At 44.7% G+C, this 144,179-nt stretch overlaps 1 pseudogene across 1 annotated transcript; it reads right to left on the reverse strand.

Annotated features, from left to right (window-relative positions):
- Positions 1-4,802: 4,802 nt before the first annotated feature.
- Positions 4,803-79,899, reverse strand: LOC144180164 (uncharacterized; annotated as a pseudogene). The gene is made up of 10 exons (XR_013324346.1): positions 79,875-79,899; positions 77,157-77,555; positions 51,320-51,430; positions 31,009-31,215; positions 28,813-29,109; positions 20,172-20,539; positions 13,578-13,964; positions 10,359-10,649; positions 7,682-7,809; positions 4,803-5,341 (listed from the first exon to the last, which is right to left on the reverse strand). The product of XR_013324346.1 is annotated as an uncharacterized LOC144180164 (transcript).
- Positions 79,900-144,179: the final 64,280 nt, after the last annotated feature.

Raw genomic sequence — 144,179 nt, forward strand, 5'->3', positions numbered from 1 at the left:
AAAAACGTCTATGTAGCACGAGGATTGCGCACATTCAAATTAATTAGGAGTTATAAATTGGTCTGTAGCCCCTCCACTACCTCTCACCGCTGTCCGCAAAGCCTCACAGTATCTCATAACTCGGGAATTTCCAATGTCAACGACATTTTGACAGTTTAAAAATGTTTGTCATCCTGGGATAACTTTTCGCCTTCCGCCCAATTGATACACTACAACTGTACAATAATTAACAGCTCTGTTTGTAACAACGGAGGGAACGTGTATCAGGGCTGGTTTCCAGTGCGGCACGGGTTCGATTATGTATTCCGCTATGTTTCGAGCTCCTTTTGTCTACTCGTTTATTCACGTGAAGCTTAACTTGAATCAAGTTTCAGCATTGATTCGGTTAACTGAATAGGATAGATCATGCGTTGATTTCAAAGAAAATTACGAAAGCAAGAAGTTTATTTTGCATGCTACGGGTTATTATCGAAATGTTTTTCTAGCATAGAGGCAATTATCAAAATGTCCTGATTTTCTACCGCCAATCATCATGTGTATTTAGTGATGCGCCCACACTGTGTGTGAGGAATCCAGAGAGGATGGAATTGCAGTACTCAAAACAAAACTTTATTGTTTGTTTTAGTGACAAACGACATTGCTAAAATTCCCCAGGACATCCCGGGATAATACGCTTACGTGCAACACGTTACATAGACGCAAAACTGAGTACTGCATGCCCAAGGCTAACACAATTGCCAAAAACGGTCAATTAAGTTTGATGGGGTGAAATTTTACACAGATGATTCATCGCTAAGTCCTTTATCCGAATGACCACACTAAAGCTCCCTTATTGTTGGACCTTTCGTCTCGGTGGATCTTTAATCTCAATGGGTATTAAGTCTCGATTGTATCTTTTGTCTCTGTGGATCTTTAGACTCGGTGGTCATTCGGGCTCGACTAGATCTTCCGGCTCGGTGGAACTTTAATGTCGCCGATCACGTGATGGTTTGGACCTTCCTACTCGGTGCATCTTTCTTCTCGTTGGAGATTCAGCCCACAAAGGGGGTTCAGACACGGGGTGGGCATCGCGCAAAAAAATTGTTTTGTTGTTACGCTTTCAGCGAAACTGTGTTCATTACGTATGCAGCAATCTAGTTAACACGTGAGCATCCCTCTCTTTGCTACCAAAACTTTATTTTTTCATACCCATCTTTCTCGCCCAAAATTCTGACCTCTCAGAAACCTAGAAGAAAATCTTCAGGAAAGTGATATTTGGCATACTGCAAGAAGTCAAAATGGGGATGGAAATTCTAAAATACGTTTCCGGGTTTCTGAACATTTTTTTGTGCAAGGCACTGTCAAATGTTACTCCCCAAGCATTTGCATGGAATAGTTTCCACGGCTCCCGAACTTCGTCGCGCAACGTCAAGAAGTAATTGTGCTCAACGTGCACAACGGGCGCAACGTGCAAGAAGAATTGTGCACAAAGCAAGTTTTCACCCCCTATATTAGCTGCGCGAAAATAATTTACATCTTACACTTACAATAATTGCGAAATAACTACAGAATAGTCACTGTTGAAAGGACTTTCGTGAGCGGGAAAGCGACACATCTGGATTTCTTTTTGCGCGATGATCACCCATGATGCCTTGTGTTTACCTTCTCTTACCTGGCAAAAGCGCGGTACACGTGAGATGGGATGCAACTGTAGAGACAATGTGGTTGGCGTCGGTGACCCAGTGCTGCTATAATAAGAATATTATTCTTACGCCACGCTGAGAGCAACAGTCCGCCTGGACATCTTCCGCATGCCCCACCGCTTAGATAGGGCAGACCAAATGTACTTATATGGCGCACTTCTAATCGATCAAATAGGGATACAGGGCGCTGCTACATATACCTTGTTCACACAAATTCGGGCCCAAAACAGCGGCTTACTGCCATTTTTAGAGAACTTTGCTGGGGGCACGTCTTCTGCAAAGCCGCAAAGGTTTATGTTCGTTATGGCGATCCAGCCTGTTACATGGTTTTCCATTAGGAGTCAGCACTTCCAGGCTTCCGGCTATACAGTGGCGGCTGCTTTTCAGGGAAATAAGAAGGGTGAACACTTGCGCTCCAAGTTTAAATGCGTATATAAATTAAGACCGCTTAATGCCTCCCTAGAAAAAACATAGAGGGCACCTGAAATTCGTCATTTAACGTGCGTCGTGTTAGCGTAACCAGGGCCCATTCGCATCGTTTAAAAAACTTTCGGAGCGGTTAATATTCCCGCTTATTCTCGGGAGCCAATTCTTATGGCATCGCCTTGCAAGTCAGGGGTCTAAATCAGAAATCTGGGAAGAAGGAACCGCTCACCGTAGAAAAACTAATGTAGCAGTGTTCTGTAGTTGCATTGCCGTTTGCTGAGTACTGAATTCAAGTGCTAAAAGGGCGTGTAGTAAACACAGGTTTGTCACTAGAAAATTCCGAAAACAGACGAGAAATCTCCCGGTTAACGTAAGTCTGTTTACACGATTTAAAGGAGACTGTCGTCGCACTGCTACATCGAGTTTGCGTCACTCTCTTCGCTCTCTTTGCTGCGTCTTCTCACGCGAATTAGGCACTTGGAAAGGCAGTCTGGCTGCCCTTCACTTGAAGGCTTCCCCAGAATACCACCCTAGCTACGTTGCTGGCCAGCAACTGCTCTAGTCAGGTGCCGTCACACCTACTTATTTCACAACATGCCCCAGACCAACTCTTGCTCCTCCTGTCACAGTGTTTGAGTTCAAAGCTAGCGCAGTTTTAATGCACACGGCTATGCATCTGGACAACCGGGTACAAATCTGCCGTGACCCTCAAATATATATGTATTTTCAGAGAAGATGTCCAAAGCTACTTTTCTCGCTCGATTGCATATTTAGGGCCGCATAGAAGGAGCAGCGGCATATTATGTGTCCTGCAGTGGCGGCCCATCTGTTTGCATGCCATCTGTTTTGGCAGTGCTTTAAGATTTCAGGTGACTCAGCAAGGTAGAGCCACGTGATTCTAAAGCTTTCTTAATGGGACCGATGGCGTGCCGTAAAAAAAGTAACGCATTTCCTATGACCGGTTGGTCGACCGAAAAGCTCTTATAAGATAAGTGGACACACGGCGCCTTCGTGAAACCGGGCTTCAGTTGCCTAAAAAACGTTAACTTGAAATCACAAAGAAGAACGGTTTTAGAAAGGACAGTTCACGCATTGATCAAGAAGAAGGTGTACAATAAAGTATACTTTTATCTAATAAATCACATATCAGTACATTTACATCGTTTCTATTTGCGTTTACTTAGTGCGGGGAAAATTGTCGCATTTTTTCGTTTCTTGTTCAAGGTTTAGTGTCTTTGACGGTGTGACGATCGATTTGACGCAGTTTCTGCTGATGTTTGCCGCTCTTTTAGCGAAGGTTCTGACACAAATTTGACGCAGTTTTGAAGTGAGGAGATTTCGCTCATCTCTCAACGTTCTTTAGGAAGTCACGATAAATTTTTCTGACTTACCCATGACGAAGGCGCCAACGCTGGTTTTTCTGCGACGGGGTCTCTCACGTTTCGGGTTAAAACTGAGTTTAAAAAGGAATGCGTACTTTACCAAGAGGCAGTAAAGTAGAGTTTTTGACATGATATCTTTAACTACATGCTTCTGAAAATTCACCTGAATGAGGTAACAAGCATTATTTGTGTTTGCGTGGGGTTTAATCGATAACATGTTGGAATGGCTTGGGATCAAGGAATTGTTTTAAAATTTGTAAGGCAAGGTACAGCTGTCCTGAGCAGCCTGTACATAGAAAACAAGACATGGAAAAATATTTTATTTACAAACAGTCTGGACATGTACACACTCAGAAGATTATATTACAAATGTCCCAGGAAACGTAGTGTTATAGGGAATCTTAGAGGCAATCTCGAAATATGTACATATACAGTATTGTATTTACACAGGTATCGAGAACATTCAAACAATAGCGAAGTATATCCCCCAACATGCTCCGCAGGATAATTTTTAGCGATTACATCCTGACTGGATGACGCACTACAACTGCTCATGTTCCGTGTTGATAATACTAAATTCGCCTAAAGTGTATATGCTTGATACCGCTCTCTTTGTGTGGATTTCCGGTATCGCATGGTTTTTTTTGTTTGTTTGTTCCAGAAGTTCTACATCACACAGTCTTCTCATGTTCCAGCCAGTGGATTTCCTGATGGAGCCCGCTGATCCACAGCATTTGTAGAGGGGAATAAATTAGAAGATGTTTGTTCACTGTAACTAAGGCGCAAACATATCAAGCTGAACGTAATATTGACATTTAGCTGTGGTCCTTTTAAATGAAAAACACGGTGACACTTTTTCTGCAACCCTAAATGTGGCTGGGCTATTTCAGGAAGGGGGTTTCAAAATGAGACATACCGGCATTTTGGAAAGATTTCAAATCCCATATGTGCCTTTCCATGAGCCTACCACCCTACTAAAACGCAGCAATAACGTTCGTGTTTTTCCGTGATACCTAAATGTCACCAAACTGTGTCTTCATACTGGGCACTCACTTGGTCCCGACGACATTGAAAATCACCATGCGACGTCGATATGGTGATATCGCAACTCCTTTCTTAGAAAAACAGTGCAAATGCCTGGTGTTTTTTTTACTTGTACGCTTCGCATGCTAACCCGCTAACTAGATCCACGGTTCTGTGTATATGAACGAGGAGCGCTCTTTGTGAAAAACCCAACGTCAGTGTTCACGCTCGGAGGCACCGGCATAAATCCCAACTCAAAGAAACCGGTCAGACAGAATCGCGCAAAAAAACAACTTTTTTTTTTGGTAAAGTCTGACTTGTTACCCTACGTACTTCCACTGTAATGTTTTAGCGCGCTCTCCAAATGTATTTACACTGTTATAATTACACTGGAGCACACGAAGTTTATAAGGTATGTACAGGCTTCTGAAGTGTTCTTGAGTAAATGCCCTATAGAAACACGCAACGAAAGACTTAGGGGCACCAAAACTTGTGAACTGAGCACGTACCATCGATGAGCGCCATTCATTGTCTGCCTATAAACATTAACTCGAACGTGGTAAAAAGGAGTCTGGCAGGAGAGTGTGACGGGGGGTAGGCGAAAGGGGCGGTGCATCCTCCGCTGCATCATAGCACACTTCCGTAGCACTGCAGCGGAAGCTTTTCAGCGATGTCGCGGTTATAGTGGGTGACGATTTCGACGGCCGGACCAATGTCGTCCCGCTTGCAATCTACTTTCGTCTGGGAGGGACTCAGCGGGATTGAGAACATCTCGGCCTTCTCCTCTGCTCTGCTTGGCGTGACCGTGTCGTCGACGTCGTGCTTTTCCTGCGTGCAAAAAAGAATTGTTGTAGCGCTGCGTTGCAAAGTTACTAGCCCGCATGCATGAGGCCGGGAAGGGCGCAATTTAATAACCGGACCTAAGTAGCTGTGAGAAGCTTGCAATTCACTTTGCGTAGGAAAGAAACCTAGAACATATTTCAATGTTGTAATGATGTAACTTGCCCCAGGGACTTATTTTTTTTCTATGTGTGGTACCTATTTATAGTGGTAATTTATTTATTTATTTATTTATTTATTTATTTATTTATTTATTTATTTATTTATTCACAATACCCCTAAAGGCCCCCGTGAGGGGGTATTACATAGGGGGGTTACATAGCACACGTGTTGTATTAACGCAGTAAAGCGGAAAAATAAACAAAAAGAAGCAGGAATGTTCACACTGCAAACACAAATAAATACACATTGTAAACTTGAAAAAAGTGATAACGCAGTAATCAAATCATTATAGCAAACAAAAAAGAAAGGAATATAATACAGATGGTTCCAATTCAAGCACGATAGGATGTACAAACTATCAGAACAACAACAAAAATAAAATACACAGCAAAACTAAAAATGTTCAGTGCACAATTTGAAGGACGGAAAAAAATCCAAAAAGAAGAGGAAAGTGCTAGCTTAGTTCCTGGAATTTCGTGTTGTCTTTTTGAGAAGCGATATGAGATGGTAGATTATTCCATTCGACTATGGTACGTGGAAGGAAAGACCGGGCAAAGGTAGATGAGTGGCAATTTGTGCGTTTAACTTTGTAGGAGTGGTCTCGGCGAGGGAAAATTACTGGAGGTGGCTCGAAGAAATCATCGTCTGTCGCTTCAATTGTGTCGCTTGAACCGAGGCAGCCACGTATGCATTAAAATCAAACTATGTTTGATGACAAAAAGAACGTTTTAGTCACCCCTCACGCTGTATGAGCTGCTGTTTACATTTTTGTAGCACAACTACAAGATGCATACAGTTGGGTGACTAAGGGCACGCTTTTATTAAATTTTTTGTCAACTGAGATCCGCTTCGTTGCGTAGACCACAATCCATTTATAATGTCACTATCGTCGCCCTCATACAGTTAAGTTATGCTTATAGCATCAGCATTCCGGGACTCATGTTGTGCACTAGAAAAACTCAGCGTGTAACGTAATACCTAAAGTATAGGTTGTGCAGCCTGAGAAAAGCATGCGTCTGGTATTTAGGTTTTGCCTTGTGCAAAGTAGTGTGGACCTAACATTCTAATGGCTGCGAAATGCCACGAGCTGTCTGCGCGCTGAGATCGTGCCTATGTCCCAAGCGGGTTGAGAGCAGCCACAGAAACGCGCACAGGGCAATCAACATCGGCGACCCGAAAAGAGCGACATCAATATTTTCTTGAGAATCACGGACAGAAAATATTACAAATACTCGGATGTATGCAGTAGGAGTAAAACAGCGTAGTGCTGTAGGATGGAAGCACAGAAATCATTTTTGCAAACAAATACCTCCTGCTAGTCTGCATGTGATCTTGACTGCGTTTCATGAATCCAATGAAGTATGTGGAATTTCATTTGGCTTAGGCTGGCATTTAGAGGCTTGACTACAATCATCTGATGCAGACCACTATTACCCGTTTAAAACGGGAGTTATGACTTCGCTCATGACGTTGTTAATTGTTACATAATTATACCGCATGTGATAACTTTAACGTGTAAGATACAAATTCAGATAACACTGGTAGTATAACATCTTTGCTACTAGCTAGGTAGTTTTTTCATGTGGCACTAAAATTCTCATGGAGACGCCTTACCGGCGGTACATCACTTTTACCGTCAAGCCAAGCATAGAAATGTATGCTGAATATGTCTTTCCCTACCTGGAGTTCAAATATTCCTCACACTACTAATGTTTAGTGAAACTTTACATATACTACGCAGTTAGCGTCTAATTTATTCATTTCTTCAAACCGAAGATACATGATGAATGCCTAAACCTAGAAACATGGCCGCTCTTGTTTTTCGCCTCAATCAAACCGCCTACCAACTCGAACGAAGGACATGCAGAATCAGCAGCCAGTCTCCCGCTCAGGCGGCTGGAGGTGAAGTAAAGATGTTCTTGCTGGCCCCGAAAGGGGATTTGCCGGGTGAAAACACTTCAGAAATATATTTACGTGAATCGTGTAGTACGTTACACGTGAGTTAAAGTACACCGCACATGTACCTTAACATTTCCCGAATGGTTTATTTATGGATGCAGACAATGAAATGGAAGCACCCTGTAAAACTCCCTTGGGCACAATACGCGAGATGCACCCATTTCGTGCGGCGAATTTCTCTTGGAGGTAGGAGCTAAATGTGCTTACCCTTCGCCTGTGATGCCGTTTGCAGAAGTAGGCTATGCAGATGGCGGATCCAAGAATGACGATAACTGCAGCGAGAGGTCCCAAGATGGCACCTAGGCTCACCTGAGACAGCCCCACTCTTTTTTCAACTGTATTGAAAAGACAAACAGACAAGCAAAATGAAATATTGTCCGCTGTTTTTTTTTGGGGGGGGGGTGGTGAAGGAGGGGGAATATGGAAGGTCAGACAGATTACCGTAGGGTCTCCGCCGTTGAAAATGCATTTTCCGGTTACGCTACCAGTATTCATGAATAAGACTTCAATCATAACTAGCAGTGGGAAGTTTTTATTGGACCTTTAGGCCGTTGTTTTAGTAACGTGATGCCATTGCTGAATCCTGATCAGTTTTTGCCACTGCTGCGGGTGCAATAAATACCAACCCGCCTGGTTCACTATCGAAATAGGTCTGTATAGGATTATTATACCAGGACATCGCCATAGCTCGCGTTAAGAACCACGGCCTGCCATTGCTGCAGTTGTCTACCCCACAAAATGGTAGAAGAGGCGTCTCAACATTCGTAAAAAGACTTCTATGTTGGGCATAACTGATGTAAAGCGCTATCGTCTTGAAATGTTTAGCGTGATTCTGGCGCGTATAATTTGCCACTGATAGGCAGGTAGCGTACGTAAAAATGTATATATGTATATCTACATATATAAACATATATATATATAGCATAATTAAAGAGTGGGATACACAGCAAGAACAATAACAAACAAGGTTTACTTACGTAGCGGCAACGGGACTTGCCTTCATCAGAGCAAAGTTACATGATTTTGCAGCAAAATCATGTAACTTTACTCTGATGAAGGCTAGTCCCGTTGCCGCTACGTAAGTAAACCTTGTTTGTTATTGTTCTTGCTGTGTATCCCACTCTTTAATTATACTGTTTCTGTGCGCTTTGTGAGTTTATCTTTCTCTCTCTCTCTCTCTATATATATATATATATATATATATAGTATAAGTAAAGAGTCGGATACACAGCAAGAACAATAACAAACAATGTTTACTTACGTAGCGGCAACGGGACTTGCCTTCATCAGAGTAAAGTTACATGATTTTGCAAAATCATGTAACTTTACTCTGATGAAGGCAAGTCCCGTTGCCGCTACGTAAGTAAACCTTGTTTGTTATTGTTCTTGCTGTGTATCCGACTCTTTACTTATACTATTTCTGCGCGCTTTGTGAGTTTATCTTTTTCTAGATTTATATATATATATATATATATATATATATATATATATATATATATATATATATATATATATATATATATATGCGTGTAATGAACCTTCGAACATGGTAGGAAACACCAGAAAAAAAGTTTGAACTAGGCAGCGACTTCGATTGTTGCCACCGTTTAGGAAAAGAAACTGGCCGTCGTCAGTACAAGTTGTTTTTTTTGTTTCCTGTGCGCATGCCTTACGCGTCGGAGCCTTGCCACGCATCGTAAACGAACCCGCCTCTTTTATGCTGGCTCAGCATTCATTCTCTCGGGAGGCTTTGCAATGCAGCACTATGGCTTTTTCAGGAGAGACACCCAGGACCCTCACACTCAAAATATAAGTCAAAAGTTTTTTGTTGGGGCTGAACAAGTTGTTTGTGAAATGTGTGTGTGACTATTTTTTTCGTCGTTTTCAGTTTTTACCGGGGTTTTTGCTTAATATTGTACCAACGCAACAAAAGTTTAACGTAAAAAGATTCGTACAAGCCAAACCCGTATCTCACAAAATTGCTACCGGATCTGGCTTAGTCATACTCTGGTTGTGCCCAGATAATGTAATGAAAAAAGCGCAATAAGAAACTATCCACGTATCTACCAGGCGCGCCGTGCAATTTATTGGTAAGCTAGCCAACTTTTCTTTTCTTTTCACCGTTCCTACAAAAGTATCAGTGCGTTATAAATATGCTATTCGGGCAACGACTTCTAAGCCAATATACGTGACTTGGTCGTGAAAATAAGGTGCGTTAAAACTGCGCGTACAATTGCCACATACAACAGCAACACAGACCGTAATACAGAAATAGCAACCGGTGATGCAATACTTTGTTCTTTTGATTATCCTTTCTTTTTGCATAGGTTTTTAACATTTTGAAGTAGGAAGTGTCTGGAGTGCTGTCCCACGGCGCCCCAACTGGGCGTTGCACCCTTTTCTAGTGCCGTCCGACAAGGTTCGAATTTTTATGACTGGATTGGTACAGTGCACAACGTCCGCAGTGGTAGTGCCGATGTTACGTCTTAGACTCTTACTACCACGGGCAGTGGTTCAAGTGCGTCTCTTGTTTTGTTTTCTTCTCTTCTTACATTCAATTAAAATTTTCATAGCTTATGGTTTTGGTGTTCTACGTGATTGTTTTCTGTTTCTTAGGTTATTTAGGCGACGTAACGGTGCGTTACGTTAGAGAAGAAAATTCGAGCTAGATACAACATTTTTTTGGAAGTGCCCGTGAAAATAACTTTAATGAAATGCCTATTGAACCTTGTGTCCTCTGTCCTTGTGTCCTCCTTGTGTCCTCTGTCGTTTTTTTTTTGCGCTACACGAAGTTGTGGATTAAAGCTACCAACTAGCCCAAACCAAAACTCTAACAACTTTTCAATTAACAAAAAAGGATCCTCAAAAACTTCGGGTGACTTACACGTATTCGCCATAGCGGCCTGCGTCGAAGAAATTGAGATGTTGAGGGTTCGGCTTGTGTCAACACCGTTGGTGGTGTAGGCCAGAATGGTGTAGTAGTTGGTTGGGTGGAGCTCGCTCAACTGGAAGCGAGATGTCGTCGAGGTGACTCGCCTCACCAGCAGGTTGCTGCTGGCATCGTGCAGCTCCATCACGAAGGTGTGGTGGTCGTCGCTGCGCCGCTGACACTCAATCAGCAGGGACGTCAACGTCTTGTTCAGCAGCTGACACTCGCGCACAATGCTCGGTGTCTCTGCGAAAGCGTCAGCGTGGAGAGAGGAAATTTGGGAATGTTATCGCCATAGTTCCTATCGCTATAATATTTCCGGCGCTTGAAACCTGCATCTGCAGAATACCAATGTCGCAGTAGCTAACCCTCTTTACGAAGTTATAAATTAGGAAACCGATCAAGTATAACCAACCTGAGAGGAAGAGATCATTTTAAATATTTATTAGAATAGTGAGTTTTGTGCGTCTTTGAGTCGAAATTTATTTTTTGGGACAACGCCCCAACGTTGGGTAGCAGAGAAGTGAATGTTTCTGCTATTGCAGTTCCTGCGGTCAGGCAACGTTAAGACTATTACCTTGCTTGTATGCTTGTACCTGCTTGTACTTGCTTGTACCTGTGTTTGTATGCTGGCATCACCTGTATTAATGCACATAGCGATTTTTGTACAACATCGGTGCAACATCGTCTTTAACCTTTGATGTTACTTTAATGCTCTTGCAAATAGTTTTGTATTTACCCCCCCCCCCTTACGCAATGCTCCTAGGAGCCTGTAAGGAATTGTGAATAAATACAAAAAAATTAAAAATGGCGGCTGTTACAGTGAAACTCGACTGACACATTATTGCCAGAGGTGGCTTACCAGATCCATTCTTGCACCATCATTAACAATGGTTTATATAAAAAAAAACACTTCAGAGTCAGACTGGTGGCATACGAAGTAAATAGCCAATGGGACGTCAGTCTTGCGATTGCAAATTTTACGTTCAGTCATTTTGATCTTCAGAATGGCGAAACTATAACAGGATATTTTTATATCCCAACATGATTGTTGGTTACTAATTTAAGCCACCAAGCTGTGCCGAATTCTTTTCGTCAAATAGTGTTTAGGTGCATGTTTATGTTGTCAGTTGTCATGACAATGAACCCGACTACAAGCAAATCCCAATTTTGTTCATTGTGCTCCTATTGCACCGTTTGAATATATATTAGCATAAGGAAGGGCTTTTGTGGTGTTTTTATACTGCCTATAAATGGCTATTTTGTTGTTTGTGCGTAGATGCTTACAAGTTCCTACAAATTCCCAATTTCCAAATCGGCGTTATATAGACACTCCTTAGGCGCACGCTTTTCTTTCGAGTTTAGTTTGAGATCTTTATTCATGTTACCAAGCACCATTGGTATTATAGACTCAGTAAAGTTTAACGTAGACCTCTTGTTCAACCAAGCCCTCTAGTTGAACCAACCATCGAAAGAACAGCTAGCAGCACTGAAATGGGACACCTATTTTGAGCGTCGAAAAGCATTTTTAAATAAAGACCTGGAGGTGCCGTAGTTTGATATCGCTTCCACAATTTTTACACTCTTACGCTACGCTCTGCGTACTATCGAAACACATTTCTTCAAACATGTGGGGTAGCATCATCGGTTCTAGAAGCAAACTCCAATCCAACTGTATTTTCAACCCAGCGGTTGAACCCTGAACACGCCTTTGTTAGCTGTTAGAAGAGTACTCCTACAATGAAGATGTAACGGCGAAATATCAGTGCGAAGGCGCATTTCTTTACACCTTCAACTTCATATTGCCAACAGGCTCTAAAGTACGCTTTTCATTAACAAAATGTTTGGCTGCTGAACACCTTTTGTATATGCTCTTTCATTGTGTGGAAGTTTAGCGGTGCTAATTGCAGAAATCGGATAGCATAAAACTATATCTGTGATGATATTGCCAGAGTTGTACCCAACAGTCTTCATGTAAGAACGTTATGTTCTTTATATGGTCTTCTCTCTTGCGTTTATTGTTTGTCAGTTGTTGTCGCACAGTAATTTATTCACGTAAGGTAAACACAACGTTGCGCTTCTTAAAATCAATCAGTATTCCCACTTCTCAAGTATACTTTTTTCGTGCTTGCTTCACCTTTTTATATCTTCTTTATCATTGCCGTTTTAAAATTTCACGAGACGATTACCTCCTTGAACCTTTTAAACATTCCTCAAGAACAAACCATAACAAAGTGCTTCGACAACCTATTAGTCACAACAATGCTCATAAATACTCTGTTTTTCCCTCCTCTATTTCTTACTGGAACCGATTACCGGCAAGTGCTGTAAACTGTGAGACCGTGCAATCATTTAATGATCATATTGAGGATTTGGAATTTGTATAAAATATAAAACTCATGTGGTGTTTGTTTCTGGAAAAGAGAAATCCAGCTGTTAATTATTGTCTTTATTACCTTTGTTTCTTTATCTTAATAATGTCATGACGGTTTTTTTTCTTTATATATTTGTGCCTCTCCGTGTGACCATGATGTATGTATTACTTCAGTGTATTTTGTTGTACCACTCCTGCTTGGACCGCCAAGGTCTGCAGTATTTTCAAATAAATAAATAAATAAAATAAATATGTGATGCTATATAAAGCAACCAGGGACATCGATCATGGGTGGCGTGGCAGTGTGCTTGTTGAATTTAGATAATGCACCTTCCTTATTTTAACTATTTCATGTGACAACTGAACGGCTATGTTCAACTGTTGGCGCCTTTGTGCCATCGTAACAATGCACACGATCGTTTCCTGTCGTAGACAGGCCGCGCACATGTTCGTTTGAAATTATTGGCATCAATGCGAAAACCTATTGGGCCTATATTTGCGACGTTGGGAGGCTAAAACGTTACTATCCCTGCCTATTTTAGGCGCCTAAAACGACATTTTTAATTTCCTAAAAATCGGCATCGAGTTCTGACGTTTCCGTGCATTTGAGTTGACGAAGACAAGGTAATCCTACAAATATCTTCCAAACGAAGGTTTTTTTTCTGAGAAACTATGTTCTTGCAAACCGGCACTCGTGCTTTCACTGGTTTCAGTATATTGCACACTACCTCTTTCGTCTTACCATGGTGGCACTGGCCGCCAAAGTGAGGATAACAATGTACCGATGCAGGACGTCTTACCCTTGGGAACGAGCCGGAAGAGGCAGGGCTTCTTTTGTATTCCCACGGGGTTCTTGGCCCAGCACTGAAACGTGGAGTACAGCTCCTCCGGCAGCGGCACGAACGTGAGCACGCTACGGGATGCGAATGCGCGCGCCATGCCGTCGAAGTCGCGCGCGAAGGCCGTTTCGCGCTGCGCCGCTTCGCCCACCCCCGCCGCCGCCGCTGAAGAAGAGGCCCCCGTGCTCAGGGCTGCCCGGTTGTGGCTTTCCTTCATGGCCCAGCGGAATGAGAGGTTTGTGCTCGGGTCGGCCTCCACGTTGCAAGACAGGGACACCTCTTCGAAGGGCGCCGTGTACACCACCTTGGCGTGGTGCTGCTGCTGGGCGTTCAGGCAGCGGGGCGAGTCTGAAACGTACACGTGCATTGCCCACTGAGAAAGGCGTTGTTCAATTTTGCTCCTATAGAAACGCACTGCAAACCTTACCAATGAAGACATTGACCTAAAACCCCGGCCGCGGCGGCCGGGGTTTTAGGTCAATGTCAAGTTTAGGTCAAGCGAAAACGCCCGTGTGTACGAGAGAGAGAGAGAAACATTTTATTGAGCCGGTGAAGTGGGAGTGGTTCCTTATTCCAGGAAGCCATGCGATGAGCCGGCAGCCTTCGCTCTGGAGGCCAAACGTGTCTGGACGTCCAGATCGCTGCTGGTCACAAGGTTCTCCCACAGCTCAGGGATTGGAAGGGGGGATGGAAGAGGGGGGAGGTTGGGGTTGTGCTTGCACTCTAAAATGATGTGGGGAAGAGTACCGGGTTGTCAGCAGAACTTACATGTGGCCGGGAATTGCGTGGGAAACATGCGATGGAGGCGGACTGGGTGAGGGAACGTATTGCTCTGCAGTCGGCGCAGTAGGGATTCTTCTTCTTTTGAGAGTTTAGGATGCGGAGGAGGGAAGTGCTGTCGCTCGAACCGGTAATATTGAGTGATGTCCTGAAAAGTCAGTAGAGGGACGGACGGTTCGGTATCCTCAGTAGCCTGGAGGGACAGGGCGCAGGCTTGCTGGTGAGCAAAGTTATTGCCCGTCAGTGAGGAATGGCCAGGAGTCCAAACGAGGGTGACTTTCCGGCAGGGTTGATGCAAAGACAGTAGTTTTAAGGTTAAGTGGGCCACCCTTCCGGCTAGAAAGCTTCTGCAGGCTGCTTGAGAATCTGTGATGATTAAGGGGTTCTTCGTATGAATGAGGGCTAATGCGATGGCGAACTCTTCGGCAACCGATATTGACGATGTCTCGATTGTTGCTGAAGCTACGAGGGCGGTCTTGGTGGTGACTACGGCCACTTGATTCTGTCCGTTGGGGTAGGTGCTAGCGTCCGTGTAAGAGACATCTGCACGCTTTCCATAGATGGTCTCGTGCACTTGACTTCGCGCTTTTCGGCGTCCGGGCTGTAGGTCCGGGTGCATATTTTTTGGCAAGGGGCGAACCCGGATAACACTTCTCCAGTTATGAGGGAGGGGGTGAGAGGCAGTGGATTGGCATGGGACGTGAAGACTTTTCAGGAGGGCTAAGCCCGCAGGTGTTTGGGTGAGACGGAGACGTTGACTAGATAAATGGCCTTCAATAAGTTCTGACACCGTGTTGTGGAGGCCCAGTTGTAAAAGACGGGCCGTGGAGGTGTTCATAGGAAGATTTAGCGCTTGTTTGAATGCTTTTCGTATAAGCCGGTCAATGGTGTCCGTGTCACTTTTGGTGAGGATAAGGTACGGTGCGACATACGTGACACGTGAAATAAGGAGAGACTGGACCAGTCGGACCATGTCTTTTTCCTTCATGCCACGGTGGCGGTTAGAAACACGTCGAAGCATGTGGGAGACTTGGTTAAAAGCCTTGGAGAGCTTAGATAAAGTTTCATTGTTGCGTGTATTGGCCTGGATGGTGAGGCCTAAAATCTTAAGGGAGGAGCCGGGCCGTACAGTATGGCCGTCGAGGTGGATGCAGACTGGTTCTTTCTGTAGAGCAGATGGATGTTTACGGATTATGACAAGCTCAGATTTTTGGGGGGAGCATTGAAGTCCCACGGAGGAGGCATAGTTGTGAACGACGTCGGTAGCCTGTTGAAGGTAGTCTTGGATGTTTCCCATGGAGTCTGTGTCTGTCCATATGGTGATGTCGTCTGCGTAAAGTGCGTGATGTATGTGAGGGATGGCGTCAAGTTTCTGGGGCAAATCCAGGAGGGCGAGATTGAAAAGGAGTGGAGAAAGAACTGAACCTTGAGGTGTTCCCTGGTCCCCCAAAGCAATAGGCTGGGATTTAATGTCACCTACACGAATAATAGCTTGCTGATGAGTAAGAAAATCTGCAATGTATGAGTACGTACGGTGGCCGCAGCCTGATGTCGGCACAAGTTAACAGTCCCCAGGCGGCCAATTAATCAGAAGCTCTGCACTACTGCGCACCTTATAGCCTCGGCGCATTAAACCGTACAATCAGTCAGAAAATCACATATGAAACAAGCACGTGCATAGCCCATTGATAAAGGCGTTATTCAATTTGGCTCTTATAGAAACGCAATACGAATCATACCACGGAAGAAATTGACCTAGAAACAACACTACTTGGAGTGAACCCATCTCACCAAGGCAAGCTGCATAGAGACTGACTGACGGATGAGCTCGCTTGCTCGCTTGCTCACTCACTCACTCACTCACTCACTCACTCACTCACTCACTCACTCACTCACTCACTCACTCACTCACTCACTCACTCACTCACTCACTCACTCACTCACTCACTCACTCACTCACTCTTTATTAGAGACAGCCGCTTTAAGCAGAAATAAACGAAGTTTTTATGCGCCCTTAATAGCCACTGAAAAGTGTCGTTTAAGCATATATAGGTGTGAAACACTGTCGTTTAGGCATATATAGGCTGAGTTCATATTTCCTTCAGGAGCGTTTTTAGGACGGATTTCTGACTTGCGATGCAAATAGCGGACAAATCTTGTACTTTGAGAAAGTAATTTTGTTTACCTGGTGACAGTAGGCGACAAACGTGTCGCTATGTTAACATATTTGTATAAAATGGAGAGCGATTCGGCACTAAAAGACAGGCTTAACAGCCATAACAAACGATTGATTGATTGATTGTGGGGTTTAACGCGCCGACGCAACGCAGGCGATGAGGCGCGCCGTAGTGGAGGGCTCCGGATTAATTTTGACCACCTGGGGATCTTTATCGTGCGCCGAAATCTCGTACACACGGGCGTTTTTGCTTTTCGCCTCCATCAGAAAAGCGGCCGCCGCGGCCGGGAACCGAACCCGCGACCTCGTGCTCAGCAGCGCAACGCCTTAGCCACTGAGCCACCGCGGCGGGTAACAAACGACCCCGTCACAATTTTTTACGACTTTGAAGGTGTGCTTTATGTTACTGTATATTTATGCACGAAAAAAGAACGCCCCTGAAATTAGCGGAGCGGGATTGTAGTTGGGGACGCTCCATCAGGAATGTCCGAATATTTTTCCTTCAGAATCTACAGTGGTTCTTTTAGCACACGACGTCCAGGAATTTTACGTCCGAGACAGATTTAAGCTTAGGAATGGATGGGTCTTTGAGTAATCGCTCCCTCGGGGATGGCGGGGGCGAACCCGTCCCGGTCTTTCAAAATAAGCTGAGCATTCTGAGTCAGAGTGGCTCGTAAGTTCTCTGCTGAATGCGTTCTATTAGGTATGCAAAATAACCACGTGACTGTGACTGGTGAAAATAAGTGTAGGGCTCTGTAAGGCGCTACACTGTGATTTGGCTGTGACGCGTTTCTTGACAGCAAATCTGTTCACACCGCGGCAGTGCCTGTTGTAATAGTTTCTTACCCTCAGCCGACTTTCCCAACCGGTAACAACGGAATCTGGTAGAAGAGGCACAATCGGTAACTGCTCATTAAAGACACGAACGCGCCTGGAAACATTGACTGCCGCTATTTATTCGTTGACAAAACGGAGCGACATCCTCGATCGCACTGATTGTACAATGAATTGCAATATTTCAAGATAAATTACTGAGTAACCCTTGGTTGCATAAGTGGATGGCTCGCGAAGCTGCTGAACGTAATGCTATTCAGTACTATACACTACATACAGCCTTAATGAGCTAACCCTCAAAGCTAGGTTTAAAACGGCCTTACCGGCACGGTAAGTTACTGCCACGGCAAATGACAGCTGTCGCGACCGCACAACTCTAAAAGGGCTGAGATGCTCGTTCTGTATCCTCGATCTTTTGTTTTTTTGCTGTGTTAAATGTGCTGAATCTTGCAACCGGCTTTGTATCCGGGACCAACGGCTGCCTGCGCACATGTTAGTGGCATCACCTTGAAGCTTTGGTGTGTCAGATATTCACGCTGGTGTACCGGGCACCGTCTTCGACCTTGAGCGGCATATTCGCGGCTGTATCGCTTCCATTCTCTTCTTTGGCTTTATTTATTGCGTTAGGAATGAATGAGGCATGTCGGCAAAAGTTTTCTTCATAGATGCCCGGACACAGCTAAACAGAAGAGCATACAACGAAAGATCTGGAGCGGGTATGGGTGACGTCAACCCAAACCGGCGCCGTGGTTGGCTGAGTTACGTGTCGCTGCGAGGGGCCTTCACTGGCCTCGTTGCTCGGGACGTCACGCCGAGGTGGCCGCAGCTTAAGCAGGGTCTCCAAGTCTCGACGTGTTTAATACGGCGGACGGCGGGTGGATCCTGCTCGCAAATAGCGTGCGACAAACGCGAGTCACAGGCCTCTCAAGGGAGAGCCCTCCTAGCAGATGATGGGCTCGAAACAGAAAAAAAGCATATGTATATAGCATAAAAGGGCATTTTTAGCCGCTAAAAACTTCCTACATGAACGAACCTCAAATTAGGCATTAAACGCAGAATAAATTAATGCTGAAAATGTTTCTTCTTCGGCAGTTCACGCTTATATGTTAAATGACTTGATACGGCCTCAAGGAAAAAAATGCCTTAAGTTCAGGTCTCTACTTATTGCCCATCCAAACGTGTGTGCTCAAACTAAAATTTCGCAGGCACGCGTAGCGCTTTTTACAGAGGTACATTTTTGTGTTCCGCGCGCCAAGGCTGCATCTCGGCTATGCGAAGCCTGATATCGTGGAGCTAAGGAGTATTTGGCGAACCGGCGCCGTTTAACAAGCTCTGAAATATTGAAACACGAGAGTTCCCGTTCTCTGCCTCCATTGCGAACACGTGCACCATAGTCGGAAGCACACGCGCATCCTCGTGCTCAGCACCACAACACCTCAACGACAGAGCCAGTGCGTCCACTGCGGTTTTATTTCCCGAAATTCGAATGCACCAAGTAGCCCAGCACTCTGTTCTAATACTTTTGTGGTGAGCGTGCTGTTCCAAACAAACGAACGAGCTTACTCGCGAATATGCCTGTCTTCGCGCATTCAGTGCTTTCAATTGCCTCCTTTCAGTTCGTAGTTGCATAAAATTTTCTCTTGAATTCTGAAATACAGTCTAAGACATGGTGGTACGTCTTAACAAAAACAGAGTCACGCCGCAGAACGCGCACATCGGAATTCGCTTCCTCAATGTAGTCACAATCGAGCACAGCCCGGTCTCACGTGCCTCTCCTTAACCAAAAGGTTCGCTTGCACTTCCAAGCCTGTGACTGTAAAAGAATTTTATGTGCAGAGCACATCAGGGGCTAGCCTTGTTGTCGTAGCTCACTCGCTGGACCCAAGTAGAGCCACACGGCCTTTCGTGGTAGCGGCTGTCGTCGCTGCGTAACCCAGAGGCTTCGAAAGCCAAGCGGTTTGTATAGTCATAACAAGCGTTTGAAACTCGTGAACGGCTGGCGTTTGTCATACATCTTCCCGTTGTTTAGGGGAAAGAAAAGTGTTGGAATATTTGAGGAAAAATAGACGTAATTCGCCAGCAGCGCCCGCATCCATTTAGTTAAGACGCTCGTTAGATTGGTTTTTACGATAGGAAGGGAAAAATGTGGCAGTGCAACGCCGGCACGAACGGGAGGAAACGAAAACAAAAAAAGAACAGAAATCCTGCTGGTACAGTTTCAGGCAAGGGGCGCGCGAACACTGCGAAGGCGGGAAATTTAAATTGCATTAGTTGGTGGCAGTGAGCGGATAACGGCGCTACAGCCCAATATGGTCAATGACTGCTCTCCACTCTCGAAACCTTTCACATTGTGTTGAACGGCTTTAAATTTTTTATGTAGAACACATTAAATTCATAGCTATAATTGCTGAAATATAAATATTGCTTTTTTTTCAGGGGAACCCCTTAGGGGGCTTTGGCTGTCGGCATCGTCGTTTCATGTAGTCACTGTACTAAAACACAGGACCAGTCATTTTCCAAAGCCTCGCGCTGGAACGTAACGGGTAGTATCTGAACACACCGGGACACTCATTTTCCAACGCCTCGCACTATAACGCTTCGTGCTTCAAATACAAGGGACGTTTATAGCAAAACTGGGAACCTTTACCCTCATCTCCGTCGCTAACAATACACTAGTCGCTGCATGCTGCGCCTCTGTCAAGGTTTCACGTTAGTGAAAATGGCCCGGTTTTTCACAACAAAAGTAATTTTAAAAGAGCGCTCACGCTGGATGCGTATCTGGAGCGTTTTGGACGTGGTTACACCTTCAGGGTTTGTGACGGTGCACGAGTAGTTTCCGGAGTCGGTAGACTGGACGTTGCGAAGGACCAGGTACCGCTGGTTCACGATGAGGGGCCCCGCCCAACATACAGCGGAGAAGGGGACGAAAACCCCGAGGTGTTGCCGCCACTGGGCTGCGGTTGTTGCGGCTCCTGCAACTGATGCGGTGGCAGCGGAGCGCCATTGAACTTCCACACGACGTCGGTGATGCTTGGGTAGGCAGACGCGTTGCACACGAAGAAGATGTCGTGGCCCTCGTATATCATTGACTCCCTCAGGCCCGCTCCGAACTCCAACGTCACTTGAGGCTTGTCTGCAGGTTTTACGGAGAGATGAAAAACAAATGTTCCAAGTACAGTGAGTAAGTAAGTCGGTAAGTAAAGAAATCAGTAATTACACAAACAAATAAATAAATGAGTGAGTGCGTGAGTGAGTGAGTGAGTGAGTGAGTGAGTGAGTGAGTGAGTGAGTGAGTGAGTGAGTGAGTGAGTGAGTGAGTGAGTGAGTGAGTGAGTGAGTGAGTGAGTGAGTGAGTGAGTGAGTGAGTGAGTCCAGTAAATTAAAGTACACAAGTTTTCCCCTGTTCTTTTCGGAGCGAAGCAAGATGAAAAAGCAGGGTGTCCAAAGAGACATGTGACTCCGTATGTGCATTGAATACAAGCGATAGTTTACGACATTCTCTTGAAATGGGGCAGCTTATACATACGACAGACCGGTTATAGGAGCATGCACCAAATTTAAAGAAACTTGATTGGGTTGCAAAGGTCAGCAGTGTTGCAAAGCTCCCACCAACTCACCCCGGAGCAAGTTCTTAAGTTCTTCTATAGCGAAAGAATTTGGGAGCAGAAATACTGTGCAATGTCTTCCTGGCCTAGACGCGTACACCTGGTGGCCTAGGCTAAATCGGCACTGGAAGAACCCTGATGCTATCACCAAATGACTACGGCTAAAATTATATTTCCTTAAAATAATCAAATTAGTCTGGTAAGCGTATCGCTTGTAAGATGATGAGGGTTTATATGCGAAAATTAGATTGTAAACGCAAGGACGTGGACAGGAGATTGATTTTCTCTGGATGTGATCATTTCCGCGTTTCATGTAACCAACACTACAAAAAGGACTAGCACGTAGTTAAAACTTTCTTATGACACCTTTTTTGCACGTGTACATGTTTTGAATGGGCTACAATTTGATTGACATCCCGACAACCTTTGCTAAAATTGGGCTGTCACTACAAAAAAAAAAAAGCTGGATAGGCTACGAACCGAACCCACGGTTTTCTAACTTCCATCAGAGTTACGCTTTCTTGAAAAATTAAGAGGTGCCGGCGGCAACGAAGTGCAAAATGGGACTGTGCGACCAACTGCCTCATTACAAAATTTTCAGGAATATTTTTAAAAGAATATTCCATGAAAGAGCTGGTAACAGAAGCAGGTTCTAATCAATAATATTATTCCACCTACATTTATAGAGTGGGGAATTCATTGCCCGAATTTAAAGTATGTCATACCTTTTTGCTACGTAAATGTTTTTTCTAGGGTTACTTGACACGTTTCCCTGTTTTTCCTGTTTTGCTTGACGGTGACTATTTATATAAGTCACTAACACTCTGAAGCGCCCCACATATGCATCTGAAATTTGCCATGTTTCGGTGATTTTGGAAGCGTATTAGAATATAACACCTTTTTCTACATAGCCTTTTGAAGCAATCCGGCAGAAACACTTGACAAATATTTTTTCGGTAATTATGCTCCAGAAGAAGTAATTGTTACATATAAAGGGTATTATATATGACGAAGAAACTTATTTGCACGTGTTGCCATCTCTGAATACAAATGCTAAGCATTAATGAAGAGCGGAGCAACGTTGAAAGCACTATTCGGCAGTTTGCCGCTGATTTTTTTCCTGAGAAATAAATATTATTTGGAATCACAGAATAATTATAATTCTTAACCTTACTAGCAACAAAGTTGAACTTTTTTTAACTCGCCGAAGATTTAGCCCAGCAAGTATGGACTTCATGTATGGAAAAATTCCAAGGAATCGCTATCACCAACATGTACGGAGGATGTCCTTTGAGTTACAATTAAAGATGTGGGGTGTTTAACATACAATACAAGGATGCCCAACATAAGTTCCGGTGACAATTTTGCGTGTGGCTGGGTGTTCGTTTATTTATTTATTTATTTATTTATTTATTTATTTATTTATTTATTTATTTATTTATTTATTTATTTATTTACTTATTTGGCGAGAAGAGGAATATCCCTAAATAAACAGAAGCAAGTGAGTATAAAACAATACAATATGGTACTATAGTATAATAGTGGTTTCAGGACAGATAATAGCGGCTTTATGACAGGTGATGATCGGTGATGCTGATGATAAAATCTCCCAACTCAGAGTGCTTAACGTGCACATGAGGGCAACACTGCTAACCTTATATGGTGGCGAATGTTATCAGTGAAAACACCACCTGTGCAAAATACGGCGTGTCCAATCATAACACTGTTGGCTCAACGTAGACCTGGACCACCAAACTTGTACCCACTAAATACAGATTCTGCCCAAACGACTGTAACGACAACCGCTATGTGTTTGATAGTGGCTCACGGGGACTTGAAGATTTTTTCTCTGATGCAGTCTACCCCCCCCCCCCCCCTTGGAAATTTGCTGCGTTCAGTTTTCCGGATGTCCGTTGACAACTTGTGATGGGGGGCAAGCAGAGGACGAAGACCGGCGGAAAGGTGACGGTAAACGACGTCTGAGAGAATGTGGGGTGGCGGCTGGTCAAATGAATGAGAATACTTGCAGAATCAGCATTAACAAGTAAATGCGGGGAGTGCCATTTTCTATACGGTATGCCATTTTCCGTGTTTTCTTTCTAATTTTTTAGTTAAAATTTCGTTCGCCCAATAATCTCCATTTATGCATTATAAAAATTACAAATTGAACTTTCGCGAAATCTGCATTATTATCAGGGCGTTATACGGTTTGCCATTTTTGGTATTCTTGTTAATTTTTCTAATTCTTTTAGTTTTCCTAAATTTCGTTCTACCTGTTATCTCCACTTATGCTATTACAGCAAACTACAGGCGGAACTTCTTCGAAATCAGCATTAATGTGGAAATGCAGAGCAATATACGGTTTGTCATTTCTTGTAATCTTTTATATGTTCCTTTTTTCTAGTTTCTCAACATTTCATTGGACCAATTATGTCCGTTTACGCTGTTATAACGATTACAGGTAGAACTTCCCCGAAATCTGCATTATTGCGAAAATGCATAACGTTACACGGTTCGCCATTTTCCGTATTTGTTACAAGCGAAGGTGTTCAGCTGATCGTAATTTTGCGTGTTCGCATTTAAAATACCAAAAATTTTCCGACCGCGCACATGTGAGTGCACCCGCCGCGGTGGCTCAGTGGCTAAGGCGTTGCGCTGCTGAGCACGAGGTCGCGGGTTCGATTCCCGGCCGCGGCGGCCGCTTTTCTGATGGAGGCGAAAAGCAAAAACGCCCGTGTGTACGAGATTTCGGCGCACGTTAGAGATCCCCAGGTGGTCAAAATTAATCCGGAGCCCTCCACTACGGCGCGCCTCATCGCCTTCGTTGCGTCGGCGCGTTAAACCCTACAATCAATCAATCACATGTGAGTGCGGGCTTTGCGGGGACCTTCTGGCAGCTAACAAAACCGAGAAAATTCCTAGCGCTCCTGCGTGCGTACCTCGCTACGACCGCACAGCGTTACCTGTGCACGTGCGTCAAGCCAGGCATACCCACTTCGGAAGATTGGCCAAGATTGCGGCGGTCGCCCAGCAGTTAAAAAAACAATAAAATGCGCAGCGCTCCTGTGTGCGTGCTTCGCGGCGACCGCGCAGCGTACCCGGCGCACGTTAAGCATACCCACTTAGAGAGATTGACCAGATTGGCCAAAAAAGGGAAAAAACTCCAGCGCTCGCCGTAATCGTCGCAACACTTGCTGGGAACGAGAAAGACCACAGCGTTTGCCTCAATCGTGGCGACACTTGCTCGGAACGAGAAAGACGCCCAATAAGCATAGGCCCCTCGAAGGTAGTGTCAAAGTATTATCACGTCCAAAAAAATGAAGCAAGCTCACACTCACCGCAACAATGATGGAGCAAAGGTCGTTGCGGCCGCAAAGAAGGAGCAAATCGGCTGCAATCGTTGACTTAAACCCTCGCGATGGTCATGGGGGTTGCGTACACCATTGTTACCTCAAGTCTGAAGCGTTAGTGTGAGCTTCCTTCATTTTTTGGTTTCTTATTTTTAGTTCGTCAAAATTTTGTTCGCCAATTGTCTCTAATTACGGGAACATAACTACTACTGGTTGTACTTCCGCGAAATCTGCATTATTGTGGAAAGTCAGGGCGTTAGACTGTTTGGCATTTTGAGTTATTTGTTCGTGTTTTTTTTCTCCAAAATTTTGTTTTATGAATTATCTTCATTTACGATATTATAACGATTACAGGTGAAACTTCCGCGAAATCTGTAGTATGATGGAAATGCAGGGCGCTATACCATTCGCCATTTTCCGTAATTCATTATAAGTTCTTCTCATTTTTTTTCTTTGATATTTCCTTCAACCAGTTACTTCCGTTTACGCTGTCATAACGATTACAGGCAGAAAATTTCTGAAATCTGCATTACAGTGCGAAAACAGGGCGTTACACGGCTCGATATTTTCCGTTATATTTGTTATATTTGTTATTTTTCTTTTTTCATTTATCAAAACTTCGTCAGGCCTATTATTTCTTCTTACGCTGTTATAGCGATTACAGGTGAAATTTCCTCGAAAGCTGCATTACCGTGGAAATGCAGGACGTTACACGGTTTGCCATTTCCCGTTGTTTATTTTTCTCATTTTTTGGCTTTACAAATTCAGTTCGACCTCATTATCTCTGTTTCCGTTATTATAATGATTACAGGTGAAATTTCTGCGAAGTCTGCATTACCATGGAAATGCAGTGCCTTAAATGTTGCGCCATTTTTTTTTTTTTTATTTTTACTATTTTCTGGCTTTTAAAATTTAGCTCGACCAGTTTTCTCAATTTCACGCTATTATAACGATTACAGGTGAACTTTCATGAAACCTGCATTATTACGGAAACGCGGGGTGCTACATTGTTGGCTGTTTCCAGTATTTTTTTTTGTTTGTCTTATATTTTAGTTTCTTTGAAATTTCGCTCTGCCAATGTTGAACTTGGCAATTGCCTCATACACGGTAATTGACCATTCTCCTCTGCGTACACGCATTAAGTAAACATAAAAAAAAACGAACGGAAACCGCAGTGGGCTATTGATCGACGACTGACCGGCAGTGTTGTTCTAAGATCCGCTTGATAACAGCGCTTATACACAAAACGGGCACACGTTGCACAGATCTAGAGGACCAGTGTTCCACGTGCAAATACAAACACGCACCTGGCAAGATAAGGTATTATAAATGTGCCGAGTCCAACTTCTGCTAGTAAGTCCATGCTATATGCGACCGGTGCATCATGAACCTGTGTACTTTCTACGGTTGACTGCTGGATGGAAGTCCATTGATGCACACTAAAACAGTGCGCAACTAAGACATTCACGAAAGGACCGAGAAAACATGTGTTATGGTTTTATAACTGCAAAAGTAAAATCAAATAAGAGCAGTTTTTGTTGATTTCTGCGCCTCACGTCGCGATGTTACTTAATAAAAGGATGTTTTAAAGAAGTGTGCGATGGCGCTATATATGGGGCTCTGCATAGAACCTCAGCAATGGCTGCGTACTTTGGCCTAGCTAGTGGATTTCTGTGCATGTGTTTCGAGCGCAGATCCACTAGCTGTTGCGAATAAGCCCGGCCACTGATACACACACGTGAGGACATTTTCGAACAAACATGCTTGTTTTGTCCCGAGCGCACGCACATAAACGTCCCAACACTAGCAGAAATAAAGCAAGAACGCATATGCAATGAGAGTCAGGCCACCGTAGCAGCTATGGTTCAAGCTTTGCTTCTGTTGTGCAAGCTGTGCTTGTCTTTGGCTCTCATAAAGGAAGTAGTCTCAACGTGAGAAAAGTTCAAGAGATAGACGTGGTGTCAAATAACAGTTGAAAGCGCCTGAGCACGCCTAAGCGCCAGTTGATTCCCTTCGTAAATCGGCGAACAAAACAATACCCGCCTAATGCGCACCTCATATTCCCAGTGCAGCCAGAAAACGAGAGCGAATCTTGCGAGGCGAATCTTTTCAACGAAGTAAGCTAGACTGACTTTTCACTGGTACATATAGCAGCGGCATAGAGAAAGAGAGGTGCCGGGAGGACGGCCTAGAAATTCTGGCTGCGATTGGAAAATTATTATTAAACTTACCCGTAAAACTTCAAGTCATCTTGCCGAAACACAACTAAGTTTTTTTGTTATTAATCCTCAAAGGTGTCTGACTTTTCACTCGTCCTATTTGTGCGCGTTCTTTGAGATTTTTTGGTTGTTGTTAGAATATCTATCCTGGGCTCTTTAAAACTTCGGAAGTGGAAACCGCACGGCAACAGAATTGTTCCTTAACACATAAAGCAGACCCTCAACAGAACAGAGTCTGACCACCCTGGTGTAGTTTTTTTTTTTTCTAGAGCCTTCCCATTTCTGAGCCGTCCCTCCGTTTTTACTGCTATAGAGCACCCGAAGAAGGTCGGGGTAAGACAAAAGATGGGGCAGATGCTGTGAACATTCCTCGGGTGTCCAGAGGCCACCACTGCACCTTGAACGTGACAACGGTTAACTTTATGACTGTGTAAAAAAGAGCAGCTTAGCTGTGCAAGTGTAGTTCTTCCCAGGCATTTAATTAAATGTCATGGCCTATTGCTAGGTTAAAAAAGTCTCAGGGGTCTTTGGGTGTTGAATAGCGGGAGATTCTTTCCTACCGATGGGAACGACATTCGCGTAGGATTCTTAATACACAAATAATGGGGTGCTAATCTGGAAAAAATTTAGAGAATTAGCGACAAGGCTGAACATGTTGCGAAGTAGCTATAAAAGAGGACTAAGTCAATTTTGTGTAATCCATGAAGAAACATTAATCTGCGGAAAAAAGCGTGTTCACGGTTTTTAACTCCGATGCCTCATGCGCACTAATAAGGTAACCACTCGGTACACTAGAGTGAGGGTATATCTTATTGGGAGAGAACCATGCAGCTGAACATGCCGTTTAAAATTTCGGATTAAGTTGTCGGAACAGGCAATGCGACGTACTCATTCTATGTGCCGACAAAGGTAACCTGAGTGTACTAAGTACATACGCGTGGAAGCAAATGAGCAAGGTATGGAACTAAAACTCCCGAAGGGAAAATCGCAAACTGAAGTGAACTTCCTTCGAGCGATAACCTACAAAGCGATAGTCTAGGTATTTTGAAGGGTATAAGGTGCTAGGAAATGTCAATAGATACGATCACAGGTTCGTAAGAAGCAGAATAGAACTTGATCTGATAAGAGGGAAGAAAAATGTAGTGGAAGTCACTGCGTGAAGTGAAGAGGGAAAAAATGTTGGCGTACGGAATGGCAACCAAATAGGATAATTCATAATTGATTGTTAGCTGAAGGAGGCCGAGAACTGGTAGAAATCCTGGTAAATCATCTAGGAGCTTATTATCACTCAAGAATATGAAGTAGTCAGGAAAGAAAGAGTAATTCGAGTAAACGGGTATATCAAACAGCTTTAAAGAAGCAACCGCAGAGAAATTTGCAGCAAAAATGTTGCAAGGATTCATAAAAACATGAGGAGGAAGTGGCATCCTGCTGGAAGAAACGAAGGTGCTCGCTGTTAAGAGATATAGACAAAGAAAGATAGTGCCAAGGTGCTTAACCTCCAGGTCATCTGAATTACGCACACGATACAACTCAGATTTTATGTATGAGCGGTTTCTCATGCAGTAATTGTAACACATATTGGCTCCACAAAATCTACTGTTTAAAATGGCGAGGTCTCAGTATCTAATTAGTAAACAAAAACAAAACATATGTTACTTCTCATTGCGTCTAAGAGCAGGGTGCTCATCAACGCATCCGCCTAAAATAACGAAAGGTCAAAGGTTGCGGCGATCCGCCAAAGAAACGCGATTGTAGGAGTAAAAAAGTATGCTTTCATAAACTTTTACTTTTGTAATTAAGTTTTTATTTCTTCGTAACTTACGAACTTCAAGATGGTAAACATCCACAGACGTACATGAGGCAGGCAAATCTGCCTGGTCAGGTCAATGAACCCCAGAAAATTTCACACTGTTTGTAGAGCGCATCATTCGCTTGAAGAAGCCAGCATACGGCTTTTTAATTCCAGACACTAGAGACAAAACGACCAATGATCCCGTTCAAGAGCACTCCACATCTTCAGCATGTGAACAGCTGCTTGTGACGTCTTCTGGTATCTAGGAAAGAGCTTGCATTCGTTCTGAATATAAACGTCTCCGCTTCACGGTGGTACACCCGGTTCGCAATTGAATTCCCTCACGCAAATACCACCTAGACAGGGAAAATTCCAACGCCAAGTTTTTGGTGTCCAAGATGGTGCAATGCACAGAACTGCAAAGGGCGCGTACTTACACTTGATCTCCAAGAGCGTCTCAGAGGAGAGCTCGCCCCCGCGGAGGCTCTTGTTGAAGGCCGTGCACTTAAGCCGTTCGCCATTACGCTCTTTTGTGGGCGTGACGAGAACGAAGCTGGTCGTGACGTTGCCGTCCGTCGTGGTGCGGTAAAGGAGAGGCTCTACAGGACTGGAACCCAGGAACCAGCGGATTTCCGCAGCGGGACGCGAGCCCCGACTTGTGCACACGAATTCGGCGGGCTCTTCAAAGTACAGCTCTGTGTGGCTGGCCGTGATTACAGTGCTCTCTGGAGGGACTGTAACAAATAAAAAACACAATACCCTAAAATTAGGAGGGCGATTTGTTCAGAAACCGCCATAGCAAATGACAGTATTCGTGTCCTTTTCGCAGAGTTTTTGGTTGCCACGCTAGAGGCGTCTGATGCAAACCCAAATGTAAGATTGTAGCTTTTCGTTGAACGCGTTTTGATAATGCTCGAATGATTAACTGTGAAAGCATAGCCATCTGGCTGGTCACCTATTTACCCACCAAGGCTGTGCAAAAATGTTCAGAAGCGACACTGAATTCGTAAGCATTCTTGCAGCGCTCCTGTCCTTCATACGCCTTTGTGTTCCTTCGAGGGATTGGGCGCAGTAATTTGATTTTCAAACTTCTCGTATTTAAGTTGCTGTTTGTTCTAACTCTAATTTTAGTTTTCTTGCTTAATTTTGTTTTGACTATGCTTAGCTTCATTTTTTTTTTGTTTCAATAATCACCGGACGGTGCTGAACTAAGAATGTTATCACGCCGTTCATTTACAAACGGGTTTATAAAGTAGACTCCAGGACTACCAACAAGCGCATTGTAACAACTCTCATTTTCAGCCGCTGTGTGGGCTGTTTTTGTCTGAAAATGAAGTCCGCAACTAAAGCGCTAATTTGGGTAAATTGGTTACTAACTAAGGAATTCATCGTACTAGCAAACACTAACGCAGGGACAAAGCTAAAGAGGAGACAAAATACACGCTAGAACTTCAACGCAGTTTATGCAGCAGAAGCACGGAAAACGTCTATATCTACATTAAACGTGGAAAGGGTGAATATAAAAACACAGCACAAACAAACAAAACGTATCGCACGAGTCCCACTTGCTCATATCCCAAAGTCATACCACAGTGCCGGCCCATTTCACACGGCGTAAAATAAATGTATACGTTCATACTGCAATCAGCCCTCACGCGTGCACAACCTGCTCCCCCTCCAAACCGATTTCCTTTGCGGACAGCGCAAAGGATGGTGTACAGACCCATCTTTTCACATCTCTGCCTATCACGAAAGCCTCAAGGATTTCTTGGTATGTTTGCGAGGTAGACCTATACAAGATGCGCGTTTGGGACAAATCTAGACTTCAAGCCATACACCTGCGCCAATGATCAACCAGGTGGCCAGCCCCCATCTGCGCGTTTATAGCTGTTGAAGTTGATAAAGAGTTTTTTTTGATAGCGTAAAACTAGAAACCGCCGTCCCCAATACTACACTCGACGTCTCGTACAACCGATTTGGCTCAGAAGACTAATGCCAAAAGGAGTTTATGCCAGTGGCGTCAACACCTAAATAGTACCATCTCGTCGTCGACACTTCGTCCCCCAGGACGCACTGTCCTCACCCAAGATAGACACTCAGGACCCATCAAGCCTGGTAGTGTAATTATTCACGCCAAAATTTTCGCCTCGTTTTCGAGTGATTCATCTCTGCGGATCTAAAGAATACAGTATTTATGATGCGCAAGCATTCTTTCCTGAGTGATAAAACGCGAACACTTTATAGTCTCGTGTATACGCGAAACGAGTGATTTCCTAAGCAACGGCAATTCAGCTGTTATATTATTGGTAATGCATCCTACTGTAAAAAAAGGAAAGAGAACAAAACGAACCAACCGAAAAGAACGTGGCTGAATTTGGCTGTTGCTAACCACAAGATATGGCAATTTGATAATAGGTGAACAAATGCAGCGATTTTACTGTTGATACCCAATCTGGCAAACTTCAACCGCCGCAGAAAACTAAAACATAAAAAAACGAAGCAAAACCAAGAAAAATGGGCTGCCTGGGTTCACATTTTCTGTCCTTGCCCCAAACACTCCAAGTTGCCAGGTCGCCAAGCCAAGAAACGCCAAGTCGCCCCAAACACGGCTGGGGCGACCGGGGTCGACTCACGGTGTAAAAGCTAGTGCACTGAGAGGGACTTGGAGAAGAGTCCGTCGAGGATGGACGCGGTGCAGGTGGCATTGATGCCCCAGTGGTGGCGGCGTAGCGGCTGGATCCGCAGGAAGGTACGGTGCACGTCGTCCTCTTCTACTACGCTGCTGACGTTTGCTGCCGCGCCAAGGTTGTTCTGCCAGGTGGTCAGGAAGCGAGGTTTTCCTGCGCGAGGAAACGGTGGGGAAGGTTTTTTTTTTATAACAACGTAGGACTAAATTCAGGCGCCTCTGCAGCAGAGGCGGTACACTGAATGGAAGACTACTCAACCAATAAAGGCCAGCAACTCAGTTCCAAAGACAGTTTGGCAAATTCGGGTCTAGATTGGATTCCCACGAGGGACCTTCGAGAGGGCGAGTTTTCGCAGGAAACTGTTAACTTAAGCGTAACTAACTTAAGCCTAACTAAAGTCCTCGCCCCGGCGGACGTCGTCTGCCGGGGCGGCGCGCCGCCCTTAAGCCTAACTAACTTAAGCCTAACTAAAGTCCTCGCCTCGTCGGAAGTCGTCCGCCGGGGCGGCGCGCCGCCCTTAAGCCTAACTGCTCGCCCCGGCGGACGTTGTCCGCCGGGGCGGCGCGCCGCCGTTAAGCCTAAAAGGACTTTCAGCCAAAGTCCTCGCCCCGGCGGACGTCGTCCGCCGGGGCGGGGCGCCGCCCTTAAGCCTAACTGCTTTTCGCCCCGGCGTTTTCGCCCCGGCGGACGTCCGCCGGGGCGGTGCGCCGCCCTTAAGCCTAACTGCTCGCCCCGGCGGACGGCGCGCCGCCGTTAAGCCTAAAAGGACTTTGGCTTTTCAGCCAAAGTCCTCGCCCCGGCGGACGTCGTCCGCCGGGGCGGGGCGCCGCCCTTAAGCCTAACTGCTCGCCCCGGTGACTAAATCTGTGACTAAATGTGAGCCTAGTGAATCAGTTTTGATCTTTCAATTAGCAACGTGTTAAACACTAGCAGCGAAGCCGGGGTGAATTATTTGAACTAGTGAATGAGTTTTCACCTTATAATTAGCAACGTTTTCAGAACTAGAAGCGCAGCCGGCGTGAGTAATTTTACATACTAGGTATTCAACTAGCAATTAGGCAAGTAGCAATGTGCTTTCTCGGTAACTGTCCTATTTGCTTGCCAATGCCAATTCTGGTGTGCTGAATTCACACCACGTACAGGAAAATAAGACAGCTAAGGGGAAAATACAAAGGCAAGCCTAGTAAATGCGCTGTTTACTTCGCCTCAGAAACGCTGGTTGGAGGCATGTACGCAGGCCTACTTAAGTAATTCCTGCCTGTTGGTTACGGCAGTATTTTCGGGGAAGTAGCAGAGACCGTTCTCTCTAAGTATGTCCCTTCATACTCGGCAACGCGCAATGGTGTCTGTGGCGGGTCGTAGAATAAGCGAGAGAAGAGAAGGACACCGAAGGGAACGAGTGATATAAATTTTCAGACGACACGTTTCGCAACGGCACACTCGTGGTCTCACACGCAGTTGATCGTAAAGAGGGGTAGGACGTCCATTTTTCGGAAGCGAAAGCTTTTTGAGTGGGACTAATGGTGACCGGCCAAAAAACTGATGCATATCCCCGTAGACCGATTGGTCGACGGAAGAGCTCTGATAAGATCTCTGGATACACGCCATGGGCGTGAAACCGGGCTTTCGTTATATCGAAACAGTTGTTCGAAAATCACGAAAAACGAACGGTTTCAGACAATACAATGCACGCAGTGATCGCAAATACGGAGTACAATATGCTTTATCTTATAAGCCACGTATCGGAATACATTAGAGATCGTTCGAAAATGAGTTTACTTAATGGGCAAGGAATCGTGGTGTGGGTTCGTTCATCGTTTGCGGTTTCGGTCACTGCAGGTTAGACGATCGATACGACGACGCACGCTCAACGAAGGTTTTACACACTGGGGATCCTCGATTTACCAGTCCTGGACGGTCCGCGGGCAGTCCCAGGACTGCCTTCAGACCGGAAGTGCCATTTGAATACATGGGAAAATCGAGCGCGGGATCATGAGGAGGCCCACTTTTGACGCAGTTTGTATGTCAGAAAGCTTTTGTGCCCCTCTCAATTTTCCTTAGGAAAGGATGGTATAGCTCGTTTTTGCGCAACCGGTGGGGGCAGTTGGTGATGGCCCCAATAAAAGCAACGTTTCTTGAGGAACTGTGACCATTGATCTTCATGACTTGCAAGAACAAAAAGAAATCCTCCAAAGAAACCAGCAGTATTAGGCGCCGTGCCACGGGTACTAAGACGAATTTACAGCCAAAGTGGACAGTAGGGCAGGAAATTCAAAGAAAAATGCCGTTGGGTAAAACATTTCGAATGCATTGTTAGACATTTACAAACAACTACTAGAAACACCAAAAATTGTACACTTGGAGGAGATTGTTCCTCCAGTAGTTTCCTTTAAAGCCCTAAAACATGGCATCAATCGCGAAATCAGAAGGATGCGCTGAAAGAACATGCACTACATGCACTACAAGAACAATGCACTACAAGAACATTGCCGCGGCATGCACTACAAGAACATTGCCACGCCAAACGCACCCCTAAAGCTAACGATAGCAAGACTACAGGCTCAATCCCATTGACGTGGGGCAAAATTACAGCTTCAATGATTTTAGATGACTTAGTGATTACGTGTTTCTCCAGTCGAGAGCGCAAACCAATGGTTTATTGAGGTTTACCAATTAAGTAAGCCAGGTGGGTGCAAGAGCAGCAGGTGTAAGTGTTATCTCGTTTCACTAGAAATTTGCAGTTGCGTAATTGAGAATTATCTTTGCCAAGTTGGCGAGCAATCAGTGCACTGAATTCTTTCGTGCCGTTCTAAATAACAATATTATGCTCCAAATCACGTGAGAGAACATGATAAAACTGCGTAAATCTGGGGCAAAGTTCTGGACGGGTGATCACCAATAGGAAGGCACGGCTGCACGCAATTAAATTACACGGCCAGTGAACCCCGTCTCGGAATGAGGGATAACCATCTATTTTAATTTTTACGTACGTAGGTTTAGAAAAAAATATCACTTTCAACTGCCTCGCAGCCAAACATCAACCGGCGCAGCCAAAACACTATATTTCAAAAGTGAAATTAAAGTAACGATGTTTATTACAAAACAAGTTATGTGGCCGTGCAGAAGAGACTTCAACTTATGCGTGTATATTAATTATAAAGTATGCGTAGAAGAAGGAAGACTTCCGGCGGCCCTGTTAACTGCATTATACGTACACGAGTTCCTACCGCACATGCAATGCCAAACTCCATACATCGCGCTAATTCACTTTGCCCCCCATCGAGCGTCGTGAACGTAATTAAGGAAGCGTTTCCGAGAATCCTGTTTAGTGTAGTGCGAGCACGTTTTAACCCCTGTCCAAAATAAAAAACAGGGGGCGCGGTGTACTGTGAAAAACCCTTTTAAGGCAACGACAGTTGAGCTTCGTAGGAGCGGGCTATGAATGCTTCGGTACTTAGCTCCTCCGCATCGTGTAATTAAATGCGGCGGCACCAACATTCTTGTAAAAGCAACTATACCCATTCATTGGGATTAAAAGATGCCTCCGGAAATTGTGCCGGAAATGTTTACACTTAATAGGCAGTGCCACGAAGCATTTGTGTAAACAGATCATGCCTAAAATGATGGGTGACGTTATTCTTGTTTAGCGGCGACACCGATGCAGCTCTGAGAAACTTGTTTTAGACCACAAGCATATATGTCGGATCACTTTGACATGTACTTCAAGTAGATAAGTTATCAATAAGCACCATTTCATGGACATCGTCAAAGTTAACGTGTATGCGTGTAAGTTTCTTGCGGAATGACCGGCATCAACCCTCAAGAGAAACAGAATTTCCGCATATCTTTCTTCGAAAATCCGTATCACCTCTAGGTCGTGAGGTAAATAGCTTCCCTGGTCATCCATCTTGACATGGCGGAATGTCTCACACGTGTTCTTCCTAACCGACTGCCGAGACCACCCATACATTTACCTTAAGTAGTGAATGAACCTTGCCCAGGTATCATTTACTCTCCCAAACAGCACTCTCGCGCATATTCTCTCACAAGCACATCAGGCGCACAGGAAAACCGTTCATAAGTATTCTATGATCTCTTACCTGCCCGGACGTCGTCCGCAGTCACCTAATGACAAGTTAGGCATTGCTTCTGCGTTTCTTTAGGCGCTAAAATGGAGCTGTGCTTCACCCAAGTACTGTTCATTCTCGTTAGACCTAATGCACTCTGCCACAATGAAATGCGACAATTTGATGTAGTAACCGAAAATCTCGCTCACAAAGCGAGGGTCAAGTCGCCAGCGTAGCACCATGCGCAGTCCGTCTTGGACAATTCGCAAATTATTGCTAGAATGTGGACGAACTTCGAGTTGCGACAAGGATGTCGAGATATCCAAATTTTCTTCCGGGAGATTAAGTTGAATGCGATTCTATTCGGTTCGATTCGTCAAGTGCAAAATCTTTGCCTCTTTCTGATTGCTGTGATAGGTACAGACCGGAACTTCAGGCAAAACGCCTATTTTTCCCTTGAGTCCGTATCGGGCCTATTTAACATATAAGCACGACTAAAAAAACGAGAGCATTTAGTCAATATTTTATTGTGCCTGCAAGTGTCTTTTTTAAATATATGGCCTTATATGGTCTTTTGAGCCCCAAAGAAGGCCTTTTTGTGTTATATATGCCTTTTTGGTTTCAAGTTGTATTGTTTATTTCCCGAAATTGTTCGTGCATGCAACCTTTCTATTTGCTTTGGATATCTCAACAACAGCACGATTTTTTGGCATTCGCTCAATCAGGCATAGTGCTCATACGTTCCTCCAATCTGCATGCAATCCCGAAGGAGCACAAAATCACTCTATACAAATGATACCGCATGCAACGGAGGCTAGTAGGGCCAAATTTTGGACTAGAATGAATAATCTTGCAGGTACAGGGCCAACATCATAAGGTCTTTCCTACTGCGGTAAATTGATGTCTTCATTGCGCCCGTAGGACATGAAAATTACCTGTTTAATATATAGCATCTTTTATCTTTAAACGATATAAAATTGTGAGCCGTCCACTCTGTGAAGAACTACGAGCGGTACTTCACGCAGCTTAGGATGTTCGAAAAAGACACCCTTTGTAATTGGCGATTGAACATAGTCCATAGTTAATGAGGTGACAAAAACGAAGATTAGAAGTCAGGGCTAGAGCAGCCTGTATATCCGCTTTAGCGTTGGCACCTTTCGTTTTTCTAGAATCATTTTGTTTTTGGGAAAAGTAAGTGCGACCAAGAGAAAGCGAACGTCTTCCTATTTAACGGCGCTAAGCCCATAGAACCAGTACTTCTGGAGGCCCTACCTGGCCACACGTTAAACAAGGTTTGTAAAACCAAATGCAGATATCTGCTATCTGACCGAATACACTTTTACTAAGACACGATTGAATCTCTTGTTTGCTTAAACAGTGGTATCGCGGTCGGTGTTGTCCCCAAAAAAAGCGATTTTATTTCGCCCATGAAAAGTATCCTGATATTTACTAGTGCGTCGAATATAGGGGGTAATTTCAGCATAGATTTGTCAAAAGATAATTGCTGTTCCAATAAATATTTGATACCTTCATACTAGCTCAAAAATGTCACTATAGAATGTACTCAAATAACCAATAACCCGGATATTGTAATGGTACACCTATTATGCCACATAGATGGGAATGTGTCGGCTGGTGTGCGGGAGGTTTCTATTGCTGACCACTGTACTACTTTTGTGTTATTGCCTAAAAATACCTCAATTCGGTGTCCGATGCCCGCATAAAAGAGACGATCAGAGTACATGATGGGCTTGTAGGAACTTTACTGAATTCTGTCTGTTTTGAAAACATGTATAATGAAGATGTACAAATAAAATGTGGAGACTTCGCGCCAAGTATTGCAAGTGCAATTGAACAATAAACGCGTCACTTTTGAGACACAATTACTGACCCACGATTTGTTCTTGGATGACGACTGCTACAGTTGAAGTGCTCAAAAAAAAGAAAGAATCGTGTTACCATAGTAGAATTTTATTCGTACGGAAGAAAATTGAGCTGTTTGTTTCCCTCTCGCAAAAGCCCAAGTGTCGAGAACCGACACAAATTTCACAACATTTCCAACTGGGATGTGAACTATGTAATTTCGAAAAGCAGACAAAGCTTGGTCCAAAATTAGTTACATAGCGGCTAGTCGTCGGAATGTTTTCTAGGGTAGTTCAGAGAAAACAAGAGTTGCAGCCGTTTCTGTGAGCTTAATTCCTCCGTAAACGAGCACGCATAAATAGCAGCAGCGAATTCTGTAACATTTGCAGCTTCACTCCCAGGTACAACATGGCGACAAGTAAATGAAGGCCGGCGTACTCACGGAGCCGTCCTAGCGGCCCGTTTTAGTATAATGTTTTTAAAGCCTCCTGCATTACTCTCGGAACTACACAGCATTCAGCAGCAAGGTGGCTCTGCCACAGTTTTCAATTTAGTCGAGGCGACTCCTTCCTGCACACCATGCCGACGCGCAGAGTTTTAGTCGGAACCTACCCCATAAAACACACACAATTGCCTGCGTGTGTCTTCGAGGTACATCAGATTCCATAAAAATGGATCTGCTAAAGGTGCTCTAAAAACACAAACAAAGTGTATAATATACCGCAGTTTTTCATTGAAAAGAATGCACGCTCCACGCCTGTTATGTTTCGATGCGTTTACGTTGCCTGTTCATTAATTTCCTAAAGCGCCACACCACGTAGGAGGAAAGAACCATATTGACACAGAAGCCCCGGCCAAAAAACATATATTTGCAGACTATCGACAAGGGAACTCTACACGACACTACAGAGACCTCCCAGGAGTGTCAGAGACAGAAGACGCCGCCCACGCACTCCGCGACCTTTTCACACTCCATTGCGGCTCAAATGGCACCGTTCCAGCTAATCGCAGCGAACTTGCTAGGCTTATTTCCTAAGGCTTGGTCGAAAACCGGTGGATCAATGCAGCGAGCCATTACCTCGCCCACTGCGCCCAATCGACAATCGGGAGCAGCGTTGACATTGTGGCGCATTTCTTTGCTCAATTCATTTTAACACGGCCCGGCAGACACCAGCTTATCACCCGTCAACGAGAATGTGCCTTTACGGTGCAGTTTACGCAAGAAATGTTACTTTTCGACCTCTGTAGCAATTGTAATAGAAAAACTTACAACACTCCAACAAATGCATTAGCGAAGACCGAGTAAGGCGATCGCCGACATGATTGATTGTTATGGTGCGGACATAAAGCACAAGGCGTGAGATCGGGCACTTGCATATGTTCCTTTTGCATACAACTGAAAAGTGTGAGAAACTACCAGAATGTCGCCACTTTAAATTCTGCACTGAAGGAAGGTAACTGTTGTGCAGAATACAATACTGCGACACGAACTATTGATAAACAAAAAGTAAATACCCACTCGGTGGCTAGCGTGCGTAAGAGGTCAGCTGACTAGCAACAACTCGAAAACGAAACGAGGAGTGAACCGACACCAATACATACAACATTTGGCAGAACAGGTACAGAGTTCAACCCTGAAGACAAAGTCTAGGCATAAACACTAATTCAACGCGGGCGGTCAAGCGGAAAGCTACTAAAACGCTTTATTTATACTTTACGAGGGAATCCCCAGCGTCGGAAATAAATATTTAACTTTTACCTCACTGGAGAGGTGCATAATCGAGCCGGCAGGGTTGATTTGTGGTCGTACAATAAAGGCATTGATAATCTGGTTTTTGATTTTTGGAGTCTGCAGCCCCCAGACGATGCAGATTTCGCGATGGAAGAAAGAAAAATGCACCGGCAGAACTCCATGATTTATTAAGGACTGGTTGTGCGAGCACCGGCGCCCGTACATTGCGAAATGCTTCCGTGGCTGTCTCCTTGGACAACAAGCATGTGTGACGCCGGAGAGGAGAACAGCTTGCGGCTCTTTGGGCAACACAAGAGTGCACAGAAAAGGCCCCAATGGACCCGACTTTATCAAGCATTACTAAGATATTCTACAAAAAGGCTGTATCCTGGCAGAACCATGGATATGGATGCCATAATGAACTGCAACTGATACGGATTTCGTTTTTTTAAACTGACATTGTGATAATAATATGATTATTTGGTAGTAACTTCACACTTCGCTCTGTGTGTGGTGTGTATATGGTTGTTGAAGATGATGTGAAGACGGAAACAAAACTGGCGATTGTAGGGGCCTCGGACCACTGCCAACGTTTCTGTGTGTGTGCGTGTGTGTGTGCTTCTGCGTGTTCGTGTTCGTGTGCGTGTGTGTTGCCTTATCGGTATCACCGTTGCCGTCATATTTTCGGTCAATCCTAAATGCTCATTGCTTCTGCGGAATAATTATGCTTAAGGATATACAACAAACAGCAACATTGATCGAAATGGGCACGCACAGTTACGATGGCTGCCGGCCTTTATACATCGCCGCCAGTGTTTACTGCCACCGCATTTTTAAATTGATTTTCCAGGCCATCGCGTGTTGGCGATTCTGTCCGACAGACCCGTTGCTTTCGTGTTCCACCAATTTCCCGGAAGTATGCCCACACACATGAAACAATATGAGATCAAGTCACGCGAACAAGCTTGCTGCGACTCATCTTGCAGTCGAATGCGGCATGTTGAAGCGTGCAATGGCATTGGATTACCGGCATTTGCCTATTCGTCAATATAAACAAATCTCTGCCAATAATGACGTGGGCAGAACTTTCATTCGTGGCATTTGTGGTCGTGTATCTGCTTCTGAGTATTGTTGATGTGTGTGAGATGAGGTAGAGGGCCTTGTTTGAAAAGCGCAATATCGACTCTGGTTAGACCGTAGCTTTTCACGGCAACTATGGCAAGCGGCTTCGACTATTGAGTTCCCGTGCGAGAAACTTTTATGGAGAACTTCGCGCGAGTGTGCCGGCAGCTTAGAGGCTTATGTCTCGCTAGTTGATCTAAGAGATAAAAAGATGTCGTGCAGCGTCGCAAAAATTCCTCTCATCCTCCCGGTCTTTGTTTTACCGTAAGAAACTCTCTTGTTCTAGTTGTTTCACATCGAATTTTTAGTGTTCTCACTGATGGCGTCTGTAACTCTGAAACGCCGAAGTGGAACAACAAACCCTTCCCATGGCCGCAATACAACCACTATATATTACTGGTGTCCCTCGCGTTATCAAGGCTCCGGATAACCGACTGCTCTATTTCGACATTGTCGAAGCGGTCCGGAAAACTTAGACGACAACCAAAGAAATCGTCACTACAAAGCCTCGCGTTGAACTATCGTCATCGTTTGATGGAGGGTTACGTTATTTTTGCGCAAGGGTTGCGTGAGTGCAGCAACCTGCGGCAAATACGGCCGCAAGTCACTGGTACTGGCCAGCATGCTGGTGACGCTTTGGCACATACCCCCGCCCCTTGGCCAGCACATCCTCGGTGAGCACGACACGAGCCCGTGCCTTCAACAGAAGCACTTGTGCGCAAAGGGGTCATCCAGTGGGCAGTGGAGCGGGATCTAAATACCTATTCACTAAAATTACTCCCGCTACCTCGCCCTTCTCTAGCTTGTTCGGCGTTTTCTAGCAGACAACGATGAACCTAAATAAAATTGGTGCAAATAGGTGAAGACTGCTTCACAATATTACTTGATTAGCTGTAAGTCGTGTTCGCGTAATGGGCGCAACGCATGCAAGGCCTCATGCAAAACTACCGAGAAGACTGCGCGTACATACTAAGTGCGTCAAACAATGAAACGCAAATCGCCAGCAAAATAATTTAAAAGATTTCACTAGAGTGCATAAAAACTGTTGTGTTTTGCTATGGTATTTATTCAACAGTAGTTTGCCCTTTGTATTTCTTTTTTTAAGCCTTTTACTGCGCCAGCATGGCTTTAAAAGCGAGCAGATGGCCCCAGCCATTCTACATCGAATAAGATATCAGGGTAAACATTATCATCCACAACAAGTTTATTGCCGTATTAATATCAAAGATGTAGCAGGCACTGAGCTCTTTACCGCTTTCAATATATTGAGCAGGCAGCACGATAAACACATTTATGTTATGAACGTAGTACCTGAGGTCAAAATGAAGCCATGCAAATAAGCACAAATACCCAAAAAATGAAACAAGGGACCAACATGCGGATGCTTGTGTTGATGTTATATAATCATAGAGCCCGAATACATAGGACATTTTGTAACTCAGTCTGACATTTCTGTTATTTTTACTTTGTTATGAAGGGAGAACGAACGAGACATGGGATTTGAGAAACAACGAAATTTCATGCTTTTTTTGGTACTTGTTGCCCACAAACACCCGCAGGTGATGCCACCAGGTTGTCAGCTCCTTAACCAGCGCACGTGGCAGAAGGATGATGTTTATGACAAAAAGCAGGTAGCAGAAGCTATCGAGGAGTTTGAGCCAGTCACCAAGCCTGGGAAGGGCATTCGCGCAGAGTGAAAGAACAATCGTAGTTTTTTGATGAGCGCAGACGCCAAAAACGATCGCTGATGTTTGGGCACCCTGTTTAGGCCATGAAAATGTACGCGTGGAAAATTCTTGTTCTTCTTCTTAGCTTTACTAGCATAGTTTGCTGTAAACTGAGAGGCACTTATACGCTTGAGATAGATATTTACATCTTAATTTACATCTTTCCATCTTGCTACATTGTTTTGCAAATATGCGTGAACTGTCTGATCTGTTCTTTTACCTGTGCATAATTATGTGACGCCGAACCAATGCGTTCAAGGTCGTTAAGCAAGTATTTATTGTTATTATTTATTAGTTTTTGTAGTTTTATGATGTTTATTGGCCTTCTCAAAGGTACTGTCATGCTGTATCCCTCTTTATAATTGCATTGTACTTTGAACAGTCGTCATTGAGCTGCCAATTTGGCTCCCTGGCCCCGTCAAGATGTAGCAACAGCTTTCTTGCTAGGGATACCATCGACATTGTATTATGTTGAGAGAAAAAATAAATTTGAATTTGAATTTGAAAAAGAGAATTTAAATTTAAATCTGATATTGAAACAGCAGTTTTCTGGGGTTGCATAAACAGTTCCCCGCCTCTACCGAAGTAGTGCATTTTACAAATAGCATTGGCAAACAATTTCCAGTTTAAAATTAAATTACACCCTTTCTAAGCCTGTGCATAGATTTTCTGCCCATGCGTTAATGTCAAAATAACAGACTTCAATACATGTTTCATGTGGAGAAGAGAAGCAAAAGTACCTGCTACACGGTTTCAAAAACTTCTCAACAGCGCAAAGTTCGTGGATGGAGAAAACACAAATAGACTGACGAGCGCTAATTGTATATTCTATTCGTGTTTTTTCTGTCCTAGTCCTTTGCGCTATTTTTTATTTTTTTGAAGCTATGAACAAACTTGAGTAACAAAGAATTTTATTGGGATATGCGAGGACGCCTCTTTCTCTAATGCTCGCAATTTTTCTCAAAGAAGAAGAAAAAGTGAAGAGTATGTTTTGGAGAAAGTAATGCCGACAGCCTGAATTCCTTCCCCCTTCCCCTTGAACATGCGCTTAAAATTGATTTTATTGATAGATTGTAGGGTTTAACGAGCGGACGTAACGCTGGTGATGAGGCGCTCCGTAGTGGAGGCCTCCAAGATAAATTCGGCCATCTGGGATGTTTAACGTGCCGGGAAATCTCGTACGCACGGGCCTTTTTGTTTTTCGCCTCCACCGGAAACGCGGCCGCCGTGGCCGGAAATCGAACAGGCGCACTCGTGCTCAGCAGCACAACGCCTTAGTCCCTGAGCCACCTCGGGAGGTGGTACCTAAAATTACTGGGTGAATATTTCCATGTATACTTTAAACTGCATAAATCTTTATTTTTGTCCCAGCAAATCGCTGCGACTGCGCTTACACGCTTAGAAGCTTGTCCCAAGCAGTAACTGGCATTGCACAGCAGCGGGAGGCAACAGAAAATCATTGGCTGACACTGATATCTGCTCGCATGATTATACAAGGAATCCGTAAAAACATCTACGAAAACGTTGGTGCGCAATAACTGTTAAATGCACAGCGCACATTCAATTGCAATTTGACGAGGCTGCCGCCGAATGAGCGTGAGCAAGAAGTCATAATTTTCTTCAATTGGCGATTTCGCACACTTATCATGTACTTACATTTCCGAATCTTAGAAGGGCTGCAGCTTTATCCTGGTGGACAACCGCGGTGACGTTTTTAACGGCTTCACTGTCGAAGTGTTGTAGGTATTCTCCCCTCTCAGCCGTCGCGTCGCTGCATTCGAGTTACCGCGCGCCACCTATCCTGCATCTGTGAACACACGGCGGAAAGTGTGGGATGAAGGGGGGCGTGGCACGTATTGTGCCCGCTAGATAAGACCAGCGGTGCTTGTTAGCGCGGGGAGTCGCCGCCCAGGAGTGCCGCCAGCCAGAAGAGGAGAGCCACCGCCAGCCACCTTTAAGGAGCCCGCACGGCAGCAAACGGTCAGCCGTCCGTCCTGTCGTGCCGTAAGCCTCCCGACATTGAAGTGCTTTGGTGATGCGTGGTGGTGATTGTATCTTCTGTGCCCTTTATATTTCGTTTCCATTGCTTCAGTAAAGCCGCTTATAGCTCTCGCATTGTTCTGTACCGTAATGTTTTGACGAGGCTGTTGCCTGAACCCCCTCGGTAGGCAGAATTACCTACAGGGTGTAAGCGGAAAGGTTACCCACCGCGTCCCCATGGCTGCACTGGAACTTCACGCATACAGCTTCACTCACATGTTGGGCTGTTTATGGTGCGTGGTTCTCCACGCTGTAGTAGGAGCTGTCCGTTACGTACATACGCACCGCAGACATCAGTTGGTACCCGATAGTAACAGAAGTGTAGCTCATTAACCCACTAGAAGGGTCATCAATTTGATTCGCTAGTCAGATTAGTGCACAGCCACCGCAGAGTACTTATCAATAGACAAGAATGATCTCTGTAATCCTTCTACATAGCCACAAAAAGACCCGTGAGCTCCTCAAAGCACGCTTCACGGCTATTTCAAACGATACAACACGCTGCAGGAGCAGCCATGTTAGGCGCAATTTCTTCTGGCTACAAAGCGTAGCCCCAAATTTTACCTCCAAATCCTCCGTCAAACAAACACACCCAGCCCATTCATTGTCGCGGCGCAGCCCATGAAGCCCGACCCAACTATGGCGTCGACTCTGCCAGTGCTTTAGCGCTGCAGCCACAAAGTTGATTTCACTCGATCGTGGCCACCAGTAACAAGAGCTCAGCAGCAAAAGAACAATGCAGTTCTCAGGCACAGTGAACTAAAATATTGTAATTGTGGCAAAAGCAAGAAACTTTTCTATGGGAGGTGCTGAAGCCAAACAACTGAAAAGCTGCTGGGGGGCGCTGCCGTAGAATACCTGAGGGGAAATAGTGTAGTGAGTATCGTCACCGCCTCCCAGTGCTTGTTCTTGGGTTGGAATGCTGGTATACCGATTCCTTTTTTTAATAGAACAGCATAAAATAAATTCGGTGCTTGCTGCATGCAAACACGGACTGTTCGCATAGCTATAATCACTGATTACATCTAACATCCATGGCGTATACCTAACGTCGCTGGGGTCTTTGTTTCTGAAAAGCGGTTCCGTGGGGCATGAGCAGGGTGCGACGGGTGCATGCTTTCCCCAATCCCGCTCTTCCCATCACCGCTCAAAGGCCGCCTATTTGTAACAAGCTCGAAGTAGAGTGAACTAGAATATTTTAGTGAACTGTACTCGAACAGAATTTTGGGTTCTATTTGCTTCTCAACGTGCGTTGGGAGAAAATGCCAAAAGCTCTCGTCTGCCAAACTATCAGTCGGAATTGCCTACATTTTGCTAGTATTCCGAACCTGCCTCTGTTTCTGCAGGTTCGGAGTAGAGAGAAGATAACATCGGGTCGCGCGCGCTTTGTAGCCCCAAACGTGGTTCAGCTCACCCGCTTCTTGCGACTACTGAGCTCTTCCGGCACGGATCCAAGCCGCCTGCCATCCTGCTATCAGAGCCCTCCCTCTTCCCCCCCACCCATTTATATTTTTTTTACTTTAAAGAAGCTTCTTTACAAAACATGAAGGGATCCGCCGTAGGCACAAAGGCTCATCCAGGGGTCAGCTTGTTCTTCAAAAAGTTTGGTTTCCTCAGCTGTGGATGAAATACGTCCTGCAGCGAGGCGTCCATCCTTGCGACGTCCGTGAATTCTTTTTTTTCTTCAAACCGACGCACGAAGCCTAGGCGACGAATACGTCTAGTTTAACCACAATGAGTTGTCATCCCACAACACTTTCGTGCAAGAGGCGGAAAGGCATCTGCGGTCAAAGAACACCAAACAATGCCAAACAATCTAATGTGCACATTCAGTTTGGTATTTAAGTTCTTAGAAAATTTTGAGAACTTAAGATATTTCAGTACAGCAGCCAGTCTACACAATACCGACATGGACATTTATTGTCAGTTATTTGGCAGAGTCCACAAAACGGCTGCGTCGGATGCGCTAAACACTCAAATGAAAACTTACCGCCCAATTCGTGGAATCCATCATGGCGACTAGGATACACCTTTTTGTAAATTTATTTAATCGTGGCAGAGCTAACAAGCGCGAGCCGACAAAGTACCTCAAGCTTTCCCTCTACTCTCAGCCGCAGGCTTTTGGACATAGTGTGCAGGACCATGGGTACACCGGAGCGTGAAAGGTTTGGTAGTTGCCTTAACGGCACTTGACTTGTACCAAAAATAAAACGGGTACTTTATTTTCAGTTCTCTTGAAACAATGCAGTTACTGTTTCCATCACTCTCCGTGGCTAAGGCGTTGGGATGGTGAGCCCAAGGACGCGGGTTTAGTTTCCTGCCGCGCAAACGGCTGTTCTGATGGAGGCGAATACCGAAAACGCCCACGTGTTCATGATTTGCGCGCACGTTATAGATCACCAGGTGGTAAAAATTAATAATACAGCACGCCACTACGGGGTGCTTCATCGCCTGTGTAGCGTCGGCGTATTAAACCTCATATTCAACCACGTTTTCCATATTCCTAGGAAGTTCCTTCTTGTCATGTTTCCTGTACCTGTCATCGATTTATTGCATGCATTTTCCGGCGGGAAACTAGTAAATTTTGTGCCAGTAGGAGCCTCACTCTGCGTGCGTCATCTGGACTCTACTCAGTGGTCTGTAGAACCGGAATGTGGCGATTTATTTCCTACAGACATCCCCGAAACCCGCTTCAATGGGAGGTTTTATTACGATTGGGCCAGTGATTCTAAACCAGTGTCAATTTGGCGGCCGCAAGTGAAACGTCATCGATGGTTCCGTGGTGCAAGATGAGCAGCGCTTGTGACGCTACAGCCAATCAATATGTTTCCCCTGAACAAAAGAATCAAGGTCATTCCGCCCTGCGCATGGCGATGACCAGCAGAGTTGCAAAGTTATTGTCACGTAGTAACATCGGTCACATTGGCTTTGTTGTCGCTATAATATACATCAATCAGCACAGTCGAAACTGCATGCACCTTTTTGAAAAATGTGCAATCAATGCACGCGCCCCGCTGAGTGGTCGGTCAGGCCCGAATCCAACGAGTGTGGCTTCGCGTGCCATCCATAGCACAAAATGCTTAAATCACTACCTTTTCGGTTTAGACGCATCCCACTAACCCTTTGTCCGAAGCCGATCCGAGGCGAGGAAACATAAGCGCTGGTTTTAAGGGGTCTGAATGGGAAAGCTTTAATGTGCAATTGAACGCTTGAAACACCTCATTACCCGCCGCGGTCGCTCAGTGGCTAAGGCGTTGCGCTGCTGAGCACGAGATCGCGGGTTCGATTCCCGGCCGTGGCGGGCACTCTTCTGATGGAGGTGAAAAGCATAAACGCCCGTGTGTTCGAGATTTTGGCGCACGTTAAAGATCCCCAGGTGGTCGAAATTAATCAGGAGCCCTCCACTACGGCAGGCCTCATCGCCTGCGTTACGTCGGAGCGTTAGAACCTACAATAAATGAATGAAACACCTTAGTCCGCCCCGCCTTCTCGAAGGGCATCGTCCTCGTGCTGCTTGACACGAGTTGTTTCACGATCTGCTTCCAGCGCTTATGTATGAATTCGATCAGGCTCCCCCGCGTAACGCCGCTGCCTATTTCCCTTAGCTACTGCTGGGTTAAAACGCACCATCTGAAACGACTCGCGCTTCAAAGGCATTCGGAGCCTCAGGAACCTCTACAAGCAAGCAAGCAAGCAAGCAAGCAAGCACGCGAACAGACAGACAGACAGACACCAAATTTACAGCCACGAACGCATCGCGCTTTAAAGATACAGATAAAGTTGGCGTTGCCGCAAGGCGCCCTAAAGTGATGCAATCCGAAAATGCATGACAAACCGGGGTGGCACGGCTCCGCAGGAACACAGTATAAATGAGCAAAGTTTAACACAATTTTCATGTATGTGTAAAAAAAATGGCATATGCGGGGATTTCGACCGATGAAGTCCGCGTGGGAGGCGGATACTCTAACCACTAGACTACTTCCCCTTCTGTAGTCAACAGCAGCGCCGCTGGCGTATTTACGAGTTAAACACTTAAAACGCACTCGGCATTGCTTAAAGACGCTTATTGTTTTTAAGCGTCCACTGTGCGTAAACAACCGAAATGTAAGCAAGCGCTATGTTCACTGACGACGCCTGCCTGCAGTGAACATGGCGCTCGCTTACAATTCGAGAAGCCGACGACCCATAGAGTTTCTTTCAGTATACACTAGAGAGGAATGTGGCGCTAGCGTCTAATGAAGCTAACATCAAGGCCGACAGTGTCGTCGTGGGACCCCACTATACCCTAGGCTCACCTTTATTTCGCCGTTGGCTTGAATAGAAACGTTTTAGTGGCCGTAAATTGAAACACAGAGCCAAAAAAACCCGAAAAGAGTGTTTTTATATGAAGAAAAAAACACGCTATTTTAAAGCCAAGGAAAAGCAAGTCAAGCGTATTCCGTTTAAAGAGAGTCTGTCGGTATGAATGTGTCGGCATATCAATGCATAGTGACGGAATTTCTTCGTCACTATCCGTCATCACTATCCCCAAACACTTCATAATCCAAATGTCATGCGAAGACCAAGCCAGCAGCACTGTTCTTCTCATACCACCGCTCGCCGACACAGATTCCCAGGTGCACTTTATTCTCTAGTATGCTTACTAAGAAACTATAAACAGTTTTATTTGAGCGTGCGCAGAGAATTGCGCACACATGTAGTGGCAGTGCAGCTCGTGCGGGAAAGTTCTCGCAAAGAACCAGTTTTATTTGACCGCACGCAGAAGTTTATGTGCATGAATAAACCAGTAGCGCGGAAATGCGCGCTTTGTGTGCCACGCAGCGCCGCTGAACGCCAGATTGGTGAACGAAACATGCGGTTGTCGGCCAGCGCCAGGCATAAACCTAGCCAGAAGGAGCCGTACACGAGTTTGTGGGAAGACGCCGTACCTTTGTTCCTTTCGTTCTGCGGGCGAAAGACCACCGATAAAGCGGCACCAACCGCCATGCTGGACTTTTGAAAGTAGGGGCAAGGTTATCCACTCTCTGCTGATGCATATTGATACTCTATTTCAGGTGGCGATGCGTGCGGGTGTTAGCACAACCCGTACGTATTTAGGAAACGCAGCCTCACTAGGGAGCGCTGAATACTCCAAGCGTGGTTCGCGCGACTGCGCTAGTTTCGCTCTCGGTGTATCGATGCTCCACTGTGACCACTTTCTTAACTCAGGCAGCGGGAAACTCGGTAGCTTTTTTCTGCATAATAAGTCGCTCTTGGTTTTGTTAGTATGTTGGATATTATATTATTTGTAACGGGAAATTTTGTAACAAGGCTTGTCGCTGCAATGTAATGTAGCTCTGCTCTAAAGGTAACGTTCTCCCCGAAAGGGAGAATTATGACCGCGTTTACGTTGCCGTTAGCTTGTGCCACCATTGTTATATTTAGCACTAAATTCAATGTGTACACAATTGCAGAGACTTATCCAGATGTTTAATCACTCTTGCGCAATATGATAGCGCGTTTCTAAACGTAAGGCCCTTGAGAATTTTACGCTTGCGTAGGGCTATAGGATCTATGTATAATTAACACGAACGTAAAATTTTAAGCATATTACGATAATGTTTTAAGGGAGCATTTATCTGGGTCGAATGTAAAACTCTTTTACGTATGTAGACGACTACTTCATAGTTGTAATTGCAAAACTGTTAACTTTGAAGAATCACTTTCCGGTGTTCTGGCGATTTTCAAAGACTCTATGACGCTCTTGGAATGGACTGATGAGGTTCCACTGGACGGTTGGCTCAAGTTTCTTGATATGATGTTTAATTTTACTCAAGAACATGTGTGTTTGGTGTACGAGCCCAGTGGGTCAAAACCGCTCCTTCCTCGATTTTCCAACCACGCAAAAGTGGTAAAACGAGGCATTGTCAAGTCATGTCTAAAAAAATATGGTTGATGTCTATTTCATTGAAATTGGTAAAAATCGAAAGTAAAATTTGAAAGGAGAATTTATTGTATATCCATATGAACTTCAACATCCCTATTTGTATGACGTCGGAATGACACCGTTAGACGCATCAACGTTAGACACTGGATGGTATGCGCCGGAGCATTGCGTAAATCCAACTGAAACCACAGCCCCTTGAAAACGGTGCTAACGAAAGGGAACGGAAACCGAAAGCAGTAGGTGGCGGAGGATGCCTCTATTCACCCGCGTCCCGCGTCCAGGCAGACGCTGGAATCGAGGCGCCAACTGTCGGCGCTCATTCGTGTCATGATGAACTACTTCGCTTCACATCTCCGAGACGCCAGCATCTCCTAGACGGCATCTGAATGAAGAAATTAGTCGGAAAGATGCGTTCGTAAGCCTACTTGCGCTTGCATCCGTAGCGCAGTGGCAGACCACTGTGTACCTCCCGTTGCGGCGAAAGAGTTCGTGGACCTAATACCGGCACAGCCGTGTCAATGGGACTTTTTCTGGCGACGTAATTTCTGTGACGGTTATAACGCCGCTGAGATCTTTGTGTACCCAGGCATAACACACTTTCGTGTTAAAATTCGTTTTAAAAGTCATGTGTTGATACAGCAGAAAAAAGCTTCATGGCTCAAATTAATCGCCTTTTGTATGCTGGGTGCCCGCAACATTTGCTGACAGCAGTGGCTCATAAGTTATTGAAAGAGTTAAAACGTGGTTACCAGCAATGCCCGGAGATAAGGCGAAGGAAGGAAAAATTTGTGGTTTTTCCCTATATGATAGAGGGTTGCGCATAACCTCAAAAAGATTGGCATGCGCGCCGGTGTTGAAGTAATTTTATCTGTCCCTAACAAGCTTTCGAAGTTGTGTCCGATGGTGCATGGTGGTGGCAGAGAAAAAGACGGCTGCTCCAAGAAACAATGGGAACAATTTGTTCAATGTGATGGAGGCGTTATTTATTCTCTCTCCTTGTATCGTCGAAAAACCTACAACGGCCAAACGGGACCATAAAAACCTCGCTGAATAGACGGTTGTTTCGGGCCACCTAGCTGCGCACTACAAAGATTGTGCCTGAGTTCCTCTGTTCTGGGAGTGTTCAGTGATTGGTAGATAAAAAGACAGGCATACGCGAGAGGTTATCGAGGGATTCGGGATAGACCGTCTTGATTAAAACTGCGTCAGCATGTCATGTCCTGCGTTCTCGTAACAAGAAAACAGCATCTGGAGCAACGGGCATAGAATGCAGGGCGCGAGATAAGTGTTTACGTCACATTTGTTGGGCCTTGTTATTGAATCTTTCTTGGTTTGAATGTCTTTCATAGCTGTATAAAAAAATCAGTTGCAGTTCAGCACTTGTCCTGTCTTTCCTTTCTTGTGTGTCGTCGTCTTTTTGTGCTCTTAACCATTTCACGATGCCCGCCAACTGCCCCACCAAGCCATCCTTGATATCAGAAAATAGGAGCCAGGGTTACAGAAATGGCATGAGGGAAGGCGCATTAAAACATACAAAAATCGGCCTATATACATTGCGTGTCTTCTAAGTATTCTTCATTGCAAGCCTTCTCTCCTTCCGGGTTACTTTGTATCACTAGAGTTTCTCCTCTATTTTCACCCACACTGCAATTTCCAGTTTTAACGAAAACCACGCGAGAAAACAAAACGCATCTGCAAAAGAACAAACATATATGCGCCTACTAAAATAGAAGCATCACCTGACGGGCCTAAAACGTCCATAGAGGCCAAATCCACTGACCTCCAACAATCTCGCACACGAGGTAGAGGTCGTCTCCTTCCGCGAAAGGGCCGACGGAGTCTCGGACAAGTCTTCCGTTGCCATCCTTGATGACGAACTCGGTTGGGGGAACTGCAAACATGGCGGAAAAGTTATGAGAAGCAAAGGACATACATTCTTCCCGCTGTAGAATAAGATGAACTTGCATACTCGCTGCATTAATTATGTGGTTACACTTGTCGGCAATCGCGCATTTCCCGACAATGCCCAATATAAAAAGCTTTGTCGACGAGATCATTCAATGGGTGTTAAAAACTGGCGATACTATTCTTCTGCATGTAATATTTATACGGTGAATTTATTTTTAATAAAACTCAAGAACACATTGGGCATGAACAAGCATGAGTGAGGGTCATAATAGCATTTGGATTGGTTCTTCGCGTTTGTGATTTTCCAATCCTCCAGCATAAATCTCCTACACGGCTTAAAACCGACGTGCATTGATTGTTTTGCGTAGTTGGCTAAATAGAAAATACTAGCGCTGCCAACGTCAGAGGCATACAACCACATAAGGCATCGATGTCGTGGATTTTTTGAGAAATTATCGCTGGGAAACTAGAAAATCCATTCATCTAAAAGTTCATCCGTCTGTCCATTCATTCATTCATTCATTCATTTATCTGAACTATCTCATCTATCCTATCCGTATGTATGTATGTATGTATGTATGTATGTATGTATGTATGTATGTATGTATGTATGTATGTATGTATGTATGTATGCATGTATGTATGTATGTATGTATGTATGTATGTATGTGTGCATGCGTGTGTGACGCACGTATGTAACTATTAAAGTCGGTCTATTTACGCGCACTCGAGGAGCGCAGCGTTATACTCCTCTTAAAAAATGTTTCGAATTTTCTTTCTTAAATGCATGAGAGGTATGTGATATGGTAGATTCACAGTTTTGTTTGGTGTGCCGAAAAACCGGAAAGATTTACTTAGCGTACCTTAAGCGTACTGTGAAGAAATAATAACAGCCGTAGTTCAATTTAGAACGTACACGTATATAAGATGGTGAAGGGGTTTTGTGCTATTAACTCCCAAATTCCGTTTCTCAAGTACCAAACAAAGCACGTTCCCGATAGGTTGAAGAACGAAACAAATTGTGGCCGGAGCAATAGCGGTTGTGAACAAAACCTTAAGGCTTTTGAGCGGTCGAGCATAATTTTATCGTTAGAGCCAGATCAATCTCTTTTTCTTATAATTGCCTCACTCTTATATTCTATAAATTCAGGAAGCTGAGCGCGGAACCAGAGCGCGACGTGACTCTCCGTACACAATTTCGGGTACATTTGAACAATTTTGTGTATGGAAGATACACAGGCAGACGCAGTCCACAAAAGAACAAAAACAATTTCCTCCAGGTTCAGTTTCAGTGGTGTTTCTGAACTTCCAACCCCAATAGGAACCGCGGAATGCAATTTCAGGGTATTTGCATAGATAGCAGACGCAATGACGTTGCGGTAGAAGGGAGACACGCAATGTCGGCCGAAAGAATATTACAAATGGCTGTATTATGCATTCCAGTCAGCGCAAGACACAGGAATCCACTTACGTCTTGACGAGGCCCTCGTTATGCATTTATTTGCCACAGATTGAACAATATGCGGATAGATACCGAACAACAAAAAGCTACAAATTAATCACAATATATATGTAACCCGGAAGAATTTTATCGATCATTTTTTAGTGCTTATTGCGTTCGTCCGCTGGAAGATTCACAGAAGCTGTTCTACGTTTCAGTTTTGAGCTGTATGCACTCTACACATAAACAATCTCGAAAGAGTCATCGAAAAAAAGTAATATGCAACGAATACCGTCTGAAGAAGCGGTGCCTCTCAACAATATGAACCTAGAACGGCAAGGCCCCTGCTCCCTACAAACCCTCCCTCCGAAAGGAAGGAAGGTTAACGAGAATCATCCAGACGTAACATGTACAGAGGGAATTTTCAGCGTCGTGTCTTTTCTAGCACAGAGTAACTGGTCTGTTTTTATTTTGTACTCAGACCCAGCGTGATTAAAACAAGAAATTTTAAACCAAGTGTCACTTTGCTCTTGAAGAGTTATTATTCACCATAGGTCGGAAAAGCAGAAAGAACTCACTCACTAAAACTCAACCATTTTTTTTTCACTTCAAGCTGTACAAAAGTTCTTCTGTACTAGAACTCACTCGTACTTACTTATCACAAACTTCTTCGTAATCGTACTCACGTGTTCTCGTATTCAATGTGTACTCATTCGTACACAGTCTGTACTAACTTGTACTCAAACTCAATCTGTACTCACTCGTACTCACTCCTACTCATGTTTAATCACTCGTGCTCAATCGGTACCTACATGTACTCGTATTCAAAAGTCTTTCTGTTCATTTGTTCTCGTAATCAACCACTCGTATTCACGCAGGACCTGACTGAGCAGCCAAAGCCAGAGAACGCTTCCCGCCCGTGCCAGTTCCTTCTCGCGGGTCCCTTTCCCGGTCGAACTGAAACAGGCGAATGCTTTCCTGATTAACGATACATAAGACAAAGAAAGAGGGGCTTCAGCATTCGTTGTACATGCAAGCAGCCTCTCGAGCCCCCCCCCCCCCCACCCCCCCTTCAAACAATTTGAATGAAGAAAGGCACGGGAAAGCGGCAGCAATGCAGCCGCCTCAAAATCTTTTTTGTGTTCTCGTTCAGGTACTGGCTGCCCTTGAAACGTGCGTGGTCCTACCACAGGGAGCGCGCTTCGCCGTGGCCCTTTGGGTACAACGGCACCCGCTTCTGCGCAGTTCCCGTCTAGATGAATTCTTCGGAGGCGATACCTGGCTCGTCGACACGAGGCACAATGGGATCACACACGCAATGCCCTGCTGAAGCGCCACCTTTGCTGAGCACGCCAGTTGTGGCGCCTCCTTTCCTACTGTCCTACCCATCGACAATGCCACCATTGCCACAGGAGTACTTAACCGCCTGGTTTAAAATCACCGCCTCCAGGGGGCACGTGAGAGCGGCAGCAATGCAGCCGCCTCAAAATCCTTTTCTTTTCTCGTTCAGGTTAGTAGACGCTCGTACTGTCATTGCAAAAAGTCGAACAATGTTTTCCTGCTGCTCTTCCCGTTCCCTAGTGTTATTTTTTAGTATGACTTGCAAATGCTTGTATCTTGTGAAAACTTTGTTGCTTTGCGGCGATGTCGAGCTTAATCCTGGCCCTGATGATGTTACTAACAATCTATCTGATGAGCTATCGAACGTTGTCACAGCAAGTACTGCTCATGTAGACTCCCGCCATGACGAAAAAGACCAATAATAGTATTGTTCTCGTCGTCCAAAGTGGGGCTCTTCGATTTACCATCTCGGGCTCACCGCGGATAGTCCGCGGGTAGTCCGAGGAATCCCCGAAGCCATAGGGATGCATGGGAAAATCGAATGCCGGACTGCTTCTCGGGGAGTCCGGGGTGAGTCCGAGACGGTAAATCGAAGAGCCCCAGTAAAGGACACCATGTCTTCGCAGAAAGGGTAACTAAAATCGACGGGAATCACTATCAGTGAGGACTTCTGTAAGGCAACTAGAAACACGAAGAAAAAGCTTCTAGACTTTGGTAAAGCCAGTGGGAAACAATACTCCTTACGTTATAACAAATTACGAATCGGTAAGAAATGTTTTGTTTGTCGTACTCAAACTGACAGGGTCTGTGAAATCAACCCGAGAACCGAATCTGTGTCGCCTATCAATACCCATGCTAATGAACCCAACTCCAGGACAAGTACGTCATAGCAATCCCGCAGTTGCAATCAGAGTCCAGTAGAATGTATGGTTTCTTTCCTTCTTACTAACATACGCAGAGTAATAAGCAAACGGGATGAACTGTCTTCAGTAATCGACGACTGTGATGCTAAAATTGTGCTAACGGAAACGTCGTTGCCAAGCAAGATTCGTGATAGTGAAGTGTTCCACACTTTCGGCGAATATACGTTTTACAGGTCTGACCGTAATATCAGAAGTGGACGAGGTGTTCTGATTGGCGTTTCTGTTGATTTGCACTCGCACCTTGTTCACATAAGGTCACCATTAGAATTTGTTTGCGCTGGCGTATGTTTCGGTCATAATGACGTTATTTTGTGTGCCTGTTGCCGTCCACCGAACTGGTCATCTGGTTTTTCTAATACGTTGTATGATACTTTAAACAATATGCTTGTTCGCTACCCTGCTGCCCCAAGTTTTTTTATTAGGGGGTTTAATTTTCCATATATCTCTTGGATCGGTAGTGGTAACCATGCTACCTCTCGCACAGGTGAAAGAAAACTGTTTTTTAATCTTTGTAATGACTTTCACTTCACCCAAGTAGTGAAGGAAATTACAAGTGTCACTCTTACTTACTCGAGTTTGCTAGACCTAATACTTACCACAACCCCTGATAAAATTTCTTCTCTTCATTATCCTCCTGGGTTAAGCGATTGCAGCATTCTTAATTTTAATTATGATGTCACCGCCTTACAACAAGCAGCTTCTGCTAAAATTATAAGAGATTATAAATGCGCAGACGTGGCCGCAATCAATGAGGAAATGGAAAGGTTTACCGAATCCTATCTGCGTAGCTTTTCATTGCGCACTGTGGAAGAAAACGAGAATATTTCAGAATGTTGTTGAATCCCTCATTATTATATTTATTTCCCTGCGCACAGTCCGATCATCTTTCCGCTCTCAGTGGTTCACCTCGTCTCTTAACATACTGCGCAACAAAAAGAAACAGTTGTACTGTAGCGCAGTATTATCTGATAGCAGCGAAAGGTGGTCAGCCTATCCAAATGTAAACCTTGAATATAAGCATGCGCTTCTTACAGCAAAACCTGACTTTTTTCTTAAAACGTTGCCCTCTTTGCTGCATACTAACACTCGTAAATTTTGGTCAACAGTGAATGGTTCTAAAAAGGACCCGATCCAGTTGTGTGACAATGACGGTAGTGTGGTAACCACCGGATGAGTCTTGCGTTGCCTTCCAAAATGCCTTTGGTCTTTCTTTTTGTAATCGTGTTTCTACTGTGTTACCCAAAGTTTATAAGTGCATTTCCCGCCGATGGACCCACTTGTTGTTGATTTGGGTGGCATTAGTAAATTAATTCAGAACCTAAAGGTATCCTCCCCCGGTGCTGATGGTATCACTGCGCAGTTCTTGAAGCTAGCCGAAACATACTCGTCACTAATATTGTCAAAGCTGTTTTCGCAATCTTTGCAGTTTTCTGCGCTGCCGAGCGACTGGAAGGCGGGAAGGGTGGTGCCAGTTCCGAAGCAAGGTGATGCCTCCAACCTTTTTAACTATAGGCCCATTACACTCCCAAGTATCCCCTGTAAACTGCTTGAGCACGTAATCCGTTCCAATTTGATAACTTTCCTCGAGGACAACCAATTTTTTGATAACCGTCATCATGGCTTCAGAAAGAATTTGCATGCGAAACGTAACTTTTAGTTTTCACTAATGATTTATTTTCCACAACAGACCGGGGTACCATTGTCGATTGCAATTATCTAGATTTTCAAAAAGCGTTCGATAAAGTTTCTCGTCAACTTCTTTTGTTAAAACGTGGTGCTCTTAACATAGAGAGCAGCTTACTCAAGTGGATAGAGTGTTTTTTGTCTAACCGAACACGTTATGTAAGTGCTAACAATTGTAACTCCCCGTTCCAACACGTAACATCTGGCATACCGCAAGGTTCTGTGTTAGGTCCGTTACTGTTCCTAATTTACATTAATGACCTTTCTAACATTTCTTCCACAATTATACTTTTTGCTGATGATTGCGTGATTTATCGTCAAATAACTAACCCGTAAGATTCCGTCTCTCTCCAATTGGACATTAATACCGCATCACCTTGGTGCAATAATTGGCTGATGCAACTTAACGTTAACAAATGTCAAATAGTGAGAGTTTCTTTTGGCGTCAAGCAGTATAACCCGTCTGACCTATTTCCGTACGAACTTAGCAATGTGCATTTACCTTCTGTCTCTTCTTATAAGTACCTTGGCGTCCACATTAGCACTAATCTGCAATGGCATGAACATATTAATTATGTTACTAATATAGCTAATCGCATGCTTGGCTTCTTACGCCGTAATTATGCTCTTGCTCCAGTGTCTTTAAAGCCCTTACTATATGAAACCCTTGTTAGATCAAAATTAGAGTATGCATCATCGGTTTGGGAACCTCATATGGTGGTGTTGTCTTCATTCTTAGAAGCCATTCAGAACCGGGCTGCTCGATTCATTGTCACAAACTACTCACGAACTGCTAGCATTACGGCAATTAGATATTCTCTTAAACTCAGTGACCTTGCTGATAGAAGGAGAATTGCGCGCTTGTGCCTTTTTCCTAGGATTTACTTTACTAACCCCATTCGAAATCAGGGTTTAATTTCTGCTCCATCCTACAACTCCGCAAGTAACGGTCACAGGTTCAAGGTATAGGTTCCTAACTGTCGCGATAAGCCCTACTTTTACTCGTTCATTCCCAACACCTGTGACGACTGGAACCACCTCCTCGCCTCCTTCGCCAGCATTCCGGATCCTACATCACTCAAAACGGCTGTAACTAATATTGTATGAAATGTTAACCACTCCTCTCTGTAACGCTTTCGGGCTTTGAGGGTATTTTAATGAAAATAAAAAAGTGAAGCGGGGCCACCCATGCTCCCCCGTATTTTCAGTAGGACCACCCCATGACGAGCGTTTGCCGAGAGCGGCAACACCGCGGGGAGGTAATGGGGAGAGTCGCAGTTTTCCCTCTTAAGCCCTCATTTTAACTCCCAATAAGCGGTGTAACAAAATGCCTGAGGCTCGTGCACACACTGCGTGACCCTAGTGCGTGACCAAATGGAAGGTGTACTCGCGAGTACAGCACTAATGAGTGCTACTCGCGAATGAATGTAATTGTGAGTATAGTAATCGCTAGTACTGTACTCACGAATACATGCACTCGAGGTAGTACTAATGAGCACTGTACTCGCGAGTACATGTATTCAGTACTGTAGTCACTCATCATCGTACTAACTTTTGTGTCAGCGTCTGTATTCCCTCATCATTGCACTCACTTGCGAGTTTGAGGGCAAACGAGTAAAAATGAGTATACTCACGAGTGAGTACGCTGTCCTATTTTATTCACGCGACAATAAGGTGAATTTCCTGGAGGGTTTTTTTGAACCTCGATGCGGTTCACTTGGCTGGTGCCTAGTTGACGTGGTGCACAATTGGCCACGCATCGTAAGTGTCCCAATAAGTATGACTGGCTCCCTGGTGGTGTCCACCTGTGTCACCCGTAGGTTGCCGACGCCAAGCGCGTACCCACGAAATACCTCTGAGACGAAACGCGAATAGCTTCATTTACAAGCTGTGTGCAGCAGAGTCCAAATGAGAAGATTTAAAATGCCCAGCAAGGAGACAAAACTGTAATTTAAACGTCGCTGTTTTTTGTGGCTTTTCATCTGGCCTATTTAAAATGTCGCGTTAAATTATACCCATTGATTCGTTACATCCCTCGCGAGACATGTAACATCGACCATGCCACATGAAGCATGCGAAATGGGCAGTAATGACCAAAGACAGATGTCGTTATTGGCTACCCGGGGCCGCAGATAGTTGACGTGACGCATAGCCCACAAATTACGACTTGCACATTGAGGATTTGTATCAAGTCGCGACCAGGGTCTACACGTGGGGCAGCATTGAATCGTGTGATGCAAAGATCTCTCGCATGATCCTCCGTCATGTACAAATACGTAATGGTCCAGCGATGACGTACTGGCAACGTACGCTCGGCTCAACCGTGTTTTTTTTCGAGGGTGCTTGAACATACGTAGATGACTGTTACAAATCGCCACGTGAGTGATTGGCCGCGCAAGTGAGCCAGCCAGAACGACAGCGAAGATGACAAGGAAGAGGGGCCGCGCGGGAGTGATCGCGAGCGATCGAAGGACGATGGCTGGGAGCCAGGCTGCGAAACAGGGTGCGGTTACGTGGAAAACGACCCTGTGGGAAGCCTGGTCCATGGGCCACCTGAAACAAGACCGTTGCTACCCTCCGTCAAGGCGCGAGAGCGAGTCTGGGCACCGTCATGGCGGCTCTGGTGCGCAAATTGCTGATGCTCTCTTCCTGCTATTGGGCGCTGCCGTTCCTGCTGTTGAGCCGCTAGAAACACATGGCGGCGGAATGTGAGTTCAATCGCTACTGGGCATCGCCTCGGAACGTTCGAAATGCGGGTCTATTTTCGAACTGCTGACTGTGCTCCCGTGTCGCCGGAAACCCGTCCTGTCTTTAACGTCTGCCGTCGACCGTCTTGTGCTTGTCCTTCATCCCGTAAATATAGTGTTCGACGTGTTAACAGTGTTTGACTCTGCCTGCGTGGTCCATGGCCCATTCATAACAATGACAAGGACGGGGTAAGATTAGATGGGAAGTTAAGGACGGTACGAGGGAGATAGCAGGAAGTGGGAAAAGGTGACATGAGTTTAACGGTCGCACCAAGGTGGGATGAGAATAGAATGCAGGGTGGGCGCAGCAGACATTACACGAATTGATGACAGGGAGAAGTGTAATGCTGGCGCAGAAATGTGGGAGAGGAATTGGGGGAGGCGCAGTATGATATCAGGGAAAGGGGAGGAATTTGAAGCAGAATGAGGGGCGTTACACGACTTAAGCAGCAAAGACGCTATCGTCTTTAGGCATAATTTGCTGCGAATCAAACGTATACTGTGTTAATATTTTATGTTTGCTGTGCACGTTAAGGGGCAAATTTACATTACATTTTTATGCCTTTTTTGTCGCTTAATCCATGATGTGAAGTGTCTATCTTTAACCTGAATTTTCAATTACAGAAACAGATCTTTGCTTGATGTCAACCTATTAAATAAACAAATATCTTCTTTCCTGCAAACTTTTCCAGATGCATGAAAAATTTCAACGTTTTTGTGTATTGAGTTCTACAATATACGCTTGTGTCGGAAGGGAGCTCATTATATTTATGATGCCGTCCTGTAACAAGACACCGCCTGTGCAGACGTTGATCCCATGTAGTGCTAGCTGAGTGCAAAACAGAGTTGAGAACGCTTCATGCACTTTTTCGAAAATCCAAAGGTAAGAGCAAATCCATCATCCTACCTATGGCTAAATGCGCCCGATGAGTTTATTTGAAACATTTCCCCCTGGCGAGAATTGCGGAATAATGACATCTAGGGAAACATTACACCTCACAAGAGCGAACTAATTTGATCTTCATATAACTTTGGTGTCGTTAGCAGTATTTCGAAGCTCACCCTTTCTTTTAAAACACACTGACATCATCGCGTACGTATAAACAAATCTCAATTATTTCGTGCCCAAAGAGCACAAACAACGACTACAGTAAGGCCAGCTTGGTCATGTGGTCAAATCCGGGAAACTCAAAAATACGTGGCTCAGCATTAATTAGTGTGAGCACATGGAGGCGTGTGAGGCGTACTCATGGTTTCCAGTTCACCTGGGTTCAGGTCCGTTGGTGCAACTGTCCGACGTAGAACCGGCTACGGTTTTGTGCCTAGGCCTCATGCACCGCACCAGAGTTGCCAGCTGTTGGCTCAAAGGCGTAACATGGCCTTTACATTTCTAGGCGTTATTTTTGCACTTTTGAGCAACGTTTGTACACCTAAGTATGGAGCCTTTCACCTATTTCTGTTTTAAACTATTTAATCTGCTTTTACGCTCGTTATCATAACAGAATAAAATAAATCTCTACTCCAGCTTTACTGCGTGCCACATCGTTCGATTCAAGAAGTGTTCCTGTATGGCATTCGCGGCCAAGAAACGTTGTGCATCATCAATTTGCAATATCTTGGGCAGACTTTTGACTCTAGGGTTGTTCCGGGTCTTCACCTCAATAACGTCTTATGATTCGCGAGGCCTGCCCGACGTCCAAAAACACAAAGAAGTACTGACACAAACTTTTGAAGCCGAGATAACTTCGGAGATAGATTGCTGTGAACACAAATACATCATCTGCAATATATCAGCGGAAAATAGAGCCTAAATGTTATTTAAATTCAATTTTAAAATGTTCGAAATGCAACCGAGCTGCCAACGGAGGTCCTAGCGCAGTCGAGACTGCCTGGATGTGGTGTACATAAACAACATCCAAACACGTCACGAGTTTGTGTTGGCCGCTTCCGTACTGCCGGCGTTTCTAGCTGGCGCGCCGCTCCTACTGGAGGTGGGAAGTTCTGCTCTGGCTCAGCGCCCTCACGCCGCCCTTGCGCGGTGGGTTAGCTGCGATGTCACGAACCTATGGTCGTAGTCAGGAATTTCAATGGGGATGTGTAACCAATGAAAATGGAGTGGTTTGCGCGTTTTCTCTCGGTGACTTTTTGCTTGCGATACCGGACCGAGACGGACCGACCGACCACATTGGCGTGTACGTGCGTCGTTTGGTCGTCATCAAAGATGGTATTCAGTTTTCAGTGTGCTGTTCAGTGTACGTTATAGCCTAAAGTTGTCATAGCCGTTGCTAAGTGACAAGAATTCATGCAATAAAGCCTTCGCACTAACTTTTCTTACTATGATGTTTTCAGCTGCTGTGTGCTTCCCTCGCGGAATGACCTTGAATTTGAATATGCGTTGCCGGTGTTTTTCCCCTAAGGCACCCTGACAGACTAAAAAATGTTGAATATTTGAATGCTGAAATGTTGAATGTTTAAATATTTGATATGTTGAATGTTGTATCCAAAAGGTAGACACAGAAACACAGCTTTGCGAACAAAACTTGTTAAATTGCAATTGGTCACGCCAGCGCACTCTGAGTAATTTACGAAATGTTGCACAACCTCGTCGTTGTCATCACTGGCAAGTATCTATAGAATGCAACCTTAACCGTAAACTTTCTTTTGCCCCAATCTTACGGAATCGGATCACACCCGTTCGGCTAATAAACCCCTTCTTCTTATGCATGGGTAAGGAAACTATTGTGCAAAATTAACTCAAATGGTGGGTAAAAAGCACCGAACCTCTTATTCACGATTTATAACCTACAAGGTAACTGTCCTAAACAATATTGCAATACGAATACTCAATTGGCGCAAGTACAATTGTTACAAAAAATAAAACAAGGAAAGATTTATACCAGGCACGAACGAAAGAGAGGAGGTTCTACGGTTGCGTAACATGCACTGGTCGCGGATTTTTTTCTATTTGTAAACACACGATAGTCACATGGGCGTCGGTATAAGCAAGGCGCAGAGCTAAACGGAGCCTTCATAAAGTCTAGATTCTGAAAAGGACGTTAGAGGGGCAGGTCTCCCCGTGTTCACACAGGCAGTTGCGGCTTAGAAAGAAGAGCAATAAAGTGGGTCGTTATGGGCGATGAACCACATCCCACGGTACTGCATGCATTGTAACCCATCAACAACAAGGGAGTGTTGTTTCAGGGCGGCCGCATATCGCACAGAGTTGTCTAACGGCTCAAACACCCAGTTTTGTGGAGCCAGGGTAAAAGACTCTCCTTAGCAGGTAGCAAAATGCGGCTGGTTTACCCTACGAAGTAAAAGGCGTTGTGTGGCTATATCACGCTATGAAAACACTTTGCAGTGAAAAGCAGAAATCTGGGTGATTCAAGTCGTAGGCAGGGACGCAAACCTCTGCCGTGGCCGTTCAATAAACTGGCTATATTTGATTTAACCTGCTGTTAGAGCCCTGCCACATGGTCGTTTCGAAATCCGGCCTAAGGATTTTGAACGCTTCGTGGATCGATGGAAGCATATTGCATCTTTCGCACACTTCTGAGCGCGTCTAGACAAGTGCATTTTGGAAAGCTTTCTTGTAGCACCGGTATCGCCAAAATATATCTTGCACCATGTTTGTGCCGACCTTCTTGCCAGGTAAAAGGAGGAAAGTGCCGTAGTTCTCTCAGACATACTTATTTTTGGATTACAGTTGTCGGCGTTACAGCGATGAGATCAGCAGCCGTGTCGCTTTGGTCTTTTCTAATGACTCGGTGCTGTTAACGCATGTGAAGCTGTCACAAAATCGCGTTGCATTCAGAATGGTGAATACCACATGATTAAGCATTTTTTGGCAAGCTGGGCTGCCAAAGACGCTTTCTACCAGCACGCGGTGGACGAGCGGTGAATAATGCACGCCTGTGAGACGTGTTGTTAAAGCGACTTGGTTCATATTACAGGAATAAGATTAGCACAGCGAAAGACAGCGGCGGTGAAAAGAACGGTACGGGCGCTTGTCCCGACCTTTTCACTGTCCGTGTCTTTCGCTGTGCTGAATATCATTTCTGTATTAATGGAGGCGTTTGTCATCTACATTCAAAGCCGCCAACCAATGGCGGCTGCAGTGCCAATCGATTGGCTTATCGAAATGCGTCACAGTCAGAGCCCACAGGCGGTATTCTAGAGTTTTGTCCCTTTGGCGTCCCTTTCAAAACTTTCCCTTTTGTGAGCACTGATTGGCTAAAAGCAAACAACCGTAAGTGACGTAACGCAAGCGCGGCAAACCTACTGCCAACTTTCCTCCATGCTGCCAACGTCCACTTCTTAATCGGAAGTACGTCACAATGAAAGGGACGCAAAAGGAATGTTTTCAAAAGGGATAGTTACGAGAATGCCGCCCCAGATTCACAATGCTTTTGAACATATTTCGTCATAAACGCGACGCACGATTGGGCGGAGCGAGTGTGCAGTTTGTTCCTCGCAAAAAGTGAGACGATGCTACTCAGATCATCATTTACAAGCTGATATTCCGAATAGCATAACTGCAGAAAGGTTGGTGGACCTTCACTACGGTGCTTACACAGAGAGACTCAAAGCCCGTATTGCCGCTAATAACCGTTCCCAACCGATGTTTGCTTCAAACGTGCTGACGACTGTCATCTCGTAGGCGCAGTTTTCCTGTTTCGGTTTCGGTGTAGTCCATTGCAGGAGAACAAATAACACCGTCCTGAGCTAGTGATGTATATTTTCGCCGTCCTCCATGGAACCGCCAAATTATTTTTCCGGGTATCATATTCTAAAAGCTATTCTATTCTGTTGTCAAATAGCTAGCGCGGCTTCCGTGTGATGGATATCTTCGAGGCTACCTGCCAATCCGCAGCTCTCAGGTTGCGGATTAAACACGCGTCATCGCCCCGTTTAGCGCGCTCATATACTGGCACAGGATGCAAATGGATCGAAGCAAAGTAGAACTCTTAAATAACCATCGTTTTGGTTTCCCGCGGTTCATTATTACGGTGCTGCTCGATTAGAGCTAATTCCGCTCATCACCTCCTTTCTTTGGCTGTCTACTGTGCACTTATACCCACAGAGACCTTCATTTTCTCCGGGAGGTACGGTTCAGTGTGGCGTTGTTACGCAGGTTTTATAACGTCTTTGAAGCGAGTACTGCGGCACACGCCACCATGTCATATTGATCGAGGGCAAAAAGTTCGCCACGTGTCGTGTCGCCATCATTATAGACAATTTGGTGTTGCAGAGTAGGATGTCGAAGGAACATTTCTGCTGCAGAGACAGTGCAGTCTTGCGAAAGTGGGCAACGGTGTTACGCTGTTTTTACCTGCGGCTGACTCCAAATGTAAAAAAAAAATTCGTTGGCAGAAATCAAACCAGGGATTCCTGGTTCATTACGTGGAAGCGTTGTGCCATCCGCGACCGCATGAGAGCGTTTTAAAGGAGGAGCAAGGCTGGGGCGTCCCTATTGGATGTCCTGAGAGCCGATCGTAAGAATAAAGAAAACAAAAGCCAACGTTGCTCTCCACATTTTTGATGCGGGCAATTACAACACTCCATTAGAGCACGTGCTTTGGGGGCAGCGGCCATTGCGTAGTGTGAACTTTGTAACTAGAAATCGATCACACAGGGTGCACAATACGCCCGCGGCAGTCTAGAGCCAGTGCTTCTTCAAGGAAATGACACTGACACGCCAACTTGAATGCTTGCAAATGAGAACTTTTCAGACGACTTATGTTTCACATCCTTTGACCACACTGAACATTGTAACTTTTCTGATCGAAAGTTATAAAGCTCCGGACTCTAAACATCTCACATTCATTTCCGCGGCTGTTATCTCCGCACGGAGTACTCAAACAAAATTTTCGTGTTGCATTTTCTTCGCTTTTATGGGTGCCTACCACCCCACTAATCATAGAATGGCACACTAAACTCTTGATCGCAGTGCAAACAATCATTTACGGCGTCGTTTATTCGTGTCAGTTTTGGTTTTGACAAAACGAAATCCGAGCGGTCGCCATGACAGGAGGGCACCAGTGACGTCACCATTATTGTCACATCGCTGCCGGTCTGGACGCACGCGCGAGCCAGCGCAGGTGTGCTCCCAGACCGGCCGACGTTTTCACCATCCCCACGCGCCAGGGCAGCATGGCGTGAGTCCCAAAACCATGACGTGTATATACAGCGTAGCAGCGCGCACTGCCTGCGTCACGGAAGCACGGACGTCATGCAACTCTGGCCCGCTCCGGGCTTTCTGGTGAGGGCAAACGTTAAAATAAATTAGAACCATGTTATACTGAACAGTTAACATTGAAACTTGCTGGGTGTCCTGATAAAAATGAAGCATTTTACATATTTATCCCAGCTTTGAAATTTTGGGTCACAATTTCTTTAAGAATTCTTGGTTGCTGTTTTGCAGGCTTGGTGATCAGTTCAAGCTGTGTCATTTTGTTGTGTCCAATCTGTTACCTTATCGGCAGTAGGGAGGGGTTAGTAGATATTTTTGTGTCATACGACAGCGGGGAAACGGGGTAACCGCCGAATCAGTACAGTTCCTCTGGAGACAAGCACATTGCCTTGAAGTTGGGAAATGTCGCCCGCAAGACCGTTGTTCTGTAAATGACCGAAATATTGCACTATTTTTTGCACATGAAGTCGTAATATACTGGCCATAGTTAGGCCTTCAAAAGGTAGCCTAACCATGTAAGGACCGTTGATATGTGAGACGCTGACAAGGAGCTACGCGCCATTTTTAACATTAAAAATTTTACTTGAACACAGTTCTGAAGCAGTTATTGGTGGTTATTGACGGGCCTTTACATCGTTACGGAATTGTTTCATTCCAATCTCTGTAGTCCGAAACGAATATTTACATATCTTTCTGCTTCCATGAATGTCCAATTCTTAGAAAACTGTCGTTGGGTTTTACTTACAGGCAAAGACAGTTTTAATGATTTGGCCCCATCCTGTGAAAGCTTTAAAAAAAATACACCTTTAATGCAAATTGCAAATGTACTGTCTGATAGAAACCTTTATGAAGATCAAAGTGCTGTTTTCAAGCGTGACATCGCCATAAAAACACAGCAAACGTAACTACACAAAAATCCCTAACCGTCATTTCAATTTCCTCACAGGAGCATCCGTTGGCTCTAGCGGACCTCGCTCCCTTGTTAACCCACTTCACCCGCACCCATGTAGAGATGACGTGTGAAGTTTAATAACTACAACAGCGCAACGTAAATTGAATTCACCACTGTCACCGGAAAAAAAAAAGCAGTTTGAGGAGACAAAAATGATGTATTTTCTTCAGAACTTCTACAAAACCAGAGTATACGGCACGCAGTTACACGGCAAATAGTCTTCGCATCTTGTCACCCATTGTGAGACAGCCTTCGTTCGCAACGCCGTCAATAGTCACATACTGACCGTTACACTGAGCCACTAAAACTGCGGTACTACGATGCATGCTAGTGAAATGCGCATTTACTCGAAACAAAAAACGACGTATTTACGTTACAAAAATATGTGAAATCATTTCTGTTCTCGAAAAAATTGAGACCGCAATTTACGATACTTTCACTGGATTGTCTCTTGACCGCGTGTATGTTTTGTGGCGTTCGTGATTCCAATACAGGCAGACGCTATCCACTAAACAACGAAAACCGTTTCCTCCAGGTTCAGTTTCGTTGGTTCTTTATGAAATTCCAACCCCCACTAGCAACAGCGGAGTAAGTTTCGGGAATATTTCCCTAGATAAGTAGACGCAACCACATTACAGTCGAAGGCGCGCAATGTCTTCTGAAGGAATATTAGAAATCGAGGTATTATGCCCTCGAGGGAACACATGACCGGAATTAACGTTAGTCGTTACGAGGCCCTCCTTATGCATGTATTTAAGACAGATTGATGAAGGGGCCGAGTTCTACGCAAACAACAATAAGAGGAAAGGGTAACACTATATATATATATATATATATATATATATATATATATATATATATATATATATATATATATATATATATATTATACATAATATATATATTTTTTTATTTTTTTTGTGTTTTTCTTTCTTTCTTTCTTTCTTCCGTATATTTAAAAAAATATTAACTTCATTAACCGTACTAAACAAAAAGAGCCTAACCACACCCCTATGCCTCCTTTGGCGTTGTAGACTGCCGACTTATCTTTCTGTATTTCCCCAACGAGCCCCTCATTTCCTTACTATATATATATGTATGTTGCGAGAAAGAATTTTGCGAATTTTTTTCTGAATGCTTACTGCTTTGGGCCCGCTTGAAAATTTGCAGAGGCTGCAGTACATCTGTTGAGAAATAAAGAAGCGCAGGCAGGGGGCGACAGGAGAAGAGGAGGAAGAGAAGAATCGGGTGCGCGCTCTGCCTCGCCAATCGACTCGATCACCACATCGGGAGCGAGACGCTGGTCTTCTTTCGTTGCAACATCTCCGTTCTGTACTCCAAGCCCTATATATATAGAAATCTCGACGGTGTCATGGAAAGAAAGTATTATTTAAAGAATACCGTCTGAAGAAGCGGTGCCTCTGAACAATACGAACCTAGATAGGCAAAGGTCCTGCTCCCTAAAAACCCGCCGAGGCCACGGCGAAAGGTGAAAAAAATACTAAGGCGTACGATGCACCGAGGAAATTTGCATTGTTTCGTGTTTTCTAGCAGCGAGAAAATGGTCTGTTTTTTACTTTGCCGTGCGAGTCAGGGTGATTAGAACAAGCAAAACTAAACTGGCACTTTGCTCGTGCAGAAGTATTACTTAAACTAACTGGCACTTTGCTCTTGCAGATGTATTATTCCGACGACAATGAGGTGGACTTCCGGGAGGTTTGTTTGAGGCTCCGATACATGGTCGAAGTGGAGCAAGTCTTGCACTGCCAAGCAGGCACGAGGAGCACTCGCACACCGAAGGGGGGCGCCACACCAATGGTGATTCTAGGCATGGGTGGCCATCACTTACGCACAGGAGCACTGGGTAACCGCAACACAATTCACATGACTGGCGGCTGGTTGAGGTGGGGCACAATGGGCCGCACGTTGCAAGTGTCCCAATACCTACGACTGACCCGCTAGTGGTGTTGTAATGCGTCACTCGCCGTTTACCGGTGTCTTGCATGTAGCTTGTAGTATGTAGCGTGTAGCTTACTCAAATATAGACCGGTCTCAGTTCTCCAATTTTTGCAAATACATTAGAGAAATTACTAAAAATAAAGAATTGTCTCCTTCTGTGAAAGGCATAGTATAATTGCAATTTCACAGCATGGTTTTTGGAAAGGTTTATCGAAGCAATAGGTGGTGCTAACCCAAAAGAAAATAATATTACAATCAATAAAACAGAGGCCGAAAAGACTGGATGTTTTCACTGATTTTTTAAGGCGTTTCACTGCAAACAACCAATTAACGTTTTTAAATACGCTGTTTAAACCACTTAACACTGCTATATAAGTTTGGAGATTAAGGGGCGCATACTTAAACCCAATAAAGAGTTACTTCTGCGCCAAGAGGCTATGATCAATAATTAGGTATCCGAAATCAAACAAATTAGGATAGGTGTATCGCAAGGGAGCGTTCTCAAGTCGTAAGTATACATTGTCTATGTAACTGGCTTGGCAAACGTTGACAGCTCTATAAAGATCGTTACTACACTGATGAAACCACTTCGTTTTTTTATGTCTAATAACGCTACAAGGCAACTACGTAAAGCCAACAAAGTTCTTGCTGCCCTAAACGAGTTCAGCGTGCCTTAGTGTTTCACTATTTTCAGGACAAACACAAAAACGGTTTCTTTTTATGGACGCAATCCGATATAAGAAGTATAGTAATGAGGGTGACCTTCATTATTGTACAACGAAAGTATAAATTCTTCCTTATGTAAAAACCCAGGAAATTATTCTAAAGAGCACCTTACTTGGACAAGACATACTAACTTGGTTACAAGCAGTCATGCGCGGGTTGTGGAAATTTTGGTGACGTTGTGCTTTCTTAGCCTACCAAAGCTAAATACTAATTTACAAGTCTGTTTTTTTTTCACGCGTCACGCGTCACTTTGGAGTGGGCACTGAAGCAGCAAAGGGGCCACAATGGCTCAAAAACCGCCTCTTCTTGTACCACAGGTCCTGCTTCCGCTCCTGGCATACGCTACGTTCCAGCCTGGCAGCATCGCAAGTGATTCTTCGTCTTTCGTCTTCACGGCGCAGCATCAAAGTTACGTAGCGTCGCTGAATGCTATCGCGCACACGCCTTGGATCAGCGACGCTTTCCATATCAAGTACGTCACCGGATCGACATCGGGAGCAGCCACAGCGTCGACTACAAAAGGCTGGATTTCCGTCGACATCGTCAGTGGGCACTGGAGCAGCAAAGGGGCCACAATGGCTCAAAAACCGCCTCTTCTTGTACCACAGGTCCTGCTTCCGCTCCTGGCATACGCTACGTTCCAGCCTGGCAGTATCGCAAGTGATTCTTCGTCTTTCGTCTTCACAGCGCAGCATCAAAGTTACGTAGCGTCGCTGAATGCTATCGCGCACACGCCTTGGCTGAGCGACGCTTTCCATATCAAGTACGTCACCGGATCGACATCGGGAGCAGCCACAGCGTCGACTACAAAAGGCTGGATTTCCGTCGACATCGTCAGTGGGCACTGGAGCAGCAAAGGGGCCACAATGGCTCAAAAACCGCCTCTTCTTGTACCACAGGTGTGTAACAACATCGCATTGTACGCGAAGAGAAGTAGCAATCGCTGTTTATTGCTGTTCCCGTGCCCACGGGTGCTTTGTGCCGTTCTGACAGAGTGTTTAACCTGTGCTGAACTTCTGCTGTTGTCCTGGGACATCGAAACAAACCCTGGTCCTGGTTCTAAAACACGCGCTGGTTGTAATAGCGGTACCGAAGTTGCAACCAGTAACGACGATGACAGCGAGATTATGAGCATTTTGAAGACTTTGCAAAAGCAGTTAACAAGCATAAAAATCAGCAACAACGAATTAAAAGACAGTGTTGCGCAGGTTCGTGCAAGCCAACAGAGTATTGAGGCAGGAATGGCTGCTATTGGAAGTAGACTGACAGTGGTTGAAAATAAATTGCAAGCCTTAGAAGGCATCGAGGTTGGTGTACAATCCACGATTGACGACCTACAAAACCAAAATCGTGTACTCCAATCTCGCGTTGATGAACTCGAAGATAGTGCTAGAAGGGATAACTTGATCTTCCACGGCTGGTCTGATGAACAAGAAACCTGGGATCAAACAGACGAAAAAATCCTTGGCTTGCTGTCGTGATGCATTCAGGGCGAGGTAACCGGCATTGAACGTGCGCACCGCCTTGGACAGTTTTCACCTTCCAGATGCCGTCCGATAATAGTCAAATTTTCAAGCTTTAAAACGAAAGAAAAAGTTCTTCATGAAAAGAATAATTTTAAAGTGCGCAACGTAAGCGTTACTGAAGACTTTTCGCCTGCAACGCGCCTAGTTCGCAAAAAACTAGTCCAGTTTGCTAAATCTCAGCCAAACTCTCCGTCCTTCAAATTAAAATATAACAGACTGCTTTTAAACGATACATACTACTCTTACGACCCCGTAACCGATACGGTGCTTGAAGCAGCCATGTTTCGTTCACACAAAAACGATGTTCCCGAAGTGACTGCCGCCCCTTCGGACCAAATTGCTGTATCACCAAGATAACAGCAAGCGAGGGGTAGTGGTACTGGTACTCATTCACCGCACGCTTCTATTTTGTTCACAAATATCAGAAGCCTAATCAGCAAGCGCACAGAAGTGTCAGCAGCTAATATTTCTTCATCTGCAGATATTATAGTTTTAACTGAAACATGGCTCCATAGGAATATACGCGACTGTGAAATCTTGGATTCATCTAACCAGTTCCATTTTTACCGCCGTGATAGGGAGGCAAGGCAGGGAGGTGGTGTCCTCGTGGCTGTGAAAAAACAACTCGAATCGTTTGCGCTCAACATACCGTCTGGCTTAGAAATCGTGTGGATATCTGCAAAGCTGTCGCATCGTAGGATAGTTTTGGGTGCTTGCTATCGTCCACCAAATTCGTCGGCTACCTTCGTTGCTGACCTTCACGACACGATGAACGCAGTTGTATCCCGATACCCGACATGTCCTATTTTCTTATTGGGCGATTTCAATTACCCAGACATTGACTGGTCCGCCGCAGTACCTTTTTCAAGACCGTTTTCATCTAGTACCCAACAATTTATATACTTTTGCTTAGCCTTTAACCTCACACAAATAGTATCAGAACCTACCAGAGTTACGCAGACTACCGCAAATATATTAGATTTAGCTCTTACAAACTGCCCTGATCTATGTTCGGAAATAACATATATGCCCAAACTAAGTGATCATGTCCTTTTGAATTTTTCTGTAACAATACCATTCCAAAAATTGCAAAAAAAAGCATTGCAAAAAAAAAACGAAAAACCATTCGAAATTATCACAAAGCTAACTTCTCAGAAATTAATTCTGAGCTGCATTTATTTTTAATTGATTACTTAGACGGATTCGATGAGCGATCGCTGGAATACAACTGGTCATTATTTAAGAACAAGATCATTGATTTGACCGAACGCTTCATACCTACTCGGGAAATATCGTGTAATCCGAAGGCCCCCTGGTATAACTCCAACCTAAAGCGTCTATCAAACCGAAAAAAATGTCTGTACCGCAGCGCCAAAACATCTCGCAGTAGTTATAGATGGTCTTTGTACCGCTCAGCAGTCAATGAATATGTTACTGCTGTCAAAACTGCAAAACAAAACTTCCTTACCAATACGATGCCTAGTTTTTTGCAAAATATTCCTAGGAAATTTTGGCGCGTCGTAAACCCAGCTGACAGCTCTCGCATTACTCTAACTGACACAAACGGTGAACCTATACCTGATGACGAATGTGCTAGTGTGCTAAACAAAGTGTTTTCTGGTGCATTCTGTAACAATCCCACTTCTTGTCTACCCAGTTTTAAAAGCCTCGACTACATACCGATGTACCCTCTGCAGATCGACCCTAATGGAATAATTAAAATTATTGACTCCCTTAAAATTTCTTCCAGTTCAGGTGTAGATGGTATTAATTCCAAATTCCTTAAAAGTACTAAACATAACTGCTCTATTATCCTAGCAAAGCTTTTTGAGCAATCCTTAGAACAAAGTAAAATTCCCGCTGATTGGGAAATAGGAAAAGTGGTACCAGTCTTTAAATCTGGTGACAGACAGTCCCCCTTCAATTACAGGCCAATATCTATCACTAGCTTACCATGTAAAATTTTGGAACACATCATTTACTCTCATGTTGCCAGCTTTCTTGAATCCAATTCATTTTTTGACCCTGCACAGCATGGATTCCGGAAGTCTTTCTCGTGCGAAACCCAGTTAATTTTGTTTACTCACAAACTTCACTCTATTCTTGACAACCGTTCATTTGCTGATTGCATTTATTTCGATTTTGCTAAAGCATTCGACAAAGTTCCGCACGCGTTACTCCTACTCAAGCTAAGAAATATTGGTCTCGATACTAGCATATTAAATTGGATTGAGTGTTTCCTAGTGCATCGCCAGCAATTTGTCACAGCTAATGACACCAATTCATCTCTAACCCGGGTTATCTCAGGTGTACCCCAGGGCTCCGTCCTTGGGCCGCTACTTTTTCTTATCTATATAAATGATCTGCCCAAATGTATCTCATCATCAGTACATTTATTCGCTGACGATTGTGTCATTTTTCGGGAAATAAATAACGATACTGACTTACCCGCCCTCCAATCTGACATTAATGCCATATCCCATTGGTGCAATACATGGCAGATGGTTCTAACACTACAAAATGCAAATCAATGCGAGTTTCCCGCATCACTACTAACGCGCACTCATATTTCCTTGATGGTAACATTCTTGAAGCGGTTACTTCTTATAAATACTTGGGCATTCATATCACCACTGACCTATCTTGGAATCTTCACATTGAAAGCATCACCAACAAAACCAACCGTATGCTTGGCTACATAAGACGAAATTTTCATTCCGCTCCTTCTTCGATGAAACTGCTCCTTTTCAAATCACTTGTACGTTCACAACTTGACTATGCATCACCGGTATGGGATCCATGTACTGAAATTCTTAGTCATCAACTCGAAATAATTCAAAACAACGCCGCACGTTTCATTTTTTTCTAACTATCAGCCAGCAGCCAGCGTATCCGGAATGAAAAGTAACTTGGGTCTAACATCTCTGACGTCACGTCGCAAAGTTGCACGATTGTGCCTATTCCATAAAGTATTCTCACACAACATGCTTCGGCACGCTTTACTTACTGCACTGTCATACATATCTTCGCGTTTAGATCATGTTCATAAAGTTGGCGTTCCTTCTTGCAACACTAAGGCCTTTTTTCATTCCTTCATCCCACGTACCTCTAGCGACTGGAACCACCTTCCTTCTAATATTGCTACAATTAGCAACCCGGATTTGTTTCGTACCGCTGTGTCTAATATTATATTTTAGGTCATTTGATTCTGTATAACGTCGCATTGATTTCTGCGGATTCCACTTGTCCAATGTATGTATTTTTTTCATATTTGCAATGAATGCCAAAAATTGTCACCCATGCAAACCTCAGCCGCACTTCTCTCGTCGCATCAGGAAGATTGCGACCCTATTGACCCGTATAACTTTGTTTTGTAGAGGTTATAGTTACTTCTGTTCTGCTGTTTGTACTGCAGTTTCCTGATTTGTTGTAATGTATACCCACTCCCCTCTTCAATGCAATTGCCTTGAGGGTATTCCAAATAAAAAAAATAAAATAAAAAAACCCTATTTTTGCTAACATTACAAAGCTACAAGAATTGAAAAAGAGAGCCGTGCGGGCAATTTGAAATGTTCCGCATGGCGCGCGTAGCGCAACTTTATTTTAATGAATATGCTGTAACATCCGCAAAATTCAGCAACAATACATCACTTAAATGGTAGCAGTTGGGAACAAGCACAAAATAACAACTGCATTGCTCCGCTACATAAGTTGACACTGAGTGGCCCCAGCTGTCCGACATGTCATTCTGAAAAACGGCGCATTGCTTTCCTCAGGAGAGACCATGGGAAAACAATCTCACTAATATGCAAGTGCATTGTCAACAATACTAAGACGGCTTTCATATGAATAAACGAAACATTTTGAACGCGCCGTAGTGGAGGGCTCCGGATTAATTTTGGCCAGCTGGGGGTCTTTAACGTGCCCCGAAATCTCGCAAACACGGGCGTTTTTGCTTTTCGCCTCCATCAGAAAAGCGGCTGCCGCTGCTGGGAATCGAACTCGCGACCTCCTGCTCAGCAGCGCAACGCCTTTGCAGATGAGCCTCCGCGCTGGGTTGGATAAACTGAACTGGGCACTTTTTTTTAGTATATATGTATCAATACATGCTTGCCTAAATACCTTTAAGAGATTGCTGAAATGTGACTATCTTTATGAAAATGTTTGTTTTTTAAATTGCGGGATTGTTTTGCTTGCCTCACGTATTTTGTTGGAAAAAAAGTGCGTTCTTTTCTTTGTTTGACTGATTAGTTTATGGCATTGCTACGGCGATAGCCTGGCCATGATAGACGGTACTGCTAAATGCTTATTACATTGTTGACTATGTAGGTTAGGTTTCGTTTTGTGCCTGTCTATTTTATGAAGGATGACCTGACCTGACCTTCTATTTTCTGAAGGATGTGCTTTAAAATTATAGTGCACGTACCCCGTTACGCCGCGTATTAATTTCTCGTGTGCTCCTGGCATTTGTATGTATGAATTGTTTAGTTGATTGATTGATTGATTGATTGATTGATTGATTGATTGATTGATTGATTGATTGATTGATTGATTGATTGATTGATTGATTGATTGATTGATTGAATAATTAATTGAAGCTACACTGAGCTGATAGGGGCGCTGTAGTGGAGGGCCACGGATCAGTATGCGGCGCAAGGGGATCATTCAAAATAATATTTGTACACTGAAAAAGCTTTCAGTATAGCAAAAAGGTGGGTTCAGCTGTCCATTTCCTGCTTTTGTACTATGTTCGAGCTGCGCTAAGCTGCGTAAATGTGTGAACCAAATTACTCACCCCACCGTTTTGTTTTATGGTTCCGCCTCACGTTCTTAAACCAGGAATGCACCACCGCCTTTGCGAAATAAAATCTACGTGTTTTCACTGTTCTTGCTCAGGAAGGGGCTTGGCACTCTACGCAATACCAAAGAATCTGTTTTAGCATGTAACCTATTCGTCTTCTCGCCGCCGGGGTCTGTGTGGGAGGCGCACGAAATTTAGAATGTTGTGTTAAAGGAGACTGTTGTTCCCATGGTTCATTTTACAAGATGAGTGTTCACATCCCCAAGCTAGAAAAGCTAACAGAATGCATTAGTTGTAGTTAAATCATATGATCATATGACATGCAAATGATCATATGAAATGTTATCCTATTTACTTCCGCGTCATATGCCAGCGGACGTGCACAAAAATATTATTCTCAGGCATCCACAAAATAAGACCTACAAATATTGGGATCAACATGTCAATAATGTTACGTCCGCGACGAGCGGTATTCTACTCTTCCAGGAACGACTCAAGCCTGACACGCTGGGATTAAATTCGGAAAACGACTACGGGTGGAACAGAAAGAAGGCACCACACTGCGCTGTGTGGTGTCTTTTCTCTGGTCGTGCCATCCTTGGTTTTCGCATCACGTCAAAAGACCTGCCACCCCTCAGACTCCTTTGACAAACTAGAACTTAGGAATATCCCAAGTCGCTTCAAATACCTAAAACCAGAGAGAGGAAGTCATTTACAAGCTTATCCGGAGTGTCGTTTGGTTCGTTCACGTTTCTTGTTTGCTTAAGACATTGCAAAAATGTAGTTAAGGTGACCCGGTTTTCGTCCCCAGAAACGTTGAAGTTTTTACGACAGAGTGATTGCCCCGAGTCCTTTCCTGACCAATTCCCTCAGAAGGAAAAGAAAAGCTTCGCGGCATGACGTGAATGAATCGCGTATTAGGTGCCCCTCACAAGCAGCCATCCGTGCCTAAGAGAACCAGCCGATGCTTGTACGAGCGCCTAAAGAGGCACTCGTACATCCTCCGAGCGTGTACTGCAAGCAATGTGGTGTTACATTGAGTGCATTAAAGCACTCGCGGTGTTACAAGAAGACGGAGCTCCTCAAACTATATGGCACGCGCCCCCACGAGAGCTTCAGGGCGCGGCTTTAGATTAACTGCACATGACCACACCGTGAAAGCCACTGCATTAAAAAGCACTCAGTTAACTCGATATTTGACATGCTTGTATGGCCACTCTCGGATGCGCCACATCATTTCATCTTGTCGGCCTTTGCGGTTTCTTCAATTTTAGGGGATTGGATTTGTTTTGCATAATATTGTCGCGTAAGAAAAACGTAGTGTGTTGTTCGTGCTAGCTACCAGTTGGCAGTACTACCTTTTCCGGTCACCGGTTCATATTTATGGAGCAGGAGAACGCCAAGGAATATCTCTTACCAAACACAGCGAGGGCCACGGTAGCACTGTAGCGCCTTCCGCTGGCGTAGAGCAGGTCGCACACGTACGTTCCGCGGTCGGCGTAGTCCACCCGATTCACCTTCAGGCTGGGCGGCTCCTGGAGCACGGAGAAGAAGGATCGGCCCTTCCATGCTTCGCCGCGCGTGTGGTGGCCCTTGGAGAGGCCGCCGCGGCGAGACCGTGCATCCAGGCTGTAGAATGGCTCGGTTCCGTTTTCGCTGCCGCCACTCCGGAACCAACGCACCAGGACAGCTGAGTCGTTGCGGCTTTCGACGCGGAGCTTGGCGAGGCACGGGATCACCGCTCGTCCTCCATCGGTAGCCAGGACTGTCGTGCCTCGGGGGTCAGCGACACCAGTCAAGAAACGACACAACGCAGCTACTTACTTTTCTGAACAGCTCATAGTAGAGAAATCTGCTGTACCTACAGAATTTTTTCACTACCTCTAAATGGGCTGCCAATAAATATGCTGCAACTACTTCTGTTTCATGGGCAAACAGGTTTTAAAAATCGACTTAGGGAAGGACCAAAACCACTTTTCTTACTATTTTTTGTCGGCTTGGCCTTAACCAAAATATCGTTTGGTGGTTAAAGCTCGACTAATGTTTCCAACAAAGGATAGTGTTTCATGATACCGTTGACCAGTTTTGTATAGGCTAATTTGTGCACCCCTGGAATATTGCCAATCTAGATGTAAAATTAGATTTCTGCATTCAATTTTGTAGCTATTTCTGCTGTTTTGCGTCTTGTTTGAAAAATTCTGCTACTTACAATTTTTCTCTGGCTTCTCGAACAAGTAATTTCTATTTGGTTTAGTAAAACAAAATGTGGTGACTAAATAAGCAGGTAATTATCACTCGTGCTTTTGGAGACGGCAATGCACGTCATGAACTGCGACAATGTGTTGCCTACCATAAGCTATTCTCTGTAAATCATGCTCTGGCTTCTGTCCCAATAACGCAGAAAATATAAAAAATATACGCGCAGATCGAGCCTTTTATTTACTACCCGGCGTCGAAAAGCAACAACCAACGTCTTAGTTTTCTGCGTTTAGCCCCTCTTCGCAACTCGGGGCACGAGACTATTTCTATTTTGGTCAAAACAACACTATAAATAGGTAAATTTAAAATGTTGTCAGCCATAAGACATTCGCCTTAAAAAAGAAACCGTCGTCCACTAAAATAGAGAACATGAAAGTAACTTTGGAAAAAAAACTTGTGCCAGTACTGTCAGTGTGGAACTTATAAGAGCCGAAAGAGCTTGTCATTATGCCTTGAAATTTATACGTTTCAGGCTTCATTGGAGCACTTAAAATAAATTTTTAAATTGAAAGCAGTTCTTACAAACACGAGACGGGAACTCTGATTTCTGCGGAGTTCAAAACACGACCATTTTCCCAAGGGAAAGCTTGATGTGCTACAGTGACCCAACCCTGTATTGTACAAAGTCTGAGCTACTCGATGTTAATAAGGTACTCACAATTTTCTGGTTTCTTTTTTGCTCCCTGATGTATGATTATTGGTGGGGATCTTTACGTCTTGATATTCGATGTTGCCGTAATCTTTTTGTCAGAGTTATCACAGCGAATCGGAATACTTCAAAGAATCCTCTAAACAAAGGTACTGACTTTTTCTCTCTCTCTTTCTCTCTTTACTACAGAAAAACAAAAGAGACATCAACATTCTACGCCCGCATGCTGCAACGAAGCCGGTACCGCAACCTAGTGAATCATACCGTAATATACACTAAATAAACAGTACCACTCACAAAACCTATTTCCTTAGTAGGTGGTCGTCACGGTTAGTGTATTACTGCAGTATATCTATACCCAATTGTTATTTAATATCTAACCTCGTAGCACTACCGCACAAGAACAACCTGCATGAATGAACATTATGACCCTTCTGAAAAAAAAGTAATAGTTATTTTCAACCGTTTACACCATGTGGCAACAGGTGGTTTGTTGTACAGTGTGCATGTAAAAAGTTATCCTTATGATCTCCGGGGAAATTTTGTCTATTTTGAGTGCTCCGCAATATACGGTATTATGGCAGAGTACCTTTCACTTGGAGATAAATAATCGAAATCAGACAGTAAACGTCAATGGTTTACTGCCCGTATTTTGTTCCCGTTTCAACATAGTAACCATAGTGTGAAAACTAGGACAAAAATTATCACAACTTCACTGACTTAACGTCGCAAACGGTGGTGTTAAGAGCGAAGCTACCTGGCATTTTCTAAGCGTGAGGCTAAGCTTCATACAAACTTTTAAAAGCCAGCAGAGAGATTTTCTACTCAGACAGGTTGAGTGGTTATATATCCATGCCGGGCTCTCTCCCTTTTCCGGTTTTTGAATTCGCCAGACGACACCGTTCCGGTCAGCGCACCAACTATTGCTGGTGCTTCTGACGGGGCCTCTTCTTCCAGATAGTGCGTGATTTTACCCATTTTCCAAATATTCCAAAAGCGACGCCACGCGCACTTGTATATACTGCGTTTAATACATAGCGTGCAACATTGCCATGGCTAGAGAGCGTGATTGGGCGCTTCCCGCGACGGGGAAAGTAGAGCACAAAGCTGTTCAAAGCAAGATACTTTAAAACATTGTGAACTAAGTCATTATAATAACGATTTTGGTAGGTTTACCTGGAAAGACAATGTTTACGTACGTGTACAGCTTCTTTCAGTGTTTCTTACAAGAGGAACTCGGAGATGGCGCCATGTCTCCAAACAGAATGATGCGGAAGGAGCGCGTCTGCATTTAAAGCAAACGAACCGAACGGTTTCGCTACTGCTGCCTGTTCTTTAACTATGTAGCCGCTATGCCCCACTGCGCTACTCTAAGCCAGGACGCGAGGAGAAGTGATACCATTTGTTTATTTTTTGCAGCGGATTACTTGCCTAGCTTCCACTGCGTGCGGTGCATGCCGCTTGCTCTCCCCCTCGCAAGGCGATGGCCCTCTCCACATCGCTCCGCCCGCGTTAGCACGCCCCGACCAAGCACAGCTCCGCTGCTAAAACTTCATAAATAGAAATCCGCACTTTTCTTAGTTACCAAAACTGGATGCAATGCAGATCCAAGCCATGCAAAACCGTTAATCATTCCACTATATTCGGATTAAGGGCAGCGCAGATAGATTGTGTTTACGTATCAATCGCTTTGAACAAAACGCTCCCCATAAAACAGACGGCACAAGATTAGGAAGCGCGATGATCAAATTAGTTGTTTCGAAATTCCTCCGGTTTACTAACGTGATGGGTCAAAGAACAAACAAAGAAAGCAAATTTATGCAAAGGGTAATGGAAGGAAAAGGCAAAAAAATACCTCCTTAAAGCATATCCGCCTTTTCTCCGGAATGGATTATATCTTTTTCTTTTTCAAACTCGCGATATAAAGGGTTCTCATGGGGTGGTGCTGCGTGGCATCTGGCGAATAAACATACCCTAGATAACCTTTTTTTAATGTTTTCAACATCACAAATGCTTTCAGTACGTCGTAAAAACGTGAAAACAGCAACTCATGCTATGGGATCACAAAGTAATTGACTCGAACATCCCTTCTGTACACCTGGGGGAACTCGTTAGCTTGACCATAAACATTTTCCGCTCTTACTCAGTATGCGGGTAGTTTGTGCACTTCAGTGACCTCACTCGAGCTATATTGTGGCGGTGCAGCGTTCAACATTGCAGTAATCAACAAATCTGATAGCCGCTTTGCAACCGCAACGAAATCGAGACCGAAAAAGAAATCCGTACATGCTGCGACGAGAAAATATGGAGTGGCGCTGTGGGCTAGCGATAACTATAGCTTTCGATGCTACGATTCACGGTGTAAAGAGAGAGAGAGTGTGTGTGTGTGTGGGATTGAAAGCGTTACTGGGTCTCTTTAGGACATATATGAGGCGCTTTGTTTTCGTAATGAGCCAGATCCAGAAACCGAAACTAAGTTGCATATAACTGCAGTGACAAAAAAAAAACTCGGCAACTTTCCCCTAAAAAGGAGGTGGCCAAAAATAGATGAGATAACGTCCTGCAAAAAGTGTACGCAGATTGTAGTTCGTATCGAAAATGAGCCCGGTGGTACTGTTTTAGGAATTAAAAAGAGCCAAATGCATTTGCACATCGGGAGTTTGATTTTGGCTTGACTGTTCCGACATTTTCGTGAGTGCTTTCGGAAGTTTTTCTTATTTTTTGCTTGTCGGAGGTGACTTGTTATGAATTCCGGGGGAAATGAGGAGATAGGCGAAATATCTGTCCCCAGATATCAACGGCGAAGTGAACTGAAGAAGATGTGAATGAAATGAAACTGAACAATTTGAAGCGATGATATCATTTCGACTCACCCGTACTTATGGAACAACTGCGGTCGTATTTATTTTTTAATCCAATATTTATTATTTTATTACCTGTATAAATAGCCGCCGCTTACAAGCCCTGGCAAATTTGCCCCTTTCCACCCCCCCCCCCCTCTGAGAGTACGAATTACTTCATGAACGTGAATAAGATATGATCAGCTTCCTTGTGAAGCGGTTTGGAAATTCATGGCAAAGCAATGAAGAGCTTGCTTAGTTTATGAGTGCCATCAGGCGTGCCCAAGAAAACTATCCTAGGGAAGAATTCAAAAGGACCTGCAAATGCTGCCAAGACAACTCACCTGTTCTCCTTGTATACTGTTATACTGCTCATGAAGCCCTGTTGCATAATGTCAATGCCTATTCCACCACACCTCAATCACAGGGTGCTTGAAAGTAAATTTAAATAACGTTTTTGTAAAAATGACGCGTCAGCTGGAGTGTTTCAATTCAATATGAGGCAAATCCAAACCTATCACCGCAGTATTGCTCGAAATCGCGGCATAATTTTCAATTACTTGAGGCTATTACTTCCTTTAGCAGACATGTGAAATGCATCATACAATAGCTTTGATGGCGTTGCATTTACGTCCGCCAACAAACTTCCGATTCTTTCTCAAATTCGAGTTAGGTGGATCTGACTCATTTAAAAAAAACGCCTCGTATGATTTAGATTCATCAATCGAAAGCTCGAAAAAAAACAAGGTGGAAATCTAGGTTGCTCGAATAAAACCAATACCCATGCGTTCAATCGTATACACGTCCAATAATCTCTTTCAGACTGTGGAAGACCTAAGAAGGACCGGAGGAGCAACATACCCATTAGGAAAGGCAAACTGTGGCATCTGAAATGGTAGTTCCGCGTTCGAACATGTTTACCCTATGTGCAAGATGCCCCTGTTTTACTGTGCTGCTTTTCTCAACAAAGCTCACTCACTTCCTTTGGCTGCGAGCGTGTGTGTCCTATTTTCGCTCTCCCCACCTGTCTGTTTTTTTTTTCGCCACATACACTTATGGAAATATGTCGTAATGTTTGCGCAATAACGATGCACGGTGCCATGGTAATCGCGCAGCCGTACCACAAACGCGATATTCGACTAGCGCACTCAGCGGAAACATCAGCAAGGCCACGAGCCAAATATTTATGCAACCCCGCAGATCAGCGCCGCAGTCGATTGATGATGATTTTGGAAGGAGTAAAGCACAACCGGGTGCGAATACTCACTGAAAATGTGTTTCGTCTCTTGAAGTACAGCTTGCTTCCATGCATTGCAAGATCTTTTAAATCAGGAAGTGGTGAAACGCCCTTGCCGTGGGAGTTTTTCTCATGGGTCTACACGCCATCCGCGTCGGAACGTCGTAATCAGTCACTGCATTTGCCATTGAGTTGCGTATTGATTCTTCAACGACAAAAATTGTTAGTGTATCGTCTTTGTAAGTAATTATTCGAATTACTAATCCTGTCTGTTTGTTTTTAATATGAAATTATGATGGAATACCGTGGTCATACTTAGGAAACACTTCTTTAATGCGCATCGTGATTGAGTTTCTGCCTTCTGCTTCATTGGTGACCGGTCCGCCGAGCATTTAGAGCATCCTGTTTTTGTGAAATGACTGTAACTTGGTATTTTCTTTGAACGAGCACGCTCAAGCGCGCGCTACCAAATAGAGACAGGAGCACGCTGGGAGTTTTATTTCTTCTCTTTGCACCCTTTCTAGGGACGAGCTATGTAGTCGTGAGAGATTATTATTAGTTTTTAGGAAAACAAAACAAACGAAAAACGTTTTCGACAAGACCCATTTGCATTCGAACGGGACTACATCCCCAACGTAATTCAGGATTCCCATTGGAATTCCATTTACTTGGCTATTGTGAAACAAAATTTAGTCGTCATCAATCATACACTTACAGCGCACGTGCATCTGCAAGAACTGGCATAGGGCGTTATCCTACTGATTATTGGAATACACTTGAGGCAAAAAAGCGTTTGAAATATGGCAGCTCAGGGAACCATAGAAGAATGAGGGCTAATTAAGAAATGTGACTAGGTTAGAATAGAATGAGTGTTGTATACGTTTTTCTTAAAAGCTGACAAATTCGGTTAAACCCCACTGATTTGATACAGATAAAACGTAAAACCAGTGGCGTAACATTCAATTTTAGGTTTGATATCTGATTTGTGTCTACGCTTCAACAAAGAATACTGAAGAGAAGAAAGCAAAATAACCTAGTGTTTTAAGTTTCCCGAAAAACAAAGGGAAATCAGCTCGAAACGGTTACACTATATTTACACTCTGACTTTAAAGGCGATATTTGTAGAGTGCTGTAATTATACGGGGAGCAGATGCAGGTTGAAGTGTGTAATAAAAGGTGTACCGAAACAGCAGTAACTAGAATAACTATTATATTTCATGCCATTCACTATCCGCCTATTGTTAGTTTAGAGCCACAATAACGAGGTTCTGGAAAGTTTAAGGAAGAAGCACTGTATATCAACGTAGGTTCGTGAGTGGCAAACCGCAGCTTAAATAACAAAAGAGCCGGATGAGAGGGTTTCTGCTAATAAAACTCCAAATGTCTACCCCATTTTGCACGAAAGCAAAAAGCTGTCGTTATCACACAGCATTGACTGGCGCTTAATCTGGATGTACACATCGGGATACTTTCCTATAATGGACAACATAGATTCTTCCCAGAATTTATGAACAACTGCCTACTACGCGCATCACAGGCACGTAGAAGAGCAAACTTCTGGCACTCTCTTCACGAAATGAAAGAACGGTACAACGTTCCCTTTGCGTGAACACGCTGTACTAAAAATTACAGCAGTTTCACTCGCTGGTCTCGGTGATTTACCATAACGCGTAGCCCACACGCGGGGACAGGTGATTTGATCTCCTACGCGTTTAAAAATGGAATATATTCTTTCAACTAGTGACGAACTATCATGTCGGATACACCAGAAAAACTACGCGACCTTGCTTACATAATAACCTCAGCCTAACGTCCTTCTGTGACGACAAGGGCCAGAGACAGCGACTACAAACTAAAACTTTTTAATGAACCACGCACTTGAAATGGGCTATTCATGCAGCACAAAAGCAGTGTGGAGTACGCCTTTGCAACGTATGTAACTTGGTGCCCTCCACCGCAGTGTCCCACAATTCCAAAGTTGTGCAAAATGTTGTACCTACTCTCTTGTTTGAAGCAAAGCTACTGGGTCGAAGGAGAGGGTTTGGCTGTAAATCATTGGAGTGGGGCCCTTAAGGGATAGGTCGTGTAAGAACAATACTGACGAAGCACTGAAACTGAACAATGGGGATTCGAGTCAGAGACGCATGAGGCCAAGGAAGCGATGTGCAGTTGAGGCGTGGCTATTCCACGTCATAACGAGCGCGTTTATGCTCCAAACGGCGGCATTCTGTCCTTAGCGCACGATTTTTCCTTTGTCTAATGCTATGGCCTCGTTTCTTCACGGGTAGTTTCATGTCACAGATGGAAACAAAAGGCCCAATTCAGGGCGTCCCTAAATACATCATCATGTTTTTCGTTTGTTATCTGTGGTGGTTGCTAGCGCGACAGAGATCTGCGAAACTACTGAGGGAACCAACCACACTGCATTTTGAAACGCGGGGCATCGATTTTTTGGCGCAGCGTAGACCTACTCCTTTTTTGAGCGCGGATGGCTATCTATGCAGACTGCGCGACAGCTATTTCATCTGCGATGTAGATAGTGTTGTTTTGTTTCTTTGGGAGCATGTAAGATTTGATCATTGCGTGCCTCGTTGGGGCACTGTTTTTTTCCTTCCTCCGCCTGATTATTGTTTGCTGACTTCGAATTGTTTACGAGCGAAGTTGTTGTCAAAAAAGAACTTGGTCCATGACCGCTCAAACATTGTGGCGCGATTCTTCTCGGCTTCGCTGTTACGCCCACCCATGTCGAAAACCACATTTGCAGAGGAATAAATTTTATTGTTTATTTTTTCTGACGATAGAGACATTAGGGACGCCGTTGAATATGACGGATGTGCAAGTGTGACAGCCCATCATTACACCATGTAGGAAAATCAACAGCGCACGTTGGATGGGGAATACAGCTTCTAATTTCCGTCTTTTTATCATCTCCAACTTTCGGCGACGGCTCACGTCGCGTGTACGCATAACCAGTCAATATTTAAATGGGAGTTATAAGGAACCACGCTCTGACCCACTAGTGTTGTAAAGATGGAGCCGTAGGCCTTTTTTACGTTCGTAAGCTCAAAAATGGCCGTGTATCTGCTGCTTTCATTGCATATACCGACGAAAGACGGTGGTAGACAGGCGCCCCTGGGAATTTGTCACAGAATTAAGCGAAGTAATAATTTAGTGGCCGATGTCTCGAACGGGAGGAGCGACAAACAACTCCCCCTTACGTGCGAATTCGAGAATGTGGTTCAGACCTGCTAACCGGCGATAGGTCCACGCCTGATTGGCCGCTGGCGTGAGGCACGAGACGGGGCACGGGAAAACAGTTTCAAAACAACGGGCATTTACTTCACATTCACAGGAAATTCGAAACAGACAGACAGGAGTTTTGACGAGTGAATAAAACAATGCAGTTGACACCCCGTTGGGGTCAGAGCTGCCAAGACACCGACACGAAGTACATTAATCACAATGAAAGAAAAGGTACACGCCGTTACGAGCCTGAGGAGAAGACGACAGTAAATGAAGGGGACAGTAGAGTATACAATAGGCGGGGTTGGAGGCTTCCCCCAACTACTAACAATAGGCCCGCTAGAAACACATACCGCGTGGTGCACTGAAGGAGGCGGATAAGCCCCTGCAGTCCGCTTAGGGGAATACAACACAGAAGATGAATAGGAAGAGTCCGAGGAAAGGTGGAGAAGGGGAGAACATCTTAGCTGCGGTCCGGCTGATGGTCTCGCCGGGGTGACGGAGGCTGTCGGTCGTCTGTGGTGGGGCGCCGCTGATCAGCGACGCAATTTGGGTGAACTCCGGCCGCGCACTGTCGCCTCCTTGAGGAATCTTCGGGGGCCCGAAGTTCACCGCCGTCGTCGCTCGGCCTCCCCAGCACAGCCCTCAAGGCCGACGCCGCGTCCCGGCCGTACGTCCGGCCACCACCAGTTCTCAGCCCATTCTCCCCGGAAACCCCGCGCTGCACCACGCACACCGTCCACCGGGCCGCGCGTCTTCCGAGAATTCCCGGGGTGCAGCCTTCAGTAGGCCGCGGCACTCTCGCCCACCTCTCTCCCCGAAACACATGGCCAGCCGACCCGGGTGCGACAAGGGCGGCGAGAACATTCCTTCGCTTCGCGGTACGGCTCCTCTCGGCGAACGGCAAGAAATGACGAGCGGCAAAAAAACCCGTCAAGGAGGGACATGAATTTCGCGACAGAATTACGTGTCTCCTTTCTCGTTCCCGCCCCGCTCTCATGCTGTTAAGCTCCCGTTTCGTTCCTCCCAAGATAATTCGCTAGAGGTTTGCTCAAGTCACTTTAAATTTATCGCGTTCCACTGCTCTAAGTCGGGTGCCTCGATTCCAGTGCTGCTGTACGGCGGAAACGCGCGTGAATAGAGGCACCCTACTACAACGTTTATAGAACCACGTTGCCCTACTTCACGAGCTTTTCAGGCGGAACATGAAACCTATCTATTGGAACCTTTCGCGTTACTGTTGCCGTTTGATTTCTTACATGCCGCCAGGTAGCGCAAACAACAGCATGCGACGGTTTTCTGCAGTTGACCTGTAATTTTAGTTGCTATCACAAAAACAAAGCATTCATAGATTCTTGAAATACAGGAACACTCCAAATATCACTTATGTATTGGTTTTCTGCCTTATATTTGCGTAATGTCTTGTTCTTGTTCAACAATGTTGACAAGTAAGAACACTGACACCGCACTTAGATGTTTGCATGTGGTGGTGGGTATGTAAGAACATTGCGCAGCTTCTATTTCATTTTAGCCGGGTGGCTGAAACGAGTCTCAGACACAGAGACATACAGGCATTAGTAAAAAACGAAATTTCTGCGTTGAAGTAGCCCAATGAAGAATATCGTCTCTAACACGTACCTTCAACAATAACAAATACGAAAGACGAAAAAAACGGCTCTTGACGCGCTATTATTATGCCGACGAGTCTCCTCAGCAATTAAAAAGGATAATATTTTTCTTATATTGCGCAATACCTCCTAACGGCCGTTTTTAGAACTCTATAGCTGCAGGAGAAACACTTTGTTACTGCGTGATACCAACAAAAATCCTAAACTATACATGAGGCCGATTGGGGCCGTGTGAAAACAGCTTGCGACAAAAGGGAACAACGAAAACCAGTGAAGTGGCAGAAACCACTCATTTATGGAAGGCATTAGCAGGAATTCTTTCTAATTTGAACGTGCGTACTATAGATAATTAACAGTGACTGCCTAGTTAGTGAGCGGAAGTAGCTTGGCAGGTCGTGAAAAGATCACGTCAGGATGATTCTTTTTAAGGTGGCGTGCTCTGTTTTTATTTTAAAAACTGGTCAAACCGCTTCCGCTCAAAGGACAAGCCACAGTGACTGTAAATGGCAGCGACTCTGGATTTCCTGTTTAGGTAAACACCAGAGGGTGGGCTCAACCTTGCATGGAACGGTCTGACATCACGTTTACCCAGCCAGCCCAACCGCTTCTGCTCGACAGCGGCCACCCTACCAGACGTCCTGCCAGAGTACCGCAGCATATTCCATTCGCCGATTCCTTAATCGAAAAGGTGCGCGGCGAAAGCGCCATCCGATAGCGTAATTGAAAACATTGATCCACATCAGATAATACCTGTGTGATCGCCTCCTGTATTTTATCAATACCAAATCCACCGCCCACTTCACAATGGGAGTGTGACTCCTGTATTGCCGACATCTCCTAAGGTGGGTCCCCGAGCTTCACCGGAATCGCCCCGCCGTAACTGAATTCGGGAGCCCGTCGTGCCTGACTACCAAAGAAACCGATGTTTGAAATTGCCCAAGTAGCGGCGCTCTGGGCAGCGGTATAAAACTCAGCGCCGCGGGGGAGCCCGTTTTGCCAATGTTCTCGCTTTCCAGCAGGCGTCGCCCCGAGATTAACCAGTCACGGGACTAAAGCGCTGGGAAAATTAGCAGTTGGGGGAAAAGGGCCGGAGTAGAAGGAATGGGTTTGGTTGGGCTCTCGGAGCTGATGCGTTTGGCATTGAAAAATCGTGCAATTCGCAGTCAAACGGCGATGATAGTTAAACGCGAAGCTCTCTCGTGATGGATTCTCTGGTTGCCGTCTAAGTTTTACAAACCACTTGGACCATGTCGAAATGTAGCAACCGGATAGACGCCGGCTTCATAGGGCGGAGGGGACCAGATACGATGCCAGCAAGGGGAAGCGTTTTTTCCCCTTCAATTCGGTGTATCCACGTTACCGACACCACCAGTGAGAACAATAAAGCTTCGCTTTAAAACCTCAGGAGCCGAAGGCTATGCGCGGTGACTTCGAGATGTCTGAAGCCAAAGATTTAACTGCACCTACAATCATGATTTTCTGAAACAGCTTGGATGATATATATAGAAAAGAGAAAGCACCTAAACAGCTTTGTGCAAATTTTGCAGTAGGATTATTGCAATCGCAATAAATTATTTGCTAGTGGCTTATATTTGGCATGAGCTAATGGCGTGCGCCAGTTTATAAGTGACCTTAATATATACGAGAATCCTTGTCGGTCTATTTTGGAATAGACATCAGTGTACGGCATGAGAAAGTTCATTTTTGTCCGCATTGTAGCATAATGTGCAGACTCGATAAGAGTAAACAGTTAATTTATATAGCAAACTAAGTGTAAATCTACGGCCGTGTATTGGCGACGCAGTTACTGCTGCGGATGCACTCGAGCAAGCGCCACCTTCTTCTCTAGAAGAGCCGGAACGTACCGTAATTACCCGATTCTAACGCGCATTTTTTTTTCGGAAAAATAGACCGAAAAATCGCATGCGCGTTAGAATCGGATACGAAAACAAAACTGCCGAAACAGCGAAAATTTCGTCCCACCCATCGACATCGCCATCTCAAGATGGCGCCAAAGCCTTCAGCAACAATGTTTCGAACGCAGGAAGCATAGGCGCGTAGGCTTTTCTAGCGGCGTTCAAAGAAATCGTCAAATCGTTCCACTTGCGCGCTTGATAACAGCAATGGCAGCAGCGGCTCTCACGCGTTCAAAACGAGCGGTCGGCTGAAACGTGCGCCTCTGGAGAAGCTCGCGGGATGGGCGTGCGCGGCGTGGGCCACGATCCCATACACCATGGTTGAACGTTCGTTCAGAAGTGTGGCATCGCGAACGCTCTTGACGGCACCGAAGACGAGATGTTGTAGTCAGCGGAAAGCGACGAGGAGTGAGGTAAGTTAGATTACTTCGGGAAATAAATCGCCCATTTCTCTCGCATTCGTTTGCCTGGGTCACAAAGTTCCGTACGCGTTACAATCGGAGGTGCAAGTTTTTTCGGTTTTTTTGCCAGGAAAATCGGGTGCGCGTTACAATCGGGTAAGTACGGTATACAACCGCTCTCCCGCGAACAATAAATTGTTTCACAAAAAAGCAACTGTTCCATATCCAGGCATAATTTTAAGAATTATTTATTCAAAAATCTTCGCAGGCCCTTTTCACCACCTCTACCATTGAAAACCACGGGGAATTGAAGATTTTGTTGCGAAAACTTCACAGCGACGGCAGAAAGCTGCTTTTCACTTTGAAGTAACATGAACCAGCACCAGTTGTTATTAAAACCCTTCTGTGTTCGAGATGAAACGAGCAATCTCATTTAACTGAGAGAGCTCTGTAATAGCAGCCTCCATTGGAAAGGTGCGCAGAGTTTTATTTTGTTTTTGAAGAGTATGCAAAACTGTGATCTTGGGAATAACCGTGAGCACACTGCTTGTTGGGCTGGACGAACCTAATGAACCAGCAGCCTCGGGTGCAGCAAATTAATTATGAAATTATAAATCCCACGAGAATTTCTGGACAGTAGCACACAGAATATTCATGGCCCATCTGATCAAACTGTGCTGAGTTCCTTGAAACACCAAATAGAGAATCTTTGCTCCCAGTTGCTGTGTAAAAACTGCACTTTTTATTTCGCTTAGTTTATTTATTCTTTAGGTTATCAGCGTCAGTACTTCATTGCGTTTTTTTCTGAAATGCTACGCCTCGATCAACTTATTTCAAGCACATCAAACAAAGCGACCAACTGCGAAAGAGCTCGCTAAGCAACGCGCTACGCCTATAATCTTCTCTGTAGATGCCACCTCTGCTTTAAGGCCTAAATACTACGGCTTCACTCAGAAATTTCTAAGAGGGTGAAGGCAAAAGCCTATTTGAACTTTTTGTTGATCGGCTGTTGAACTTTCAGTTGAACTATCATTTTGCTCGTGACCCCGATGCCATAGTCTAATCCAGTGACGCTTCCTTTCAATGGCGCTTAATAAGACGAGAGGCCTTTGGAGCTGCTCGAGGCCCTTCCGACGCGGCGTATTTTAATTCTCCCCGGCAGCGACGAAGGATTTGTGCTCCGCTGTTTTCGAGTGACGGCGACTACGACTGGCTGTCACCCTTTCTCGAAAACCTCCTCCACCGCTGCAGTTTCTCTTTCCCGGCACACGCTCCAATTTTCAGTTAAATTTCTGTCAACATCACAATAATTTTCTGTAGCTCATCCGTCCCAGGAGATATAGATATGTAAGGCTGTCGCCTTAATAACCCGCGTTTTACTACAAGAAGCGGAAGAACAATGAGCATCAATGTTTTACTCAGAGGATTCATATTAGATCAGTAACGACTGCGCCTAAGGTCGGGTTCAGGCTGTTGCTGCAGCTGCAGTACTATCTTTAAAGAATGATATCATTTTATGTCTCAGCCAAACTAACTGCGGGAAATGCTGTTTTTTTTACGTCCATAGCTCACGATGTGCGTGCTGCGTCGGCAGTCTGAAAGCCTAAATCTTGGGGAGGGCAGTTTATTGCGCCCTCTCAGCCGATGGACAGTTTGGCATCTTAAATTCCATTTCAGAAGCAGTTACACAGCGCGAGTGTTAATTAAGGTAAAAATATTTTGATCTTGACTTCCCGAAGGTTTTGTCACGCACCGCCTAATTTGCGTTTGGTTGCAAAGGAATGTGCAGAATGTGCTTGTGCGCTTACTTAATTATCGCTGAGCGCAGTCGATGGCAACCAAAAGAGCAGCGCTTACGTAATACAACAGCTTAGCCCATCCGCAGCTGATCGTTTACCTTTAACACGTGTACGGTGATGTGCCCCCTACAAATAGTGACGCAGCGTACAGATGGGAACCCTGGCCAATTTCTTCTCCGCTCATTGATGGATAAATTGAGCACAATATATTTCAACTCCAGTTACAGCAGCAGTTTGACATGTAACAAGGCAAGCTAACGATGTAGAACGTTGCGCTACTTTTTTGTTGTAAAAAACGTGACTTCTGCTGGCAGAGATGCTCGCAAATGAATTCGTTTGCCTTGTTCGCAAAGTGATATGAGACTATGTCTCCACTGTACAAAACTATATTTGTGAACAATTCTGAAACCTATCACAACATACCGATGCCTCGAGTTTTCAATTTGTAAATATGCCAAATATTTTCCAATAAATAAGCAAACCAGTGTTTACGGCTATTTCAACGTTAAGCGAGAATTCACGGCGCTGGCCAACCTGCAGCTTGCAGCAAAACGATGTAAGGCACTTTTTCTTTTTTTTGTATGGAGATAGAGTTTATATATATAGTGAATACAAGAAGTTATATAAAACAATAGAACTGGGCAGGAATTCCGTTGTCTTCAAATAGTACATACCCATTACTTAAGATAGAATACGTTGCAAGTTGTCTTTGCAAATAAGACGCCTCCATTTTACGGATGAGAAAAGGAGTACTCCGGGATGGTTTTACTGCGCAGGAATTCCGTTGTCTTCAAATAGTACATAGCCAATACCTAAAATAAAAGACGTTGCAAGTTTTCTTTGCAAATAGGATGCCTTCATGTTGCGGATGAGAAAAGGAGAAGACCGAGATTGATTTTCTAAGCTGTTTCCCTTCGCTATATGGCGATGTACTCCATTTCTACTCGAACTCTGTGAATGATGGCGTGGGCTAATAAAAAGTGTCTTTCTTTGTGATGACTTGATAAAAAAATACAATTCTTTATATGACATGGCCTGTATGTCTCGATTAGATGCTAGAAAACACCATGAAATCGCACGAAACAAAATATCTAAAGTTTGAATTCAAATAACAGTATTTATTTTCCATACCAGCAGAGTAATCTTCCTAACCATAACTTGGAAGCTTCGAACTGTATTTTATTCTTGGTGCCAGCTGTCAATAGGCATCTGGCCTGCGAAAAGTTCGGAAATCTCAACAAACGATTTCGGTTTTAAGGCACGATGATAGCAGCGGATGGTGCGCTAATGTTTTCCCGACAACTCTTGACTCACAATTTTTCTAAGCTGGAGCTTTCTTTTTTCGACTTCATCAAACGTCTTTTGCTCCTGTATAAAACGTGCGGTCGTAGTACTGGCGCTTGTTTGCCATTTTAGGGCAAGCGCGTCTTCACTCAACTTTTCTTCAAGTTCATTTTTGACGTTTTATTCAAAACAACTTTAAAAGCATTGCCTGGTTGGGGGGGGGGGCGGCTAAAGGCAAACCAGTTGGCTGACGGAGGCCATGCCAGCCCTAAAAGTGGCAGTTTGCAGCAAAACAATGCAATTAGGAAACAAAGAGTACAATAAAATCACAAGGGGAAAAGCCTACGCATTGATGAACTGTCGTGAGACCGGTTATGATTGCAATTTTCTACTGAGCTGCTGACAGTCATGTGCACAATGTTAACAATACCTGCGAAACGGCAGAAAAAGTCAAGTACGAGCAATTCAGCAGCGAGTTCGAATACAAGAAAAAAAAGTTTTTAGTGTAATTTTAAGAAAAGGTTTACATCGAGCCGATTTAAAATAAAAATGTTTTATAAAATTCTTGCAGTTTGACTCCGTTGCTCCAGAAATGAACATTTCTAATACTACGGAGTGTTCATTCAATGCATCGGGTATTGTTTAAGATACTTTTTGCTCACCATAACTTGTTCTGGATCTTGGCTTGATTAATAATTTGTTTCATAACTCAGAGTGGATCACATTTTCCGGTACTTCAACAGAAATGAGCCTAAGATATTGCAGCGTCGTAATATTTCTTGGAATAATTTATGCATCGGGTTGTTGCATTCGGTGTAGTACGGCGTTATGTCGTCATTGAGTTGAATATTTCCTACAGCACCCAATGCTCGATTTTAAAGGGCCTGTAGGAAGACTAGCTTGGTTTTTGGTGTAGTTTACTGCAGTAATGAACAGAAACTCAGAGAGGGGGGAGTAACGTTATAGTATATAACATGACTTAAACTCCAATACATAGTTCTGCATTTCTCTAATTGCATTTTGTTCTTAGCAATGCTATAAATGTACACTTGTGTAAGCACTGGCGACTACAATCAAAATATCTCTCGTTTTACTGAGGCCAAATAGTATAGCCTGTACTGGCGCGAAGCATACATATGAAAATGGCATTCCGTCTTATAAGTAATTATTTCTCCAACGCGGTTACAAATAAAAGTCGCCAGGGATATTGTCAAAACAATCTCCTGCTCTAATTTTGGTAACACGCTGTCATATAGTTTAGAATGTCATCAAAAATAAATGGCTGTTGAGCATTGACATAGATATAAACCCTCAATATTTTTATGTGCCTGCAACACAACACATTTTTATGTGCCTGCCAAAAACAAAACAAAATTATTTCACCTATGAGTTCTCGAAACCCTAAACCAAAACACTCAGTGAAGACGAGGCAGCTCTCCAAGAAAGGCAGGTTGCATGAAGTGCTGAGAAAATAAAAAATTTAGACAACAACGTTGCACTAGCCGACAAGCAAAGCTGGCTAGATCTTGCACTCACCGACTTGTACAAAAAAGTTTATTTGATATGCCACGTTAAGTCAAAATGCAGATTACTACGGTTAAACAGTTCGGATGGACCTATGTTTGCTGCTCTGAATGTAAGAAAATCTTGCGAACGAACCCATTTTCATCTATGTAAGAATGAAACAATTGACACTGGGTATCTGTCAACGTAAAGAAAGTGGTGATACTTTCTGCTCCTTCAGTGTTCTGACAAACAAAATATGATAGGCTCTGGTCTGAAAAATTGCAACCACGCAGCGAGGTCAAGTCTTTCAAGCTCCAGGTAGTATTGAAGGCCCTCTTAAATTCCTATATTGACGGGCTATTTTGTTTGAGGGGGGAAGGTGGCGGGTGGCGTAGGGCACGTTGCGGAACGCGTCAAAATTTTCCTACGCACCAGTTGTCTCTCAGTGTTATGCGCAAAAAGTAGCGCCTGGTAAACAATTCTTTTGCAATTGCCGTGGAAATAAATGCCCTACTTATCCTATTCACATTTTGAACTAAGAATTCAAATGATGCGGTTCGAGGTTTCCGGGGTTTATCTGGTTGTCATCTTCATAAGAACTGTTCGAGAAAATGGGGTTATACACTTTTGCAGACACCAGCCTGGAGAAGCATTGCTAGAGAACAAAACTGCGTTATTAGAACGTATCAATCGTGTTAACATGATATATTATGGTTACCTTTGTTCATACTAATGTTACAGAAAGGTACTGCTTGAAACATTTGTAGATAAGGATATTTTTCACAGTTGGAAAAGTAAATGACTGTTCAAATTTAACGCTCTCTGTGGGTAATGAAACCAAGTAGCGGCTGTTGCCTTAACATATTTTGCATATGTATTTCCTGGAACTTCCGAGGTAAAAAAAGCCACTGAAGCACTTTTTGTGCGGAAAAATTGTCAGTGCGTTCAGTTATTCTGCTCTATCTTCCATATTTAGGCAGGCTAACGTTTTTACTGGTGGGGGCTGCGACATGGGTGATACGAGCAAGCAATGACGCAATTAAATTGAAAGGAAAGGCATTAGGCGTAATTTTCTTTGTTTTATTTACGGCTTACGGATTAGATACTGAATTCAATTATCAAGATACCCTCTTTCCGAACTGTTTCAGTCAACGTTCTCCCGCATGTGGCCAGCAGTGTTGCTTCCGAGTTCCGAATCCGAAGATGCCTATTTCGGGATTACCGCTCGAATAGGGGTGGAGTTAGTGCCCTCGTATCATCACAAACAACCCCGCTCAATTACCCTGCTGTCCTATATTGCCGTCCACCAATGTGGTTTCTGTGGCGTGCATTAACCCCCATAGCCTTCTAAGGGTATGGGGGTTAAGGGTATGGGGGTTAAGGGTATGGGGGTCATAGCCGTCCGCGTCTTTCCTTAACGTCGTCCCCAATCTGGCAATAGTGGTGCCTGTGGAATAATGACATCCAGCGTCGGTATGTGTTTTGTGCGCTTTTTCATCCAGTCACGTACAAAAAGCGCCGCGGCCGTAGTGTGATGGCCTTCCCTTCTTACCAGAGGACGTGCGGTGCGTAGCAACAAGCTTTCGGTTTCCACTCCACCTCAGATCTGGCCCAAATGTCAGGAGACAGCAGGATTTGTATCAAAGTTCACCCAGTGTACGCTTAGTATCACTTTCATTAAAAGTAAACCGTCATGTAGTTTGTGCAAGTGTCGCAAATGGCTCATCTTGTAAAGAGCAAACTGGCTGCGTGCAGGATACTGGTACCAAACTTTTCAGCATAGGTGCTAAATGTATTCGCGAAATATTTGGCAAGTATTGTCTGACCGTCTAAACGGTGGCAAAATAAGTTAACAAGCATACCTTCGTAATAATCATAAAAAGGAATATTGAAGGCGAGTATTTGTATCGCTTTTTAGTTCTCTCTCGCTTTTTTGTTTGGCCTGGTGAGCCCAACCTTGGCTTCCAAATGCGGCATTCTGCCTGTTCCGGAAGTGGCCAGCTTCCGCGATAACTCAGAGGCTACACTAGGAAAATTCAACCATGCTAGGAAGGCTCTCGGGGACACAAACAGCACTCCCTCACCAGAGAAGGATCTGGCCACCCTAGCGCAATAATTGGCCGTTACCTGCCATGACTAAGACAAGGAAGTAAACATGGAATCGAAACTATTCAAAACATGTCTGGTGAGGATATTTTGAGAGCTTGAGTTGAGAACATATGATTAAGCATAAACGGAGAATAGTTTACCCATTTGAGCCTTGCGGAAGACATAGTCTTCCTGAGTGAGACTGCAGAACCCCTGCAAACATTGCCCGAGGAACTAAAACCACAAAGCACGGACGTTGTGCTAAAATAAATATAAATAAACATAAAGTAATCAGGAATAAGCATGCCAGCGAAGTCCTCTAGAGCTCAATATACGAAACGCTAGAAGAAGTAAAAGAATAGAACTACTTGCACAGATGGTTAGTGCTGACCAAAACACGAGAGAGAAATGCGGCGCAGAATAGGTATGGGTTGCGGAGTACTTGGGGAGCACTCCCAAATAATGAAAAGTAAGCTACCTCTGTCATTCAAAAAAAAATACAACCAGTGCATACTGCCGGTTATGACAATCTGGCCCAAAACTTGACGCCTTACTAAACTAGAAAGAAAAATGTCGGCTCCATGGCCATGAAACGAATAATTTTAATATTTGATTGATTGATTGTAGGGTTTAAAGCGCCGACGCAACGAAAGCGATGAGGAGCGCCGTAGTGGAGGGCTCCGGAATAAATTTGACCACCTGGGGATCTTTAACGTGTGCCGAAATTTCGTACACACGGGCGTTTTTTTGCTTTTCGCCTCCATCAGACAAGCGGCCGCCGTGGCCGGGAATCGAACCCGCGACCTTGTCTTCAGCAGCGCAACGCCTTAGCCATTGAGCCACCGCGGCGGGTAGTTTTAAGAGTAGCACCTAGTCACAGGAAGCGAGCTACCTGGAGCAGAGAATAAAACTAGAGTAGAATATACGTAGTTAAAATAAATAGAAAGAAATAGACTCGGACAGGGCACGTAGTGACACGAACCGAAAACCGGCGGATAATTAGGGTAACAGAGTGGATACCAAGAGATGGATCTAGAAGAAGGGAAGGGCAATACCACAATGGTGGGATTAAATATAGAAATTCGGGGGTAAAGTGGGGACAGCGCAGGACAGAAATAGTTGGAGGTTAATTGGAGAGGCCTTCGCCCCGCAGTGTACCTCAGCAACCTGATGATGATGATAATGATGATGATGATGATAAATGGTATGACGAAAGCACCACAATATCCATTAACAAAGCCTACGGTATTTGCACATTCGAGTTGGTCTGCCTTGGCTGGAGAATAAAGTTCTCGACTAGCAGATTATTTTCTGCTGTATGAGTGTCGTCTGCTACGCTGTTTTCTTCAGAGTGGTGCACCCCCTGCCAGTGCATCTGAATGACTTTGTGCCTCACGCTGCTTAGCTACCTTTGACGGCAGCGGAACGGCCTTGCAAGATCAGAAAAACAGGGGGTGTGTTGCCCTGAGAAGAAAAGCGGAGCAGACGACGCTCCCACTACAGATAGTTCCACGCGCGTGCGCGTACCCTCGCCTATTTTTCCGGTGAAGGCCGTGATGAGGCACTGACATGCCGATTGGTCGTCGCTCCCGCGATATTAGAAATTTGGGAATCTGTACGTCAATATTATATCAGTTGTTAACTTGCATTTCAAGATGGATCAGCAAGTTGACGATACAGCCCTTGTATTAGCGGGAAAAAACGTATCCGAGGAAGTGGGTTCGTTGCAAGAAGATATAAATTAACCAGCGGCCTGGTTTGAAGATAGCTACATCGACATTAACAAAGAAAAACACCCAGCCTATTTATTTTTATTACCAGTATAGGAAAGTGCAAGTCTCCTTCCGTTTGTTTTTACAAATAATCTATGTAGATATCGCAAACGTGTAGAGTGAAATTTTAACAGAAGCAAAGTACTTGGGCTTATAATTTGATGATACGTTTTTGTGAACCAACCATATTAAACACCTGGCTAGTCGAGTAAGACAAGTATGTGCCACAATATATAAAATAAGATCTCTATGTGACGGGAAATTGCATACACTTGTATACACAGCATTAGGGGAGTCGATATTTGGGATATAGTATATCATTCTGTGCTATCATCTCCATATAAATTCATCATATTGTGCAAAATGTTGTGCAGGATTACCAAATATATAGCATTCGGCAAAAGGGAATTCTTTGATGACAGAAAAAGCCTTTGAAAAGACACTCAGTTTTAATGTGCAGCAGATTTTTTGCCTGTTACACGTACAAAACATTTTTCTCGAATGACTTTGAAATAAAGAATGTGAAAATCCCCGCAATTGAACTTGTAAAATATTCGAAAAGTTCACACCACCTATGGTGAGAGGAATACACAATAGTGCCATTTTAAATCAAATAATTGCCGAAATGAGCTCAAGCAGGCTCTATAAATTACGCTTGAGCTTTAATTTATGCTTGGATCTCCCAAAACAGCGCCTAAAGAAAAAACAGAACCTGGAAAAAATGTAAGGTGTATGTCATGTGTTCTCTCATTTTGGCGCCAACTGCGGCTCAGCTACGCATATAGGGCATGATTAGCAATTTTAGCGTACTAATCATGTTTTGCAGATATTCGTATAACCACGTGGTAGCTATCGCCCTCTGAACCCATGTCTTAGTAACGCTTTACTTAATTATATTCAAAACTTGTCTAAATACGCATTTATAGTTTTTTACATGGAACCTCAAGAATAGTTGACGTCAATGTGCGTGTTTCGTAACCTCCTGTTACTTGCCATTTTTACATTTTTTTTGGTCATGGCAGTCCTTTCTTGCAAATTCCTCTTTTTCATGCCTCAACAGGCAGCACATAATTCTAATTAAAGTGATCAAAAAAATATGGTGTTTATTAAAACAGTGCAGGTTTGGATGAGCGTGTGAACTCATCATCATCAGCAGCCTGGTCAGGTCCACTGCAGGACGAACGTCTCTCCTATTGACCTCTAAGCGCTCCTGTTCTGCGCTGTGCGAACTAGCTTGGCATTATTTCGATTCGATAGCAGAATATATTGTGCCTTTGTTATCTTCGCTCATTGTAACCAGCTGCTCTATCCAGCACAAAAGCAGTTTGCTTGCGCGGGCTGGCACTTGTATCAGTTTGTCTTGAAGGTGAATTAAAATATGTGTATGTATGATTGCATATAGTTTATGAAGTACATTTTTATTAAATGTATATGAGAAAGAAAGAAAGGCAGAAAGAAAGAAGGAAAGAAAGAAAGAAAGAAAAACACGCTCCCGGAGTGGGGACCGAACCCACGCCTTTCAATTTGAACTCGAATGCCTTACCAATTCGGCTATCTGGGCGACTGTGTTCTCCTTCACTTTCTGGGGTATTATTTTTACAACTGTATCTGACGCTTGAGGGTGATAACCAGCGCCACTTAGACTACACGGAGGAAGGGAACCTTCTTTTCAACCCCCGGGGCGTGACTCGAACGTCTACGGCTTGTCATGAGCGATAGACTCACGGGAAACCCTCTTATGCTGCCTTGCAATCAGGGCTGCCAGAACCGAGGCCCTCGATAAGCTTTCGCAGGATAATATGGCTTGGAAATGAGGGGCTCGTTAGAAAATACACAAAGAAATACCGGCAGTCTACAACGCCAAATAGGGTCTCCCACCAGCTGACCGCTCATGACAGGCTGTAGACGTTCTAGTGAAGCCCCGGGGGTAGAAAAGAAGGTCCCCTTCTCCCCGTGTAGTCTGAGTGGCGCTGGCAACCACCCTCAAGAGTTAGGTACAGTTTTAGTAAAATTAAATACCCCAGAAAGTGAAGGAGAACACAGTCGCCCAGATAGCCGAATCGGTAAGGCATTCGAGGTCAAATCGAAAGGAGTGGGTTCGGTCCCCACTCTGGGCGCGTGTTATTCTTTCTGTCTTTCTTTCTCGCTTAAATATTAAAAAAATGTAACTTCACTAATGGCAAATATAGTCTCGCCATTCCCCTATGCCTCCTTTGGCGTTGTAGACTGCGGGCATTTCTTTCTGTATTTTCTAACAAGTCCCTCCTGCGAAAGCTTAGCGAGGGCCTAGGTTCACGCAGCCTTAATGCCAAGGAAGCATAATAGGGTTTCCCGCCCGTTGATCGCTCGTGTCAGGCTGTAGACGTTCGAGTTACGCCCCGAAGGTTCGAAAGAAGGTGCCCTTCTCCCCGTGTAGTCTGCGTGGCGCTGGCTACCACCCTCAAGCGTCAGATACAGTTGTAGGAAAAATAAAAACCCCAGAAAGTGAAGGAGAAAACGGTCACCCAGATAGCCGAATTGGTAAGGCATTCGAGATCCAATCGAAAGGCGTGGGTTCGGTCCCCACTGTAGGAGTGTGTTTTTATTGCTTTCTTTCTTTATCACATAAATTAATAAAAAATGTAACTTCACTAACGGCAGAAACATAGTCTACCATTCCCCATATGCCTCCTTTGGCGTTGTAGACTGCCGGCATTTTGTTCTGTATGTGTGTACATATGTCTGTATGTATGTATGTATGTATGTATGTATGTATGTATGTATGTATGTATGTATGCCTGTATGTATGAATGTGCGTACGTGTGTACTATTTATGTATGTATGTATGTAAGTAGGTATGTACATCATTCTATAAAAAACAGTTACCCCAGAATGGGTACCTCCATGCAATTGTCTAACGTGCCTAGGATTCGGTGTCAGCTATGATTCACATCTAAACAAGGTGGAACATTTCGTGCTATCGTTTCGGGTCTATTGTAGGAAACTGTAGCGGGAGGAATTTATTGCACCGACAAAATGTATGAGCTTCACTGAGTTGTATAATCTTGTTATAGCTTGAAAGTTTGCGCTTCTTGGACGTAAGGATAAAATATTATTTTTGAAAATAAGAAAATTTCTTTGGATGGTGGATAGACGAGACCGTTGAGAACACTAGGGATTGCACGTGTTGCTTGAAATATTGTCATGAGTGCATGTAACAATTAAACACCAAAAAAAATCGTTAATACGCATCAACTGCAGGTATAAAAAGCATAATAAAACAGAAAGGTGCCACTTGACAGCGAACGACATTTCCCAGAGAAGAAGGAGGAATCTGGTGAAAGCCTTCTGTACGAGCGAATATTCAATGCACGATGCCTTAATAACTTGCAATCTTTCTTCAGTCGTTCTAAAGGTGAGATTCTTAGCGAAAAACCAAGCCAAGCATTGAGGGACAATTTTTGGTCAGAACACTAGCAAATTGCCCCAACTAAAGTAATATTATCTGTAGCTACTGGGCTGTTTAAGCGAACCTAACGTGAGATTGGCTGCCAAACCTTTCTCGCACACAAAATTATTCAGCTTGATATTGGACTGCCCTGGACTACTCTCGAGTCTGGCGAAGGCGGAAGTGCTTGGTGGGAGCCAATGGGAATCATTTTGTCGTCTTTACCTCCTATACAGTAAAGAATTAATAGCACGAATAAGTTATGAGTTTGAATATGAAGATTCTGCTGTGCAAAATTGGTTTTTTGCAGAATTGAATTTTTTACTCAGAGCATCACGCCCTATTTGGCAAGTTAGTTTTGGCGGAGGAAGGGCATTCCTTAAGCAAAAGGAGGAAAGATGACGCACGAGAAGAAAAAAAAAAACCGAAGAACCACGCCTAAGTGGAATAGTTCGACACAATAAAACATAGCTAAAGGCGAACTTGATCCCCACCTTTGCTACCTTGTGTTTTCGTTCTCGTAAAAACCCTCGAACACCAATCTTTTGTAAACACAAATAAGAAGTTTCTAAGGGTAACATTGCTAATGCAGGACAGTTGATGTGCGAAGAAATTTAGAGAGCGATGTGGGAATAGAGGTAGTCGCAGTACATATATTTATATTAGTTGAACGCTTTGTCGGCTTCAAGGTAAAACCGAAGTAAATGTTTCGTGGCTGCTGCATTTTCTTCAATGGCCATTGGTGCTTCTTTTTCGACCGCAAGCCCAGCTCGATGTCGTGCCTTTAGACGTGTACATAAAACATATCAATATGTAGGCTAAAACATCTAGTTCATTTTAGCAAAGCAATACCTCTTCGGCAATTGTCAGCGGCGGCTCTAATATTTCTCCAGATCCTATGAGCAGCTATTTCAACCACAGCTTTTTGTTTTGTCGCTATTACCAATGACCAGTCGAAGCTTTCTACATTTCGTTTTTGCGCTATGGTTCGAGTGTTTAAGCCGGCAGAATGGTAAATTAGCGTCTCGTCGTCATTATTCCAGAGATTTATAGTTCTGCATTTATTTCGTTTTTCTTTCCCATGTCGTTGTCTCTATAGCTGCGACAGTAGTGTACATATAACTGTTTTGGGGAGTTCGATAATGCGGATGTGGAAATGCGGGTCAGCACTTCCGTTAGCGGAAATACACATCAAGAATGTCCATCTCAGGAATGATCGTTCTGTGTGTTGGTGTAGTGAGATTTTCGCTTAGCCAAATGATGTGCACGAAACAAAGTCTGGACATATAAAAGCAGGATGTCTTAAACCAAAGGCATCACAAATGGAGTTCCACTCAACTGTCTAACCACCCCACAAGTGCACACGGTGGAACGATGAAACGGCCGATATATATTTGGCAAGTACTAGTGAGAAGAGCGGGGAACTGCACACTCTGTGCGCAAGCTTTACGTGCCAACCTGTCGCTTGAATACACAAAGTCAAAAATCCCTTGAGAAGGAATGTAAACAATACGGGGCAGCATTTTCAGACGTATGTGGTAGAAAGGTCGGATCGACTTGGTTTCGTGCACCCACTGGCTCGGTTCTTCGCATTTCGTTTTATTTATTTCGGTGACCTGCACTGCCACACGGGGGCTAGGTAATGCGTTACGCCTCTATAGAGGTATTAGCTCCGCGTCTCCGCCCTGCCAATAAGACTGCTGCCAAAAGCCCATAATCTATAAAATGACTTTATAGAGTAGCACAGTATAGCGGGGCATAGAACTATCTATGGAGAATGAGCATGAACTTGCAGACGTTGTCAGAGTGATAATATATCTGCATTTTCAACTTCATGATAGCTGCGTTGTCACTCTTTCGTGACAATCCCTGGCAGCGAAGTTAGTCGTAATGTAATTAGGTGCGTAACAATACAACGACCCCATCTAAGCTTTAGGCTAACGTGGGTAATAAATATAGCACAAGGTATTGAGCGTCGCATTTTTGAACTTTCTTGTGACCTTGCTATGCTAATAGATTGTTAAGCTCGTTATTAAATTTGAAAACGCCATTATTCCCGCCCCACCTATACTTGACCATTTTGTAGCAGCTTAGCTACAAACTGCAAGACTACTTGCAGTGCAATGTCTATTTTAGCTTCTCGCGTCGGCAGGAAAGGCATGTTAGTTTTGATTTCGGAAAAATAATGCGTTTCCACAAACTGCTCAAGGACGAAATTTTTAAGCCACATGCGCTGTAGAAAGCAACCATAATCCCTGTTTACCTGGACTAAACACATCTTGCATGGCTAGTGCCATGGTGCAAAACTAAAAGAAAAAAAAACATTGCAAAGAAAGTCTTAGCCTGATTTGAGATCTATCTCTTTATGTCCTCTTTAAAGCAACACCTCTTACAAGCGGTGGCGATAAACGTGGTGCCAGTTTTCGCAACGACTACACCCAGCCTGATCAGTTATTGAACCGGCAGTGCTGTGAATACGTTGGGCTTCTGCAAAACGTTTTTCTTAGTGGTCGCACACTTTGCAATTAACGATAAGGGTTCTTTCATCAGGATATATCTTTTGCCCGTTTTTCAATGTAGAGCCAGGGTTTCAAGAGTTGGTAGTGACTCGTTGTGGTAAAATGCTCAATATGTTATTTAGGCAACACTCAGGCGGATTTACGTACTGTAAGTATGCTTAGCATGGTTACTGACTGTGTACACAGCAACTTCCCTGCAACTACAAACTTCCTTGCAGGTTTCGCACGTTGCACTTACCCTCCTTTATACGTTCTGCAAGCTATAGTTCTGACTTTTTTGTGCATAGTCACAAATTTTATCGATGCCGACAACACAACCCTGACATTACGTCGCTGCTTAATAAAAGGCGTGAAGCTGCCTGAAGCCATAGACCAGAACTTTAAGGCAGCGATGATGGATAACATGCTTTGAAGAAATTGCACGCCACGTATGGCCATCTGGCTTAGCTTTGCGGGTAAAAAACGAAGCCCTGATAATAAAGCAATGGCAATAACTCTTCGCTGAAACAGTCATAAACAAGAATATTTTTATTCGGGCAGCACATTCAGGGTAATTGTTAAAGGTCAGAGAACGTTGCAACAGTTGGGGAGAAAAAGATTTTCTTAATATAATTGCTTTCTGGGACGACCATTCTATTGTTAGGAATTCAATAAGTTATGGAATCTTTCAACACCTCATTGCCTTGCCGTTTTCATATTTAAAGACGTCAAGAATCTGCATCACAGCAATCATCAAATGTACTTCCTCACTTCAATTGATCAAGGTATTCAACTGTTCGGCACGGTCGAGTGTCAAAGTGGTTATGGTTTTCCCGTAAGAAGCTCTTACATTTGCTTTCTCTGTACAATATTCCTACTTTGTAAAATTTATGGGGTAATGTCTAATCAGAGAGATGGGGTTTGTACGCTGCGAAGGCTGGTACCTGCCTGGGGAGGCAACACTGGGAAGCAGCAGTGGCGGGCGGCCGTCACCCCGGCTCCGGCAAAAAAAAAAAAAACATTTGTTTTTTTAGAGTAAACCTGTTCGACCAAGATTATGAGAACTCACCTGGCGCACATGAAGCAACCAGGGCCACTGAAGAAAGACTAGTTTTGCCAAGGACCTCCTGGAGTGCATCAACCCAGCGACACAAACAAGTAAGGCGGCCACCAAGCCTTACTGGCTAATTTCAAGCGATTACGATACCAAACTGGCTTCCATTGAAAATTGCGCATTCGAACTACGCATCGGAACTTAAGAAGAACTGAAAGACGCAACAAACCGCATCGACATCAACGAGAAAGTTCACTAAAACGTACCCACATTTTTTTTTCTTGATTTGTTTTGTACCCATGGGCGCAGCCATCTTGAAGACCGCTGTGGCCAGTAGAAGTTTACGCTTCCGCTAGGTCTGGTGGAGCTTGTACTTCTACATTTCCTGTGAGACCACCCGCACTCCTGGTGTCTGCGGCACAGAAGCAGAGGTTTCTGTTTCTGAGCCGGTCAACTCCACGAGGTGGTTACACGTGCAGTCCTGCTCATCAGGGTGTGTGTTTGTCTAACAGCTCGTCACTCCCAAGTGCAGAAAAAAGAAAGTGGACGGCTCTATCCTTGAACTTTGTAAACAAACATCTGGCCCAAATAAGCAAAGCTTTGCTCTCGGCTGCCATTTAAAAAAAAAAGAAGCCGGGTGGAAATTTCCATGGACAACTAATGGAAAGCTGCTGGTCCGCAAAGACGAAGATGCGCCGGTGATTCACATAGCTCATGAAGGGAACCTGGCTCAAATCCGCAACTAAATCGGTCGCATGAAATTGATAATTGCAACTAGATTTCGCTCTGATAGACTTTAATAACTCCTGCAAGTATTACACTATTTCGGAATTCAACTCTAAAATTTCATCTACTAAGAAGTCGTTCTCCATACTCCAAGAAAAAAAGGTGACAACATCACCATTTTTTTGCAATCAGCATCAATAGATTTTTTATGTAGTAGCTTTCTCTGAAACATGTATTAGAGATAAAGCGCATGCGCCTTATTTTTTGGGGCTACCATGTCGAACTTCTCTGCTGGCAACGAAAGAAATGTAGAGGTATCGCTATTTTTATAGATACTCTAAAATATGAATTAGTAGAAAAATTTTCTCTTATCAATGAAGACATTGAAATCTTGACGTTCCGCTTTGGAAAGACCACAGTCTGGTGTACAGATCACCGCACGGACATAATACCAATTTTCTACACTTTTTAGACAAAACGCTAGCTTCGGTCACTTTCTGCAATGCTCCCTACATGATTATTGGCGACATAAATATCGATATGAGGTTGGATGACCCGTACAGCCTACAATTTCAGACAGTTCTATCAGCTTACGGGTTTACAAATCATATACCTTTACCTACTAGGCTCTCCAATCTAAGTGCCACTCTCGGTGATAATTGTGCAACAAATATAAGCTCCGGTAGCGTTACAAGCAGAATAATTTCGTATGAATAACTGACCACCTTCCCGTATTCTATGTTCTTCCGTTAGCACCTAATCAAAGTAAAGTCCGAACTCGGACCCGCCATCGACGCAAAAAGAATATCGAGGCCCAGAAACACTTTTATAAATCAGTATAAACGCGTGACCGGAGCTGAGTTTATAACCAAACCGATCCTGATGCTGCATGTGATATGTTTGTCGGGTTCTTGCGTAAAAGCTACAATGCAGCTTTTCCTTTATAGAGGCTCTCCCACCGGACCATTAAAATTTGGCGAAAGTCATGGATAACCAAAGTCTTTACGAGAGAAATAAATCTAAAAACAGGTTATTTCGTGAATTTGTACGTTCGCGAGAACATGCAGCTTTTTTTAAATAGAAAAAATACGGAAATACGCTGGCGTCGGACCTGGAAAACGCAAAAAAAGGTTATTACCAAAATACCTTAAAAAGGATCTACGATAAACAGCGCAAACTCTCGGAGGTAGTGAACGCTCTGACTGGCAAAAGTGCTATTAGTCGATGTATCGAAGTATTAACAGTAAGTGGTGAAGCCCTTGCAGGAAAGAGATTAGCGGATGCTTTCCACGCCCACTTTGTAAATGCGGGCTTGTACAGAAGACCTAGCATTAGCGCAGACAATGCGTTAACAGATGGCCCCGGTGTGCCTCAGTCCATCTTTATGCGACGAATAGACGCGGTTGAAATTGAAAACTTAAACCGCAAGCTTAAACCCAATGTAGCATCTCGCATACATGAAATAGAGCCCGCAGATTTAAAACTGATACAGTCAAACCCGGCTATAACGAACCCGGATAGATCGAATTATGCTATATATCGAACAAAAATATTTCAGTTACGGAAATACATGGGAAACATATTCCTTATAACGAAGTTCACATCCGATATATCGAGCTCTGGGCGCTTAGAATGGCCGCCGAAATGCATGATCTCGGAGCGGCGATTGAGATGTGGATTGGCCGCGACCACGGAGCAAGAGCCGCGACTGAGGCATTGCGCCTCGTACGGAGCGACGTGACGCCCAATACTTTCCGCAACTGCTTCCGATGCCCAGGACTGGCGACGGAACCCGCCCAGTCAGTGAGTGCGGACCAAGACAACATGCAGCATCGGTGAACTGTGGGAAGAGCTCGCCAACGTTCCCGATGATGTCGCCAGTGAAATCCGTCCGACGCTTATAATGAAGCGCTTTCGGCCGTCGATGTGCTCCGCCAATGCTTCTTAGATTTTTGAGGACACGGACTCGGAAATGGTGCAAACAATGTTTCGTGTAGAGAATGCTATGCTAGTTGAAGCCGCAAAACGAAAGTGAAAACAAAAATACCCCCCCCCCCTTTTGTTTGAAACGTGGGCAGTTAAGGCGGACAGTAGCTTTGATACTTGCAATAAATTGATTATTTTGGTCTGGTAATGGCTACTGTAGTGTGTTCGTTTCTGCATACGCGGATGGCGGACTTGGGGAGGGGGCGGGGGGCTCTCGCGGATTGCGAACTCGTAACAATAAGCGTGTTATAGGCGGGTTCGGCTATATCGAACTATTGGATATATCGAACTAATCGCGGTGCATATTGCAGTTCGCTATAAACGGGTTTGACTGTATCACCATTGATATGCGAAGTTTTATCCTATATTATTAACCTCACCTTGACCACAGGCAATTTTCCCAGGCAGATAAAACTGGCCAAAGTCACTGCTATACTAAAACGTGGTGAGCGTAATAACCTCTCCAACTATCCTCCTATATCGGTGCTTCCAACTCGATCTAAAATATTTGAAGGCGTAATCGATGAGCCACTCACTCCTTTTTTCTAAAAACATCAAAAAATTTTGCAACCAAACAATACGGCTTCCAAAAGGATAGGTTAACTGAGCAAGCTCTGGCGTATATAAAGGAAAAGATAATCGTAAATATGGAAAACAGAAAACACACGCTCGGTCTTTTGTTTGATATTCAAAAGGCATTTGATTCAGTACCTTTTGATTAGCTGTTAAAAAATTATCTAGCTGCGGGATTCATACGATACCATTACAATTTCTGGAAAACTACTTGCATGATCTACATCAAATATTTCCCATCAATGACATATCATCTCCCGAAATTCAATTTAAACAAGGTGTCCAACAAGGATCCCTACTTAGCCCTTTATTATTTTTTGTGTACATAAATGATATTCCTAATATACCAGGATTTTCTGATAATATTATGTATGCAGATGACACGAATATTTTTTCTCATCAAAGAGTTTAACATTTCTGCAATTTATTGAGAACGAATACCTGGTGCATCTTTCAAACTGGTTAAAACAAAACAAGCTGTGATTAAATGCCACAAAGACAACCTATATAATTTTCCGCCCAATCAATAAGCCCTTAAAAGAAGACATAAATCTCAAATGGGAAGGTCGTGTCTTACACGGGTACATGAAAAAACGTTTTTTGGTGTTTGATTCCAAGAACACATAAACTGGTCTGTAAACGTAAATCGTTTAGATATCCATCTGGCACGAACAGTTGGATGCCTTTAAAAATATCACACTTAATACCGCTTTGGTTAAAAAGAAACATGTATTATTCTAAATTCTATTCAAAACTAACGTACGGAATCTTCGTGTGGAGAACAACCTCACAAAATTATTACAACAAGCTGGTTGCGCTGGAAAAAAAAATAATACGGTGTTCTGAGAAATTTCAAAGGAAATTCAAATACCTGCCAACGTCATCTGTTTCAAAACACTCAATACTTAGAGCTGACCAGCTGACTTACTTAAGCCTTCTCCAAATGGTACACAAAAACAAGTTATACGTAGATGGCGACGCAGAAACCCGTCACTACTGTGTACGGCGACCAATAAGACGTTCACCTAAAACTAGAAGTAATTGATGATGGTTGGGTATTTATGGCGCAAGGCGGACTAAGGACAAAGAGCGCCAGAGAAAAGGTTATTTATTAAAATGAAGTGGTTACCACAAATAGGTAATTAAAAAAATGTCAACCGAACATAGTAAAATCAGTTAAAGATAATGGTGATGGCTGGTGTATAGGGCCAGATTTGATTATGCGTGATAGGAAATGAGGTTTAAAAATTTAACGTCTGACAAATACTCAAACACACGTTTCACAGAAACAATGGCATCGTCACCTAGAAACAGCGGTGGATGTAGGGGAATATGTTGTCTGTAGAGTTCTCTGAAGTGTTTGTGTCGTGTTGCGTGAAGTTCCTTGCATGTGATTAGTATGTGCGCTACGGATAGGGCCTCACCGCACCTGCCGCACTGGGGTCTAGAAGATCCCGTCAGCAGATACGAGTGCGTTGCATGGGTGTGCCCTATCCGCAGCCTACCCAAGGCGATTTCTGTGTGTCTGTTGCGTGTGTCAGTGGTGTATTGTCCCAAGCGTGGTTTTACAACCTGTAACTTGTTATCTGTCTGTTCACTCCAGTGTGTTTGCCATGTTCTACGCAAGTGTTGTCTTATGTGTGGCTTGAGGTCTGTATATGGTACGGTTGTTATGTCTACAGTGTTCCTGAGTGCAGCAGCAGCGGCCCTCTCGTCTGCCAACTCGTTCCCAGCTATCCCTGCGTGTCCTGGTACCCAGCGGAGGACCAGCTCATGCTTTTGTGCATACACGGACATGGTAGTGTTGAATACAAGATTAACTATGTGGTTTTTGGGTGGTGTATGCGATGACAGTGCGCAAACAACACTCAAGGAATCTGTGTAGATGATAGACTTCGGAATTTGATTTTCAAGTATGTGTCGTACAATCAATAAATTTCCATATGCTTCTGCTGAAAAAATTGTTGTGTGGACGCTCATGGTCCTGGTTGCACTGAAATTCGGACCATGAGCAGCGCAGGAGACCATAGTGGAAGTTTTAGACGTGTCACTGTAAAATTATGCAAGTGGGTATTTAAACTGCAGAGATAGAAAGTCCTGCAGTATTGCAGCTCGCGGTACCCGATTTTTGTCAAGTTTCATAAAAGAAAGGTCGGAGGACACAGGACGAACTTTCCAAGGAGGTAAAATGTCTGAAAAGGATGATCTGTACACACTTAAAAACGAAGCGCTCAGATCCGAGGCTCGCTCTCTCACTCTAAGTGAAAAGGGCAGAGGAACGGATGGGCGATTTACAAAGAGCAGAGATGTTGATGTGTCGTTAAAGACAGGATAAAAAGAACGATTATTCAGCGATGAAATTTTAAAAGCATAAAGCAAGTTCATGTACGTTCGTTGGTTCTCAAGGCTCCACTTATTACACTCGACATAAAGACTCTCAGCAGGGCTAGTGCGAAAATCACCCGACGAAAGACGAAGGCCCAAGTGTAGCACTGGGTCAAGAATTCGCAAGGCTGTCTTCGTCGCCGACCCATACACCACACTGCCATAGTCCAAACGAGACCCAACCAAAGCAGCATACAAACGAAGCAAGAGTTATTTGTCGGAACCATAGGATTGGTAGCAGAGAACCTTAAGGATATTCATTGTTTTGAGACATTTATGTTTAAGGTCCTTGATGTGGGGAATGAATGTGAGTTTGTGGTCAAACACCACACCTAAGAACTTGTGCTGCTTGTCCACAGGAAGCGACACGCCATTAAGATGAATGTCTGGGTCCGGATGGAGCCCACGTTTCCTGGAGAACACAACGCAGTAACTTTTTCCAGGATTCAATTTAAAACCATTCTTGTCTGCCCAGCCGGCAACTTTCTTGACACCAAGCTGGACTTGACGTTCGCAGATTGACATGTTACATGATTTATAGGATATCTGGACTTCATCTACATACATAGAATAGGATTTTGTAGGTGGCAATGCCTTCTCAAGGGAGTTCATCTTAACTATGAATAGAGTGCAGCTTAACAGACCATTTTGTGGCACGCCATTTTCTTGCACGTGAACCCTTGAGAGTGCACCACCGACTCGAAACGTTATTTCTGACAAGTAACTGACAAGAGTGTTTGACATGTTACCCGAGACACCGAATGACTTGAGGTCACTGAGGATCCCGTACCGCCAAGCGGTGTCGTAGGCCTTCTCGAGGTCGAAAAACACAGTTACACAATATGTTTATGAACGAAGGCATCCTTTATATACAATTCAAGAGATACGAGTTGATCGTTCGGGGATCGCGCCGCCATGAAGCCTGCCTGGCAGCTCTCGAGAAGAACGTTGTATTCAAGGAAGTACACGAGCCTGCGATTTATCATCTTCTCGAGAAGCTTGCACAGGCAGCTCGTCAGGGCTATTGGACGGTAGCTTGAGGGGGACAACGGGTCGTTTCCCTCCTTCAAGAAAGCCACTACTATGGCCTCCCTCCAAGAGCGAGGAATATGCCCCGAAAGCCAAATCTTGTTATATAGGTGGAGGAGTATTAGAAGAGTGCCTGAGTGCAGGTGCTGTATCATTGTATAGGTGATGTTGCCTGGGCCTGGAGCTGAGGGTTTACAAGTGCTCAGAGCGGCCCTCAGCTCATGAAGTGAAATCTCCGAGTTGTAACAAGATGTTGACCCATTGTTATCTAGTATAGGCTTCTTTTCGGCCATTTGTTTGTGTTTCATGAAAGTGTTTGTGTAGTGTGCTGAACTAGAAACGTGTTGGAAGTGTTGTGCGACTGTGTCAGCCTGGTATTCGAGTGTGTCCCCTGTAGTGCTGACCAGAGGCAGGCTGTGTGTTTGTTGCCCCTTGAGTTTGCGTATTCGTGTCCATACTTTCCGTGTGTCTGTGTAGGAGTTTATTGATGTTATAAATGTACGCCAACTCTCTCGTTTTGCCTCGCGGCGCACACGTTTTCCTAACGCCTTCGACCGTTTGAACAAGAGGAGGTTTCCCGACGTGGGGTACCGACGGAGGACACCCCACGCCTTGTTGTGAGCCTCTCACACCCGCCTACAGTCCTCATTCCACCACGGCCTCCGCTGGTTGCGCGGGGCATCAGAGGCGTGGGGAATGAACTTTTCGGCGGCGTCGAGGATGTGCGCCGTGAGGAGTTGGGTAGCTTCTTCAACGTGTAGGTGTCTTATGGATGTGTGGTGCAGTTTGGATGTCTCTGTAAATGTATTCCAGTTAGCCCTTGCTTCGTTGAACCTGTTGTGGGAAGATGGACTGCATGGGCCTTTACCTATGTATGTTAGTGAGGTAAAGAAGTGGTCACTGCCATATGGGTCAGTGCCTACACCCCACTCGAGAAGAGGAAAGAGAACTGCGGAGCCAACAGCCAAGTCAAGATATGAGTGTGTGTTGTGTCCTATATTAACGTAAGTGGGCTTATTTTTGTTGAAGAGGCATGCTCCTGAAGATGTAAGGAATTTCTCTATCAGGCGACCTCGGGCATCCGTGCGTGAAGAGCCCCAAAGAGAGTTGTGCGCATTAAGGTCGCCTGTTAGGATATATGGTTCGGGCAGCTGGTCAACCAGCGCCTCGAAGTCAGAGCTAGAAAGCACAAAATCAGGACAAGTGTATACGGAGGATACCGTTATCAACCTATTAAAAATTATTATGCGTATTGCTACAGCCTCAAGGATGGTGTTCAGAGTGATAGTCTGGCATGCTAGGTATTTCCTGGCTATTATGGCTACACCGCCCGAAGAGTGTGTGCAGCCAACCCTATCCTTTCTGAATACCATATAGCTATTTAAAGGGACAGACAACCGATTTTTGTCGAGTATATATTCTCTATCCCAAATGAAAGGGTATCACTTAAAGCATCTTGACGAGAAACCAAGTTCGACTCGTGGTATTGGGTCCCCGCCGAAACCAGACGCCGCTCCGCCCCCGGCGAGCTGCGTCGGCGTACCTCCCCAGGGGAAAAGAGGCCAACCTCTTTCGCGCCTCTGGGAAGGTGATGTTTTCCCTGACTTTGACGTTGATGATTTTCTTTTCAATTTTGAATGTCTCACAGGCTCACGAATACGCGCCGTGAGGTCCTTGGCAATTCACACAAAGCAATTGATTAGAGGGACAATTATCAGACTGATGACCTTGTTGCGCGCACTTGGCGCAGGTTAGCTGGCCCCGACACGAGTTGGTACCATGCCCGAACCGCTGGCACTTGTAAGAGCGCCGCGGATTCGGGACGTACGCTCGGACAGAGCACCGGATAAATGCTGCATTGATATGGTCTGGAAGAGTTGAACGGTCGAATGTGAGAATGATGTGCCTGGTGGGTATTTCCTTATTATCCTGTCTTATGGATATCCGCCTGACTGCCGTCACACCCTGATTTCTCAGGCCTTCTAGAAGATCGGCTTCCGTCTCGTTAGCCAGATCTGACTCTGAGATCACGCCCTGCGAGCTGTTGAGGCTGCGGTGGGGCGTGACCGTGATGCCAAGATCGGCAATACGGGTCTGGCTCAGGAGACTTGTGGCCTGTTGCTGGGTGGTGACTTCTACTAGCAACTCTCCAGTTCTTTGCTTTTTGGCTTTCTAGTGTTTACCGATTATTCCTTCTATGAATTTTATAGTCAGAAAACCGGACATTGAGGCAACTGGCTTGTCTTTGTCAAGGGATTCGATAATCAAGAATCGGGGATAGTTATCAGGTTTCGGGAGAGTGAAAGTTGGAAGGGGTGGGTACGTAACATCGGTGCGGCCTCTTTTAATGGACCGATCGGGTTTACGGGGGGGTTTTGATTTATCCATATGGCATTGGAAAAAAGTAGGGGACGGGAATACTTTCGTCTCAAACCTTACCCTAATAGCTTGAGAGGTCCCGGAGCTCCCTGCGTGGTGAACAGACAGGGAGCCCATATGCCGGAGCTTGACCTGGGCTCAATCGGCCGCCGTTCGTGGTTTCTACCCTTCACCTTAAAAACACACCCCCACGGTAGGTCACAGCTTATGTTGGGGGGCTCGGGGTCCGCGGTATCGCCAGTACCGTCACCATGAATACTCAAGGTGCCCCGTGCGGGGAACTAGAACTAATTACGGCAAACAATCGGCCACCTATAAAGTACCACATGTCTTGAACATCCTAGCGGATAATTAAAAATCTAACACTAGTGCAACCGTATTTAAGACTGAATCCAAGTTGATGTTCATAGAAAAGAAAGTGATATATGACAATCACTAGGCATGCCTCGTCCTAAGGAGTTTAAACTGTATTGCGTGTACGCGTGACGTTTTCTATGGACATAACGGACAATCAGTCAAGAAATGTGTCATGTTCTATTGTTTCTGCTAGTAACAGGTATTGCAGAAAAACGTTTTATTTATATTGTATATTCTTGTGATTCTCATTATTGGAAATGTACAATTTGTTGTATTTTTCTTAATTTACCTATATTTTTCTGTCTGCATTGCTGGATGTTATTGCTGAGCACGCATAGAGGGCACGAAGCGTGTCCTCTGTTGTGAAGTCCTCTGTTGTGAACTCCAAAGGGTCAGGAGCCCTCGTCAGCACTCAATGCCTTTAGCTCCTGCCCCGTCAGCAGGCATTGTAACACCGTCTGCTGAAAAATAAAGTCTTCTTCTTCTTCTTCCTACCCTGCCGAACACCCCCAGCACAAAATCGCAAATTAAATTAAGAACTCATTGAGTTGGACGTGACAAGAAGTCATCTTATACGCATATTTTGTTTGACATGTTTAATGTTGCTGAAGGCGCTTGAGGTTTAGAGATATCGTCGTGTCTAGAATTGCATATTCCTAAATTATATTAAGAAGATATTGTCGCGCAGCGAAAGGCGCCATACCTGTCTTGGCAGATAGGAAAGTTTATTAGACCCAAATTGTGCTCCCCTAACAACTCAAAGAATACAGAGGTTTTTTCGTCATTTAAAACTGGTTACTACTTTTTCGGCAATATAAGCGTAAAGATACTAAAAATAAGGGCGAAAACTGCACATTTTGCCAGTATAAATTCAGCCACTTTGTCCATATTTTGAAAAATTAGACCATGTTGCCGGCCACCAGGCCGGCAATATTTGGCCAATTTGTTCTACAAGGCTTTGCCTTCAATTTCCTAATGGCGCACGAGTGTTTTTGGTAAGTGTAAATATATGAAGACAAATAACATTCAGGAAAGGCCATAGCAGTAGCACCATGTGCAGTACAGAACACGGCACCTTAAGTTGAATGCGCCGTGCAGCGCAAGAATCTCAGTTTACCTTATACACTCAGAGGAATAGCTGCTGCAGAATATCTTTCCAGTAAACTATCCTTCCAATCACACACTCGTGAATCTTCTCTGTGGTATATTTATGGATATTCGCTGTGTTGTGTTAAACACAACTGTTTTATATTTTGTGGTAAAAGTGAGCTCCTAAGATGCAGTGCTATTACGTTGACTTGGTGTACCAGTACATTGTTTAAATTGATACGAAGGCACAGGTACACAATGCGTATGTGGATCATAGGGTTACAAAAAAAATAATTTGCAAGCTATAGTTCTAGCAATGGTGGCCCATTGACAACCTCCGCTATTTTCTCGCGGTACACGTCAGCAAAATTGATGTACAATACGTGCGACATCCACAGAACTACCAAACATACAGTTCAATCATAAATTAAAATCTAAAGCAAGGGGGACCTAAACGTCTGCCAAGACAGGGTCCTGCCAAATCGCCAAAGTAGTGTTGATAACAGTCTTTTGCAGATTTTCCTTTATGCCCGAGCTTCGTTCACACATTTTGCATCTTCTGTACTGGAAATGAGGTGCTCAGAGAAGGGGTGCAATATTTTAAGCGGCGTCCCTGCGGCAGATATTGATTTATAGTAATGGCCGGACAAAGTTTTTGAATGAATCTTCTATACAAACGATACCGCATAGCTGCAGGAATTCAAGACAGTCCTCTTTTTTTACCATTACCTCGAAGGCACTCCAGGAAGCAGTCGAGAAATTCAAGAGTGCAGTCGAGAAAGATGCCCGCTGAGCACCCATTTATCGGCCTGTCATACGCACGACCACCGCCCATTTATTTGAGCAACGTACAGTAACTTTGTACGCTTTGAGGTTAAAGTAAGCCTCTGAATACCAACCGTACCCGACCCCTTTCAGAACGCCTTTAAGGTTTCTTTATGACAAACGTGAGACAGGCACAAATGTTTTATACAGAAAATAGTTATATTTGCCTTAGTTATAAATCACCAACATGGGTGCGTAGAATCGTTTAAAAGATCCACTTCTTTTGGCTCGGTTCTAGAAATATTTGTCCTTGACACGTCACAAAAAAATCATTGGTGTACGACCGAACAGTGCGAACAAAAATTACTCTATCATCCGAACTAAGCGAATATTTTTTCACAAGCTTTGTTTACTTCTTGAATGGTTTGCTTATTTGTTTACTATGGACGAATTGTCGAACCATTTTTAGAGTTTGTTGATTTTTAAGAAGAAGAAGAATGTCCCTTTTTCTTGCCTGTAACTATGGAGGCTCACCTAATAACAATACATTCAGGAAGCCCAATTTCGTTAGCACACAGCCCGGTCTGTGCATATACGAGTGAGCATGTGTCTTAGCTTTCTGCTTCAAAGCATGCTAATTCGACACATGCACTAATCAAAATATAATAAAAATGGCCGCGGATGCAGGTTTTTGATGTGTGTGGTGCATTTTTCGTACGTCTACGTTAGAGTGCCTAACTAAAACACCACCAAAGAGTCCGCCGAGGAGTGCTTCCCACCCTCTGCTTCGCACGTAGGCAACGAGCGACTGACAATTGATGCTTTCCATGCAACAAAGCCGGGAGCAGGTTGCATAGCTTCGCATCAGGAAAGCAGTAGGGACTGTAGTGCGTAATTGTGAATCGTGCTCCTTTAGGTTAAGAAGAACGAAGACTGCTGATTTTCAAAGCGTCCTGGCGGGGAAAGGTTTGAGGGGGGAGAGAACTACGGTGGGCACGCGAAAGTGAAAATAGCCTCGGGCCGAAAAAAAGAATACCGCGTAGCCAGGCACACTGCGAAGTATCGACACCTAAACAAAAACGCCTTTCATCTTATTAGAGAGAGAGAGGGAGAGAATGAAGGCGCTTAGCTTGCTACACCAGATGTATGAGGAAAAGAGAAATTGATGAAGTTATGATGACTCTGGTGACGATGATGTGTTCACAGTGGAATCCCTATTTAAAGAGTCAGATCAAACCTTGCCCTTCGCAGGAAAGTTAATAGGACTTTGTCGCTCAGGAAGCTTGTTTTGGGTATGACCAGGGGCCTAACACGTCACTTAGTCTTCAAAAAAACGGCTCGCAAAGAGGAACCGCAGGAGAGACGTCCTGGATGCCGTATGCCGCGCACATCAACCTCTTGCAGTGTTGACGTCCTCGCGCACGTCACAAATAGTGCCTGTTGGAGGTTGAAGCGAAAATGTCTTGTGTAAGCAACATTCAGCCGCACGCAGTGAAGAACCGCTTCGTCATGCTTGGACAGTCTGTGAGGCATCGTAACTTTTCGTGCGGGTATGTGGAGGGAAGTATCGGGTAATTTTCCTGCGGTACAGGTTACGTTGATATCTGAAAATTCCTGGTGACCTTAGACGCAAGAGCAGAAGCATCTGGTCTGCGGAACGGTACTGGCCCATGTAGATAATGCGCGATCGATGGTGCAGTGTCCCCCTTGATATTCCCAGTTTTATAACAGCGGGAAGGAATTAAGCACTGTAGCTCCGCCCTATAATCCAAGAAGATTACCCGCTGACGTGCTGGTTGCTTGAAAATGTACCGGGAAGCAGCACCAAGAGGGGCACGTTGAGTAACCACGGATGTCCGATGGCTAAGTGCTAAGTGCAAATTGTGCCAGCCGTCGACACTCTAATAGCGTTCGCACCATGGATGTGGCGTTTGGCACCTAATTCCCACCCTCAGTACTTGTGCTCGCATACATTGCAGAACTCTTGCAGTTCCTTTTCAAAGAGGGCAAGTACACGGAGGCTGTAGCGTAACAATCCAACGCACAGCGCATCATACTCCTGAAGGTACGAGACAAAATCCGCGGTCGTTAGCAGATATCATACGGACCATGCTGGTGAAGGAGGCAAGCTTGTTTTTTAAATGGTGGGCGAGTTTAGACAAAGTCAGAAATCTGTGAAATATCCCACCCAAAAATGCGTGGTTCAAAACATAGGGGATACTGCAGCTTCAAAACGGTGAACCCAAAATTTTATACACCACACTTCGTGAAAGTGATTGCAGCGCACTTGCCAGCTGCCATGAGGAAGAAAAGGCTACCCTGCAGTAATAAGAGCATGTTTAGCGCCTAATAATGTAATAGTGCAATTTATAAACATCCTTAAAATTACACATGAATGTCTAACATATTACGCTTCTTAATTCTCACTACAGTCGTTACCCTTGGGTGCTGTTAAAAGTAATTCCACGCAGAAATATTGCACTTGCTGTTACCGGGAAGATGCAAATTCTACGCTTTGTAAGTTTTAGCAGAATTCGTGAAAAAAACCATAATACCTGTTACAATGTGAAAAATATTACGCTACCTGCAAAAACGACAAAAATGGCACTCAAATTTTTAGTACAAATAATATTGCGACAAGCATTTATCACACCTATTTCGTAAATCCTCCGTACGACTCTAACAATAAAATTTTTGTCTGCGTTACTGAGTGTTTAGCGGCTTCACGCCCTTTAAACCACTCTCCATGAAGTTACTTCGACATCAAATCGGAATTCTGCATTCGTGGTGCTCTTTAAACAAGGAGAAACAAACAGTAGATCCCTTTCAATTCAATTAGTCAGAATTGCCCTCTTTTATTTAGGTGTCAAGAAGCCGTAACTACAATGCAAGTATTTATGCTAAGAAAAAAGTTTCGAGCCACTCATGCGTATCTAAGTGGCCTAATATCCAACTTTATTGCGCGTTACTTCATGTTTAGGTTTTGAAGCGACAGATGTCAGCATGGCCGGAGACACTGAGATAGCATTACACAGTTTGGTCTTTACAAAAAACAGTGCATTGAAAGACTAGATTACTTTAACCTAAAACTGTATCCTGAATATGTTAAAATGACACCATTCTCTCCACCGAGAGCTCTTTGATAAGATACACTAGAATTAGGAAGCAAGAAACTTGGCACTGACTAAGTTTTATATGCTAATTTCAAGCACAAAACAAGCCAGTTTTTTTTATTTACAGATACTGCAGGCCCTTCTCGGGCACATGCAGGAGTGAAGACAAAGCAATACATCGGCAGAAATTCGAATTATTTGTAGAGTTTATACAGACCAGTAAAAGTATTTTGTAAGGAACGCGGACATAAGGGTTTAAAAACTTGCGAAAACCATTCTTGATAACCGTTAGCTAGTATTCCTTGATATATTAAGAATGGTGTAACGCTGCCGCTTTGATTGCTGACCCTTCTCAGTACGAAATAAATATTACGGGTATAAAACACAACCATTTTCGGGAATTTTATGTTGCGAAAATGCAGTCTCGTCGCCTAGAAAACAGCGAGAAGGCAATAACAAGACAATGGTTCTTTTTAAACAAACATTTCGCTTTTTTATAATTGAGGCCCAAAACACAATCAGAACTTTTCATATAAGAAACGTTTAAACACTTCTGGGCCAGCAGATCACCTGTCTGTAAGAGCAACTCTATCTGCACTAGGTGCTAGCAATCACAATAAAACGTTCATGATGCACCTTCTTTTTCCCTTCTCATTTTCAAGATCAGACAAACGGTGGCAGGTCGGCAACCCGCAGTGCTTCTCGTGCGCTCCGAACGTCTCTATCATTGATGACCCGGGGGCGTCGAACGACCGTCAGGACGGCGAGCAGGCCAGCACCACGCCCAGTCCAGGAGTGACGATCTGGCTTTTTTGTTCGTGCGATACAACAGTCGCTGTACTTTTTACTGCCCTGCGGCAGACGTTGAGCACGCTAACAACGTGTCAATAATGTAGCAAGTCATCAACCACGTGGGACGTTTCTTAGAAGCACACCTTTTACTACGATCACGCTTTAAGCAATAAAGACAGCTTCGCGATAGCTAGGGCACAATAAAGGTTTTTTTTCTATCGTTGAAACACCTGTTAAACGTTATGGGGTCATTCAAGCAAAGAGAGCAGAAAGAAGCGTCTACCGGCGAAGCCAATTTTTGGAAGAACGCATTGGGTTGCTTGAGTGTAATTTGTTTTCCTTGTCTTTTTGTCTGGTTCATAAAAGGTGTTTTAAGCAGTCATAAGGTCTAGAGTCTACCACTTGCAACGATGGTGTCTCAAAAATGCAATGCAGTTCCCATCGCAATTATTCTAAAATTTTAGGTTGGGTACATAGAGGCTGTCACTAGGAGAATAGACATCTCCCTACGTCTCACATCATCTTTTTCGTGGCTACAACACACAGCTAGTTCCTAAACAAAAATGCATCATTGATAATAAATAAAGCGATACCATAACAACTACAGCAAAAAGGCGACAAACAGAAGTCGCGCCCTAATTTTTATAAAATATCCACCAACTTGCCCAACAGTTTGTTCTATTGCTTCCATATGGTTGCAACCTATTTTTTTGTTTCACTTTTATTTCTTTTATTTCGCGCCCACTCTTTCCTAGCTTTTGCCAGTCACATCAACGTGTTGGCCAATGGGTGTTTTTTATCTGCAGTGAAAGCCCCCTGCAGAAACAATGTGTGCGTCATAAAATGTGCGTTTGCTCATTTTTTTCCTTTGTTTTACTGTTAAGCCTCTCAAAATAACTCTAGCTAAGAATTTCGAAAATAAACACCTGAATTTGGTACATCATATTTCAGGTACTCCAATATTGCCTGGATAGGGTGTCGCAGAAAAAGGCATCAAAAAATAAAAAATAGCGCAAAGAACGTGGGCTAACACAATTAGATTTTACGCTGGTCGCGCTCACTACCAGCTACTTTTACAGGCGAAAACTAGTTAGCAAGAATGATTTCATAGTAAGCGCTCGTCCAGTATAATTATGTTTCTTTGTCTGGGTCCTTTGCTGTCTTTTTATTTTTTGGTCCGGTGAACAAATTTACCCAGCAAAGATTTTGACTAACAATGTGGCGATTTGAGAAATCACACGCTCGTGTTCTATCTGGAAAAGTCTTCAAGTGAAATGCTGCTTGCAAGGATTGAACAGCCCCTGTATAAGAAGTGGCATCACCACGCTAGCGCAGGTATGAGAGCTAGCACTAATGCCATAAAAGTTCATTGACAATAAATAAAAAACGTTTTACAAATGCGTAAGCATCTCGTCCCTCTCCGTTGATCCTTGAGGCTTCGCCCGATACGAACGCTTTGTTCTGGCTGCCCATTTTTCCACCGTACACTGGCCTCCCACTCAGTTCTCTACCGCCTGCAGGCATTGGCTGGATTTACGGCACGCGTCAATACGGCACAGAGATAGGTAGCACGCCACGCTTCGTCTTGAACCTAGCAGCAATGCCACTGTTTCAAAGATGCTTGTGCTGTTTCAAGGTGGCAGCTGTCTTTGCACAGCATTTACTTTGTGGTTCTGCGTTCCATCATCGCTTGGTCTGTTCCAAGATTGACGCGGTGCGACGTGAAATTTTGGCCGACATCCGCATATGTGGCTCACAGAATATTAGGTGTTAGGCGCATACGTTCTTTAAGGCCCTTCACGATGATTCGAAGCTAACAACCTTGTGCGACGTAAAGCGCGCCTTAAAGGAGCGCCTGCTCCGATGATTTTGGTATCACGGCTTCCATTTTGTTCCTACACGTAAATGGTGAATGTGACGGTATGTATCACTTTAATGGCACGTTCTACATTTGGAGACAGTACCCGGCTAGTGAGGCCCTTTATGTGCTAAAAGACATGAGTACGTGGGCCTGCAGGAAGAAGCCAGGCCACTGACCACGAGGGGCTTCTCTGGTACAAGAAAAAAGCATGAGTATGATTGGTCCCCGTGCATACATTCCTTACGTGAAAATGTGCTTTTGAGCGCAAAGGTCTTTGAGGGACATGTAGGTCATTCTGAAACGTCTTGATGGCGTCGGAATGGAAGTACGTTAAACTGATAAAAATGAACTGATGGTTTTGCTAAGCAAAAGCACCAGGCAGTCACCAGCTCACTTAACCGCTCAACGCCGTGCTAGCTTGGCAAACTGTTCACATAGCCGTATGCCCTATCCAAAACGGCCGAGAAAAAGACTAAGGAATATCCCTTACTTTTCATGTTGCACATGTATTTGTACAAAGTAATATCCTCGTCATTTGTATCGCTTTACTTAAAACCGCTAGGCTAGAAGTTACGTCACAGCGTTGCCAATATAACGAACCACCCGTTCATTCACATTTTAAACTGGCTATGGTAACAATATATAGAAAGAATTTTATACAGTATGGGGCAAAAAACAGATTTCTGCATTTGATATTTTCTTCTTACTCCTGCATTACATATTTCCTTTTCAAAAATTTGATAGGAATGTCATTCAAACATTAACAGGGAAAACGATTAAAAACGTTCGTTTGGGGCTTTGAGAAAAATGTCCGCTAAAAATTTGTTTTCTGGCACATTTATCTTCCGAATGACATTTTTGAGGTTGAGAAGGGATATCTACATGAGTGTTTTTACCAGAACATCCTAATAGGAATTAGCGCTTCTCCCTGGCGTACTGCTTTGTCCTTCGTCAAATTTTGTGCTCCACACGTGTAGAACCAGAGACGAAGTTTCCATCAATATCGCTTTTATCAGATGGAGAGGATGGCTGCTTTATGGCTGCTTTATGGATGAAGAAGTTGGCTGCTATCTTCCAAGACCTATTTCTTTTGACCAGAAAAAAGTAGCTTCTGATGTAACTTAGTTTGTCATCACATATATGGATGGTAAATTGGGCCGGAAATCTTGCCTCGCTCATTTTTATTTTTGCGGTAATGAGAGGACGTAGCGGTATATATCTAGGTTTTCCCTAGAACTAAGAACTGTCGATATTTTCGGTGGGAGTGAAGAAAGGCAAAAAAAATTTGCGAAGAAAAAAAATCGCGTCCTCGATTCCCCACAAATCGGCAAAAACTATTCAAATACTGTACACCGCATGGAAGGGAAATAGAACCGCGAATTTCTGTGAAAAGAGGATGACACAAGTTTTTAGTGAATGCAGATTGCAGGGACAATCAATGTAGTATATTGATCTTTTTACCTAAAAATATGCGTAAAACACACACACCACTATTGGTATTACAGTTTTACAATCTCTCCATGAAAGCTGAGTCGTAGTTCCTAAAAGTGTGCCTTAATATTCAGGTATGGAGAAATGCAGGTTGAGAGTGCTGTCTGCCCGAGGTGACTTTTTCCTAGTTCCTCTGATTTACCCACAACAAGTCGCCGCGGCGCTGTAAAAACCAAACGCTCCTCCTGTCACTGTTTTCCCCTCACTGCCTCTTCCGGGCGGGACCACACGTTGCATATGCGAGACGACGAGATAACGGGCGCCGCCGCTACCGGAACAGCGATGCGCTAGAGAAGCCGCGGGGCTCGCCCGCGCGGTAGGAGTATTGTGTCACCGTTAGGAGTATGTGTCAACATGGTAGGAGTATTGTGTCACTCACCGTTCTGGATATCACAGAAGAGGGGATGCCCCATCCACAGGGAAGAATTGCAGAACCAAGTAAATTTGCTTCGGGTTAGCAAAAGGTGAGACACTTGTTCGTGAAGCGTGAAGTCAATCTGACCAACAGCGCTGGTATCTTGCAAAGAGCTGCACAGCTACGTGTACCATGTTTCATGTCGACTTTTGGTATATCGTGTCCTACATCAGTGGTTATCGCCGCACGTGAAGCTTGTGCTCGGTCGCATTTTCGTAACACGAATAAACTGTTGAAGCGCGATTTCGGCTGCCGTATTATCGTCCTAGCAGCGTACGTCTGCACGGCTGCGTGCCGGTCTCGGCGAGGCTTCGCGGGCGGAGCGAAGGGAGCTGTGTAAGCACCAAAGCGGCGGGGAGAGTGGAGGGAAGGAAAACATAACCACCTCTCTTCGATCTGCGCGTCCTCGCAGTGTTGCCATGACAATTATTACGACTCCAAGCTCAAGATGGCGGCAACGTAGCTATGGCAATTACAACTCACTTTTGCCTGCCCAGGCTTGACAGAGGAGGATTTGGCGCTACTACATAATTAACCGGGAGGATGGGTTGAAGGCTGAGAGGCCACCGACAGATGCTGTGGAGAAGACTGCTTCGCCCTTCCGTCTGATGAGGGAATGCTGAAATTAAATTAATATACGATTATTTTCTGGTCTAATGCGTGTTCAGCATATCATAGATGCCTTTGTTTTCACTTTTAGTGGTAGAAGGGCGTTAAATATTAAACAAATCAAAACAAAAGGTTTCAAATGCGGTAAACCTTACACACTTGAATCATAAGACAGCGGGATCTGGCTCAGACTACGTTGTAGTTTTGCGGATCAACGCTGGCTACGGTTGTGAGATTGTCGGGAACATCGAACCATTTTAAAAAGCAAAAAAGCTAAACGCGGAGACGAAGAAAAAAATAGCAACGGAGGAAGCCTGTGTTGCCAAAGGATAGAGAATCGCAATTTCTCACTATAAAACGAGTTAGCAAGCCATGCCCTAACCCCACAGACAATGTGCTGGAATCGTAGCTGCTACGTTCCGGCAATATTTTAGGTTTATAATGCTAGCATTATGAGGTTACCAGTAGGTAGATGACTGAAACGGTCTAGTTCAGAGCACTAAGTGCAAAATAAATTTCTAACGGGGCTTAGCTTTTGAGAAAAAAAAAACGAACGCACACCAATATGAGGCTTATTGCGAATTAAAACATAACTCATATATAACGCCCCTGAGCGTCACTTCGACTTTAAACTTCTTATAAATTAGCTATAAGAAGATTCTGGTGGATGAAAGCTGAATTCAAAGCGAAGAACAAAAATAGACTGCCAACAGGTTCTATATATTGGCGAAATCCGCTTTTATGTGTTCATAAGCTGCACAAGCTTTGTTTGTACGTCCGGCAGCGTTCCGGCATTACGGAGTATTTGTAGGCCTCTTTTGCCTAGAATCACTCGAAAGAGGCGAAAGGGTCATGCATAGCTATCGTTGTTCTATTGCGCGTGGTGAGACGAGAGACGAAAGTGTGTAAACAAACATCAAGGAACAGCACTGCACCCATCACCATGCTGTGTATAGGAGCCCCGCCATAAATAGGAAGTTACGGAGCACTCGATCTAGCGATGTACTGCAGAAACAACAAAAAACAGTTTTACTGCGCAGTGTAAATAAGGCTGTCCTCTTACTACCCTGACGTATGTTGCTCATCTGAGACCTACCCATTAGCAACGACTACAGGGGGTAATAGGGAAACCGAAGAAGTGCATTGGTTAGGCTGGTGTAATTGGGCCAATATTTAAATGGCGCATTGTGGCGAGTGAGCGAGAGAACTAGCGTGGGCGTTAAGGAAAGACGAACAGGCATTTGTGCGCTAACGAGACACCGCTGCTAGTTAAGAGCGGCGCAAGCAAAAGAACTGCGTAGCGAAGACCACCACAACGGCAAGCGTAGATGCTAGGTGGAGGAAGTTCCGCTTCTCCAGAATTTACGGCACTTGTGTGTACGTTTGGCCTTCGAAGCAACGGTACCAACGTCTAAAGTATAAGAAAGAAGTACCTCGCACGACACTGTCAAAAAGAAACAAAAAAGGCTTGCAGAACGAAAGGCAATAGTGGCGGATTTGTTCTCTAATGCACAAGACAAATCCTCACTACCCTTGTGTCCGTAGAAGACAGGAGCGAATGAAACAACAAATTTTGAAGGTACGTCTTGAATTCTTTATGCTCGTTCGTTCTACTTCATGTTAGTCTTTCTAATTCGTGAAGGCGTCATTCAAGAGTGAGAGCTTAATTTTTTAAACGCCTCGATTGGAAGAGCTTATCTTTCTCGCAGGTAGCTGTCATTGGGATTTAGTTAAAGTGGTCGTCCCATTCCCCGCGGCGACTCAATTCCCTGCCGGAACTAATCTCCCAAAAAGTCTTTAGTACAATAGGGCCATATTAAGTGCTATATTTCCTAGTGCTATATTGAAGCTTTACGTGCTTTCAAGAAATTTTTGAGCGAGAGTTTTTTTTTTTTGTTTTTCAACGCGGGGTGACTTGCTTTTTTTGCGGTAGCTCACATTCCTGTGGTCATTTTTTTTTGCGACCAGGTTTTTATGTGTAATTGCAACGGGAGTATGAATAGACACTAAATAGCGACGGCGAACACGTTGAGCTGCCGCTGAATGAAAGGACAGAGCCATGAGGTAATAAGAGGTGTAATTGTCACGCCACATGTCATTACTGATAATCAGTACTGATAAAATAAATATTCCTCTTGGAAAGGGAAAGTAAAGAAGCCTGCTCCCATTTTACAGCGAAGCTGTTTACCTCTGGCCCCTGCATGCATACCCCACATGTGGGCCGCTGAGCACGGTTTGTTCCCCTAAAATTTATATTGGAAGATTTAGGAAGTAACATGGCGAACTGCAGGTCAAGTTTCTGCGGCCCTACTTTGGCATTTTAATATGAACCTAGAATAAAAAAACTACACCATCTTCCAGCAGGGGAATCCTGCGTAGTATACCAAGCAGGCATCGGGTCGATTCAAGTGCCCATTAGTTTTCGGTTCGTCGTTTCCGTGAGGTTGAGGTACGTAGCTACCATTATATTTACCGTTTGGTTTCCATGGTAAGTACCACACTTTTCACTTACCGTAACTACGAAATGGGAAATTGCGTTGACGCCATGGCTGTTTCGCATACTACTACTCAGGGTTCCCCTTTGGGAAGATGGTGTAATTTTAATGGAGGGGGGTAGGCGGTATTAGAGTGGAGAGGCATAATAGAGAGGGAGAGAGAGACGTTGTACGTTGTCTGAGACACCGGCAACACTGTTGCTCCAGGAGCCACAGAAGAGACCGGGCGTTCAGCAAGCCGAGCATGCCCAGTGGGGGTGTGGACGGTGCAACAACAAGGACAACGACAAGGGAGGGACATAGCCCCGACCATGAGATGCTTCGCAACTAAAAACTGTTTTGCCAGCCATTTACGAGTCTTCATTCTTTAGAAGATTTGCATCGAGAAGATTTTGAGACATCGCCGGTATTGATGCATTATCATGAGTTCGAATAGGACTGGTGGTAGCAGAACAAGAATGATGAGGGTTAGTAGACCCGTCATGCTGCATACTATGCGCAGTGCCTTAAACGGTTTATACAAATTTGAAATTTTATACTCACTTTACACATATTAATAATCTCCTTTCAGTGTGTTTGCCTACGCAGCAGCGAAGTTTGGGACAATTCACGTCTTTTTTCCCTATGAGACCTACATAAATATAATTCAGAAGAAACTTTTTCACCTGTTATAAGTCAAAGCTACCAACTCGGAGTATAAAAAACAGGCACGGTAAGTGGCGACTTTCACTCAATCTTTGTCGTTTAACGTTGTGCTTGGAAACCATTCCTTCACATCAACTTGGCGAAATGGTCATTCCTTTGAATGCACTAAAGAGAGACTTATCTCGGTCAAAATAAACTGAACTCTCGACGTACCTATTCTGGGGTAACGCAACTGGGTGCGCAGCGCCCACATGACAGTGAAGCTCTTACTCTCAAAGTGTGTCGGTGAAGTAATCTTAGCTCATTAGTGATTCTTGGAAGCGCTGGGGAGAGTATGAAGTACGGGACCTGCACACAACGTGCACACCCCGTACCTATTGCAGAACGTACTACAGGTCTACGGAATGGCGGTCGGCTAATTTCTTTAATGAGGAGCGGCGTTGAAACGGACGCCCGAATCGCCTTTGCATTCAGAAGAGCGCGGAGCTGTGTACCGACACATGTGGAGTTCGTAATGTCGATTATATTTGACACACTTGTTGCAACTGAACTGCCCCTCCTCCAGCCAAAAAATGCAATGTGTACGAGCAGTGCACCCTAAGCGTCAATCACATATCCAAAGGCTCTCACATATCTAAAGGTGAAAACAACACCCCTCGATAGTACGAGTATGGTGGACAAAAAAAAACGATGAAAATCTGCGCTCAAGTCAGCTTTCCGTCATTTCTTGCCTACGTTCGTTTCCTCAAAATATAGAGTTACGCGCATCCTGCACTTGAATTATTTTCTTAGCGTTAAAAGCAGTGGCATAGACACTTATCGGTGAAGAAACCTCGCATGGAAGGAAATCTGTGGGAATTCCAATGTTTCTGGAGAAGCACGCCTCCTCAAGGACGTCGGAAGCGTAAACAACTTACGGGTTCAGTGGTTTCAGGTGGGAGCGCACAAACCTTTGTATATTCTCGGCACACGCGTACTTTTGTTTGCGCATAATGATGAATATTTCAAAATATTCTTTAAAACTGTCGCGGCTTGTGGACGAAGAAATGGTCAATTATGTGCTAAAAGAGCGCAGCCAGTGCTGGTCTCCTCAGCTAATTGTGCCCCTGGAAGTTTCTTGCTGCTCTGCTTTTCTTAGCTTCTACATCCGAAGGAAACGCACGAGCATGCATAAAGCGACACAAAACACCAGAAATTACTGATTTGTAGTCTTTCTTTAGGTAAAAAAATTGTAATTTGTCGTAGTACTGAGATCACCAAGGGCGTTGTTCGGAAATGTGAGGTTTAGCGCACAAAACGCAGGTTTCGGTTCTGGGCCAACTGCCTTCTAGGCTCGAAACGAATCCTCCTCTGTAGCGTTTTTACAGGAAAAAAATATAAACTTTTCATAGTTTATTTTGGTGGTGTTCTCAGACATTTGTCTACTAGATAATGCTTTCCTTCTTGTACAGGTGTAGTCCCAAGCAGAGAGTAAGCTAAAATGTTTATATACGTGTTCTCTAATCGTTTTACAATGTACTGCATGACCACATTGCTGTCCAGGTCTTTTCTAAAACCCTGATGTGTTTGCGATGATCCAGATGGAAGGACTAAACGCCTCTGCGTATGAAGGAATTGCAACGTTACCGGAAGCTAAAGCCAAGAAAAATACGCGTGTGTTACCGCTCACTCCGCGCTAAACTGGGTGGTTTGGTTGAACGCCGTAGGCTAGGTTTCCGTGAACACCAACCGACAGTATTGTGCTTAGAGGGACCAGCCACTGATTGCAACGAACATTTCACGACGGCTTTCAACTTCATTCGGTACTCAAGAAACGCGATCTTGCACGGCTCATTTAGGACTCCATTAGAGAAGGCAGTGCGGCAACAAGAAACGTGTGGCCCCGCTGTTTTCGCCGTTTCTTCTGTGTCTGCGGCCCCAGCGAGAATCAAGCGACAGGAAGCTGTATGTTGGCAGGAGGCATTAGGGCCCGAACGCTGGGCTTCCTAATGCTTTCACTCACAGCTCCAGTCCAGCTCCTGTCTTCGTGCAACTGTCGCGGCAAACGATGCGTGGACAAAGGCAGGCGTCATGTATCTTGATGGACGCGGATGACCAACGAGCGGCCTCATCAGCTGCGCCTTAAAGGAAACCAACAGACAAAGAAAACCCTCTGGTGCACTTTACCAGGTTAGAAGCCGCAACGCTCGTGAGCCATGACAGCGGCCGGGCGACAGTGGTGATAAAACTCGCGTTAGGCGACTGCACCCTTTTATGGTTTCTTTTTACATTTAAGCGGGAACCGAACTATATGGTCGACATCGATAGTAGTCTTACACTTGGAAGCGTAAATAAGAATCGGATGAACAAAAAAGGGGCATCGAAAGTTTGGGATGAGGAACCTATCAGGTTGATGCAATTTGGAACGCAATTCCAGCGTGCTGACTTACCATTTAACAATACTTCGTAAGCAATGAGACAATGACCTTATTGGTCATTTATTTCGGGAGGATAAAATTTTTACCACGGGTGTAGAAGACACACAAAAGCTTGCCGCTCCAACACATCCTTGTGCCATAGAGATATTTCTTTAAAAATGATCGCGTCGGCTTGCTTGTTTGCAAATGTCGTCAAAAGACGATAGTCCTCTGCCGGCGCTGCTACATGGGCGTTGGCACAGCGGCACCTTTCCGCCGCAATCAGTGTTGCCATCGCTGGGCTTCAGACATCCGCTAAAAAGCAATGAGAAATCCGCCAGATTCCGCTAGATTCTAAAACATATCCGCTAAATTTCCCGCTAGGGCCTATTTTATTTAAAATAACAGTGCAATTTCGTATGATAAATACCTTTATCATTCTTAAAAGCTCCCCAAAACTACGAGAGCTGAAATAACATATAAAAGAGTCTTCCAAGGAGTCTAACAGAACACTTGAGATTTCAGTGCTGCGGTGGTCGTCATTGGTCAACCTCATCACAGATGAGGCTAAAAGATATAAATGTTCACACTGATGAAACAAAAGAACTCACAGGTCAACGAAAAACACATCGAGGTCTGCGTCGCCGCTGTCGTCGTCTGACACCATCTCCACAGGACCGCTGGTACTTGTTGAGGGACCATAAAGGTGACTTGGTTGCACATACGTTGCAGATGTCCCGATTGCAGTAACAACTGCTGCGGGAAATTCGTAATCAAAACAACTTTTCTGGTGCACTTCAGTCGATCTCTTACGACGAGGATGGCATTTGTTGTTTCAGGCTTCAGCTTGTTCCTCAGCGTGGATTTTACTATGTTAAGCTGACTAACCTCATCTCTACTTCGGCATTTGAATACGGCAGCACGAGCATCGACATGGCAAATCCGGCCAGCTTGGCGAACGGGTTTTCGCCGCAGGCGTCCTTATAGGAGTGAACTTCACACCAGAACGACTGCGTGGACGATATTTGCCTCCAGTCCAGGAGGGTGATTTTGCTCCACTGGTTTTGAATTTTTTAGATTGTCTCAGAGCCGTTTTGAAACCTCACGGATTTGTTTGTCTGAGATAGGCGGAGCAAGTGAACAGGAGCCCTCCTAACCTCTGAACTTAAGCAATTTCTGCATTTTTTAGAGGACACGGAAATGGTTTATTGCAGGGCGATTTTGAATCGGTGCACTGCATGACGTATCCGCCAGAAATCCGCTATGTATGAAAATGGCCCGTCAAAAAATCCACCAGCCGCTAGACTAATTTTTTCCCCGTCAGAATAAAATGAAATCCGCCAGATTTAGCGGAAAATCCGCTAAATTGGCATCACTGGCCGCAATGCCCTCCTCTCAAGTTTACCTTGCGTTTTCTGGGAATGTGTTTGCGTCTAGACTTGGTCGTTCTTGACCGCTGCCGTTGTCCCTTAAGGGTGGAAAACCGCGTGGTCTGCAGCCGTTCATTCCAGAGCAACCTGCACCCCGCACAGAACGCATGCACGAATGCTCTACTGAGTACAATTTCGTCGCCGCGTAGAACCATGGAGAAAGCAAATACAAACTGCGGAGCCCGTCACGGAAGATACTGGTGGCGACACTAAAGGCGCCTCCTGGAAGTGCCCTCGGAAACACACAGACCTGTGCACTCAGCGCCGCTTCCAGATGGCGCCACCAAAATCCACGGAGGTGTGTTCCGCAGTTCTTATTTGTACAGTGGGTACAGTTTCATTTGCTATCAGAAAAAAACGAGCATCCTCGTACTTTCAATAAAGTAACACCACAGCAAATAACACTATTGTACTAATGTGTTGCCTCAGAATTGGGCAATGTCTTGTTTTTTATGAACAATGTTGACAAGTATGAACATTGCCATCAGATTTAGATGTTTAGAAATGGTTTTGTCTATATAAACGTCTTGTTCAACTTCGTTACCTTCGGCCGGGTGGCTGCATCGAGGAACATAACACGTACAGACAGGCAGACAAAAATTGCTACGTTAACTATCCTCCAAAAGACGATCGTGTTTCAAAAAGAGCCTCTACTTTTGGTTGACACGCCTACTGGCATGGTGCAACATCGGGCACTCACGTAATATCGAGCCCGTAATTGCCTCTTCCCTCCTCTCCTTCCCCCCAAAATAAGACCCTTCTACTCCGGTACAAGTGCAACATCAAGCAGTCACGTAATATCGAGCCCGTAACCGCCTCTGGCCCTCCCCCCTTTCCCCAAAAATAAGAACCTTCTACTCTGGCACAAGTTCCGGGGAATACGCGGGTCGTGACTGAGCAGTGTAGTTCGTTGTCAGGCACACAAATAAGATGTCGGTAGCGACGGAAAAGACCTTTGGTCCAGTGAAGCGGCTATACCTTGCGTTAAGGTTTATGCGCCATAAAGGAAAATATCTGACGTGGGCTCTGAAAGCCATAAGTTTTTAAGAGCGAATGCTCTTTATAAGCGACCCCAAACCATCCACCGCCGGCGTCGGCGGCGGCGGCGGCGTCCGCAGTGCTCTTTAAAGAAAAAACAGCATCCGGCGCCAGGTTTCGATCCGAGGACTTTGCGGGCCGCAGCGCGACGCGCTACCGACCAAGCCACAGACGCGACGGTGATATCAGTGTTAGACGCGCCTTATATCTTTAACGCATTCAAACTACGTCGTCAGCGGCGTGCGTTGGCGACTCAGCGGCGTTATAGCGGCTTGATAACTGCGTGGTGTACACGTGATACTACAAACCCGATGGAAGAGATGGAAGAGAAGGCGGCGAGGCGGTGGGCTGCGGGGGCCGAGCGCAAGCGCCGCAAGCGGGCCGACAACCGTGCATTCGCACTTTCACATTCTCCCCCTCGGGGAAATGCGGGGGAATTTTTTTATGAAATACGGCATGTGATTTAGTAAACTTGTTAGTACACCCAATCGTAGGGCTCCGCCTACGGTTGAGCACATTGCTCTGTCCTCGGTACTAAATCGGAACTGAGGTGTGTCCGGGCCTAGCCAACGTAACACAAAGACAATGTATGCAGTTCGTTCGATTTCCGATTGCGCAAACTACAGAAAGTGGCCCCGAACACTGTGCTGCCCGAGCGCAAGGTTTCATTCCCCACTCCACACACGCACGTGTTAGTCGCGTAAGCCGGTGCCCACGTCCTTTCGGTGCCCCTTGTTTAAGGCTCCCTCCTTACTTTCCGTGGAAGGGGAAACACATTAGGGCCTCGCTTTCGCGAGCACTGCCAGTAATATATGTAGAGACGCCCGTTCCACGCAGCCTATTTTGTCGGTGACCTCAAACGACTTGGTGTGGCGAAAGAGCTACGACGGACGCAGTACATGACAATGAGCCACGCCATCAGCGCACCAGCTCACTGCAGCCGTGCGCTCAAACCGTCTGGCGGCTATCAACAAAGAAGGTGGGGCGCTGTATGTAAGGTCTCCAGTTTTCTCAGTGTGAATAACTGTTCGTAATATGAGGAACTTCTTATTCCGCAAAATGGTGTATGAATGTTTCTGTCGAGAATACACACATCGATGTGTCCACACCACCACTTACGCGCATCGCAAGAGCTTTTCCCCTACGCTTGAGTACTGTTGGTTAAGCCGTCCTCCTAATGCAAAACAGCCTAAGTTAAAAAATGGGAGCGGGTAGCTTAGCTAACACTGGATGTTGGACCTCTGGGTCCTAAAGCTGCGGCGCGATACTCAGGAAGCGGAGCGACACGTCGTGATCCGATGAGGCTTTAATGGAAACTGAAGAAGAAGTGGAGCGAGCCGACGCAGCCACGAGAGCATGCGGCAGCTCGTGAAGAGCATGATGAAAATGATGATGATCGGCGTCGTCTGCTAGCAGTGGTGAAGACGAGGAAGTCACAACACTGGATATCCAATGCGAAAGCTTCGCTTAGCCTGCTTAGGGTTTCGTTTGATTAGGTTAACCTTTCGTTCAGGTGTAATTATTATACTGTTGGTACAAAGCATCCCTTCGTCTACGGTTGTGGTCCCGCTTCCGGAGTTTTCCGCGCGAACGGTTCGCCGGGTGACATCGGTGGGGTGGTCAGACGCCGCCTGCCGACGACGGCTGAAAGCCTCCGGCTGGCGCGCAATGCTCAAAAAAGACGGCCCGGCCTCACACTCATTCATAGCCAAGCTCGCATGCACGCGGTAAATCACGTCGTCAGGGGCGAACTTCACGCGGAGACCGCATGCGCCAAGCCGGCAGCGGCGGCGGAGGCGGCTCAGGCTACAGCACTGCTACAGTACTTCACTGCTAGAGTACTCTGCTACAGCAGTTCACTGTACCTCGTCAGAGCGCGGCCAGGCGGGTCACGGGATGCGTTACTAAGGGTACGGTGCATCTGCGGTCAACTGAAGGTCACATTTACAGTGACGGCGACACAGCTTGATGAGATTAGCTTCGCTTTTAAAAATTTGAAGAGCGAGTACCGGAGCTTTCGGATGCAAAATGTTAGGCCTTTTACGACTCCAGAGTCGGGGCTTCTGGGAGCTGAAATTGGGGGAATGATATACGTAGCTTAGAACGCCTCCAGCGTGTCATGCACCTATTTTGGCCTACGGGCTCCGGGCTACCACCTCAGGAGCTAAAGGACTTACATTCTCCTTTCTAAGTGCATTCAACGTAACGTTATTGTCTCTCTCTGGAGCACATCTTCGTTGGTACGCATGCCCGCATGCCCGTACGGATGTACGCTAGTACTAATGTTACGACGCTTCGCACCACAATTTCATCCTACTGGTTGTGCTGTCAGCACCTCAAAGGAAAGGCATTGACCTGCTGCTGAAAAGATGCGAACTGTAAATATGGGAAGGAAGAAAACTGAATGAAGTGACGCGATAACAACATTTAATAGCAACGAGCGGATTACAATACCGCAGTATAGGAGCACAAGAAGTGTACGGCGGAAGCGTTCGTCGTAGAGAGTACATAAAATAGGTTGGTAAATAGAAAGTCGTCTCAATGGTGCACACAACTGTAATATGCCTGCCTTTAAGCACCCGCTTATCTGTTGAACCAGGTGCCATTGCTGGTGATTTTCGGAATCTGCAAATAAATACTCCCGCTGATATTGCAGCAATCAACCTTGCACCACAATTCAACCATTCCTCTAATTTTAGTTCCAGATGTATACTTACCAGTATTTACATTAGCAACCGGAGCATTGACACAGACAGGGTGCGTGTGCGTACGCGTATGGGATTGCATGTGACGGTATGTTTATAAACACAATATTCAAACTATCTTATGTGCTTTCGCTTTTACAGCTCGTTTTATATAGAGTGAATCCCCGATATATCGAACAGCGCGGTGCCCCCGAAATAGTTCGATATAGCCAGAATTATATTTATAAAATCACGAAAAAAACGTGTCATAAACTGGTACAAATCAATAAATGAACGAATCGTGAAGTAAATACACACTTGGAGTTTCAAAGTATATTTTATTTTGGCTTAAAGTACTGCAACAGAGCAGCCTGCTTCTTGTTAGCAGTGGCACGTTTAAACGCGGCTTCCTCAACGCAGTCAAACGTTCCACAAGCGATAGGCCATTACCTTCTATAGCGCTGCAGTAGCAGCGCAGTAGGGCCAAAGCCGCTGAAGCCTCGGTCGAAGTCAGGAGCGGGACACTATCAGCGCTGGCGGGTTCAACCTCTGCAGCGTCTTCGTTTGTCGGCTCAGCAGTAACCTCCGTTACGATCTCCACGTCCGCCAACTCCGCCGTTGTACCGGTGCTGTAGTCACTGACAACGAAGTCACCAATGCACATGCTTCGTGGCTCCGCACCAACAAAGCGCTCCTTCTGGCCCGAGGTTTTTTCGAGCTCGCATTCTTTTTCTCCACCGTCCAATTCTCCTCCATTGGGTTCGCCTGCGTTCGCCGCTACGTTGAAGTAGAGCCATTGGCGCAACCTATGCGCAGAAGTCAGGAACGCCCATCGCGCCATCGCTATCCTCGAGGGTACTGCGGGAAAGCTCGCCGCCTGTCAACAAGCGCGAGTGCTCTGGGGTGGCGGAGTACGATATACCCATTTCATGTCCGTCCCAGTTTGAAATGAAAAATAAAACATGGATATGATTTTCCACGTGATATAGAAAGTGTTCAATATAGGCAATAATTCCATATGCCCGTGTTCGATATACCGAGGTTTGACTGTAACACCTGTGTCCGCTATCTCCTGGAGCACAATTACTTCGGCAGCAGCTTCCCATCTTTGCTTCAGGTTGAAGGAATAAAATGTGGACCGGATATGTCTGAGGTAATACGTTGTAAGTGTAATATATATGCGCATATACACCAGTGCCTATCTGTACGGTCCTTGCATTCCGTACTTTGCATAATCGTACTTTTGTTGTGTATGCGTGCATCCGATGCACGTTCGTTCGATTCTTGTGTATAAATATGTTCCTGCTAATGATGTACTATGGAACTACGTTTTGAGGTAAACAGTAATTATCATTATCATCACCACCAGCCTATCTACGCCCGCTGCAGGGCACAGGCCTCTCCCATTATTCTCCAATTATCCCGGTCCTTTGCTGACTGCGGGTAATTTATCCCCGTAAACTTCTTCATCTCATCTGCCCATCCAACATTCTGCTGCCTCATGCCCGCTTGCCTTTTCTAGAAATCCCCTCTATTACCCTTAATGACCGACGGTTATCCTACTTTCTCATAATATGCCATGCCCACGTCCATATCTTCTAAATTTCTACTAATATATACTTAACACGCGTTTGTTCCCTGACCCACTCCATTCTCTTCGTGTCCCTTTATGTTGCACCTATCACCTTCCGTTGCATTGCTCGCTCAGCCGTCCTCAATTTAAGTTGAACCTTTTTAGTAAACATCGAAGTTTCTGCCTCGTAGGTGAATACCGGTAAGATGCAGCTGTCATGCAGTTTCCTCTTCAGGGACAATGAAGACTGCCATTTATTATCTAAGAATGCTGGCCCAATGCACTCCACCCCATTCTTATTCTTCTAATTAACCCTGCCTCATGGTTAGGATCCGGGGCCACAACTTGGCCTAAGTAGACATATTCGTTTACCAATCGCATAGCAACTCGCTTGGCAAGATATATTTGCTTAGCAACTGATTACGGCGGAAGGAGACCTCTGACACAGCAGAGGGTGCCAAGGATCCCTGAATCCGGACAGGCTGCCATTGAAATCTGAACCTGGCAAACAGTAGTAAGACTCCTTGAATGTGTAGGGCCATCCCCTAGGTGAAGCAATGGGTGATAAAACCATTGCTTGCCCAGCATATGGGTGTCTCCGGGACTTCGCCGTTCACGACGGAAATGTTTATACGACTGTTGAAAAAATTTTAAGCCGTATCCCGAACTTTTTTGATAATTTCTTGACGTAACTGACGCCCACCCTAAGAAAGGACGCATCGGAGAGCTCTGAACATAAACAAACTGGACAAAACGTTTTAACCATGCCTTGTGGTTCACTTTACGGAGTAAAAAGCACCAAGCGCCAACCAGTGAACCTCATTTTCCAAACTACGGCACTAAAACGCTCGAATACCTGTTTAGTATGAAACGCCAGCCGGTATTCCAAATATCCCAATACGGTGTTGGCAGACAAGGTTGCCGCGGTGAGCTGCCATTCGCGATATGGGATGCCCTTCGGATAACTACAATTGCTCGTCCATAAAGGCCTTGAAGAGTAGCAACCCACCTGCCTCAAACCATATTCTCCATTCGGCATTCCAAAAACTGAAAAATTCCAACCTGCAGCGTGACAAAGAAGGTACGCTCCCTTGAAACGCTGTGCAGGCACAAGTTGTTTTCAGCAACACACTATGCAGACATCGCCAGCAGTGTTAGGGGGCGCTTGATTAATGCAGCGACCCGGTGCAGCCTTGATGACGTGTCCCTAGCCTTACCTCCCACAACGAACACCGCCTGGTTATGCAACCACTGTAGAGGGAATCGTAGTTGCTCTCCCAGCGGGTACTTCGACAGTCGGGATGTTGCGACACCATATGCGTAGAACTTCGTGAGTTGGGTGAAAATGATCACGATTAGCAGTTGTGCCCCGGGTTACGGTCACTCTTCATTGGCCCCCAGAATTCGCAAGGCATCCAGGGCAAGCCACAGAGTTCAGCGAGTCCGCTCCGGCATTCGCCACCACGCGGGGTCGAGCGTTTGGCCACACCTTGCACACTTCAGGCATTAGTATACTCGGGAAGGTGTCGTAACGTTCCCGGATTGTGCACTCATGAAGCATCGGAAAACGATAACGCTTTACGGGAGCCTCACCGGCACTGCACCCTCTCAATTGTCTGCCGCTTGTTAGTTGACGAAAAGGACATTCAGTAACGCAAACAGCATAATAGCGCACAACGCAGACACGATGTATTTAAACCACCATGAAATAAGAAAACATTCTTCAGTGAAACTAGATGTGTAGCGAAACATTTTGACGATATATACAAAATTCTCCAAGAATACCTACAGAGAACAAGAATTCTTACAAAGAACAACTCGCAGTGATTCGGTAATTGTTCTAAGAGCTTATCTACCGTTATCAATTGCACGAAAAGGTGCCCTGTGTCATCTTCCTCTGCTTACAAGATGTGAGCAGGTCGCTATTCAGGTGAATATTTATTAACCTAAATACTACATTAGTTTTGCAGATCTATACCGACTATTACTTGTCAACTAGGACCCCGGATGCTTTGGACATTACCTTTCCCCACTACTTATTTTAATGCGCCACTAAATATAAACCACACCCATTATAACTTGGACTAATTGATAGCAGTGTGTTTTTTAAGCGAAGCCTAATATGGCTGGGAAAAAGAAAAATCCGGTTGCCATGTACGGGACCCACAAGGATTCGCTGGGATTATTGGGATGAAGAAACATTGGCTGGGTGTATTATGACTTAGCCTCACATCTATAGACGCTGCTGGGTGCGAACGGGTGAAGCCGATTCTAGGAACAGAAGAGCAGCCCAAGAAAAAGAAGTTGAAGCAAGCCGAGCATTAGGAGATACCTGACCGAAGAGTACGCGATAATTTCATGCGATAGGATACCTACGTGAAGACGACGCCGATCTAGCCGGTTAACCCGGTCGGCAGCGCTTGCAAGATTTGCAACGCTGGATGACTCATCGTCCGACGAAGTACCACGGCCGTCGTCGATCTCCTCACAATGACAAGTCTACTGAAAGTAAATTGGCTGGTGATCTCAAGACGCCACGCATTGCTATTACGGAGAAGTGAAAGAGGCTCTGTACATTGACAACTAAGCCGCCATGGTTGAAGGCTCCCACTACTTTATGGCAATAGTTTGTATGTCAAAACCAAAGCTGGCGTCAAAATGTTAAAAAATGAGAGAGCCCGAGGAAACATAATTGCTTCTATAAAAGCTGGAACCTACGCAAAACTGGGGCAACTCCGACAAAATATGAAAGAAAATATACTGTCAAAGTTATGTGCTAACCGGCTCAAGCTTCAACTCTTCTGGGGCGAGGGAAAAGTGCGGAAAGGATTAGTGAACCGACCAATAGCGACATGGCCTCTAATATGACTCAAGATAAGTCTGATCCCAGAGGGTGGAACAATGCGTAGAATGGCCAGCAATGGAGAGGGCAAGAAAGATGATTCAGACGGGCTGAACACTGAAAAACCTGTCGAAGACAAGACGAATTTGTTAGACTCAGCCGCACCCCTCCTCCCAGTGGTTCATCCTATGGTGAAGAAGAAGGTGGCAAGCGAACAAATGTGAAAACTGCAGTGGAGAAACGTCCCAAGGCATAAGAACTGGAAACTGGCTGTGATCGCAATCCACCGCCGCTCAAAAAGAACCACCAACGGCAGTTGCACGTTGGGAAAGCGAAGGTAATCGGTGGACACCTTTATTTTTCAACTCAAAGCCTAGCAGTGGTGCGCCAGACAATCAAACGCCAGACGTAACCCCAAAATCCCACAAACGTCGTCGTGTATAATGTGCACTGCGAATACCAGCTATCTATGCCATGCTACAACCAAGAAGAACTACGACTGACAAAAAGAGATAATACAATCAACAATGGACAAGATTCTTCTAGGCTAAGCGTGAGGCAGACAAGTGTGTTATCTACAGATGATTGTGTGTATTTTTAATGGTTTGTGACCGGGTATATTTTCGTTAGCTTCTCGAAATAAACTTTGTTGGAAGTTAGCGCTCGTCCTCGTCCCTTCTTTACAAGCCCAACTTTACACTCTCGTGCATGGACAAGAGTGCTTCTATAGACTTAATATTAGACAAAATTTACGACTAACAGTAGCTCGAATTATGGTCCCCCCAAAATCAAGACATCATTTTTGTCGATGGAGGTAGGAAACATAAGACCCACGGTGGAAGCCGAAGGATCCACGACGCTTTGGCTCAGACGGACTTGAACTTTCCTCGTACATGGGCCATCTCACTTATTCCAGCCAGGGAGAGGATATAGTAAAATAAGCAGACGTTCCTCTCTCGTGCCTTACATAATCATCACACGTTTGCGCAAATACAAAACAATTACGAGGGGTATCGGTGGCTCGCCCCTTTATCAACAGGCATCTCTACTAGCGATGTTTCGTCACTCTGGCCGTAGGTTTGATTTGTTGAGCCTTAGGTTGATCAGTTTTTTTGTTTTACTGGGTCTAATAGGTGCAAGTGGGCGTTTGACCACAACTGTGTACGTCCTTATAATAACAACAAAACAGCCCTAAATATAAACGCTGTCTCAGTGTTATCAGCTTTAATCAATGCTCAAGAAGCAGCGTCAGCGCTTTCCAGTGCGTATACGGTAAGGGGAGCATATTATTCGTGTACTTCGTAACCTCTCTGCAATCTTTGGTGCTGCTTCAACCACCAAAATCAACAAACATCTGGGGCCTGACCTTACGGCCGCTCAATCAACCTAATGCCGAGCGCCCCGACCAACGCTGTACGGTCGGCCGTTCTGAGGCCGGCAAAGGGCCTTGGGTCCAGGCAAACAAAGGCGCTTCGGCCGGCAGTTCATGCTATCTTCTGGTTCTCGCGCGCTCGCACTAGCACCGGCGAAACGGTAGTCGTAGACGCTGCACATCAATAAAGCTGCGGTGATAGTCCCTTCGCCGTTGGTTCTTCCGTCACTCCAAGAGCAATTCCTATATGCGTAGTCTGAAGCAACGCTATCAAAGAGCGATTTCCTCGCGTTTGACCCGACAAAGCAATACTTCAATGTGTTGCCCCTAAGACTGCGATATTCTAAGGGATTTAGCCTGCAGGTTTCTTCCATGACAATATTATTAGCGCCAAACAGTTGCATCTGTACCCGTATCGCAATATTGACCTACGCATCTCATGAAAAAAGTAATAAGTTTGAACACCAGTGATTGGAGCAAGGCGAAGGTTACATACTGGCACGAGTGGCGGCAACTTAAGTGCGGCCAAAAGTTTGCCCTGTAAGCACACATTATTTGCCCAATCGCTAGAAGGCATAACACTAATTTTGCGGGCTGGAGTGTGTTCTACCAGTGCTTCACAGTAAAATGGAAGTAAGAGTCACATACTCATGGTGGTTGCAATGTCACTTTGGGTTTTACACGCGAGAAATACGCCTGAACTATAAGGTCCCCGCATTGTAAGGGTAATTATTTGTTTCTTCCCGCCAAGTGGAAATATTATTACGCGAAATTTTTGAGCCGAGCTTAGATTCGGGGCATCGTCCTCAGCAGCACGATGCACTGAGCCACTGAAACACTGCAACGGGAAGATACTAGCTACCTAAATATTACCTAACTTGCCACTGTTAATTGCTGAAAAGCTACCTCCTGGCTTGAAGGGCATCCTCGCCTTGCATCTAGATGCAGTTCAAACCTGCAGTTGGCGAATGCGGTTTTGCTTGTGGAAGTCATGGCATTATGCTGTCCAAAGGTACGCTATTATAAATTGCTTTCTATTGCGTATTTTCTAAAGGTCGACATTAGGTGTGTGCGTTCGCGGTTGTGTGCGCAATGTCTGTATATTCTTCGCATCAATCTATCTGCAGACCATCCATCTTCAGTGGTATGTTTGGCTTGTTCTTAGTGGCACTGCCCGTGTATGCGAGTAGGGAGACACTGGACAGCCCAACCGGGCCCGGTCGCCTTCCGCTTTTGCAACGCTCGCTGTTACAGTTGACGCGCCTGCGCCGCTCACCTCTCGCGATGTTCAAGAGTCCGGTTTCAACTAGCCGCCTATGCAGCAGCGAAGTCATGGTACCGAAAACAAAGGATATGTTGCACCCTGCAAACCACAAAACAACTCCACACAGTTAACGCAGGGCTGGGCAGGTTTATCTTCATCTCGTTTTATCTACTGGCTTTGAAAAATAAAAAAAGACATAAACAATCGGTCTATTTATTCAAACGCCCGAAATCCTTAGTTGTTCCCATTTTATCGTTCGGAGCACCATCTACATTGCTCTTTGTAAAGGTCTGGGTATAGGCGGCTGTAGGCTACGCGGTTCGGAAAGGTGTTGGACTACAAGAGTCGCCAGGCCACAGACTGCCACCGACTGAGGGAGGGATGCGCGGGCGCGTACTTCAGGCGGCCTAAGCGATAGTGAGCGGTGATGTCCCTATATGTCACAAACCTGTCCCTGCCCCCCGTATGTAGCGATTGCTCATCAAGATCGAGGCGGTCCCGGTAGCTGAATCCTCGGGCCGCTTTGTGAGCATGCTCATTACCTGGCAAGGACCAATGTGCTGGCGTCCATATAAGAAGGACCTCGCGGAGTTTAGACCCAGTAAAGGGTTGAAGAAGGCGCTGCGCTTGGGGTGAAATTCTACCCTTCTCAAAGTTTCTAATGGCTGTTTTCGAATCAGTGACAATTATTTTTGCGGGTGTGGAGGATATGGCAAGTGCAGTGGCTGCTTCCTCCCCGGTCTCTGGGTGAATTGTACAGACCGAACCAGAGGCAGTTGTATTACCCTGCTGATCCACGGCCACTATGCTCATGGCCGCTCTGTCTGGGTATAATGCGGAGTCGACGTACAACACTTCTTTCTCCTCTCGAAGGCGGCGGTGGAGAGCAGCCGCCCTGGCTAGGCGTCGATCAACGTTGTATACCGGGTGCATATTTCGAGGAAGTGGAGATGTACGGATATGCGCCCGCTGTGAGTCAGTAAGCATCACATTTTCCCCATGCTGGGAGGCGTAAGTAATGTGGAGCTGTTGAAGGATAGTGCGCCCCGTTTCGCTACTGGAGAGCCGTTGAAGTTGTGCTATTCTCTGCGCCTCAAGAAGCTCTTCAAGGCTATTATGGATACCCATTGCTTCGAAATGTTCAGTAGATGCGGTTATGGGAATTCCAACCGCCTGTTTGTAGGCTTTCCTAATAATGCAGTTAAGTTTATCTTGATGATTTTGGGTTTAATGGCGCAAGGCCGACAAAGGCAAAGAGCGCCATGACAATGATGAAAGAAATTAGAAAGATTTGTAAAGGAGGCACTAGTTAAAAAGCTTTACTCAGTGGGTTGGTGTATAGGGCCATAATTAAAGCATAGTGAGTATACTAAGATAAATAGTGTATAGGGTCATATTAAAACAGTGAGTGCAAGCACCTAAGGTGTAAAGTTTCAGGTTCCACCACTGTTTTAAAACACATAATGAACACAGGTGAGGTTATGGTCTATATGATATGTATTTTAAAAAGTCTACATCTGCTAGGTAACT

This window comes from Haemaphysalis longicornis, unplaced genomic scaffold (genome assembly GCF_048455015.1).
Source record: "Haemaphysalis longicornis isolate Haplotype H1 unplaced genomic scaffold, Haemaphysalis longicornis Haplotype H1 scaffold_4, whole genome shotgun sequence".
In the NCBI taxonomy this organism is placed as follows: Eukaryota; Metazoa; Arthropoda; class Arachnida; order Ixodida; family Ixodidae; genus Haemaphysalis; species Haemaphysalis longicornis.